Source organism: Dermacentor silvarum, chromosome 3 (assembly GCF_013339745.2).
Source record: "Dermacentor silvarum isolate Dsil-2018 chromosome 3, BIME_Dsil_1.4, whole genome shotgun sequence".
Lineage (NCBI taxonomy): Eukaryota > Metazoa > Arthropoda > Arachnida > Ixodida > Ixodidae > Dermacentor > Dermacentor silvarum.
The window spans coordinates 89,597,366-89,741,544 of record NC_051156.1 but is presented as its reverse complement, the minus strand read 5'-3'; the positions used below and the strand labels follow the sequence as shown (position 1 = coordinate 89,741,544).

At 45.5% G+C, this 144,179-nt stretch overlaps 2 protein-coding genes across 2 annotated transcripts; both read left to right on the top strand.

Annotated features, from left to right (window-relative positions):
- The first annotated feature begins 30,294 nt into the window (after positions 1-30,294).
- On the top strand, positions 30,295-99,886 carry LOC119444545 (transmembrane protease serine 9). Its single transcript, XM_049664636.1, has 12 exons — positions 30,295-30,520; positions 42,083-42,266; positions 55,754-55,877; positions 64,426-64,570; positions 66,925-67,058; positions 71,698-71,903; positions 73,838-73,901; positions 86,763-87,007; positions 87,715-87,835; positions 94,390-94,528; positions 95,364-95,506; positions 99,601-99,886. The coding sequence occupies exons 1-12, from the start codon at positions 30,460-30,462 to the stop codon at positions 99,802-99,804; spliced, it is 1,770 nt and encodes a 589-aa protein (XP_049520593.1). The 5' UTR covers positions 30,295-30,459; the 3' UTR covers positions 99,805-99,886.
- Positions 99,887-104,702: 4,816 nt separating this feature from the next.
- On the top strand, positions 104,703-127,162 carry LOC119445571 (chymotrypsinogen A). Its single transcript, XM_037709841.2, has 6 exons — positions 104,703-104,848; positions 117,005-117,206; positions 118,673-118,799; positions 119,829-119,964; positions 124,833-124,972; positions 126,920-127,162. The coding sequence occupies exons 1-6, from the start codon at positions 104,788-104,790 to the stop codon at positions 127,121-127,123; spliced, it is 870 nt and encodes a 289-aa protein (XP_037565769.1). The 5' UTR covers positions 104,703-104,787; the 3' UTR covers positions 127,124-127,162.
- Positions 127,163-144,179: the final 17,017 nt, after the last annotated feature.

Here is a 144,179-nt window from a genome sequence, read left to right as displayed (position 1 = left end):
CGTCAGCGTATGTTCGCATTTCTTGTCAAGCGGGGAGTGAGATTTCCGATCACGAAATAAGGGACACCTGCAGCGTGACGCTTTCTGCAGATTGCCCTTATGAGCTTCGTTTTTCTTTTTTGTCATGTCTTGTGCAGTTTTTCTGGTGCAAAGCGCGTTCATGCCTCTGCTCAATAAAATAAAGTTCAGTTGTCAGTTCAGCGCCCTGTGTGTCAGAATCAAATTACCATCAGAATTATGTTTTACCGCGATAGCGTTAAGGGCCCCATGTCGCAGAAAATCCGGCGTCGGTGTCGGTGGGCGGTGTCCGCGGCCAAGATATGCATCCCGACCCCCCCACCCCCGACCATTCAGGCCCTTCGCGTGGCACAGAGGCGCTGGTGAGATAATTGCAGTTCTCTAAGACAAATGCTTCAGAAAAATCGTAAAGTACGACTTGACCAAAACCCACAGGAATCATAGCGTCGGATTATACTTTGAATATACGAGAAAACATAATTATGTGAGGCGGAAACTCAAACACAAACCCCTTTTCCAGCATTTCTGCCATTCCTACAGGGGTGCGCCCCGGTCGGATTACTTTGCAAAAACGCCATCCAGATGGCGCTCAGCTCTTCAGCAGCGGCGCGCCGAGGCGAAGTTGCAGAAAAAAGAAAGCTGCGGTTGCCGGGAAGCCTGACAAACAGTCCGGGATATTTGAATGATATCGCGTTCCACTCCTAAAGGCGAAGCTTAAGTGTCCTCCCAATTTTTATTGCGCTAATAAAGTGTATTGCATAATTGAAGATGTAGAACGAAGTCCCGGAGCACAAGGCCGTAGGGACCGCCTGTCAGGGAGTAGAAGAAAGAAATAACGTTATTACACAACCGATAGGAACAAACAGAAAATACCGCATATCCACGGGGTGAATGATGTTGAGTGGGCGAAGCTCCGGAGGGAATCATCGGTAAACCGTGAATCTTCCGTGTAATTCGCCCAGTCTCGCCGCACTAAATCGAACGATTGACTTCCACCAATGACACGCGCCATATGTGACGTCATTCCTATTTTACACCAGCGCCCTTCATTATAATTGCACCATCTCCCGCTTAAGGGGACGCTAGCACAAACGCGTTACAAACGTGCAGTACTCTCTAGTAAGGGGGAGAGGCCACCGCGTCTTACGCAGCCGTTTACACATGCCGGAACGTGCACCGCGTTTGCCGACGCCATCACATGACTGCTGAGAGAGTATAACCCCCGTATTCATAAACGCTCCTCGACTTGAACTTGACTTGCCACCGCCTTCAACGCGCTTCGAACGCGCTGCCCAAGGCGGTGGCAAGTCAAGTTCAAGTCGAGGAGCGTTTATGAATACGGGGGTAAGGTGGAGAGGCCACAGCGTCTTACACCAGCTTCTTACACGGGCCGTAACGCGCTAGCACAAACGCGTTAGAAACGCGCAGTCTTTCGTTAATGTTGGGTATTTATTGTTATCGTGGTGCGTGTGTCCATGTGCACTTCGTGCCATGGCGTACAGAGGTTGCACAACACGGATTATTGTCAATAAAACAGTGGGAGAGCGCATCAAAGTGCACCGTTCTGTACGCCAGGGACATCCCCTCTCCTCACTACTGTTTTGCTTGTACATTGAGCCATTTTGTCTAAGCGTTATCAATAGCACCAACATTCTAGGTTTCCGTCTGCATGCAACTGAAGTACGGCTTCTTGCATACGCTGACGATATAGCTGTATTCTGTTTGAACCAAGTAAGCGTGCTTAGAGTTGTGAACATTGTAAAACATTTTTGTAGAGTCAGCGGCAGCGCTATAAACTGGGGAAAGAGCTTGGGGTTCTGGCATGGCTATTGGCTATCAACCCCAAGTATTTTCGCAAACATGTCTTGGGTGACTACGCCAGTTAAATACTTAGGTGTACCTTTGCAGCATTATAGAGACAGTGAACACTATTGGCGTGGAGAAGTTGCCGCAATACGGGAAAGCTCCGAGCGTTTTAAAGGCTTCAACCTATCTATATTTGCACGCGCCACAATTTGCAACTTGTTCCTTATTAGCAAGCTGTGGTACGTGCTGCAAGTATTACATTGCTCACGCGTTAACATTCAGAAATTGCATCGTGTTTTTGCTGTTTTTGTCTGGGGTTCCACGTGGGAAAGAACTAAACGAACAAGTATTTTTAGACGTGTCCGCCTAGGAGGACTTGGCCTGTCACATCTGTATCTTAGACAGCTGGTGAATCGTTTTATGTTTTTTTTTTCGCAATGCTACTGACCCCTTTTTACGAACTGTGTGCCAAGTGAGGTTAGGTAGACATCTGCCAAACTTAATTGTGTGGTCAGAAAATATGCCAGGTAGCATTTCTGGGTATATGAGAGAAGTGTGCCTTTCGTGTGGTATCTTACAAAATCATTTCTCCCTCGAATACCTCTGTGGCGTATCGCGGAAAAAACTATACAAAGACTTATGTGATGTATTTCTTCCCACTCCCCTGTATAGAACCCAATACAATGATGGTCCAGGTCTAGACATCTTAAAAAGGGTAAAAAACATGCCTCTTAGGGGAGGTGTCAAAACCTTCTTCTTTAAACTGCATACTAATACGCTAGAAGTAAAGACATATATGGAAGAAAAAGGAATGTTCGTACCTTGGGGCACTCACTTTTTTATATATAGGAAACCAGAGACAATTGAACACGTTTTTCTAGATTGTTTCGGAGGTTACTTCTTTTGGGACATACTTCAAAGAGCTTTAAAAAAAGACTTAGCTATAGATAGCTACGGCATTAGATTTTTACCAGTCAATAACGATGAAGGCATCATATTCGAGACGAGAATGCTCCTGGGCCTACATAGTCTTTGGTTGTCAAGAATGGCCTATCGCCATGCAGATATTGACGCGCGGCCAATAAGGAGTTACTTTCGCGAATCCGTTAGCAGAATGGTTCAAGTGTATAAACTTTATAAACCTGAACCAGGCTGGCTTCCTAGGTTAGAAGGACCGATGTACATGCCCGAGTTTTGATTGTTCCCCTTTTCAGCCCTTGATGTGCTGATATGATTGTACACCGTATTTCTGTGTGAATTTAATAAAGGCAATAAAGAAAGAAAAAAAAAAAGCTTCGTGGCGTAGTGGTTAGCGCCGCGTGTTCGGAAGCGAGGGGTCCCTTCCCTGGTTTGATTCCGCGCTACGGACACAACTTGCGGATTTTTTTTTCATAAAAGTAGACGTGGCTACCTACTACTACTACATACTACAGAGGAGGGACAGACCCAGACCCTAAGGAGCTTCGCCCCTAAAACAAGAAACACCAATACCTGCAACAGTGAACAGCACAAAATACGATCGTCAACATCGAACTGTTACAAAATAATAAGAACAAACCAAACATAGGTAATAATAAAGAATAAACTAGTCTATTGGAAAAGAAATAAAGAGCGAATAAGCAATAATACAGTATGTGGGTATTTTCCAGCAAAATATGTTCTAGGATACCCATCATGCCTGTATACATATTTTGCGAGAGGATATAGCAGTTGCTCTGCTTATGTGGGAAAAAATACTAATGTCTAAAAAAACAATACTTCCGTTTTAACAATACGTAGCGAAGATGATTGTTTAATATAACCCCAGTGATGATTTCAGAATTCCATGCTTCAGAAGTAGATTGTCTACAGGAATTAGTTCGTATTAAAGATTATTGTAATTTATAATTGAAGGAAATATAGTCGCGTTATTGTTAACAAGCGAAACTCCGCGTAATATATTACATCATATAAGGTTATTAAGCGACATAAAAAAGATGATGGCAAGTTTCAACTTTCCTATTTATAATACTGGTTAATCACGAAGTCGCTATAATGCACTACTGTGAAATAGACTTAACGTGAAAATTGTAATCCACTTGTTTTACACGTGCTGGTAAGAGGTTATATGTGCAGGACGAGTACTGCACCATATGATAATGCCCTAAGTAAGATGACTGGAAATAAATGCGAAATATAGCATCATTAATGTAGAGGCATTAAAATAATGTCGTGTTTTCAATAGTATTCTTGTTCAATGCCATGTCTTTTGCATAAAGTTAGAGACACGAAGGGTGAATTGTGGGTGGAGATCGAGTGTGACTTCGAGAAATAACACCGGTCAGCTGCATGAATGGACGTTTAAGATAAGCTATCGCTATGCATCCAGTACGTTTATGTGTAGAATTAAATACATAAATGTGCTTTTCGATGAGGTAATTTCAAGAGTTACACGGACACCATGCTAATTTTCTATATATGTCAATGTATACCCTGTTTGTAACGGAATGAAGTAAGTGACCAGTAAGCAGTAATTAGGTATAGCACCATCAGCATAAAGGAATTTTTCAGAATAAATTATACAATTAGGAAGATTTATATTCTAAATGAGAAATAATAGCGGGCCGAGAATATAACCCTACGGCACGCCTGTATGAATGGGTAAGTAATGTGATAGAAATGCATTATTACGAACAGATTGGTTTCTTCATTGTTAAGGAGTGCAAACAAACGGACACAGAACACCTATAGACTGTGTCCGTATGTTTGCGCTACTTAGCAATGAATCAGTACTAATTAACTAGCTCAACTTTCTACTATGTTGAAGCTTGCTGCCTATTATTTAGGTATTTTTAATCAGTATTAATACGGGACCAAACACACCTACGGAATTGAGCCTACGGAATTGAGAATCCTACGGAATTGAGAATCAAATAGAAGTCTATGAGCTATGGTGCCAAACGCTTTGGTTAAGTCTGTAAATGCAGCACCAGAACAATTGCCTCTATCGAATGCATGTTTAATTTGGTCGGTAAAAGATAGCAATAAAGAGGCAGTGGAACAGACGGCTCTGAAGCCAAACTAATTAGGCGAAAACATACTAAATTTGGATAAACACTTAGGTAAGCGCTTTTCAAACTATTTTTTTACATTCCCTTACTGAAAAAAAATCAGGCAAGGTTGCACTCGGTCGCGCAAAGCTTAGGCACAGCGCAGCTTACAGGCTGCTACTGCTAGGTATAAACTTGGTTGCTGCTGGGGCTTAACTTGGTTTAACTTAACTACGCATTTAGGAAGGTATTCTCGAGCGATCATTTTCGGAGGTGCCTTCCCTTTCGCGACATTTCACGTGACTAGCGCTGGACGCGTGGGTGCCTACGAGCGACAGCGCTCCTGGCATGCGACAGACGCAGGCAGGCTAACCATGTTTGGTACAGTGCCAAGAACGCTGACGCTTGCCGACGCCGAACACGTTGGCGACATTTCGCGTGACTAGCACTGGACGCGTCGGCGCCTACGAGCGGCTGCGTTCCTGGCATGCCACAAACGCAGTTAGGCTAACCAAGGCTGGCACAGTACCAAGAACGCTGCTGCTTGCCGACGCCGAATGCGTTGGAGGCTAGCCGCTCAATATCAATAGGCCAGCTTCACTGTGTCTTGAGCTTTGCGCGGCCTAGTGCAAGCTTTTGCCTTTTTAGGGGCGAAGCTCCTTAGGGTGTGGGCCTGTCCCTTCTCTGTAGTATGTTGTAGTAGTAGTAGTAGTAGTCGTCGTCGTAGTAGGTAGCCACGCCTACTTTTATGAAAAAAAAATCACAGCATATCCACGGGGTGAATGATGATGAGTGGGCGAAGCTCCGGAGGGAATCATCGGATCTCCCGCTTAAGGGGACGCTAGCACAAACGCGTTAGAGACGTGCAGTACTCTCTAGTAAGGGGGAGCGGCCACAGCGTCTTACGCAGCCATTTACACATGCCGGAACGTGCACCGCGTTTGCCGACGCCATCACATGACTGCTGAGAGAGTATACCCCCCGTATTCATAAACGCTCCTCGACTTGAACTTGACTTGCCACCGCCTTGGGCAGCGCGTTCGAAACGCGTTGAAGGTAAGGCGGAGAGGCCACAGCGTCTTACACCAGCTTCTTACACGGGCCGTAACGCGCTAACACAAACGCGTTAGAAACGCGCTAGAAACGCGGCCTTTCGTTAATGTTGGGTATTTATTGCCATCGTGGTGCTTGTGTCTATGTGTGCTTCGTGGCGTAGTGGGCTAACGCCGCGCGCTCGGAAGCGAGGGGTCCCTGGTTCGATTCCGCGCTACGGACACAACTTTGGAATTTTTTTTCTCATTTTTCTCAGACTGGTTACACACTACTACTACGACGAGGGACGAACGGGTGCCGCTTTAAGGAGCTTCGCCCCTTAAAAATCCGGAAGTTGTGTCCGTAGCGCGGAATCGAACCAGGGACCCCTCACTTCCGAGCGCGCGGCGCTAACCACTACGCCACGAAGCGCACATGGACACTTTTTAAAGACGATAGTCTTTCTTGGGGAACTTAAACGCTGAAAATTTGGTCTGTCTGTCTGTATGTTTGTCTGTCTGTCACCCGATTCAGCCACCCGGCCAAAGTTGGACCACTTGCTTACCGCCCACACTACTTAAACTGGTACGGCTGTTCATACTTGTGAACGTTATCGATCACAAAGTAAATATGACGCATATCTGAGGCGCAACATCACTAGGTAAGTATTAGGAGGTGTGTTCCTTTAATAGAAAATACATAGATACGTAACTCTAAAGACCCTAGTTTCTTAATCTGCGCTGAAAATGCCATGCTATGCGCGCCGACGAACGACGTTCCCCGACTGCGCGCCGACGAGCGCCCTCTGCCATGGAGGAAGGAAACCCTCTGCACAAGCTCATGTTTCCCGATGTATTGCCAGATGGCGTCCATGTCTCACGCAGCGCCTCCTCAATTTTATCAATGCCAGCCAGATGCGGCCGATTCAACATGAAGGAAGCGCTGTCTGAGGCAGGGCAAAACATAAATGGCCGCTTGATGAAATAATGCGGTAAAATGAAATCTGTTCAAACAAACCTCCATTGCATTTATCATGCCAGGACGGAAATGGTACGAGAACAGCATCACGGGTGGCCGCGGATCATACCAGCACTCATGTAGTACGGCCGGCAGAAGACTATCGTCTTTCGACGACATTTGCAGCGAAGCACGCAGATACGCGGCACTTTTTTTTCTTTATTGAAGCGCACATGGACACATGCACCACGATGACAATAAATACCCAACATTAACGAAAGACTGCGCGTTTCTAACGCGTTTGTGCAAGCGCGTTACGGCCCGTGTAAGAAGCTGGTTTAAGACGCTGTGGCCTCTCCGCCTTACCCCCGTATTCATAAACGCTCCTCGACTTGAACTTGACTTCCCACCGCCTTGGGCAGCGCGTTCGAAACGCGTTGAAGGCGGTGGCAAGTCAAGTTCAAGTCGAGGAGCGTTTATGAATACGGGGGTTATGCTCTCTCAGCAGTCATGTGATGGCGTCGGCAAACGCGGTGCACGTTCCGGCATGTGTAAACGGCTGCGTAAGACGCTGTGGCCTCTCCCCCTTACTAGAGAGTACTGCACGTTTCTAACGCGTTTGTGCTAGCGTCCCCTTAAGCGGGAGATGGTGCAATTATAATGAAGGGCGCTGTTATAAAATAGGAATGACGTCACATATGGCGTGTGCCATTGGTGGAAGTCAATCGTTCGATTTAGTGCGGTGAGACTGGGCGAATTACACGGAAGATTCACGGTTTACCGATGATTCCCTCCGGAGCTTCGCCCACTCATCATCATTCACCCCGTGGATATGCGGTGTTTTTTTTTTCTCCTGGCTCAGCGCGCCGCGGAGAGAAGAGAGGCGAGGATCAGGAAGGCAGGGAGCCGGCGAGGTGGAGAACGGGTGCGCATGCACGCGGTCTTCTCCTCTTTTGGGTTTCTATGGCTACCACGGCTACTGACCACAAATTACGGCTAGCTTAAACACCTTCGCTTTTAAAAAAAGATAACGCGATTCGAGAAACTAGGGGGTTCGGTTCCCGCGGGCTACAACAGATATTTTCGTCCACTTTCATTTCCCTTTTCGTCATTATTTTATACATGTCATTTTCAATCATATATAATTACGCACATACTTTCCCTGTCTTATTTGCCTGTTGGCTTCATATGGTGGTGAATAACAAAAATGCAGCAGCTTTCTTTCCCTTCTCTTTATTCATTGCGAGGGTCTCGAATCTCGCAGCCTTGCTGTCACTAGGTAGGTGGTGGTTTGCACAGCGCATGAGTGGGTTTACGAAAAATACAGATGAGTTCTCAGTAGTTTCCCTAAACCCATTCATACTCTGCGCAAACTACCGCCATGTACTATTACCAACTCACCCAAGCTTCCACCCCTCTACACGTTATTTGGTAGTATACGAGGCTTGATTAGCCACGTGCCTCCTCTTTTAAGTTCACGTGTGCCGTGACGCCATCGGCTGAAAAAGATTATTCCATAACCTGCATGCATGGATGAGGCGGCTCGAGGCTTTACAAATCACCGAGGGGCCCCGGACTCTGCAATACAGGACTCTACACCCCTATACCCTTGCTTTGCAACAATTCTGAAATGCTATCGAGAAAATCGCAAAATCTATCCACCTTGCACGGCAAGCTCAGCGCTGTAGAAGCAACCGTGTTGCGAAGGTTACAGTTGAACACCTACATATATCTACACACTGTCCACCTGATCTACCCCACGGCATACAGAGACATATGCCCGTGGTGTGGAGGAACGCCAGCACTCCTTCACATCACGTGGTAGTGTGCACAACACGGAGAAAAACACGAAACAAACGGCACATAATATGAATGGGAGACCCTGCTGTCTAGCCCAGCTCCGGAAGATCAGCTACGACTGAATTAACGAGGTGAGCGGATGCCGTGTGCCAGTGGGGCCTAGGAATAGGGGCACCACCCTGCCGGACAAACTCCGGTTTTCACCCCTACCCCCTCTAGGGGACTTGAGTAGGAGCCCGTCCGGTTTCTCTATATAATAAAGTTTTACTACTACTACTACTACTACTACTACTACTACTACTACTACTACTACTACTACTACTACTACTACTACTCCTACTACACTACTACTACCACTACTACTACTACTACTATTACTACTACTACATCCGCCCACCATGGCTCTGAGTGGCGCTGGCTAACGCTCCCACGGCTCGATCTAGTGCTCATAAACACGCAATTTAGTGGACGGATTGATATCCGTCGCTGTAGTACTATTGGCAATGCATCAGATGCGTAATGCGAAGGTTGTGGGGTCAGTTGCCACAGGCGACAAATTACCTTCCCGACCACTTTCATTTCAATTTTCTTCATTATTTTCTACATATCAATTTGAACCACAGATAAAACCTGTATTCGTTCCTTGCCTTCATTTCCTGTTCGCTTTATATGGTCTTGATCGATGTACAAATATCGAGCCCCTTTGGTTCTCTTCTTCTCTTACTGAAAAATGGCAGTGTAAACAGTTGTCAATAGGTAGAACTACAGATTCGGTCCCCCGTATTTATGTTTTTCGATTACATTTGCCTGCTTTAGCTGTTGGGGTAATGTTCCTGTCTTGAATATGAATTATTTATGGGTGGAAAAAATACACACACTAGGGGCCCTATAACGTAAAAATTATTCCAATCTGTTTTTATTATAATCTCTTGACGTTATTAAATTTACGCAACTACCGACGCATGCATTGGGTAGCTCGTAACCCGCAGCTTTGTTTGAACAATCCAGACAAACGTACTCCTCGTTTATAAGAGGCTCCTTTTGTTTGCTTTCAAAGCAAATAGCATTTCCCACCGTGACTGGCTTTTCTAATCTAATTGGCGGACAAAAGGAGAAGAAAACGCAGAAGGAGAGAGAGCTTTGGTGGGGCCAAGCTAACGCAGCGAAAGCATATAACTGTAAGAAGAGCTTGGCGCTGGCGTCTGCGATTGGTCTGCTTTCCCTCGCTTTGCTCGCGGTGGCTGGTCGAAAATCACGGCGGCGTGCAACGAAAGGGTAAAATTACAACTAAAACGAATTCTCAGCGAAGATAAGCTGGCAGAGCGATGTCGTATACGTGGCTGAAAGGCTGGACAACATTATACTGGCGCGCAAATATTTTTTGTGTACACAAAGAAATCTATGCTCCCCGGCAGCTCCGTGTATCCCACGCCAGAGCGATCAGCGGGCAGGCATCTTCTATTCCTTTCGTAACGGGGTAGTCTCCGGCTATCCCGAAAAAAAGTCAGTTTCGTTCGGCATATTAAAGAATTTTTAATGCGTAAACGTCACGTTGAAGTGGTGAGATTTCGTGGTTTGGTGACGTCGCGTGACAGACAGGCGAAGTGGGGATGGCCCGAAAAACGCTTGACCAATCGTGGAGGGCCGATTGCAGTAATGGAATAGAAAAGCATTAATTATGCATTGCCAAGTGTACGTACTTTTCACTTTCATTTACGTATACTGCCAAGTGTAGGTAATGTGGTGGTGCGTACTGTCTGCATTGTTTTTAGTTCCCATTGTTCAATTTTCTTTCTGCACAATTTAAAACTCTCTTGCGTTGAATAATTCTTGTACTGTAACGTTTATATGTAATCATGTTTCTATATACTGTTGATTGCGCGACTCATTGCCACCATGTAACATGGGGGATAAGGGCACCTCAAGCTGCCTCACTGCAGCTTGAGGTGCCCTGCAGGTTAGCCTCCGCCATTGTTTGATTTAGCAATGGAAAGAAATAAAGACAGGAAGGAAAGCTTGGAATAGCTTTATGTTATAGCGTCCCTAGCCGCGTTCAAATGAATGCGGCAGGGGCGCATGGCATCACATTCATGTAAACAGCGGTAATGCGCTAGGAAGGCGCATCGCTATAATGCGCCAGACGACGGTATATTTACGGGCACGAGTCGACACACGCATGGCGGCGCTACGCTCTGGCGAGAGTTGATGCGTTACGTGTAAACGACGTCGTACCGCCTTTCCCATATGCGCTTAGAAATACTATTCGCTACTGTCGCATTCATATAAACGCGGCTACTGATGTGCAATTAGTTTTACGATAGAGAAATGATTTTTATAAAGGCCTACACTGATTAACTTAAACGGTACATAATGTAACAAACTTCTTTTTGGCGTATAGGAAAACGATAAAGTGACTGTGAGCAAAGCTGAAAAGTTCTGTCAAGTGTAGCTCATTGACTAATGATATTATTACAGAACTTGGTGAACTCCCCGTAAAAAAAAAATTCTATCTAAATTTTTGACAACGTCATTAGACTATTGCTACCTGGCAACAGTTAATAAAAATCCTTCCAACGGTCCTAACAACTCCCTGGTAACACCCTAGAAAATATTGGCCACCGACATTATTTAGAGACATGTTCATAGGCTGTCTGTAAAGTTCCTACCAACTGTCTTGAAACGTCTTTCTTGAGACCTCCTATTAACGTTCATTAAATTGAAACTTGTTCGAAGGCTGTCTGTCAGCTTTCTACTGTCTAGAAACACGTTTCCTTAGATCTCATATTAACGTTCAATAAGTTGAAGCACGTTCATAGGGTGTCTGTAAACGTCCTATCAACAATTTACTAGCGCATTCTATAGACACCATAGTAGCATTGTTCTAGCAATTGTCCTCCTAAATTGAATAGAATCATGTTTGTAGACTTTGTCAATATCCTACCAGCTTTCTACAGACAGTTTTTTAGGCCTCATCATGACTTTGTCAATTATAAAAACCTCCTTCAAACGTTTTCCCTTTAGACATTCCAGAAACATTGTCCAGAATTGGTCACAGTATTTGAATAAAAAACATGTTCAACGTGGCTTATAAATGTATCCTAACCTGAAAATTTATAACATTAGATCACTCAGTGCACCAGCATACCACCCTATAATTCTCAGAGCCGCAATTATTCATTTCATTTATTGGGCGCCATTAATGTCTGGTAGCCTTATGTATCTGGTTATGGCTTCTTACTAGAGTATTGATAAATTATCTAAGCTCTTGACGCCCTGACCAGCTGAAGCCACAGGGTACGAAAGGAGCTACGGAAAATAAAAGTGTCCCAAATTGGAAGCGTTGCCAACATTGCCATCAGACATTTATTACATTATTCAATAAGTCAACTTCGGTCAGCAGAAATGATACTACAGTTATGCGAAGCTCCTCCAGTACTCTGGATGTTAGTTGCAGTTGCGCCTTAGCTATAATAATATCTTTCTTTTGTGAGCTTGTTGCTGTGAGATTATGGGCGTGGCATCCTGAAATAAAAAGTAAGTGAGTAGCAGTTAGCTGTGCATTACCGTCCGATACTCAGATGTGTGCTTTAAACAAGTAAGACACACAAAAATCCATACTGATTTAAGCTCGCATGCGTTAAACTATGAGCTAAATATTTCACGACCTCTCATCCTGTAGAGCCTGAGCAGGAAAGAGCAAAGAATTAGTTCATGATCCTACATTATTTACCATAAATTAAGTCATCGCGACATCTGTCAATACCTGGTGTTTGTACGCTTCGTGTTTACAACCAGTTCAAGCAAACCGCATGACGCGGCATCGTTCAAGTACGCGAAACCGTTTTTACATCACTTCACGTCATTACATTTCGCGTTCGTAACAACCTGCCAAAATGCGGTATAGGAAACTGAACTCAAGCGAAATATGTTTATGAATAATGTTGGAAAAGCACATACCTTTTATTATAACTTGGAGACAGACAGAACTTCGACGCAGTGCTGTCTTGAACTCTTGAACTGGTTCGCTACTGGTGCAGTGTGCAGAATACAACACGGACAGTTCCAAAACTACATTACTATCACTTCACACGACACTGCATCGCAGCTGGCAGAGAAGTTGCAGAAACGTTCATACCATGGAACGAAGAAAACGCCGTGGCCTTCGCAAGCCCGGTGTTAGTTGGGTATTTCAGTAACAAATTACTCATGCACGTGTGCCTGGAAGGTATTCTTGTATTGATGAATCAGTCGCAACACAGCATAAGCATAAACTGCAGCAAGAATAGCTAAATTGCTGCTACGAAACACAACCAAACACCCTTACATCGCACCGACCGTACCACGCCGGCATCGCAAAGGAAGTGATGTCGATAACGATGGTCTCCTCTTTGGCTGGACGCGGACCACATGCAAGTTTGTGCGTATGCACGAAAGAGGCTTGTGACATTATTTCCATCCACCAGCTCGCCTTGACCACTGCCTAACCCTGCGCACCCCCCTACATTGCGAGGTTTGAGTGACACCAGGAATTCCCTCTCGGTGATTAGGTGTGGAGGGCCTTTGTGCGCGCATCCCCTTCTTGGGGGACTGCACTTAGAGGCAGGAGTGCATTCTAAGGTCGAGGTGGAAAAGAAAAAGAACCTTATAAGACAGCCGGCTTATTTTGTTAGGCAGTTGGGGGATTTATAATTCTATTTTTCGAGAAAACTATTGTTCTGAAGACTTTTTCTCCAAATGCAATAAACATTAAAAAAAAATACAGCGGCAACATTGCACGGTGTTGCGGTTGCAAAGCTAAAAGCACAGCGGAGCTTCTTTTTCTGTTATTCGATGGTTTTGCTAAGGTTTGACAGTAGTTTTGCTAGGTTATGCTATATCAAGTTTTTTCTAAGTTCGGCAAGTCATTTCAAGCTTTAACGTTCATAGTACAATGGTTATGCTACATAAAGCTAGACAATGCTTATCCCTCTTTCACCCTCCTTATACAAGCTTCATAACACCATATTAACATGTTTTATCAAGGTAGCATCATCATCATCAGCCTATATTTATGTCCACTGATACTTTCATGTTTTGTCATTTTTTAATAGGTCCTTTGTTAGTTGGGAGAGCTTACCTACAGGCTGCTTTGGTGCCTTACCTCCCACTTCAATTGCTGCTTCTGAGATCAGCCTGATTACGGTTTCATTCATTACCTCTATGTTGTCTTCAGCTTCCTGTTCTAAAGCTGCATATTTGCTTGTGAGCACCAGCCTGAATTGGTCGGCTTTTACCCTTACTGCGTCTAGGTTCGCCTGTTTCTTCTTGACTAATTTTATTCTTTCTCTCTTGAAATGGAGAGAAATCTTAGACCTCACTAACCTACGGTCAATGCACTTTACCCTACCTAAAGCTCCTACAACCTGCACTCTGCTGTGATCGGCACAGAGTATGAAATCTGTTTCATTCCTTGTTTCTCCATTAGGGCTTTTCCAGGTCCACTTCCTGTTGCTGCGCTTCCTGAACAAGGTATTCGTTATTCGGAGCCTATTCCTTTCCGCGAATTCTACCAGCGTCTCTCCTCTAGCGTTCCTAAAATCGATGCCGTAGTTGCCAATTGCTTGCTCACCAGCCTGCTTTTCCCCCACTTTTGCGTTGAAGGCACCCATGACTACAGTACACTGAGTTAGCGCCTTTCTCATTGCTAATTCAACATCTTCATAAAACTGTTCTATTTCTTCAAAATCGTGACTGGACGTTTGCGCGTAGGCTTGTACTACCTTCATTGTATACCTCGGATTCAGCTTCATTACGACGACTGCTACCCTCTCATTAATGGGGTAGAATTCATCAATGTTGCCCGCTATGTCATTATGGACAAGAAATCCTACCCGAATTCTCTCTTATCTGGAAGACCTCTGTAACAGATGACGTGTCCGTCAGTCAGCACTCTATAAGCCTCACCAGTTCTTCTAACCTCACTAGGGCCAATAATATCCCAGGAAATACCTGATAATTCCTCAAATAACCCTGCTAAGCTAGCCTCACTCGAGAGGGTGCGCGTGTTAAACGTTGCCAAGTGCAGATTCCAGTGGCGGCCTGTCCGGATCCGGATATTCTTATTACTCTTTGCCGCGTCGCAGGTCTAACCGCCACCTTGATCACGTGCTCCGCAGCCGCTGGGGACTGAGGGCCATGAGTTAATTGTATAAGTCATAACTGCGTATAGCTCTCTACTAATTTGCTATTGCAATTGATGCTTCATCTTTCGGGCGAAAGAAGTCGCAGTTTCGCCCGAAAGGTGAAGCATCAATTACGACACCAAATTTACTACTAGAGAGCTATACGGAGTAAGGATAGTTGTTTTATCGGCTGCATAAACGTGAACACATTCGCTTACTAACTGAATTAACAAGCATGGTGCCAGCGCGCACAAGCAAGCAAGAAGAAGAAGAAATAGTTTAATGATTTGAAAATGTAGAGAGGTCGGCCAGACGATGGAACATCTGGCCTGCTACTCTACGTAAGGGAAGGGGAAGAGGGGAAGAAAGAGGGTCCCGATGGGGGATGACAATGGGAGGAACGAGGTGAAAGGACACATTGCATAAATGTTATCACAATCGTGAGTCCAGGCCCGTGTCGCCTAAGAAACGTGAAATAGCACGCATTGTCTCTATCGTCTGCCAACTCTGTGGCCATGCGCCCAGCAAGAGGTCCTCCGACAGTAGTCCACTGTATATATGCATCAAGGTAGCTGCCAGTGTCAGTCTTGCGCGCGCATACTCAGGGCACAACACGAGCACATGGTTTATAGTCTCTATAACACCACACACTTAATGGTCCGGGGAGTCTGTCCGTCCAATGATGTGTAAGTATTTGCGCGTGAAAGCGACGCCTAATCGCAGTCTGTGTATCAGGCATGTATGAGGGCGTGGAATTCCATGCAGAACAGGAAATTTCATATCGGGATCCAGCCTTTTAAGACGGACGTGACGAGCGTCTGGCTGGGCCCAGCATGTTTTCGTCGCACTCCTTATCCGACAGGAGGCATGTGATGTCCGGTCTAGAGAACGCCACTACAGTTCGCAGGTCATTGCTAAGGGCGCGCTCTGCTTCAGCATCGGCCATCTCATTACCATTGATTGAGCCCACAGTGTTCCGGGATCCATTGGAACACTATGCGGTGGTGTTTTTCTTGAGCGCATGAAAGTAGCTCGGTGATCTGCAGTGCCAGAACTTGATATGCGGTGTGGCGCAGGTAGCATCCAAAAATTTGCAGCGCGCGTTTTGAGTCCTTGAAAATGCACTATTCTTGAGGTCCTTCCCCGCACATGTGGCGAATCGCTTCCCGAATAGCCACAAGCTCTGCAGCGGTTGATGTTGAATTGTGATTTAGAATGAAACCTCGAGTCATTTGCTGGGCTGGTATCACCACAGCTGCTGTCAATGCATTTGGCGACGCGGACCCGCCTGTGTAAACATGAACATAGGTCTGGTATTCTGACCAGATGTATGCCAGAGCAAGTTGTTGAAGTCCGCTAACGGGAACTAATGATTACTTTAGTATGCCGGGGACGCGCACGCATACCGAAGGTTAAACCACCACCCACGGTGGTTTGACGGAGTGATATGGAAGGACATAGCCTGATGTTATGTGGGGTAGATGGCCGCGGAGTGCACTTGTGAAATTGCTGTCGGGCCGCTCATGTAGAACCGACGTCAATGGATGGCAATGGTGTCATAGATCGCACTCGATGATCGCAGACAATCACTGTCACAACGCTGGCGTCAGCAAGCGCGGCGGCAGGTTCGTGCGGTCTATCGCTTCAAAGGAAACTGAGCGCCGAAAGCACAGTGCATACTAAGGTAAGAGCCGTGTGGAGATGGCTTTCAAGATACGTTGCGCGCGACAGCTCTCAGCCGCGCAAAGTACAAGTGCGCCGTTGCTGGCAGAGTAGAAGCCGCCCCCCTCCCTCCCGCGCTGCCTTCCCGCTTTCCTCCTTTCCCTTCGGAGATTGAGTCGCTAGATCCCCTTGCGCCCGGTCGCAAGATATGCATTTGGTGCCGCAGCTAAACGTCGCCTCTCCTCCCAACATTAATAGACTAGCTTCAGTAGTCAAACACGGTGGCGTTGCGTGGAACCGCCACCCGCCCGAGCCTTTCTGGCGCTGCAGTCGCACCCAGCTTCACTTCCCCACTAGCCAGCTACGCGGACTGGCCGGACGAAACACGCGCTGCAGCGTTTGTGTATTCTGTGGTTGGTTGTTGACGGTCGATTTCAGGAAGCATGTCATCCGCAAAATTGTAGCCTTCGCCGCGTTTGTTAAGGATATTAGTAGACGATGCCAACGCGGTGCGTTCCTGGCAGCACAAGCGGCTATCCAACGATGTCAACAGTGCGGCGCGCCATTTCAGTGCTCCCAGCAATGCGGCACTTCGCTCGGCGTTGAACAGAGCGATTCCTCGTGCCGAAATCCAGGGTGTGTGATTTGCACTTTCATTTGTCTTGAAGTGTTATGTGCATCAGGCCCTTCCCCAGAAATTTTTTCCGGGGACGGGGCACTTGCTGAAGGCCTTGACTATTTGAGAAAAGCGCCTATCTTTTATTAATTATTTTCAGTAAAATGTAAATTGTGCGACTTTTTAAATATAGGAAGAAATGGGGAGGGGGAGGTGGTAAGGTCTCAGTGATGGCAAAGTCGGGAGCGCAGCCGCCCCTGTCTCTTTATCGGGCGCCGACTCTCGGGTGAGGCGCCATCTGCTCTTTTGTGATGCTCCGGGCAGCTTACGCGGCGGCCCGTTCGGCCGATGTATTCAGCGCCGTAGGACATGGGCACGGAGAGATCTGCTTCATCTTGCACATGGAGATCAGCGGCTTACAAGTTTCTTTGAGCAGCTGGTGAACACCCCCCCCCCCCTCAAATCAAAATTTCGCCACCTGGCTACGCGCGTGATGTACATATTATCAACGAACGGACGGTTGGGGTTCCACGAGGCAAGTGGAGACTTGCCGAGGGTGCGGTACCGAAAGTGTTCCCGAACGTTCCCTCGTACCTGTCGAACCAGCCGGAACAAATATAAAAAAGAAAATGCGAACGAAGGGACATGTTTGGTGACCTGTTCTGGGCTATCTTAGAAGAGCTGTCAGAGAGTACGCTAAGTCGTGTTGGGTGCCCCTTGCAGTTTCAGGAACTGAGTGCACGTATCATTAAATTATGTTTAGTCACGCACATGTATGCACGCATGTCTTGCAGGTACCAAGCATAAAAATGCGTTTTTTGCAAAGTTCCTGGAGCAGCGGCGGGGATCCAGTCTTGAAGTAAAGGTAGCGAGGAAACGTGCCAAGCTGCTGTAGGTGTATTTGGTTTCCATGTGGGCGCAAATGATTTTCCTAGATTATTTTCCTTCTGACAACAGTTTAGGTCTTAGCTATATATCTGGGGCATGCAGTTGTTTTTTACTTGGTTTTATTCAATAAAGCATTCTTTTGTTTACCAGAAAGTTGCGCTGTTATTTTGGGGGATAATAAATTTGGTCTCGTTAGCTCGCGTATAACTGCCCCAGACCAAAGTGTTAAATAAGCAAGTAAAAGCAGCGAGAAAACGTGCCAAGCTGCTCTAGGGGCAAAGTAAACCGCGTGAAAGGTTTAGACGGCAGGAAGAAACACACGTCACTCAGAAACGCAGCTTCTGCGCTTCGTCGTATGCGTTTTTTCCTATCGTGCAGTTTACCCTTTAAGCATGAAGCAACTAGCCCAATATTTCTTATTGCTGTAGGTGGATACCGCTTTCGCATGGTATCACTAATTCGTACTAGGCAGAACGCCAGCGAGCGCGAAACACGCGCAATTTGCCCGTCTGCAGGAGCTCAAGGCTGCGGCGAGGCGTCTGCAGTGGAGCTCGATGGAACTGCGCCGCCACCTGGCGGCTGCCAAAGGAGTGGCGACAGCGGCGGTAAGCGCACGGGCGGAGAGTTTGACAACTCAAGCTGGTCTAGTAACGTTGTCCCCTCCCTCCGTCCCATCCACCCACGGCCTTTCGCGCCGCGGAAGACGTCGTGTTTGCTCTGCACCGTGCGTTCGCTCTCCGTGAAAGCGCGCGTCCCTCGCGCGCTTTCACTAACACATACAGCATACGGCCCGCGGCGACGACTTTATCCCCGTTGGACTTTATACGGAACTTCTCGCGACGGCGACGGTAGAAATTTAGATGAAAGTTAGAAGAAGGCATGTTAACGATGTATTTAAAATATTCTTTATACAAAATGAAGAAGTAAGTCTTTGAACGGTGTATTTAAAACGTTCCTTATACAAAAGTAAGAAAAGTATTTTAACACCCTATGAATACATGTTACTAGAATGTAAACGTAAATAGAATGTCAGTAAAGTAAATAGAAATAGGGTAGGAGTTCTAACTTATGTTCAAGAGACACCAAAATAGAAACCGAAAGTTGAGCTTTAATGGTAGATTATCCTTTCACGATCACAGTCATACCATTCTTACTGCGAACAGAGCTTTAATAAGCGAGAAAACAGCGAAAAACTGAAGGATAGGTGATGACGCCCCTTCGAATTTCCCGAACTCCACGTTCGTGACGTCGGAGCTCACAAACACAGCCCGGTCGCGATTGGTCGACAGCGATTTCTCGCTGTTATTAAAACCAAAATGAAATACGCTATAAACGTATATAAACCGCATTTGCCAACTTTTTCAACCGTTTCAAGTCAGGAAGTACAAGTCTAGCGCTAAATTAAATAATTAATAAGAAAAAACGGCATGGCGCTACATGCGGTCGTGATAGTTTCGTTTTTATTCCATGCATCATCGGGCGCGCCTGTTGCTCTCTACAGTGTTGCAGTGTTTGGTTGCGTGTGCCGTGGCTAGAAAAACCTTGACTTCGCGGGAAACAGCCAGAAAATGCCTGGTTAGTGTAGTGTTGATGGTGGTGGCAAAAATCATTTATTCAGTGTAAAGAGAGGTGTGGGAGGGCTGTATAAACGGCGCGAGACGCTTGCTCAGGGGCAGCGGCAGTGTTGACCCCACTGTGTCCTTTCATGTGGTACCACGCGATGAACCCCGGCGTTCGCAATTGCTCAGTGCTCTGCCGATGATAAAACGGCAAAAGAGCCAGAGAAACCGATGGTGTGCTCTCTGCCTTTCTTGTCCTCGGATTATGCATGTAATTCGGTCCTGCGAAAGTATCCTGGCATGCCCCAGAGGCCAGTCCTTTCTCGAGCAGCTTTCCCCTCAATGTCGCTTTCATCAAACCTCCTACTGGCACCACTGCAAGTAGCAAAATGGCAGCTCGGTGAGGGCTGAATGTCATCAAAAAAAAAGCCACGAGAAAACCATAATGAGTACGCGCGCATCTTTCTACACTTGTTCTGTCAGGAACCTCGTCGCCTGGCGTACCGGACGCCTCACCTTCCGTCGACGAAAACGAGGCTTCGCTTTCCGTCGATGTGTCCGGCGGCTCACCGCCATCGTACGCGGAAACACCTACCGAGCGAGTACGGAGGATCATTTCGCGCTCCGTTTGTCTGTAGGCGCTGAAATACAGTCCTGCTTCCCTTACGAGCCCTTCGTTGCAAGATTCAGCGTCCACAGCGGTATCCATCGCGGCAACAGAACACCTAAGCAAAAGTCGCAGCGAACGCAAACGCAGCGGCCATGCAGCCTATGATGTTGCTCAGCCGTTTACGAAAGCGGTGACGTATCGTGGCGCCCTCTGATTCGCTGAGAGCAATAAAATCCGGCACGACACTGCTTCAGAGCCGAACCTGGAGCGAGAGAAATTGAGGATATATATTTGTTCTTTGTTTACGAATTTCTCCGCTAATAACTCCTACTTTTGCGCCAAACAAAAACTACATGCATTCTTGAAGGTGCCTCTTTTATTACAGCTGAACTTCCTGTTTCTCTTTAGTGACCCTTTAATAGGCATTTTTGTAAGGGGCGCTCGTGATATGTCATGGAATAAAGAGCCTCAATAATTTAGTTCACTAATTTACGTGTTATTAGTGTTTCTGTTTAGAACGGAATGGGTTATTTTCCAATGCCGTTTAAAATCATTATCAGTATAACTGATTTGAAATTCGCAATGTGTCATTTCAGCTTCTTTTGCCACTTTGTTAACGATGATACAGTCCATGTTGTAACGTGTTAAATTCAGCTTCAACGTGTCTTCTATTTGCTATGGAGGACCACCAACTGAGCAAGTCAATTAACGCCTCTTTCTTAAGTGCAGTTTTTTTAGAGTGAGCACCCTTCGGCAAAACATATTGAAAACGGCAGACAATTGAATAATGAGCTGTAATGTTTAGTACCAGAAAACCGCAGTCGGCAGGTGATATGAGACTGGAAGATACATGCCCAATCAGATGGCTCGGATATGCCAGTCAATGTGTATCGAGTAGGAAATGTTATCAATGACTCAAACTTGAATACTAGAACACAATTAGAGTAAACATTGCAGTGTGGGTCAGTGTCATCAACGATAATACTGTATACATCACCCAGAATTACCACATTTTTATTTGCAAGGGACACAGTTTTCAAAATTGCGTTAAATATTCTGATAAGGATGACAGCGAACCATACACGCCACAAACATTAACATTCTTATGCGCTTGAGCGGATGAATTTAGCAGTTCTACCCATATGGATTCGCAGTTATGCACAGGAATAGTAAGATCGGTCTTGAGCATGTTTTAGGGGCGAAGCTCCTTATAGGTCGAACCTTGTCCCTCGTCGCGCCGTCGTAGCCATGCTAGTACTCGCCGTTCCCGCTAGAGGCGCAGCTGTGCTCTATTTCTCTCTCGTTCAAGACGCGCGCTCTCTTTTCCGTAGCTAGGGGCACTGCGGTGCACAAGGGCTATATAAGCGCTGTATATACTGTACGCACGTACAGTGTATGTATATATATAGACATATATATATATGTATATGTACATATATATGTATATATATATATATATATGTACTGTAAAGGCGTGATTGAGTCCTCGCGACGACTTCAGCGTAGCTGAGTGGTGCGGCCGTCGGGACCTGTTGGGGCGTCGCAACGACATCGCGTAGCTTAGTGGAGCGGCCGCAGGAAGATGTTGATGCTGGTCTGAAAAGAGCTCGGCGATTTCCTGCTCGTTCACGCGACGGAGCGTGGGCATAACATTCGTTGCGCGCTGTTGGACATGGAGTTGTTGAGCGAAGGTTAGCAAGGAGAGTTGGCGTGCAACTTCCTCCCGAACGAACGCTTTCGTCTCTGTAAGCAGTGCGGACAAGTCGGAGATGGTGGTCAAAGCAGCAATGTGTTCGTTACGCGATGAAGGGCGACGTGTCAACGAGCGCTGCCTTCGTAGCTCCTCGTAGCTTTGGCAGAGAGTAACGATGTCTGGCACGGACTGAGGATTTTTCGCAAGTAGCATCTGGAAGGCATCGTTTTCGATCCCTTTCATAACATTTCGTATTTTGTCGGACTCCGACATCGTCACGTTGACTCTTTTGCACAAGTCCAGAACATCTTCGATGTAGCTGGTAAATGATTCACCTGGCTGCTGTGCACGTTCGCTCAAGGGCGATTCTGCTCGCAGCTTGCGCACCGCAGGGCGACCAAACACCGCCACCAAAGAAGTCTTGAACAAGGACCACGTCGGAAAATCGGACTCTTGGTTGCTGTACCAGAGACTGGCCACACCCGCGAGATAGTAGATCACACTGCTGAGCTTTGCGGTGTCGTCCCATTTGTTGTGAGCGCTTACTCTCTCATGCGTTGTCAACCAGTCCATAGCCTCCTCTATACTTTTCGTGCCCGCGCGTTGGCGCGGAATACACAGGCGCCGTCCGTCCCTCATAGTTCCGGTGCTTGCCGCTAGAAGCCGCCCCGATCCCACAATAGCAGCAGACGACGTGGCCTATGTGCACGCTTGCATTGGTGATCGTCTAGAAACGTCTTCATGGCATTAGACTATGCGTATACGCTAAATAGGGTGCACACATAAAATTTTTAACACAAACACTGTATGCGGAATGCAATGCGAACTTTTATATTTGATTTCGCGCTCATAGCTTGAGCACTTTTCGAGACAACGGTTTGGCGTGGAAATCTTTCGCAAAGTCGCGTTTGTCAGTCACGCTCGTCGCGAAGTTCACAAAAAGTGGACGGAGAAACTTCATAAACACAACGTCCAAGAGTTTTTCATGATGGCCTGGGGCTGACCACTTGAGTTGTTCACGTTTCTGAAGTACTTTCGCGGCGTTGTCAACGGCAGCCTTTAGTGGCTGCTTCATCTTTCTCGCTTTTGCGAGGAAAACTTCCAGGTACTTCTTTAGCGAATGCAGAACCATTACAAGCTCAGCAGACGGATAGAGGAGTCCACCTCTGTCCTGGTGCCTAATTAAGGCATCCGATGGCGTAGAAGTGTTTGGTTTCGTTACTAGAGTGAAGCATTCATCACAGGAAATGGTTTCGTGGATTTTTCGTGCGATATATCCACCAACCATTGCAAGTGCAGCAACATCTGGTGTTGGGAGCAACGTCTTCCCCCTGTCGAGGTGCTCCTCGAGGGTCATGGCATCGCTTCTTTCGGTTTGCTTTCGAGGCTGCAAATATGATGGATACTCTTGGAAGACGCTGGGCACAACGCCTTTCTTCAGTCTTCGCGTCGTGCACCCTTCTTTAAAGTCGGACGGGACGAATTAAGTGTCGGCTACAAACAGTGGAATAACAAGATGTGCTATTTGGGGTCCAGTTGTCTCTCGAGATTACCTTAAACCACTTTTCGCGAAGTTCTTGGTCACTGGGAATTTCGTGGAATGATACTCCGGTTTCTTTCCGGCCGCTCCATGATTTGCAGTGCGGTACGCAGCAGTACGGCATTGTGCAGCATTCGGGGCGCAACCAAACTTCTGAGCTGGGACAGCCGCCTTTTCTCTTTATCGGTAGTGCTGCACACAACAAAAATACCACTTTTAGGCATGTTGCCTTGAAACAAGCGAATTTTCTTTATGATGTAACACATTTAACAGAGAACTTACCCGAGTAGACCAAAAGTTGGAAGAAAGCGCACACAGGCACGGCTGTCTCAGTGAGTGCTGCAGTTAGCAAAGCACTTCGGGGACACACACCACACTAGAAAGAACATCAACTGGCAAGCAGAGTTTTAGAACAAGCACGGTAAACTAATTTTGCACGCGGCGGGAAAACCGCAGCGTAGCGGTGTGCACCTGCTGTTGCAGCGAACGCCGAGTGAGCTATTATGGGACGCGAGCGCCCCTAGGGGAACGCCGAGGCGTTCAGGGGACGGCGGTGAGGGACCAACCGCGCAGACACAAAAGTTATAGAGGGGGCTATGGCCAGGCATTAATAAGAAATGTATTTTGTGTTATAGAGGAGGCTATGACCAGTCCTCCACATTGGTTGCGTCCGTGCCGCTGAAGATGGCAGGGTCCCCGTGGCGAGGCACACCAGAACACACGACAGACTGAGGAAACGTTTTCTGGGATGGGGTAGGTGGCACTTGCTGGGATGCGTCTTCGGGCATGGTAGAGCGTAGGGTATGGGATCGAAGCTGCAGGATTTACGCTGTAGGCAGAAGCACTCTCCACCCCTTGTAAAGGCGTTGATGAGACAACAACCGTTTGGGCCGTCCGTTGTCTGAAGGTCCGAGCTCTCAGCACGAGCGACGTTTCTCGAGGAAAGCGCAGGAGGGATCGACCCACTAGAAAGGGATGGAGAGCGTTCGTATTCTTCGCTACAGTATATATATATATATATATATATATATATATATATATATATATATGTGTGTGTGTGTGTGTGTGTGTGTGTGTGTGTGTAGTATATGTAATCCACGCTCCGTCTACCGGAAGCCAGCTTCTTCCGGCTTCCTGAGAACGCTTCCGGCGTTTTACCCGAATGATCCCCCGGCCGGTGCTTCACCGACTCATGATCATTCACTTCGTGGATATGCGGTGTTTTTTTTTTTTTTTTTTTTTTTTGTTGCCTGGCGAAATATAAATGGCTACGCCTCCACGATTCTGAGCTGACATACGACAGCGTTCCGAAACGTGCGATGGGAAACATAAAAAAAATGCCGCCCAAGCACTTTGTACAGATGGTTAACCTGCGAAGCTCAAACTTGCGGCCCCGGTGCTAAGCAGTGGGCTAATCACGACGCTGTATTGAAGTGTTTATCAATTATTGGAGACATGTTTGTGTTTCTTGTGGAACGCAAGCGCCCATAGCGGGCGGATGCTGCTAACCACGACGCCGAGCTAACTCGAGATATGAAACGCAAGCGACAACGGCGAGCCAAGGAGGTAGCGTTGCAGAGCAGCGTCAACGTGGCAATGGCGGAAACGCGTTCGCCGGGGCCAACGTCCGCTTTCGGCGGGAGTTTCTCGAGCGGCACTTTGGCTTCGGCCAGGTTGAAATAGCGAAGTGGAACGCAACCGCCAATGGCGGGTGGTTGCTGCTAACCGTGACGGCGAGCTAACTCGAGATATCTTGCGCATGCGACAACGGCGAGCCGAGGAGGCGGCGTTGCAGGCAGAGCAGGTACGACGTAGAGAACGACGTAACTGACGGCGCAGCCAAAGGAGACGTTTATAGAAAAATGTGGCGAACGGCTTTTCGTTTCGCCTAGCCATGTACAGCTTTCGCTGCAAAAGTTTCATCAGCGGCTGATGGGCGTCTTTCGGACATGCAAAAAAATCATAATACAGGGAAAAAAAAAAGAAACTCTCTCTCCTCATAGTGTTTTCTAAGACTACGAGCATTGAAATGGATTCCTGCCAAACAGGGATCTTGAAAGAAAGATTTAGGATTATCAATATTCAATTAAGAAGATGTGGTAGCCGTGTCTTGTCGAGGGACGTTGGAAGGAGCAATTTCTCCTATCGCAGCACTGTGAGAGCGGCTTCCGTTCAGATACAAAAGATCCGTCTCTCACTATAGTTTGCCTCGCCTTTATGTTACATTTGCTGTTGTTGCCTTCGCACAATTGTCTGTCCGCCAGATGCTGCCACTTCATTTATTTCTTCAACGGCAGTGCATTGGCGTAAAGGCTCTTGTTTTCCGAGGTCAGCGGATCGTCTGCAAAGAGAGCATAAGTACGTGGGCCAATCATTCCGATGCCCTTCACGTCCAGCCGCGCTTCATGCGTTTTGCTTATAAACTCTTTTAAGAGCGGAGCTTTAAAGCCGGCCGTAATGTGTGCGGCCTGCCACTGCGTTGCTTAGCAATTACCTCGCGGAGCGTCGCATGCTATTCTCGGGAGAGAGAAAGAGAAAATGAGAGAGAGAGAGAGAGAGAGAAATAAATTGTAGCAGCACCAATTAGGCAACGCGCAGAGGTGCTGCCGACGCCATCCGCGCTTCTCCGTTTCCCGCATTAGCGCCGAACGCTCGCGGTGTCCGTGACTACAGCAGGCGCCTCTGGCGGCGGCTCGGCCGGGCTTCCACCAGCTGCGCGCTACTGCAACATGCGCCGTGACGTCATCCGTGCGCCGTGACGTCATTGTCGCAGACATGCGCCGTGACGTCATTGTCTGCTGCGCACCGCCTGTACACTGTGTATAGCTTTCACTCCACTTCCACTACGTGTGCTCGGACTGCAAGTGCTTCGCGAGGCGTTCCCCGATGCCATGGACCACGAGGAAATGCTTGTGCACTTCGTATAACTTAGCATCACTTCGTATAACCGGGACCAGCTAGGAACCGATCGGTTCCGCTGCGTCTTTAGCCTTGCGCCACTAGTGCAAGCTACCCAAAATTTTTTTTTCTTTTCGCGCACGAAGGAAACCGAGCAATAATACTCTTGTGCTCGCGAGGCTTCATTGGTACCCGATTAACAATGTCTGCGTCAGTGACAGCACCGCTTGCTTTTGCAGCACTCGATTTCACAATGGTGTTACAATGGGGTAATATTATTGCGCAAGGAGACAAGAACAGAAGCGAGATGTGAACGCCACGGCGTACAAACTTGAACGGGAAAATCTGAACATTTATAGACTATGCACAGCAGCTCCAGCCCTTGTAAAGACGTCATACCTCTCCTTGCAAAAAAGGCCATCTCTTTATCTATAACAGGTCGACAGCTGCAGTGCTGAGACGCTTTCACAATTACGCCTGATAGCTTGTGCCGCTGTAATTTCACGCACATCGCTATCTCTGGACCTGGCAAGAATCACGCAATCATTGAACAAAGGAGTGCAGCCGCACTTCTGACGTGGATTAGACAGATCACCATCGCGGCCGTTCTTTACATTTCAATTGGGCTGTATTAGGCAATCATTAGGGCTTCGCGTCCCGTCTATTCTATGTATTTCCTGCCACAGCACAATTGCAGCTCATACACCACTGCCTATTCAGAATCAAGCGAACGGTTTCGACGTTTCTTGGAACAATCACACGCAGTTTTCCGGCATGAGTTAGTCAACTCACACACTTTGCTACGTTTATCTGGCACCGAAAACACCACGCTTGCAGTCACCCGACCAGCAATCATTTTATCACAGTGTGCCGTGCTATTTATGTAAGGTACCACCACCGCCTTTCGTTTTTTGACGCGTGTTCATTTATGTATTCTGGGTGCCCCTTTCCGCACGACATCTCCTCAGGAAACACTCCACTACAGATACCTGAAAGGTCTTCGGGTACCCTGATAAAGACGAACGTTCAGGCTCCTTTTTTTAGACTGTGAGACTTCTTTACGGCATTGTCGAGAGGCAAGCTGTGCTATGTTATTGTTATCCAAGTTAGTATACTAAACTTCCCAACACGCCGGAGTGCTGCAATATTTGACCTGTGTGCGCGGGAACTCCTTCAGCTCAACATTGCTCATACGCAAGTATTGTCCTCCATCTGATGCACGCTTTGTTAGAACATCGCTTTGCTATCGTGAGCCCATCTTCGCATTGACAAGAGTGGCATTTTTACTCCTGAGCTCTTCTACAAGAGTGTTAAGCCTATTGAGGCCTGAAACTAAGCTATCGCACTCAGTCATCATTTAGCTTCGTTTGGCACCTTTCGACAAGTGTGACTGCAAGTTCAGCAAAACCTTACATAATAAACAGCACGGCACACTGTGCTAAAATGATTGCTGGTCGGGTGACTGCAAGCGTCGTGTTTTCGGATCCAGATAAACGTAGCAAAGTGGGTCAGTTGACTAACTCATGCCGGAAAACTGCGTGTGTTGATCTAGGGCTATCGTTCAAGCTCCGCAAGTCGATTAGCAAGTTCCGCCACTGTAGGCATCATTACGGGAATACAAAACAATGGACAGTTCGTCACTAACATCAGCAGTGTGGCAAAGCCAACTACAAAGGAGGTCATCATCATCATCAGCCTACATTTATGTCCACTGCAGGACGAAGGGCACTCCCTGCAATCTCCAATTAACCCTGTCTTGCGCTCACTGATCCCAACTTGCGCCTGCAAGTTTCCTAACTTCATCACCCCACCTAGTTTTCTGCCATCCTCGACTGCGCTTCCCTTCTCTTGGTATTCATTGCGTAAGTCTAATGGTCCACCGGTTACCCATTCGGTGGTGGATAACAGCGGAGGTAATCAGTCACAAGCTTGTAAAGCCAAGAAGGATGATTAGGCACCGGCACACATTGCCGTAATCCCTGCTACTGAGTGAAGCTGAACCGCAGCTGCTTTCGCCTTTTAACGTCTACACGACAAACTGGCAGGAAATCCATGTATATCATCGGTGCAGGTAATCAGGTGATTGCGTCAGCACGTAACATTTGATATGGTGGTGGTGAGATTCTCCGAACTGAAGATCATGCAGCAAGTGCCTGGGGCTTAGCGTTTCCTGATTTCAGTAGCCCACTGCTCCGATCTGTAAAGCTAAGACTGAAGGTTAGGCACCTGTACCTATTGTCATCGGCGCTTCTCTTAAGTCTTACCGCTGCTCTCTTCATTCTGTTGTTCGTGTCCTATACGCTGGCCAAAATATCGATTACATAAAAATTAGCATGCGGACTTTTTGCATCTCGGGAGCTAGGTCACGAGCTCCTCAAAGGGCGCGCTTCAAGTTTTCCACTGGAATCATTCGAATAGCTCTTTTGATTTTAATGTTACTTATTATAATTTACATAGTTACTTGTCGAATTACTACACCGAGTGTTTTGAAATATATGACTCTGCGGTAAAACAAGTAAGCCGAAATCATTTCATTATCTCGCCGTCGCTAGTTTAGAGGAATTTTGTACGCATTTGGTGAAACACCTGGTAGGTCCTCCTTTCCATGTGGTTGTCTGTTCGTTACTATCACAATGACATCCGTGTATAGGTAACGTGTGCATGATCTTATGAGACCATGACCTGACCTGATACCCTGGACTGGGCACTGCGCTGTGAGAGTGAGGATATCGCGTTACCCGCCGCGGTGGCTCAGTCAGCTAAGGCGTTGCGCTGCTGAGCACGAGATAGCGGGATGAAATTCCGGCCGAGGCGGCCGCACTTCGATGGAAGCGAAATGCAAAAATGCCCGTTTTCTTGCGTTGTAGTGTACGTTAAGGAACCCCAGGAGGTCAAAATTAATCCGGAGCCCTCCACTATAAGGCGTGCCTCATAATCAGAACTGGTTTTGGCACGTAAAACCACACAAAGAAGGAGAAGAACGTTCTGCCTTTTCGTATTCGGTCAACCTCGTATATTCGTAGCATATTTTGCAGACACTTATCATAAGATTGCAGCTCATAAGAAAGAAGTTGGTGAGCAAAAAGGAAAGTTTTCTTGCAATTAGCGGCACCCATAGCATGCTACAGGAGACGTAAACGATCAATTAGTGAAATGACACAAACACATACACATAAAATACACAGAGCACGCCACAACACGCCAAATATAAAGCTAAAGTACTATCTCGCTGAGCACTACTCTTTCGTAGAACGGTTAAAAAGCACCTGCTTATAGCGGGTTGCATGGACAGCACTTGTGAATGGTCCACATATGTTGCACACCCATGCAGCTATACAAATAAGTATAACGTTTCGGGTTGTCTATGTATGTCATGTTCTTTGAGGCTGATGTCTCTGCTCCTCTTATTGCATGGTCTTGAAATATACTTTTGGCATTCCACTTGACTTTGTATCGAGAAATGAGGTCCTTGGCCAGTGCTGAAATGCCCTTCATGCGTTGGGTGAAGCTTAAGCACGCTTTTTGTCTACCAAATTGGTTCGTAACGATCTCTTGTAATGTATGTACGAGAGTGGACTTGCTAAGTTTGGCTGCATGTGTGTGCTCTTGTTATATCTGTGGCTTCGTGTTTCTCCCCACGTTTCATGTTTTTCCTCAAATTGTATGAGAGCCCTATACTGTTGGGCAAGCATCTCCAGTTCCAAAAATATACGTCTCTCTTCCCCGTTTATGGAGCTAAGGAGGTTACCGGTGCGTCGCTTTCGTCATTAACGTATCCTGTTATGCTTGCAACAGGTTTCATTGAAGTGCCTATTTTTTTTTTCAGAAGAGCTTGACTGCGTTATACATGCAGTACCAGTAAGCATTGATATCGCCATTAGCAGATAAGGGAAAAGGCCTGAAGGAAGAGTGGTGGGTGCTCTTCAGAGAACAATACTAGCTCGCCGAGATAATGGTGAAATGGCGATAACAGTCCATTCAGTCACACGGTCGCCGTGCGCGCATTGTCTGGGGCCTTAGTCTATAATTATTGATGACACGTTGGAGAGGCTGCAGTTAGACGCCCGCAGTACAAAGGAAATTGGCTGTGCCTTGTGAAAGGCACACACTTCTCATTCGCTGGAGGACGGCGTAACTAAGTTAGCTGTCCACTTCGTTGAAACACCGAAACAACCGCGTTTCTTGCCGACATGAAAAGTCAACTAGTGCTCCTCTTCACTTTATGTTGCGTGGCTTTCGCGCAACGAAATGGTAAGCCTTTCGCTTTTGGAAGTCTTCGTTTCTTTTGCAGTGATAGAAAGCACGCGTGATTGTGACATGTCCTGGACATTATTTACCCATGTTTGAGCTTATGTAAAGTTTTGTCACTGTCATAGTTAGCGCACCTCGTTCGTCATTTCTTAAAGGGACACTAAAGGGAAAAATGATTTCCTCTGTATCAGTAGGCGACCCTTCCAGAAAATCGAAAACACCACTCTTACCGCGAGAAGCCAGAATGAAACGAAAAACACAAAGGCGAGTGGCGTCGCCACCTTGAACTTCAAGCACCAGCTCACTGTGACGTCATTGATTTTGACACTGTCTTCTGCGTCCCAGTTATTTTTTAGTGGTAAAGATTCACTACATTATGTTCTAAAGGAGCCCAAGACTGAATATGGCACGTTTGGCGAAGTTTTACTGAGCCAACGTGGCCCAAATACGAGAAATTACTTTAGAAATATTGACGTCATAATCAACTGCTGACGTCGGGGTTACCGTGCGAAATTAAAAATATTCACTTTGAGCTTCAATTTCTCGTCTAATAATTGACCCATTACAGTGTAATTAACGACAGCAGAGTATTCGAAGAATACTTTATCAGTCTAAGTGAAGAATAGTTTATCAGTCTCAGTCTTGTGTTAGTGTCCCTTTAAATAGGCACAAGCTGTTATCGTACAGAAAAGCACACATCTTTATCAAAGAAATCACCCGCACGTGTAGTCTTAGCTCGGCGAGGTTACAAAGTGAAAGAGACGTCGGGGAGACTAATGCGAGAACATTGCAACAATGCGCGTGCCTGTAACCACTTTTTATCGAAGTGGAGAAAGGCATTTGAATTTAAAATATCCCCCTAGGCTAATTCGGAAATACTTTGCTGCAAAAATACTTCAATGCGTTCAGTAGAAGCGCAGTTATTGGCAATCAAACACGGCTTTCGAGGCGCTTCCGCCACCTTTTCAATGCCTTGCGCGGCTAAGGCTACGGCCGAGCGGGGCATACCAACAACTAGGTGGTGTTGGGCATGCCCACCAGGCTCCGCCTTGTAAATTTCACCGTGGCGCGCTGTTCAAATTTGATTTTGGATGTTAACGTAGAGGTCACCATTTCCGATTTTGTCGCTCAGCGTCACACGCGAGCCGCGGCGCGCTTAGCCAGTGGACTCGTGGCGGCACCCCGCGGCGGCCGGCGTTATCTACGCTCCGTAGTAAACCACAGCTACCTGCAACTGTAGTGCGTATGCGCAGCGTTTGCTTTGTGCACGACAGGGGTTGAGTGCGTGGTCGCGCTCAAATGCTCCCGTCTGACCATGCTAAGTGGTGGGGACAGGCTTTGTCCTTCGCCAGCTTAACCGGCGGAGAGTAGCCACATCCAACTTGCGCGTTTTTGAAACGCTATCGAATAGTCTGCCAAGGCGTCTAACCAGGAGCGGCCAGGAGGGAGCGCGCGCCAGCGAGCGTGCATGTGGTCTGACCAGGCTATCTTCTTGATTGACGTCAGCTTTTGGCCAATAGCAGCCGCTTAAAGGGATCCGCTATATGACGAAATACAGCGTCTAGAAGAGATTAAGGAACAGACATCTGTTCAAAAGAGATCATTTGAGAGAAAGGTGACTTCGTGCGCCGATTGCAAGTTCCACGCGTCGCGCACAACTGCAAACATAGCAGCGTACGCTATCCGTGGGCAATGCATTTTCACAAATCGCGACGGGTGGTTCAGGAACTGTTTAAACATTCCCGGCGTGAACCGCTAGGCACTTAGGAGCTTGACGCAACTTCAGATATTTTATAAATTTGCAAGAATTGCAAAGAAGTACAGAGTACGGGCTTGTTGAACTGAATTGGGAGGCTAATGTGTGACGTCTTAGGATGAAAGAATAAAGCATATTATCTAGGAAAGTAAGCATTCACCGACCAGTTAATAATTTCAATAAATGCGTCAATTTATTTGTGTGTAAGGCGCTGAGGAGGCGAACGCAACCCCATTTATTCATGGTCACACATGCGATCACCATTCAGACAGAGAGAATAACTACGGCAGGGTCAGGTACGCTGGTTGACTGGTTTACTTTGGATGGCTACATGGATCAATGAGTCAATCAGTCAACTAAGTCAGTTTAAAACGTTTCCTGACACCGTGTGACCGGATGGCGCCCTTTGCTCATGTTGCTAAAGGAGCGGCGATGACAAGGACGACGTTGGCGTAGTGGACACAATGAGAGTGTGATAGGACAGAGCGGGTGTTCGGTCAACGCCCTTGCGAAAATGGGACTTAGGGAAGAATACGGCGAATGCCAGTTCGAAAACGGTAGCTCGACTGTACTTTAATTCTATTCATGGAGGGAGTTGGGGACTGTATTTCTGCACACGTTTGCGAATTATTTCCTAACAGTACCCAGAAAGCTTTAAATCGAAGCTTTGTGTGTCTCACTGATTCGTCCGCGAGGGCTGAAAACACAGTGCAGAAAAGCCAACTTACACAATGGAACTATCTGCGCACACAATAGAACAACGGCGCATGACCTACGTATCGTAGAACATTACAGTTTACATTCGCAGTTGTACCGATAAGAACAATGGGAACTGCAACGCCTGGCTACCCAGACAAACTGTATATATCTGCATTACGTGACGCGCGTAATGCAATGCATTCCCGACCGTCACCTGGTGCAGCGCATGGCAGAAGAGGCTGCCGTACGCGAACGTAAGCGCGAGCGCGATCGTGCCCGTAAGGCCGATCCCGTGTACAGGCAACGGCAGAGCCTCTGACCGTCTACCACAGCGATCACAAGGCAATACTGTGCAATTGTAGAGTCGTCCGTAAAAGTCTGAGTGTCTGCGTGTAATCGACGTCTACATGATCTAAACGAAATGTGTCTTCTTTCAACTTCAACGTTCAAAAAATACGATCCTAAATGAGCAATCAAATCACACATGCATCGCATTGGGTCGCTGAGTATTTCTTGGGTTCGTTGCGTGGTCATTGGCTTTGGATTTCGAATTTGATTGTTTGCATGGGAGAATGGAGGAAAGAAACAAAAGAAGAGCGGCGCTGACGTCACGTTTTTGAAGACGGAAGTGCAGCCATGTTGGTGTGCCATCTCCCTTTGCGCCTCCAATCAGGGTTTCTGCAGCTCGCCGGAGCAGATGGGCGCGAACTTTGAACTTGCATTGGTACGAGCCCCCGGAAGTGTGTGCTGTTGGCGCGCGTCAAAACAATGCCTACGAAACTTCTGTAGCAGTTTTAGTGAAGCAGACGCGCTCCCGTGTTTTTCCGTGGCACGTTGAAGACGACGACGAAGACACTCGCCGTGATCGCTTGAGTGTATCTGTTGGTGGCGGACACTCACACTCACAGACCTCAAACACAACTTTCAAGCTTAAACACCACACTCCTAAGTCAGCTGTTCTCGCGAACCAAAGGTACTGCGAAAATGACACCAGTGGAAAAATCTTATCTCACTTTTCAGAGACCGAGAGCAGCAGCGAAAGCTTCAGGAACGCGGTTGCTATGGCAACGTTCACATTTGGGGTACCCGTCCCAGTGCTCCTTTGCGAATAACAGCACGTGACTTCCGCCACACCTTCTCCAATACGTCCGTGGTGGCTCTCCTGGGTTTCCTTCCTCCATGCATGGGACAAAGCTTCGCGTTCAACCATTTTTCTTTAGAAAGGGGCTTTGATTTTTTCTTCGAGGTGCGCTGCAAAAAGTTCAGTCTGTGTAAAAGTTAGAATAACATATTGGGAAGGCTATCGTGGGCCCGAGAATTCTCAAAAGTGTCTTCACCCCGTGCAGATGCCACATGGACGCTATAAGTTTTTCATCGCTTTCATTTAACCAACCCCATCACTGTACTTCAGTGTGCGTGCCTGGAGAGGTACACCAAAGCTAGAGGGTGTGCGAGCGGACTGTAGTGCAATGTTATTGACATTTTCTGGAACGTCTTTTAAGTGCGAAGCACGTTAGGGGCCCGGGCTGTCGGCGGCGTCCGTCGCGTGTGATCTGTTGTGATCACGCTCATCAACAAGTGTTCAAAACAGGGTCAAACAGGTGCAGAATTGATGACATGACATGATTCAGAATAATTTAAAAGACAAGAATAATCCAGTATTATGCGCAATAATTAGCAGACACACGTTAAAAATTGGTTCCACAACGCCAGATTGGTACCAGCGCAGCGCGAGAGAGGGCGACACCATCCTACACCAGCTAAAGCCCCTCCAGAGGCTTTAACACCAGCGCATCACTGCTTCGCACTTCCCCAGGTTTCACGTTAGTGGAGCTGAATTAGCGCTGGATTTCAACTACACAAGCGCAGGATTTGCGCAGAATTAGAGCTACATTAAGCGCTGGGTTTGAGCAGGATTTCAGTTGGATTGGAATTGTATTTGGTTTGGGGAGCAGAATGGTCTTGAAGTCGTTCCGAGGTAGCTACGGCATCTGGCGACGCGGCAGGTGCGTCTCTCGGGGGAGCTCTTCGCGTTCGCTGCGGACGCGTCGAGCGTCGCTGCTGTTGGCGCGGGAGTACGCGGGAGGAGGCGAGTTTGCAGTATGTTCGGCTATGGCGTTTAAGACCGTCAAAGGGAAACAAGCTGCCAAAATTTTTAACAGTGGAGCTATTTAAGCTTTTCGTTTCCCCACGTAGCGTTCGCAAAAACTCGCCTAGCGATGACGTCACTGCGCACAGCTGCGCCTGGCTTCTCCTAGCTCCTCCGCCGCCGCGCTAGCGATGATGTCACAGCGCACAGCTGCGCCTCGCTTCATCTTGTGATAGCCAATCAACAGCCAATCAATACCTAATTGATTAGCGATCAATAATCAATAAATTCCGGAAAATTCTGAGGGATGACTTGGTATTGCCTAGCCCAAATACGTGGGCAATACCTTGCGATAGCCAATCGATAGCCAATCAATTATCAACATCATCAGCCTACATTTTTGTCTACTGCAGGACGAAGGCCACTCCCCTCTCTTGCGTTCGCTGATTCCAACTTGCGCCTGCCAATTTCCTTAACTTCATCACCCCACCTAATTTTCTGCCGTCCTCGAATGCGCTTCCCTTCTCTTGGCACCAATTCTGTAACTGTAATGGTCCTCCAGTTATCTACCCTACGCATTTCACGGCATGCCCAACTCCAGTTCTTTCTTCTAATGTCAACTAGAATATCCGCTATGCCCGTTTGCTCTATGATCCACAACGCTCTCTTCCGATCTTTTAGAGTTTCGCCTAACATTTTCGTTCCATCGCTCTTTGTGCGGTCCTTAATTAACTTGTTCTCGAGCTTCTTTGTTAACCTCCAAGTCTCTGTCCCATATGTTATCTCCGGTAGAATGCAATGATCGTACACCTTTCTTTTCAACAACAGTGGTAAGCTCCCACAGTCAGGATTTGGTAATGCCTCCCCTATGCACTCCAACCCCATTTTATTCTTCTGTAAATTTCCTTCTCATTATCAGGGTCCCCTGTGAGTAATTGACCTAGATAAACCTACTTCTTTACAGACTCTAGAGGCTGACTGCGGATCCTGAATTGTTGTTCTTTTGCCAGGCTATTGAACATTATCTTTGTCTTCTGCATATTAATCTTCAACCCCACTCTTACACTTTCTCGGTTAAGGTCCTCAACCATTTCTTGTAATTCGTCTCCATTGTTGCTGAATAGGACAACGTCATCTGCAAAGGGAAGGTTGCTGCGATATTCGCCGTTGATCCTCACGCCTAAGCCTTCCCAGTCTAAGAGCTTGAAAACTTTTTCTAAGCATGCAGTAAATAGCACTGGAGAGATCGTGTCTCCTTGCCTGACCCCTTTCTTGATAGGTGACTTTCTACTTTTCCTGTGGAGGACCAAGGTTGTTGAGGGATCCTTGTAGATATTTGCCAAGATATTCAGGTATGCATCAAGTACTCCTTGCTTACACAATGCCTCTATCACTGCTGGTATCTCTACTGAATCAAATGACTTTTTCATCTATGAAAGCCATACAGCGAGGTTGATTGTACTCTGCAGATATCTCCATTACCTGATTGATGACATGGATATGATCCATCGTAGAATATCGCTTCTTGAAGTTAGCCTGTTCTCTCGGTTAGCTGAAATCAAGTGTTGCCCCGATTCTATTGGAAACTTTCTTGGTGAATATTTTATACAATACTAAAAGCAAGCTAACGTGTATATAATTTTTGAACTCTTTAACGTCTCCCTTCTTATGGATTAGTATAATGTTGTCATTCTTCCAGCTCTGTGGTACACTTGAAGTCGTGAGGCATTGCGTATAAAAGCCAATCAATAGCGAATCGATAATCGATGAATAGTCAATAAATTCTGGAAAACTCTGGGGAAGATATGGTAGTGCTAAGCCTAGCCCAAATACGTGGCCAATACCGTGCGATAGACAATCATTAGCTAATCAATTATCAATCAATAATCAATAAATTCCGGTAAAATGCTGGGGATGATTTGGTAGTGCTTAGCCTAGCTCAAATACATGGCCAATACCTTGCGATAGCCAATCAATAGCTAATCGTTTATCGATCAATAATCAATAAATTCCGGCAAGCAAACCCGTAAAGCCAGAACCAGCTAGGTGCCGATCAGCTCCGTTGTTTCTTTAGCCTGGCGCCAATAGTGCAACCTACGCTAATTTTTTTTTCAACCTTAGCACCCTTCCAACTCTCTGTGAAGAGGGAAGACCAGCGAATCTGTTAGGTCTATATTTTACGGTGCTTCACGTGACGAAGGCCTCGTATACGATTGGTATTTGAGACTATGACGTTATTTTGTATTATAGAAGGCTACGTCAATCGTGGCACGCGCACTAGCGCCGACGCACTCTCGTGGCCGCCAGGGAAGGCTCCGTCTTGGTATACAAAAGATCCCGGCGAAACCCCTGAGATTTCATTGAGCGCCAAATGGTGGCGCTACACTCCAGAGTATTTACGTGGTGTCAGTTCAACAGCAAGTCATGCCCATAGTCAAGCAATGTAAGTACCTCAGCATACAAATAAACGAAGGAAATAATTACTCAAGCAACCACCCGGATAATCTGAAAATAAAGGGGAAGCGTAATGCAGCAATAATAAAACACACTATGCGGCCACAATAAGTATGAAGCGGTGCGTGGAATCTGGAAAGAGGTAATGATGCCAGCTCTAACATTCGCCAAATATCATTCTATGCTTAAAATCAGAAATTTTGTTGGGGTTGGACATTAATAAAAGATGAGTAGACCGGTTGGCTTTGCGAGGTCACTGTAAAACAACAAATGATCGAGGCAGTCCAGGCTGGCATTGGTTGGGCCTCTTTTGAAGTCGGAAAAACGCAGAGCAAGATTAGTTTTGAAGAAAGGCTCAGGAACATGGATGAATATAAATGGGCGGATAAAGTGCACAAGTATCTGTACCAGAAAAGCGTGGACGCCGAATGGAGGAAGTGGTCAAGGAAGTTGGCAACTTAGTAACTGTAATAGACAACCATTAGTCATCAAAAAGAAAGTGAGAGAAATAGAGGCAGTGAATTGGATGAAAAGAATGGAATCGAAAAGGACCATAGAGATTTACAAGAATCAGAAAAAAGAAATCAGAAGGGAAAATCTGTACAATAACACCAAGGGCAGTGCCTTGCTATTTGAGAGTAAGGACCAACACATACCGGAGCAACTATTCGGAATTAGATGAGGCATGTGTATGCTGCATTAAAGATCCGAAGACCACTCAGCACGTCCTAATGGAATGCGACGGGATTCACCCAGCGAGAGCCGTAGGTAACAAACAACTTCCAGAAGCGCGTGGGCTTAAAGTGGAAAGAAACCTCAACCGATCAGCCGTAGAGATAAGCAAGAGACGATTAGAGTACTGGTGGAAAACAAAAAGAAGGGAAAAGATTGATGCGACCTGTTCTCTTAAAATCATAGGTAGCGGTACACGGTAATATTGTGGAAAAAAGAAGAAAAAAGATTATTGAGAGGTATGCAAAAATGTTAAATAAAGAACATGTATAGTATAACTCAGTAAATCAATCAGGCTAAGTGACCATTTCTCACAGCCCCGTTTCAAAGGGGATGGCACTAAATCATCATCATCATCATTACAACGACGCTAAACGCGAACTTCACCTAGAAAGGCAGACGCCCGATTGTAAAAAAACAGACTAAGTTTTATTTGCGAGACCGGCTGCCCAATCGCGGCGTGCGTACTAGCACGCACGTGCAGCCGCCGGGGGAGCAGTTACGTCACATTATACGAAAACACCGGAGATTTCAATAGGCGCCACAAGACGGCGCTACGCTTTTAACTGATGCAACTTTCAGCCGGCGCCGCAAGGGGGTGCGACGCTCCGGAGAGGTCTGCACTAACGCGCAAAAAACCTGCACACGATACAGGAGAGACTATGGCGTTCCATCAATCAGGTAATCCAGAAATCTGCGGAGTGCAATATACCTCTCTATATGGCATTCATAGATTATGAAAAAGGCATTTGACTAAGTAGAGGTACCAGTAGTCACAGAGGCGTCGCGTAATCAAGTAGTACAGGAGGCATACGTGAATATCTTGGCAAATATCTACAAGGATTTCACTGCTACCTTGGTTCTCCACAAGAAAAGTAGAAAGTTACCTTGGAGACACACAATCTCTCCAATGCCATTCACTGCATGTTTAGAAGTATTGAAGCTCTTAGACTGGGAGGGGCTTAGAAGTGAGGATCAACGCCGTATATCTCACCAACCTTCGGTTCGCCGATGACAATGCCCTATTCAGCAACAATGGAGACGAATTAGAAGAAATGATTGAGAACCTTAACCTAGAAAGTGTAACAGTGGGGTTGAATATTAATATGCAGAAGACAAATATAAAGTTCAATAGCGTGGCAAGGGAACAAGAATTCAGGATCGCCAGTCAGCCTCTAGAGTCTGTAAAGGAGTACGTTTATCAAGGTCAATTACTCACATGGGACCCTGATCATGAAAAGGAAAATTACAGAAGTTTAAAATTGGGTTGCTGTGCATACTACAGGTATTACCAAATCCTGTGTGGGAGCTTACCACTTTCGTTAAAAAGAAAATGTATAATCATTGCGTTCTTCTGGTGCTAACATGTGGGGCAGAAACTTGGAGGTTAACAAAGAAGCTCTAGAACAAGCTTAAGGACCGCACAAAGAGCGATGGAACAAAAAATGTTAGGCCTAGTGTTAAGAGACAGGAAGAGCGCAGTGTGGACCAGAGAGCAAACGGGGATAGCTGATAGTCTAGTGGACAGTAAGATGAAAAAAAATGACTGCGTATCCATGAAGTGAATGATGATGAGTGGGCGAAGCACCGGGGGATCATTCGGGCAAAACGCCGGAAGCGTTCTCTGGAAGCCGGCTTCCGGTGCCGGTTTCGCGTACATATACCATGCACATATATGAATATATATATATATATATATATATATATATATATATATATATATATATATATATCACTGAAGTAAAGAGTAACAGGAGCAGGCACAGAAGTACAAAAAATAGAAGCACGTAGGTGAAACATAACAAGACTTTACTGACGTTTGCGCCCGGGTCCGGCCTTCATCCAGAGTGATATATATTGTCACGCGCTAAGGCAAGATCAATCAACAGTACTAGCAGCCAGACACGAAGAATGCCAGACACGAAAAGAAGGTTCTCCAGCTGGCGCGGGATCTTCGACTTCGTCGTCTTCTTCGCCATTCTTGCTGGGCACGCAATGCTAATCGTTTGCTGGCTCAAAACACCAGGTGGCAATATATATATTGCACATACTGTTGTATATACAGCGCTTATATAGGCCTTGTGCACCGCCGCGCCCCTAGCGGTCTCCATGCAAACTAATGCTACGGACAACGGATGACGACGAGGAACAAGGCTCGGCCCTAAGGTGCTTTGCCCCTAAAATAGAGCTGGGCAGGCCATGTAATGCGTAGGATGGATAACCGACCGACCATTAGAGTTACAGAGTGGATACCAAGAGAAGGTGCGCACAGTCAAGGACGACAGACAACTAGGTGGGGTGATGAAGTTTGGAAATTTCCAGGCACAAGTTGGAACCTCAGGAGAAAAGTGTATGATTATTGCGTTTTACAAATACTCGCGGGGACGGTAGACACTTGAAACTTCACAAAAAGCTTGAGAAAAGGCCAAGAACCGCACAATGAGCAGTGAAACTAAATCGGGTGGGCCTAACTTCAGGAGACTGGAAAACAGTGGTGTGGATTAGACTGGAAAGAGGGAGCCGATATACTGCTGATAGGAAGGCGGAAAAATAGAGTTGGGTAGGCTGTCCCGTAGATAACCGTGACGACCTGTACTGCGGTAACAAGATGGTTGCCATTGGAAGGGAAGCGCAGGCGACTGTCACGAAATAAGCTTATTGTAGCGATGGTTCAATATAAGCAAGCAAATGATAATCCAAAATTTTGTTGTCTTGTGCCCAGAAAATGGAGATGCCTAGTCTGTGTTGTCCACTGACAAATGTAAAAGTCAAAGCATGGATTGAGATATCAAATTAAAAGACAGCTATACGATGTATGGATAGTAGTTTTATCGGCCGTATAAACATGTAAACATTCCCTTACTAAAAAATTTAACAAGCGTGGGGTCACGCGCAGTCAGGCCGACATAAACACATCTCACTCGATGACCACGGACACGCTGTCAGAACGCCGGCTGAGGAAGCGCGGTGACAGCAGTGACGGAATCGACCTTCATGCTGCCTCGCTCTTCAACGCGAACTGGCGACAACATAGCGCACACGAAGCTATCAGCCCTCAGAGCCCCTAGACTCTGCCCCTATCGCAGATCGCTTTCAAGATAAGGTCTGCGTACCACGCTCAGCCGCGCCATACGCAGCCGCCGCCGGAGTACACCTCCTCTCCATTCCTCAGTACCCGGTGTCTTGGGCGCGATGGCAGACGGCGCGCTTCCTCTCCGCCTTCCTTTCTTGCCCGCGCGAGGTCGAGTCACCGTCCTGGGCTCATTCTCGCATGTTTTCATTCGCACACACTGCATACGGCACGCAGCCACGAAATTACCACACCTTGACTTTATACGGAACCTCACAGGAACGCCGGCGACGACGATGACAGCGCAAGTGCACCTGGAGTGCCCATATAACTGCTATCAGAATAATAAAAAATAAGAAAAGCCAGTGCCGTTTCCTCTGAGTCGAAGGAATAAGAAACAAGGGCACCTATAAGCAGTCTCCGGGCGCGCTGCTAGTGATTCACTCGCATGATGTAACTGTTTGCACAAAACTACGTGTGAACTAATTGAAAGAGCGTAGAGAAGGCATTCGGAAGGAGCAAGTAATCAATTCTCTTGTTTTATTTATTGTTCTTGTTTCTCTTTTCCGAATCGCACAAGGTGGTTTTTTCAGGCTCTTAGTTTTTTTTATGTTGTATATATTTTAGTGCTTTTCAGCGTTTCACTAAATGACTAATCTTAGGCTGATCCCTGGCGGTCTGCTATTTCGTGCCCTGTTTTCCCAGCAGTGGAGATGCAGCGTTACAAGTCAAATAACTTGATAGCATCCCTTTGTTTCTCAGCTCAATGTGGAGTACCTTCGATACCACCGATGCTTGACCCCGATGATCGCATTTACGGCGGCTACGTAGCAGTGCCCGGCAGCTGGCCCTGGCAGGCGGGCATTTACACGCACCGATACCAGCATTTCTGCGGGGGCGCCCTTATCAACGACAGGTACATCCTGACTGCGGCGCACTGCGTCTGGTAAGTTGTGTGGCCCCTTTGGCATTTATCTGTCACTTTCTACTTTCCACTACAAGCTTAGGCGTATGCGTTAATTTACATCGATCGTGAATGTTCATTCATTTATTTATTTCAGGTACCCTCAATAGCTGAAGCATTATAGAAGGGCATGGGAATACAGAGCAATATATGTACAAAAAAATTACAAACGCGGCAAGGTACAATAGTAGCAAACCCTGACATGACATAAGTACTCATTGGGAAGAAAAAGGAAGTGCACAATCGTGCAAATTATTTTCCACAGTGTCCACACGCACGCACGCAAGCACGTAGAACCTCTGAACACAGAACAGAAGGCGTTAAGAGCACCGTGATTGTAAAACCGGTTGTACCAAAGAAATAGTAGGTGACTTTCGTCAGTGCTGCGGTCTCTCTTCAATCACGATCTGTTGTTATGAGCAAACGACACTATAGTCGCAGTAATACAGCCAACATAATTAGGCATCCGTATACCACTGGGCAGTAGACCAGAGTTAGTTGAGCTTGCCCGTTTGTTCGTGTAGGCCTCGGTGTCGTTGTCCCCAATTCCCTGCCTGCGAGAACATATTATGGATATTTCCACAGGAACAGATATAGCTCAACACAGTCAACAGTTAGGAATTGTCGATAGGAAAGTGATGGAGCTGCATTGTGGGCAAAGGTACAATTATATAATATCAGCGCAAAGAATGGGAGGATCGCATTATTAATACAGGAGCACAAATTGCACTCAAGAAAGAGAAATAGTGAGCTATTTTCGTGATTTTTAATGGAAGCCATGAAATAGAGAGTTTCAACATTTCCTTCAAGCTGGACGCTGTTTTTCATGCGATCCCACTGTACAGTGACTTCTGCTCTGAAATTTCAAAACAATATGCATGCCAGAAAACCCATCTGACTGTATGCTTCAGGAAACCACCATGCTGGCTCTGCGCTTGTGAGTATTTTTGAAAGGAGGCTGCTTGACAGCAATAATCGCTCTTGCACCATCTCAGACATTGCCATCGCCCGCGTTACCATTGTTTTCGTATATTTTCTTTGATGTTTTCTTTTTTTTTTGCTTTCTTCAAGGTGGCCAGTACAAGTCGATTTTGAGGGGTCGAACACCGGGTTTGTGATTACGCTTTTAAGCGCTGACTGCAGTATAGGTTGACACTGCATGACGCCAAAGGACTTTTCCGTCGGTTGTTATCTGTATCTTGCGGCTGAGAAGTGGCAGCTGGTGCAAATAGTAGAGCTTACGTTAGCGTCTTTTCTTTATAATTGTTTTTTTACCTGATAGTGGGGCCATTCTTTTTGCACGTGGGCACGTCAGAACAGCAAAATTTCAATCTTTGTTTCCATGAGTTGTTCTTTAGGAGTTGCTGCAACCTTCTTATAATAAAAAAAGAGTGATACGCAGCCTGTCATACCAATCAGTCCGTATTTTCTTGTTGTTAACATTAAATTCGGTAGCATGATCCTATCAAAAAATCGCATACGACACGTATGCTGCACATCCAATAATCTTGTGTGATCACATGCGAACACTTATGAAACATGTGTTTCATAAGTGTTTGTCATCAATATTGAAAGTGTCATCAATATTTGAAACTTTCGAATAACGAATCGAATAGTGTGCTATTCGATTCGGTCTTCGAACCGAACACTCACTATTCGTAAATGCGTATATTTTTCGAGTACTTTTCGAATATTTCAATACGTTAACTGTGCCCAAATAAATGTAATGTCGAATTAAAAGTACGTTACGTTATCACCACCGCGGGCATACTCTAGACAGAAAGCATGAGAACTTGCGTTGTGGAGCAGGCTACGCCACTTAGGTAGCCAGACTTTACAGACTGTAGAGTGATCATTTGCCCTGTCTGAAGAATCTGTGCATGCGAGAAACAACTTGTTTGCTTCTAATGTTCCATTTGTGCTTTTAACAAACAGCGTCCATGGCGTACTATGTAATGAGATAAACTTTGCAAAATTTAAGAATACTAGGATGTCAACGTTTTTTTATATTAATTGTGATAACGACTGTTCATTATTCGAAAACTGTTCAATATTCGATTCCAATCTGGCATTATTTGATTCGTATTCGATTCGGTCTCAAAAATGACTATTCGCGCACCTCTAAAAGGGGCAACAAATAAATGTATACAGCGCTGTGTGCTACAGATACTGTTGCAATAAACTAGCCTTATTTCTTTTCCGTAATCCAACCGGTACAGTTCTCAAGAACACTGGCATTTAGTATGGGCTCCCTGAGAATCTTGCCCATAATATCCAGAGTACTAGAACGCAGCCAGTGTGAGTACAGAAGGTGATCAATATCCGCCTAGATGCGTAAAGGCGGGCACCAATTCATCGTTTAAGGTATGAGGCCAAGTTGAAAACTCATAATATTTTTTCCAAAAAGTATTTTTTGTGTAGTTATATGTCTGGTATATCTAGCAGCCTCTAGCAGAAAAAATGTTATTCCCTACTTTGTTTCTTTCAAAAGATATAGCAGAAAATGCAACCCAACCTGGCGTCTCTGAAAGCGAAACAGAAAGTGCCTGTTTCGTGCGAAACGTAAACGGGCACAAATTCTGCACTTTCTTTTTTTTTCATCTTACGTGTAAACAAGTAATAAAGCTCTGATGGAATTTTCAGCATGTTTTTTTAATGTTTAACCACCCTCACTATCACAAGGGAGACGCGCTACATTTGAAACGCGTTGCTTACGTTCTGGAATTTCTGTGCGCGCTTCGAAGGAGCAGCGGAGTGTATTGTTTAGCGGTGTTCACACGCTGCCGTCTTCTGTTTTATAGTGGTAGGCAGAGTATGGGTAGGTTCAGAACGAGGAGGCGAGGAAAACAAAATTTGCCGGCAATCGACACACGAAAGCGGCAGACTCGAAAGTAAAGTCCAGGGACGGTATTCACTAAGGAAACTTGCGAACAATTTTAGGCGTAAGAAAAATCTTACGAAAAAAGCGTATTCACAAAGCTAAAACGGTTCGTAAGATCAGCAAGCTTGCGATTCCCGCCACTGCAAAGACGAGTGCTGTAGTCGAAAAAGTGCATCTATGTAAGGGTAGCACAGGCGCAAATTTCAGTACTTCCGCCAATAGCAAGCGTAAGTCAATTGAAATGGCAAAAAAGAATACAAAGCCCACTGCTTCAAGACCAACTAAGGGCTATCCAGAGGTCCCATGATGTCGCTGAAGTGCTTGGCCTGACAGTGCTAACGTGGGAGTGGCGCGCCTCGGCTTAAGTCGAGCCTCCGGAACTCTTCAAATAAAGTTTTTACGCACACACAAAACCTAAATAGCCGTCGCAGATGACCACTTCCGAAGAAATTTCTACGATAGGGGTGCAGCAGTCTTACGAATATCATTATGTCTATCTGCGCTGCTTGAGCTGACGCAGGTAAGCGTTGGAATGCGCTGTTGCGGCTGATTGGCTCGAGGCTACAACTGATAGCCGAGGATGGCACGTGCTTATATCTTTGTGGCGCACTCTGAAAGTGCATTGAGCTGTTTCAGTGCATAATTGTATTCAGTGTGCGCTGCTGTGGAAGGCAGTAAAATTAATGCTGTGCGGCTAACTTGTGCCTAACGTTTGATAGGCTGTGTTTGCGTATGCGCGCAGTAGCCTGAATCTTCATACTCGTCATGAAATTCTATTGAGTGTTAGCAAATATAAGTGGAGTGTCCGTCCCTGACAACCGTCAAGTTTGTCATTGATGCGTTTGAAGCCCAATTCTATCGTGTTTTTTTTTCCCTAGTTTGAGCTTTCCCTGGCTCATAGGGCTGCAGATGGTTATTTTTTCCAACGCTTTAAGGCTATAATTCTCCATGGAGATGAAACAATGAAAAAACGCCTAAGCGTTTCTAGTTATCAAAACTTGTTGCTACTGCACAATGCGCTATCTTCTTCTGTGCTGTGCCTATTATAAAGCTCATAGTTTTAATTCAGCACAAAGTTGAAGCGACGTAGTGTCTGTGCCCACGGTGTTTCTCATTATGTGGCCTACGGTGTGAACCAACGTATACGCATGATGTATGTCAGTTCTGTCTATGATATGACGCGGGACGTCAGTGCGATGCTATAAAAAAAAAGAAATGACCTATAAAATGACGTACCGCCATTGTGATAATGTGAAATAAAATTCTTCTCACGAACGAAGCGAATAACTGTCGCATGCGTCCAAACACACACACACACACACACACACACACACACACACACACACACACACACACACACACACACACACACACACACACACACGTGCACGCACGCACGCACACGTACACACACGCACACACACACACACACACAGTTATTTTTATAACCACAAAGAGGCGTACAGCTGGAGACACTTCGTTTTTGGTAAGAAAGAGCGCGGCATAAAGCTCATAAACACACCACTACGTTTTTGTTTTGCATACACAAAGCCGGTACAGGCAACAGCCAACGGCAGAAGCAGACGGCAAAAAAAAATGCCACTGCAGACGACAGCCATCATCTTCCTATGATTGGCCCGAGATGTTTATTATAAACCCCAGCCTAACATCAGTCCTGGGCGAAATGACGTCACTCACGTCTTTCACTCGCTTTGTGCGATCTTCTTTCTATAGTTTCCTCCTCTCACTTACTCTTACCTAAGAAACCCTTCATAGGCGTTTGTGAATCCAGCGCACGACTTTTCGTCCAGCCGGCAACAGTCTTACGATGCTCCACGCGTGCTGCGCAGTAGTCAGGTCAACATGACGGCGTGATAAAGCCGGTCACAGTGGTCCGGTATTATAATTAAATTATGGGGTTTTACGTTCCAAAACCACTATCTGATTATGAGGCACGACGTAGTGGGGGACTCTAGAAATTTGGACCACCTGGGGTTCTTTAACGTGCACCTAAATTTAAGTACACGGGTGTTTTCGCATTTCGCCTCCACCGAAATGCGGTCGCCGTGGCTGGAAGTCGATCCCGCGACCTTGTGCTCGGCAGCCCAACACCATAGCCACTGAGAAACCACGGTGGGTTGGCCCAGTATCGTGAAGTGAACAATGTGGAGCGTGCGCAACGCTAAGCGCGGTCACTAAAATGCGTCGTATCAGCAAGATCAGCATTGCCGTCGCTCGAATTATGCTGCCTAGTGCGCTCTCCCGGCGGCGCACAGTTCGATCACTTAATTCAGTGCGTTTGGACAAAGCTACGACATTTCTATGTAATTAGCGGTGTAAGTGCATATCGCAGCCATCGTACTGAAGGCGCGAACGAACTTCACATAAAGGCCGAGGCGCTTGCGGCATATGGCTGTCAACTCAATAATTATTTCATTTATGTGTAACTTCCATATTTGCCTTCACACAGCACACGTATCCGCAACTTCTCAGGCTTCGATTCTGCCACAGTGTTAGTTGTGGCTTCGCGTGTTTTGATTAGCCGCAAAAAGGTGGAAAAATACTTATCGAGAAAATTGTCAGGCAAGGAGACACAATCTCTCCAGTTACAGTAATTTAATGCTTAGAAGTATTCAAGCTATTAGACTGGGGAGGATCGAGGGCGATGATCAACGGCGAATATGTCAATAACCTACTGCTTGCCGATGACAGTGTGACAGCAACGCTGGGGACACATTGCAACGATTGAGGATCATGACCGAGAAAATGTGAGGGTAGGTTACCAAAGGTAATGTTGATTAACCTGCCAAGCGAACAAGAATCCATGATCGGCAGTCAGGCTAGAGAGTATGTAAAGGAGTAAGATTATATTGGTCAATTACTCATAGTAATGCCTCATCATGAGACGGAAATTTACATTAGAATGAAAATCGGTCGAAGTGCATATGGCTGGCATTACCAAATCGTGACCAGGAGCTCACCGCTGTCGTTGAACACAAAAGCGTATAGAATCATTCTATTCTTCCAGTACTATCATATGGGGCAGAAACTTTGATGTTAACAATTAAGTGTGAGAATAAGTTCAGGACCTCTCAAACAAGCGATGAAATGAAAAATGTTATTCCTATATAACACTAAGAAAAATGGAGAGAGCACTGTGGGTCAGAGAGCAAACGGGGGTAGTGTTAGTTGAAATCAAGAAGAAAAATCGGAGCTGGGCAAGCCACTTAATTTATAGGGCAGATAATCGGTGGTCTATTAGAAGTACAGAGTGGGTGCTAGGGGAAAGGAAGTGCGGTCGGGGACGGCGGAAACTTAGGTGGGGTAATAAAGTCAGGAAATTTGCAGGCATAACTTGAATTAAGCTAGCGCAGGTCAGGGGTAATTAGAGATCGCTGCGAGAGGCCTTCGCCCGGCGGTGGGCATAAAAGTACGCTGATGACGTTTTAGAACATACAAAATTTGTGCAGAATTTTAACGAACTGTTGCTCTTGAGCCTCATTTCGCTTCGTACTGCGAGGCCGCGTTCGCATGTTTACAGAAGGGTGTCGAGCGCCGCTTGGATACCACCTAAGCGGCAAATACCATACCGGTAACCATGGCATCATACTATATGTGCAGTGAATGCTCTGAACAAAGTGCATCAGTGTCGCAAGGTCGCCGAGTTGAACCTATTTGATCTGAAACCACCTATAATGTGGAACCACTATGTACTTCGAGTAGGTGCTGTGCAGTATACTGACGTGCACGTGGAAACTTATGGCAACGTTGGCACTGAGCATCGTGGTGATGTGGAATTGATTATCCTTGACTTCTATGAGGGACTACTTGGGCTATGACAGACATTGTACTTAAGGGCCCCAGGCCCTTACATCACGAACCTGTGATTTATTACCGGTCTCCAAAATTGATTTGTACGCCCGTTTGTGCATTTCGCATCTGTCGGAATGCGGTCGCCTGAACCGGTAAGAACAAATTCTTGACCTGGAGCGAGACATCATCGTGTTTTGTCAGCTGAGGAGAAGCTAAGAAGAAGCGATGAACGCTGATGCGATGTCAAAGTGTTGATAGGTAGGGAAGCTCACAGGTGTGGATGTTACGCAGTCAAGTTTTCTGTCATAATTTGGGAGTTTTGATAGTCACGGATTCTTTCTGCATTTCTATTTTAGGCTACTTTAATAGCTATCCGTGCCCTCGACAGGGATCCTATGCGAAGGGAGCGTGCTTGACAACGTTGTCGACCAGTCCCTTAGACGGTATACGAGCTGGCGAGGTAGCTGATAATGAGCGTTTGTGCGGCATTATAACCGCACCTGCATACCGATGAACGTACGGGTGATGAGCCCTTTGCCTTGGAGTCATACGAACCATATCATAGGGCACTTTTGTTTTATTGCGATAGCAATTATATGGACACTTCTACCTGAGTACTGCCGTCGCCGTCGCCGTGAGGTTCCGCATAGATTTCAAGGGCGATGAAATCGTCGCAGCGCGCCGTATGCGCGAGCGAAAGCGCGCGGGGGACGCGCGCTATCGCGGAGGGCGACCCCCCCTGCCCCGCGAGCTATCACGGAGAGCGAACGCTCGGCGGAAAGCAAACGTGAACGTCGCGCGAATGACCGTGGGGGTATGGGAGGGAGGGAGGGGGGGAGGCGCGCCGGCGCTGTGCTCCGGCACCAAAGGCGTATCTTGCCACTTAATCTCCCAAGCGAAAGCACCAAAGCGGGAAGAGGGGGGGAGGGGGGGGGCAGCTTCTCCTCTGCCAACAACTTCTCCTTTGCGGTTTGCCCGGGGATGCCGGTCGTCCGCACCGTCTCCTATCTCCACACGGCTCTGACCTTTGTATGCGCTGTGGATTCGCCGCTCAGTTTCCTTTGAAGCGATAGACCGCGCGAACCTGCGCTTGCTGCCAGCGTTTTGACAGTCGCTGGCTGCGGTCATTCAGTGTGATCTATTCTTGTTTCCTTGTGCGCGCTGACACCAGGATTGTTAATTCAGTTAGTAAGCCAATGTGTCCAAGTTTATGCAGCCGATAAAACTACAATCCCTCCTCCGAATAGCTCTCTACTAATTTGCTATCGCAATCGATGCTTCGCCTTTCGGGCGAAACTGCGACGTTTTTTAAATCTTTAATTAATTTCGAAATAAAGACATTTAGTAGCTTTGTAATAGGGTGGTAGTGGTGGTGGTGATGTATACACGCGGAGTGAGCCTGGCAGACGTGGCCGCCAATTGCTCCGACTGAATGTCTCTTTCCGCGCCAAATATGTCGCCATGTGTCCAGCAGTCCTGTCTCCCGCAGAAATGAGAGCAGAATGCGTAACACTTTCACCGCAATTCCTTTGAAGGCGGTGTGGTGAACGGGCGAGCGCCGTTGAGCTTGTCGGAGCTGTAGCAGACGCCCGGAAAAGGAAGCTGTCGAATAGGGGTGTGCAGTGATTCGTCTCTAGAGCATAGCCTCAACTACAGACGCGTGATGTGCAATCGCGATATCGGGCAACCGCGCTTCTTTCATTCCTTGTCGTTTAATCTGAGCTATGCTTCATCCTCGCTCTGATACGATGTCGTAAGTAAACTGCGCTGCCACTTCTGCGGCACGCTTATCTTAGCATAAGAACTTTTTCGCTAAGAAAGTGCGTAAGAACGGCGCAGCTTAGTGAATTCCGCCCCAGGTTCTCCCGCTCTATCGAGGGTACGAGTGTTCCTTCCCCACTTGGGCGTCCGAGACGCACCGCCAGAGACCGTCTACGCAAGTGGAGAATACTGCCGCTACGGATAGCGGCAATAGGTTCGCTGGATGCTTCAGATGGATTGAAGCAGACACATATGACGATTTAAAAACACTTTAAATAAAACCAAGGTACCAAGGGGGGAGGGTTACAAAGGCATAGCAATCGTACTCCCGCCCAAAGCTACACAATGGGCACAATAAAATGCTAATAAATAGGCAGCACCTACAAGCCAAGGCAGTTGACCTATGCTATGACCCCTTCCCCGCTCGCACCTCTCTACACCTTTTGGAAAAACCAATAGCGTAGTAGCTGCGGGCCATAGGCTAATGAAAGCTGTCAACGTGATACTTTAGGCTCGTGTACCCCGGTGGAGTAAATGCTTGCTCATAGAAGGTTTTCACGACGGTCACTTGGCAACGGTCTCCAAAAAGGGTTTCAAGAACGGTTACAATGAGAAAGGTGCGCGCGATGAATAATGGGTACGGCATTAACGCGTTCTGTGCAGACGACACGCCGGGCTCGTGCACATCATGAGCCAGCGGTAGTCACGGACCTCTCAGATTTTGCTGTCAGGACGACTACACGAAATGTACGTCACGAAGCACCGATATTCACCCTTCTTGAGGAAAGCTTTGTGCACTAATGGCCCAAATCACTATGTTGAGCACAAACGGCCAGCGGCGTCCGGTGTCCAATGATTGCACCAATGAACGCGCGCCATCAAGATAGGTGTGCGCCAATTGCACGGCAGCTGAGCGTGGGGTGCAGCTTGGGACTTTGTTGCGTGTGACGTGGCCTTCGTGCCCAGAAGACAGAAGAGCTCTAAATTATCGTACGGTCACTTGACCAACTTCAAGTGAGCCCTCACTATACAGGTAATACGGATTGGCTATTTTCAAACTCTTAAGTTGGCTTGCCACGTCACAGTTCTCCCAAAACCGTAAGCTTGATTTTGTTTTTAAGTTCCAATAATTACCTACCCATATACATGCCCGCACGGTTCTTTTTATTGCGATAGCAATTACAATTACAGTACAGGCGCATTTCTGCCATCGCCGTCATCGCAGCCGTCGTCGTCGGTGTGAGGTTCCGTATAATGTCCACGGGCGAGCACCGTACGCTGTATGTGCGAGCGGGTGAAAGCATGCGATGGTGCGCTGGCAATCGCAGATCGCGCACGCAAGGGCGGGAAGCGGGAAGGCAGCGCGCAGTCTTCCAGTCGCGCACAACGGTACGATGGGAGGTGGAGGGCCCGCGCTTACTGCGACCGCACGATCCGGTCGGACTGGAAGTCTTCGGGGGAGGGTGGACAGGTGGAGTTGCTGCGCTTTACTGCGGCCGCGCGCTACCGCCGGAATGGACGGCTCCGGGGGGAGGGGGCGATGATATGCGCCGCGAGTGCCCACCCGCGCGGCTGTATCTTAAAAGCCATCTGCGGCGGGGGCATAGTCCGCCCTCCCTGTGTTTTCGCGGCTAAGATCGCGTTGTAGCTAGCGCCGACACAAAGCTCAATCCGCTCGCTGCTGCCGCCGCGCTGACTCACTCCAGCGTTTTGACAGCGAGTTTCCGTGGTCATCGCGTGAGATGCGTTCATGTTTGCTTGTGCACGCGTGACACTGTGCATGTTAATTTAGTTAGTGTGCCAAAGTTTACAAGTTTATAGGGCCGATAAAACTACTACCCTTACTTTGTTTAGCTGTCCACTAATTTGCTATTGCAATCGATGATTCGCCTTTCGGACGAAACTGCGACTTTCTCGCACCCTAGACATTATTAGGTCTAGTTTAAGATTGTAGAGTTATTTTACTGCTACTTGTAATAGAAGAAACGACTTTTTAAGGTGAACCGAAATAAAATAAGCAGGCAAGTAGTTACACTGAACTAAAAGGCAACACAGTGATTCTCTGGCGATGTTGTGTGAATTCACATTACGAATGTTATTTTGGAGAACGAGCAGTTACGAGCTAAAACATCTGCAAACCCCTCCGCAGCACGCGACGGTAACAAATTCAAGCAGCGTCGCGCCCACTCGCAAATGCCGCAGAGGAGGAAAGGATCGGGGCGAGCCCATTTCCCTCGAGGATGATAAAAAGTTTGCAATGCTTCACAATAAAAGCACCAGACAAGAAATGTAGGAACGGCACAAACGACCCAACGTATATGAATGAAAAATTGTTAACTTCTGAAGCGGCCGTTTACTTTTGTAATACGTAACTGCTGTGCCGCAACATCACGAGCCATTGTCTAGGCATATTCATCGAGATCTGGCCTAGAGTGGCATACCACTATTCGAAGGAACTATGGATCTAGCGTCGACGGCAGTTGCAAATCAAAACACCTGTGTACTTAGATTTAGTTGCACGTCGTTAAAGAACCCCAGCTGGTCCAAATGAATCCGGAGTCCCACACTACGGCGTGCCTCATAATCAGATGGTGATTTTCGCACGTAAAACTTCATAATTTTTAGCTGCAAGCAGGGTGCTTGAGCCCGCAGGGGAATGATGGATGATGAGGGCAATGATGAGGGGTACATGGATTTGCCTGAACTTCGTCTTTCTGGCTCTAAATGGCTTCGTGACTTCATTAAGTGATCAATTTGAAGAAAGTTCTGCGTTATAAATAATGAAGCAAAGATTAAATAAAATTGTCTGACGGCAGGATTCGAACACGAACACAGGACATCTAGCACATAATCCCGATATAGAAACCACTACGTTAGACGCTTCTTTTTTCTTTCGTGGTATTTATTACGACGATAAAACTTACATTCGTAAGGTCCTAGTGGCCAAAACATTCATAACCACGTCTACAAGCACAGCACAAACACGTTAATTACAGTGAACAGTTGTCTAACAAGGAGCCAAAAGAACACACTTCATCAACAATAAATACCAGCCTCGTTGGAAAGCTCTTTGATCCTAAAGTCTTTTAGTTGTGAAATCATGTATAGGGAATGTGGCTGCGAATGTACAAATGGTTCTGCATTCCGATCCACCATGCTAGTTTTCCAGAAACTGCGCAACGCCAAAAGAAGCAGCATATCTAAAGGCACATCTTCCCATTTAGGTGGCATAAGATATCGCATCGTATGATGATTTAAATCAAGATCATTTTAAAACTCCGTAGGAGAACGTGCCAAAATAAGATGGATTCCTTGCAGTCAATAAAGCAGTGTTCTATAGTTTTAGGTACATTACAGAGGCGACAGTTAATTGAAGATACAACAATGCCATTCCTACTTGACCAGGCTTCAACAGGTAGCGTTTCAGTACGAACTTTGCAGAAGAATATTTTGGAGTGTGGAGAAATAGGCATTTTACTCACTCGTGCAAGCATGCCATGTCCAGGTAAGCCGATGTACAGTGCTCGGTATGACGGAGGCGGAAAAAAGCATATCAATTAGATCTTTATAGAGTTTCTTGCGTGAGATAGAGAATAATTATTCATTTGAGAACCTCACCGCCAGAAAGCGCACTGAGAGGTACACTTCACGCATGAACCCCTGCACATAAGACTTGAAACAAAATTTGCTGAAATGACTAAATTTAGTAAATCGTTGACGGGATGAACTGGCAAGAACGCCTGAAGTAATGGGTGAGAACAGTCTCGAAAAAGAAGAAATGAGACACTAATTGTCTAACACAAAGGTGAACCAGGAAAATTTCACCTACACTAACTGGTCTGAAAATATTGTCACACCTTATCTAGCTGATGCATACATTAGCTGATGACCAAATAAAGGTTGCAAAGATACGGTAAGCCGCTGAATATAAACCCTGGAACAATGAGTTATTCGCACTCAAGTTTTTCGAGGTGGTTTTAATCTCGATACTCTTCCTCAATCATACACAAGGAGCGGCACGGTGTTCATTCCAATATACACCGACACAGAGAAAATGCGATCTGTTGAAGCCCACACACCTATTACACAGTCTAATGTAGACTATAAAATGTTTGCAAAGGTATTATCAAACAAACTACATTTTCAATGCGGATTCTTATTTGTGGTAACCAGACATGCGGTGTAAAGCTCCGCTCAATGCAAACAAACATACACATCGCCCATACAGTATTAGAACTTTGTTCCAGTTCTTATGACCAACTAGCAATGCTTCAAGTAGACTTAACCAAGGCGTTTGATAGAGTCCGCCATTCTTTTCTGTTTTCTCTTCTCGAACATCCTAACGTCGGCTCCGTTATATTTAAAGGTGTGAAACTGCTTTATTGAGGGTTCATCTCATTTGGTTGTTAAAGGTCACCTGTCCAAGCCTGTGTCCATTTGTTCTTTTGTGAAGCAAGGTTGTCCCTTGTCATTACTTCTTGCCCTTTATTTAGCACCACTGTGGTGTTTAAACATGTTCACTCCAGTAATATTCATAGTTTGAGTGTATTTGGAACAAATGTAAAAGCGCCGGCATAAGCAGACGTCCTCGCTTTCTACTGTACGGACGTGTCCAGTGCAGAGCTGTGGTGTCCAAGATAGAGGAATTCGACACCATCTCTGATGTACGAATAAACTATGATAAAAGTTTGGGGCTGTGGTTTGGCTCATGGATCTGTAACCCGACACACTTAGCTGGTATGGAATTGTGTTTTGAGCCACCAAAATACCTGGGCCCCCCTCATGAAAGTTGAAGTGTGGTAGCTGCTTACGTTGCAGTGCATGAAAAAGGCTGCGCCTGGAGACCTATAAGCCTTTCAAAGAAGCACTGTTCTTGCTTCCTGTGTGAATAACAGCTGTTATTTCCTTATCTCCCTTTCATCAATAAAATACCGTGCCATGCAGTTCAATTCTCACTGTTCTTGGGCGTATAATGTCTTGAGAGTAGCTTACGCCCATTGCACTCCTCTTCCAGGGCCAAGATGTCCACAACTGTGAGGGTACACTTGGGTGCATACGCTCGTAGAACCAGAGACAATACAGAGGTTGTGTACAAGGTCGATGAAGTGTGCTCTCATCCACTCTACAAGCCAAACAAGGCAAGTTTCTGTTATTTGATCTTGCCGAGGTCTATTCTTTGCCTGAAAAAATGATAATCATTGCTCGAAATGGATTGTACTCTCCTTCTGTATCATCTTTCTTTTTATTGAGAGAAGCTATGTAGACCACAGGTCGCTTGTTTTAAGCCGCTGAGCATGGTAGAAAATGACAACATTGTTCTTGACAAGTATTCCTGAAACATCTGTTAATCTGCGGCTCATATTTCCACTATATTTTTCGGAAACTTGAGTAATTCTACACATTATTTTTCGACTGCTGCTAATAGCCGCGGCATGCCAGCAGGTGCCGTTTCTAAGTGAGGTTAACTCGCGTAAAACAGCGAAGTCGAGCCTAGCCAGTAGAGATAGCTTCTACACGCTGAGCCCCACGTGTGTTAGAGTTGCTGTCTGTGGCAGAGAGAGAAAAGATGCAAAGAAAGGCAGGGAGGTTAACCAGATGTAGTTCCGGTTGGCGGCCTGCCCGGACGAAGGCGTAGGGGGATAAAAAGCTAAAGAAAGTGGAAGGGGCAGAGCGAGTAAGAGATAAAGAGACAGGCACACAAACCAACCGCGTACACTAGGGAATGGCCGGGGGCAGCGCTCTTAGTCTCTCGTGAAGTCCCGATGACCGCAGAAATCTTGTAGAGCGAAGAAGACCTTCTACGCGGGTGCTGCTTGGGAGCACAGGCCTAGAGCTTTCTGTCCCGATAGTGGACGATTGTCCAATTGGTCCATAACTCTGTGCATCACTTACCTCTCGCAAGTGTTAGATAAATAGTTAGTTTCGCATTTCACAGTTTGACATTGTGTTTTGACCGTCGCTATCACGTGACAGTAGTTTACTTTTATTTGGCGCAAGTGAGATGGTACGTTGAGCTTAATATATTCCGCTGATTTAGGAACTAAAATGACTACAGTGTGTTTCCGCTCCTTCGGGAACTGTCCATGTTTTCACGCTTCACTCAAAACTCCCAGAAGGTTGTCTGCAGCCAGTTCTTTGACCTTCTCAGATACCTCATACGTTACACTATCATGTGTGTAGCGTAAGTTTCTTCTTTAGTTGCCCATGTAGCAGTGATGGATTCTGGATTCGTGATGAGAGAAGTTATACCAACGCCCCTACAGCACATAAAGTTATCCGCATTGCCGTGAGACGAAAAGAATGCCATGCGAATGTTTGCCAAAATGTTCGTTGTCAGATTCGTGTTCAACTAAATGTTGCATGACTGTGGGATTCCCACTATCAGTCTGCCTGGCGTGATACGCACACTGCAATTTTTCGAGGAAGGAGAGAACTGACTTTTCATAGAGGAACTAGAGGTGCTCAAAATCATGCACATAATCGCACATGTAATGCGCACTGTGTGCATCGTCAAGATTGGATATAGCGCATAGCGACATCGCATACTCTACGCCCGCTGCGCGTATCTCGTTAGTCGCCAGGGTGCCTCTTCCCAAGTAAGTTGGGCTGGAGACAGCCACTACTGAAAGAAATTGCCGCAAACAGGTGGACATATACAGGGTGTTTCAGCGAACACTTTCAAAAATTCTTAAAGGTTGCCTGTGGCAGATAGCACACTTCTAGTTCATGAGCTGGTCTACTCGAAGAGGCGGACATTACTTGCACAAGAAATTGAAATGCATAATCGAATAATTAACAGAAATTCATTAATTAAGTTTTTACTAATTGCCTGATGGCCCATATTGGAATTTACAAATTGTAGCCGTGGAGTTTGCAAGGCGGATCCACTTGGAACGAATTCTCGGGATGACATCAGTTTTGATATATTTATTCCCGAACTTTGCATTGGCGTTCCAGTTAATTTTGTGCTTCAATGCATAAAGCGACGTTTTGTTAAGAAGCTAACTGGAACGTCAATGCATTTCTTCGCAAAGTTCGGGAATGAATCATAATGGTGGTGGCTCATTTGGGAAATTTGAAATCAATTAAAATATATAAAAGGCAACATGAAATTAATATTATTCTCTATGTTGGCATATATCAAAATCACAATAACAGACAGAAAATCAAGCTATCAATCACAAGTGGCATCATACTCACCAGCATAAAGAAGAAAGACGAAAATGCAAAAAAAAATAGAAGACAAAGAAAGAGAAAAAGTAGAAAGCACAGCACGACACTTCGCATCACCCACACAGTGCGATCATTACAGGCGAGATTCTAGTCACGTGGGCTACAGAGTTTAAACTCAGCTTAATGAGCCTAATATCGAGTTGATGCACGACCTTTCGGAAACAATAAATCACTAGGTGCTGCTCGAGCAAGCTAGAGAGCGGGTACTCGCTCAGCAGCATACCGCGACAGCTCTGGAAAGTTGGGTATTTTAACAGCAAGTGGGCAAGCGTTTCGCTCGTTTCCACAAGCCAAGCAAGAAGGGCTCGGCGCACGCCCTTGCCGGTGAAAACGATGTACGGAGTTAACACACCCTATGCATAACTTCAGCAATAGAGACCTACTCGTACGTGTTACGCCGGCGGCACTGATCGTCGCGGCATTTGCTTTTGCTTCTATGCTCAGTCGTTCGTTGTCTTCATGCGGAATGTTATTTTTAATTTAGTACAATAAATATTATTGCGAGCGATTTTTACAAGCCTCCATCGAATCTGTCCTGTGTGCAGCGTCAAATTTCATAAAGTAGACACAAGACGCCTAGTGAAATGATAGTATGTTTGTTTTGCTTATGAAAACGCTCGTTTTGGGTTATTTGTGCGTTAATTCAATGTTGTCGCACCAAGAGGGCAGCCGCAGTTCCCGTAAGAAGCTCCGCTGGATGTCATCAGCTGAAAAAGACAAATTACAAGCATGCGTCATTTGGACATTTAAACCTTATAGGAAAACTTGGTGTAAAGGTGAAGCGTGCGAAAGTGGTGAATGGGCGACAGCACGAAAAAAGGTAATTCGCATTTACAACGCTGCCGTATAAAACATTCGACTCAACCGAAACAATACCATAAATAACATACGACGATGGTACGTTACGTGCACAGAGGTGGCCAGAAAATCGGCTGCCAGCCCCACCATGCTAGACGCTCGCAGAATGCCTTGTACTCGCACTCATGACAAATGCATGGGTACAAAGCCCGTTTTAAGTCATTCAGAAGAAGGAATTCTCGTGGTACAAGTTCCTGGTTTTTGCGCTCCTCGGCGTTATATTTAGCGCGTTCCGCCGGCACAAACACACTCGCGTGTTATCACTTGTCGCTATCCCTCGCCACGTTTTCGAGAAACGTTAGTGCCGGAAACTACCAAAAGAAGGTATATGTCGTTGGGGGTGGGGGGCATAATGCGCCACAAGCTTGGCTCCGTAAGATTTAGTCAACGTAAAACTAACCAATGGTAAACTAACTGCGTTAAAGTGGCCGACCTGTCTTTCGCTAACTGCGTCACAACGCCTTGTGCTACCAGCGCGCCCGAAAAGTACCTCAATGAGTACCGAAGTACGTTACAATATTGTTGGGACCCATAGAAAGCGTCACAAACATGTCTCAATAAGATTCAGTACACGCCAAACTAACTGCGTGACAACGGCTGACCTTTCTTTTGCTAATTGCTTCATAATGCGCTAACTGCACAACAGCAGCCCAGTTGTCTTTTTCTAACTGCGTCACAACGCCCGGTGCGGCTAGCGTGCCCAAAAAGTACCAAAAAAGTTACAATAATGTTGGGGCCCATAGAAAGCATCACAAACATATCCCAATATTATTCAGTAAAGGCCAAACTAACTGACCACAATGGCCGAAGTGTTGTTCGCTAGCAGCATCATGACGCCCGGTGCCGTGCACTCAGCCTAAATAGTTTGCACACTGTCCAACAGGATTTCTCGCGTTACCGTGGTCCAATAGCGCATATGTGTCGTGTCGAAGTGCAGAAGAAACACAAGGTCAGAGCTACTTAAAAAAGCAGTGCTACAGCAAGAAAAAAAATTTAAGAAATACAGACGAGTTGCTGAACAGGCGAACGCCCACAAGTGGAGGAGTTCTCGCTCATTTCGGTGGCGTCTGATGTATTGCGCATGCAGGCTCGTCGCTAGGTAAAGCAAGAAAAATAAGTTCCAAAGTATACGTTCATGTATACTTAAAGGTATTTAATTTTAGTGGGAAATAATACAAAAATAAGACATCGTCTGTTAACTTCATTTCACATTATTTTTTTCCTGTGCTCGTGTCAGCTAACGGCTGATGAGAATACTAGCGTGAAGTATTTATGGCCAGTTTTTCAATTTATTTCTCTATGATCAACTCCCGGAGAATTGGCGGTAAAAGCGAGATTCTCATCATAAAATAGGTATTTCCCTCCATTTATGGACGATAAGCCAGAAAGTTAGCGCAACTAATTCAAATAACAAATTATATAAACTGGGCAAGTACAAACAATAATTGGAATAAAGTTCTTAGTCTATGACTTGTACTGCCACTTAAAATCCCCAATGTCCATTAATACTTATTCTTCCTTTATTATCGGGCCCTGAAAACGTTCATTGGTCACCAATCCAGCGTTCGGGCCAAAAACTATGTTGCTTCTTGTTCTAGGGGAACACACAATCCTGTGTACCGAAGTAAGACACAGAGGGAGGTGGTTGGAAACTCAAATATTGTACTCTCACAGCCACACGAATTGTATGTTTTGTGGCACCAACGCAAGGCCGATCGGGGGAGGGGGGTTCTTCGTCTGCCAACAATATTCGGCGAGCAACTGTTCAGCATCGCAAAGTTATGTTTGATGATTCATATATCTTCTCAGCTCGGCGATCCTGGGGATGCTCACACGAAGATGAATGATACGCATTAGACTCCACACCTACAAAATAAAAGAGTCACAAGCACAAGAGAATAACTGGTCCAAATACTAACATCTTACGAACGCGTGGGGCGAAAATATACCCTTCCAATAGGTGTCACTGTTTCGCCGAGACACACTGTTAAGGCTGAACACTGCAAAGCTGAATCACATATTTTCGCAGTATCTATCACGTAAAATTCAGAGGCGCGTGGTCATATACGGAAGCTTTTGAGAGTTCTATCTGATAATCTCTACCTGCACATACAGGTGAGCTACATTATGCAGGTGCACAGGAAGTCGCACTGTACGTTCTGCTATATCCAAGCAGTCGTAGCTAACCTTAATGAACGTCAGCCTGTTCAAGTGCTATTATGTCTGGAGGAACTCTTATGTTTGAGAGTCTGATGACTAAGTCAAGAAGACAAGCTCTGAGTGACCTCACATCCCACGGCAGGACGAACGGCCGAGTGTGTGCTTTCGTACCGTGCAACGTCATCAATATACGTCTGCATGTTATATGACCAGAAACTTTGCTACTTGCAGCCTCCTAAGACAATACCAAGTGCTGTCAAAAGCTGTTCTTGAGCTAGAACAGGGGGAATATAGCGTCGTATGTTTAGCATGCAATTGTTATTGAGATGGATTTTCAGCCGGCTAATAATTGCGCCATCATCTTCTCACAGGCTGACCTTTCAGGAAACTCAATCTGTTGATGCTACGAGGCAGGGATGACTACGACTAAGCGTAAAGAAATACATAGCACCATGGTCGTACGTACATGGTTCCATGTTCTCTCACACAACCATTTTAACATTTACTGCTAGGTGAAAGCGTCGCCCAGTACTGCCCCTGTCCTGCGACAACAAAGGCAGTCCTATGCTCGGACTTTGGTTAACTTAATCACCCCATCTAGTTTTTCCACGGCTCCTGAAGCTCTTCAGGGCGAAGACACTCGCTTGGTCACTTAGAACCTATATATATATATATATATATATATATATATATATATATATATATACATATATATATATATATATATATATATATATATATGACATCTGTGAAATATCGCATATTATATATGTCAACATAAGTTGTACCAGAGTCCTTCAATACTTTTCTCCTGGTCATGAAACTCCCGCGTACCGCTATGGGAGAGCTTCATATAGCGCCCGCAGTTGCGGCGCCGCGGCGCTGGCGTCGCTAGAAGGGCGACGGGGAAGGCGGCCGCTGCCACCGGAAAGCGGAGTTTCGGTGCGCCGTACTGTTGTGAGTGGTTGTTTTTTGTTTCGTCTGAACGTGTCTGTCCATGTAGTGACATCGACACTTCTTAATTCACATTAGCAGTGATGCCTAACACTTGCTGTGCGCCAGGCTGCCGCTGCGGATACGAGGGCGTCGACGAAAAAGTATCCTTATTCTGTTTACCAGCGAACCCGGAACTACGCGACAAGAGACTGCCGGATTCTCGTTCGAATCGGAGTATTTTCGCGTGTGCGAGAAACATGTTGATGCGGGAGACATTATTCGTGCGGACGTGTGTACAGTGAATGGAAACGTTGTGTCACTGGCACGCGATCGACCCAAACTGGTAGAAGACGCTATTCCGAAGATTTTCTAAGGCGTACCAGTGTATATTGTCTAAGCCCAAAGAACGTTCGCATGCAACGACACGGCGCCCACCTGCAAAAAGGCGGCGAACGCTATCATCAAACTGCGCTGAAGCCGAATTCGTGGCGGCCGTCGCATCTGCAGACGTCACCGATGCAGCCGAAGAAGAAATTCGCGGTTAGTCTGGCACACACCTTTCGAGTATGCTTCTTGCTCACTACGCAGGCAAACTGGCATCACTCTCATTACGAAATTCCTTCTTTTGGACGATATACTACTGGAGCCGGCTGAGTGCATGCAAGATATCTATCGTCCGGAGTCAACGAAGGACTGCATTTTGGACTACCTTGGTGGCTAGATTGCATGAAAGTTTGCTAAAATAAGCTGCAAGGACTGCCTCGAAACACTGAGGAGAACCTCCCGAGAGCTAAGTGCACTGACCGAAATAAAGACAAGGGGATTTTTCAAGTGCCATCAGACCAGCTTTTTGCCTTCTGGAAATTGTGGACGAGCACCTAGAAGTGTGCACCGTGGACAATATAGCCTGTGCCAATGTCTGCATGAACATTGTTGAAGACATCCTGCTGAACGACCGCACTTCCTCGGCCAGTGTTGGCTGCGCAACACGTTTTGTCAGCGCTACGGCTGAAGGTGTGCACTTTTTTTTTATTAAGTGCCGTTTGCATTTTTTACATGCGAAAGGAACAGGCCATTTCGTGCTGGTGCTCGTTCATCCTGTCCAGTCACAGGAGAGGGAAAAGCAGTGCCAAATAATTTTTCGAGGTGTTTTGTCTCAAAAGTTGGTGGATAGAGATCCAGCAACTTTTCTTTCAGTCTATCAAACGCAGTTTTAATTGCAATCATATGTGCACTAGCGCTTGCGGCACTTTTGCATTCTTGGCCCTTGCTAGTAATTACTCCCTAATAATCGTATACTATGCCCTCCATTCCGCCCTTTTACAAAGTAGACACTGTCGTGCAAGGGGTAGCGACGTGGTTAGCATAAGTGAAAATGCTATCCACAAGGCCTACGCAAACTTGTTTTCTGTTAGGCAGAAAAAATAATTAAAAAATTGGCTCTAGTTGGGTGAAGAAAACTGAGTATAAAGACAAACAAGAGAAACATGCACAAAATAATAAATTTATTCAGTTTGATCGGTAAATGTAGTCTTGAATGACCCACTGACGATGGAAGCCCCGAGCTGGTTTCAATCTGCGCTGGTATTTTTATAAAAAGACTCGGGTGGTGTTTTCGGGCGACTAAGTGAAACGCCAATCTTGAACTGATGGTCACTGCGACATTAAATGTGAATGGATTAAAAAAAACACACTCACGCAGGTTTCAACAGATCATGTTTAAATTTGTATGCGTAAATGCAAGAACTTTCGCTTAGAAACCACACATATCCTCTATATCTAGCATGCGCAGTTCACAGCTGCTGCTGCAATTAGTGCCAAGATGACTTTATTCAAGTGTGCCTGTTCTGCGCGCGAAATTACCATTGGCAGCTTCGCGATGCCCCAGAATAAACAGCCAATTAGCAGGAGAATAAGCGCTGCGGTCCGCCAGTGCGCAGTAGGGCGCACCATAACTTCTTGCGCAAGCAACGTTAATTTGTGGGTCAGCTAGGCTTAGTCATGGCGCACTGTATAACTTAAGCACGATTTTAATCACCTACACAGGAATCAAGAAACGTAGGTATAGGTACGAGCACAAGCGAAATTGCAACACTTGACGGGCAGCCTTGGGTGAACCATTGCTAACAATCAATGACTTGAAGTAATAAACAACTCGCATGCTATCTTATTTGGTCAGTAGTAAGCACTGCTACGTTCAGTTAGCAGACACAGTGCAATAAAAATGTGGGCGAGGTGTTTTTCATGGCAAACATCCACGCGAACGCGCGACTGGCCTTCCAAGCGCGGCAGATCGGTGCCCTTCTACTCACGGTGGCGCCTCTGGTGGCAGCTTTTGTCCCTATATGAAACTTCGGCGGGAGTTTCATGACCAGAAGAAAGCATTGAAGGACCCTGGTTGTACTCACCTCGTATATTATTTAGACTAGTGGATTTGCTGCAATTATATTTGCTCATATTTACAACGCCTTGAGAATTGGTTTGTTTCTAATGCATTAGGCTAACACCCATGACATCGCCATCCTCAAACTACGGGACAGTGTAACCTTCACACGGACAATATCCCCGGTGTGCCTTCCCAGCCACAAAGAGGAACTGCCTGAGGGAGCCAAGTTCTACGTCACAGGATGGGGTTCCACAACAAGTAAGGCGGAATGCTACCTTTGTGTTTTGGGCACTCTAAACATGTTCACATGCATACGCGTGGCTTCGTCTTAGTATAGTACATAACAGGGGAATTCAGTCGCATCTACCCATCGGCTAGATATGTTCATATGAACCATTGAAACACATTGTCGTGGTCTCGTTCTTCTTCCTTACCTTCTGCATTCAACACTATGTTTTCATGAACCAGATAAAACCGGGCCAAAAACAAGTCGTAGCGTTCACGTAAATGCTAGCGCGTGGGGCAGAGCGAAGCGCTCAAGGGAGTTAGCTCAACTCGCTCGTAAGAAGTGCGCTGGCTTGCCCAACCCACTAGTCAAGGTGCATGTGAATACGGTCGGGCCAGCTCGAATTGTGATTCAAGCTTATCGCTTCGAGTTCCTGTAAAGGAAGCTCAATACTCCGTTTTCGCTTTATACAGACGTCTGATTCCCACGAAGAACGTCTCCCTGATGGATAAGAAGCATTTTGCTCATCAGGTCTAAGCGATACCCATGTGACATCCGTGAAGTATCAATTGGGCCATTCAACCTTTTCTCATATATATTACAGGATTTGTCGAGGACGTACTTTGTAGATGGTAAGCGAGATCGGTTTTCCTAGCCTCCTTTGTAATATTCTTTTAGAGTGGCAGCTGTCTCATATTTCTTCACACTTCGCAATTTTGGCTGTTCCATGTGGTGTGTGACTACTGAGTGCTCAGTACTGCTAAACAGCTCCTCTTACGTTCCAGTAGCATGAGAAATCGCACAATTTTATTAGTATGTGGCGAATAGCAGGTGCATTGCATTTTCCACAAATTTTATTTCGGGGGAAAGGAACCTCTTCTAGCTTTCCCGACTCCTCAAAGACTATAGAAGTGCTCGTGATCGACCCTACGTTTAAACCACAATATCAAAGTCAATCTCAGAGAGACTCTTTGAATTAGAGATGTGATGCGGATTTGTCGTATACCATCAGTATACCATTACTACTACAGAAATACCATCATTTTCGTATACTGTAGAAGCACAAGGAAAACGCAAAAGAAAGTCGAACATAAACACTCCATGTGAGTGATTGTTAAAGATATACCAAAAGAATAATATTTAAAATAGATAATATGCCCCACCAACCAGCACAATTTTTACCCTACTGAGATACTAAGAAACCAACGGAAACTGCCCTTGACAGTGGGAGAGAATTATTTCGTGGCCCTATTTTTGTTCATTCGGAGCGATGAAGGTCTATTTGTAGTTAATAAAGTGGCGGCTAGGCTAAACAAATTAAATCTAGCGTCGAAACCAGAGCACCGTCACGTTAATATTACCATAACGTTTCCAATTAAATTTCCTAGTGCGAACTCTGGCAATTTGTATGATCTTGGTACTTGTGTCTGCAAACGTTATTGCGGCTTTAAGTTCTGTGCATTGGCATTATCGGCCTAAATTTCGAAGCAATCATTTTGCGCATATGTTGAACTGATGTATACTGTAGCATTTCTACGGCCATGTTTTGTTGAACATTATAAGTATGTAGACTCACAAAGCCGTTCGAAGCGAGAGCGACGTAATGTCGCCTAATTCATGTGCAACAATATTGCTCCTTTGCTGGCTGAACTTGCTTGCAGCTCCAATGAAAACGCGCCGCAGTTCTCTGTAGCATTCGTTTTTTTTTTCAAGGAAACTATGACTATTAGGTCCTGCAATTTAAGGTATTTTCATTATCTTTTGACATTTCGGAGCAAAACGATTTGTGTGACTTGTAAGGCTGAGTCATAGTTTTTCAATTCGGCCTTCTTTTAATAATAAAGAGTTCGCTGGAACCCCGCGGACACTGGCACATTTCATAACGTCACAGCGAGGTAGTGGGGAAGCAGAGCTTCGTCATCACTGGTATTTTGTTTTTGCATCTTTTTTTAGCTTAACGGGCCTCCTCTCGCGGTAAGAATTGGTATTCTTGCTACTTGCACAAGAACATTTGAATATTGCAGCTGAATATAATATTCCTGTTTTATGAGGTATAATGTATCTCCCAGTTTCGGAGCTTTCTTTACGCGATGATATTAACTGACTGTTTCTGACATCTTCATTTGTTGTGCTTTACACATACCAAAACGAGAAAAAATTGTTAGATCCGTTTATTAGTTGCCTGTGGTATCTTGTGGTATCGTAGTGAATAAGTTCATTTACCTTTCACACTGATTACCCTTGAACTAATCCAAGACAGAGGAACATTATGGTTTTCGTAAAGTGAAATCACAAAGTGAAGATGTACCTATTGAATAATAACTGCTTTGGATTATCAAGCAGCCGTGTCATTTTATTTTCACCGGACATGACTTTTTTAACGCAGGATCTAAAGTCATTGAAAAGTCTAGGGAGCTCAAGCAAGCTTTGAGCGAGGAGCTTCCCCGAAATGACTCGGCGTGCTCCTTCCTGAACCCCGAAATCATGTGCGGAAGTCACGTCTATGGATCGTCATGCTTCGTAAGTTTCCTTAACCTATTGAGAAAAATGCACGTCTTTGTCAAAAATACAAAAGAAGGTATTATTGAGATCTTGGAAATAGTATATTTAAAACAGGAGGCTCAGGAAGAACAAAACGCGCAACGCAGACAAGCACGAGAGGGGAAGGGGCACGGACTAGCGCAACCTCTCCCCTTTGTCTGCATTGCGAATTTTATTCTTCCTAAGTATTAGCTGCCAATTCGTCCAGCAAAAAGTGTATTTAAAACAGGAGGTTGAAAAATAATAGACAATCTAATACATGAAATATTCGCTGACACCTTATCACCAGCAGTGATTATTCAACGGAAGAATTGAAAGGGCTTGCAAGTGCCGGAACAGAACAGTGGGCAATAGGAACACCATAGTGGGTGTCATCGCTTGACCATCGACTAGCCAGGGTAGATAACGACAAAGTACGCCAGGAGGATTAGCGATCTGCACTGCGCGAAGACGTTTCTTGCATATAGGCTTTGGGAAGATTTCGCTAAGCAATGAGGGCCTCATGCCAGGCAGGCGCTAAGCACCATTATGCGTACTAGTGCCTTCGCAATACGAGCTAGACTTTCTTAGCTTCCTTTAGGCCATGAGCTTTTCTTCGCCTTTTTTATTCTCTTCTAAACGTTTGGCACGGAGCGCGTGAATCGTTTTCATTTGAAGATAGTTTTTATGCTTTTGTTGACTTCACAAAGGCTTTTGAGAAAATTAGTCACGGCATACTATTAAAAAAACTTGAAACTTATAGAATAACAGGTCATGCTTTGCAACTAATATAGTCATACCTTTCTTTCCGAAGATAGTTTGTTTCAATGGGCAGATTTAAATCAACTATGCAAGCTGGAAATTGTGGCGCACCACAAGGTAGTATGCTCGGACTGTTGCTTTTCAACATCTATATTAACGATGTGGTCACTACTCATAGTATAATGCTCGTTTCATAATATACGCGGACGATACTACTACTGCATTCTTTGGAGGTTAAAGGTTTAACAACTTGGCAGCATAAGCGAGTAATTTTCTCAAAAATCTGGAAGCATGGTGTGACAAAAATGTGTTGAATATTAACGTTAACAAATCTAAGGCAGTCTGTTTATTAGTTGCCTGTGATATCATGTGGTATGGTAGTGAATAAGTTTCTTTACCTTTCACACCGATTACCCTTGAACTAATCCAAGAGAGAGGAACATTATAGTTTCCGTAAAGTGAAATCACAAGGTATAATTCCATATTCTGTTCTTATCTAAATTACTGTCCACTAGTGTGGTCGACCACCACCTCCACAAACTTAAAACAGATATCTGTCCTACAAAAAAGAATTATTCGTATTGTGTGTAATATACCTTACGGATATACAGCAGACACTTGTTTACCGAGCAGAAAGTCACAGATCCATTGAATTTGCATGCCTACAAGTTATTGTACAATTATAAGAAAGAAGAAAGCAAGTCGCTAGAGTTCATATCATAGCATCTTTAGGCCCGTTAAAATCTCCATATCCACTCCGTCAGACGACAGCCTTGGTGTTGCCTACTGTATACGGACAAATTTCGGCTACGAGATGATTGGATACAAGTTAACGTGTTTTTGAATGAACTGAACAACTCTAACATTTCCCTCAAGAATGTTTCAAATACACATCTGCGCAGGTATATTACTGGTCGCCGAGAGAATGAGGAAGCGGTGGCCTAGCGGTAGAGCATCCGCCTCGTAGGCGGGAAGTACCGAGTTCAAATCCCGTTGCCTCCGGGAACCCACCGGTTTTTTCTAATGGGTAGAGATGTTCCCCGTCCTGGTGCACCGCTCTCGTAGGGGTTCACATCTCAAAAGAGGGCCCAATAGAGATTTCAGGCGTGGTCTCTTGGGCGCCTCTTGCTCAACCACAGACGGCCTTGTTGAAGAGCATCCGCCGTGGCTGTGGGAGGCGAGTGCTGCCGCTGGGTACCTACCGGTAAAACAGGTACAAGCGCGCTCCCGGCCATGTGCTCGGTCATTTTGGGGCCTCAACGCTTGGAAAGAGGTGTTTGTCCTCAACCCGAAGGTGTCCCCACCTCAATAGGTGCTTGGGGCGCCACATTGTAAATGGCCGCCATGGGAGCGGCCCAAACATCACTTTTTTGTGCTCACGAGGGTTTCGACGGGAATGCAGGCAGCAGGCTCCTTTCCCAAGCGTATCACCCCTGAAGGAAGCCGAACGCCAGGCCGGGGTACGCTTGAGCCCATTTGAGCCAGTGGGTGCCCGGCGGCGGTGAGAATCGAACCCATAACCTCCCGCAGCCAGTAATGTCTCTTTAGATAAACAAACATGGTACCATTCCCAATCTACTTGCAGAATTATAGTTGCATTTTCAAGTATGATTACCTTTGTTCTTATATGTATTTTATCTGTTGCTGAAGGGCTGCGATCTTAATTTATACGGCTTTTTTTAGGCTTGTATAACATCTATGAGGCAGAACGAAACGCCTCCATATGTACTTTAGTAATTGTTTCTGTTCAGAATAAGTTATTTGCTAATATGAATAGAAATGCATCATGTTTACTGCTGTAAAAGGCGTGAGACCTTCGCCAAGCGTTCCTCGTTTTTAGTCTCACGCCTTCCATCAACCCCTGTATTGATGGAAAATAATAATAATAATAATAATAATAATAATAATAATAATAATAATAATAATAATAATTATTATTATTATTATTATTATTATTATTATTATTATTATTATTATGCCTAAATGAGTGTCATGTACGAAGCAGCCACAGTGTAAAAGGAAAGAGTCAGGTAAAACTGGATAAGCTCTAGTGAACAGTTTCACGCAGTTTGCATTACTAAGGCTACAGATTTATTGAAAAGTCATTTAATTTTGAGACCGTTCCAACAGGAGAAAGATGTAGATTTTCAAAACAGGTCCCTTGACACAGGCTATAAACCGCATAAATCATTTCGCAGCCATGCAAAAATTTATGCCGTAAGCCTAGTGTTGAGATTATTTCGTGCCCCGTATTAAAACGCTCACAAATTGTGCTGTGGCATGCTGATAAACGAGCTATTTTACAGTTTTTAACTTGGAGATAATACAACTCAGGCGTTCTTCTTCCGGTTGAATAACATTGAAGGTGGCCTAACGTGTTGCCAGTGTAACCAAAATAAGGAAATCAGGCTACACACGTCGTCTGTATATGCACAGAGAACATGTGTGCCACAAAAGTTTCGTTTTGATGTCGCAAAAGCATAAGGCAATAATTCTCTTCCGGTGGCCCTCTCCAAACACGTTCGCGGGCCCAGACAAGTAAGCGTAGCCCAATTGGTACCCAGATTGACTCCGACTTGACGGCTTGCAACCGAAGTAGTTTACAAGTCATGCTTTTATCTCCAAGATGTACGCATCTCCTGAGCTACATTGATGGAACGGATGAAATTCCGACCATTCTGTCGGGGTTTATATATCGTCGTCAAAAGGGTCCCGGCATAATAATGTTTAAATGCACTTGCACTATCGGTCAGTATCATTTCACAACTGGGAGGCAGGATATAGACTTCAAAATTATTTAGTAGTGTAGTCTTTCAAAGGTGCTTTGAAGCCATTGTAACAATGCTGCAGGATCACAGAAGCGTTTGGAAAGATTACCGCGTAACTGACACTTCATACAAAAACGTTTTGTGCTTAAGGCAGTACGTAGTGCAATGCCGTATGCGAGTGATCGATCACGAAAGTACGAGTGCGGGGCTCCAACGCGTGACCACTGGTAATTAGGGGTGGTTAGCAACGGCTTAAAAGCAGCGTCTTCGGACTCCGGCCCATTCAGATCCCACTTTTCATTTGACAATGTGGTAGCTTTACAGCATAATGGCCGAACAAATGTCAAAGACGAGACCAACTTCTTGTGGCCTCGCCAAGTCATAGCCACATTATGGTGCAAATAATAGATGCCGATGAGCCATGCATGCAGTATGAGTAGTATGCATGTAATTAAAAGGTCGAAGTGGAAGAAAAGGTGCAGGAGTTTTTGTTATTGGGCAGTCGCTACATCGGCAATAGACGGGAAAATAGTGTGCCTTCTTAGTGTTAATCGATTTTTCAAGCAGGGGTCACCGAGACAGAGCCATTGGACTTGTTCGAATTAAGATTTTTTATTAAGTGTCCTGTTGGCGTGTTGTTAGACAAATCTGCTGCTGTGTTGTATGTAGTCCCTCCAGCTTGGGCCAGATCTATGGCTCGCAGTATTTGTTAATAAAAAATAAAAATAAATTAAGCATTTCAGTTTCAGTTTGTGATTCTCACAACACTCAGTGAGTGGATTAGAGCGCAATATAGACAAGCGTTCGAAAGTCGGGGACTGCCATGGGGGCCTTGGTTCACAATAAAAAAACACAGAAAAGCAGCAGACTACGAAGAACCGTATCAGAAAAAAAGAAACAAGAGAACAAACACCACCACGTGATATAAATTGTTAGGAAAGTCAAGCGATTGTGCAACAAATTAGAGATGAGATGGTCTAGTTGTCGCGAGAACGGGAAGCCGCTGGGCTGAAGGCCAAGTTGTGGTTAACGTCACAGTTCCTCTGCGCGGTGTGCTGAGAGAAAAAAAATAATTAATTACAGTTCCTAATGTTTTCATTCCTGCATAGGGTGACAGTGGCGGTCCAGTAGTGCACCGAAGGAACGACACTTGGACACTGTTCGGCCTCGTGAGCGGCGGGCCTTGGACGTGTGGCGATGCATCGCACTATCCACTGATATTTTCCAAGGTGTCTCACTACATAGACAACTTCATCCGGCCGTACATGGATCCGAAGACTCCGAGGAAAGAGATTCGTCAAATCTGCACTCTAACGTGATGCTCTTCATAGAGTGGCAGCAATTCTTTCTTGGCTTAAATAAATAAATGTGAAAGATTATTAATATAAACTTGCAGGGGGTTACCGTGAAATGGGTCACATTTATTTTAAGAAAGCAAATAAACCGCACAATTTTTTATAACCAACTTCTTTCAGAATATCATGCGGCGATTTCACATCCAATGCAAATGCTTAATTATACGGCAATCGGTTCCCTAAAAGGAGTAATGTTTGAGCGGTAAGAAATACTCATGCAGTCTGGGCACAAGCGCGAGCAATCAGAGAAGAGGTAATGCTTGCCGCGAATTGCGTAACTGTCTTGCTTATGGAGGAAAGACAAATTAGCCCGCGGCAAAAACAAAAAGTCACCCTCTCGTGGTGTTCCTAAGTGGTCTTGCTCCCATAAAGAGAAAGTGCCCAATTCGGTGTTACGTGTGTATCCTCGTGTGACCTCTTGTACATTGCCTTCAATCCATCTCAAAATTAGGAAGTTAAACGTAACATAGTTACTCCGCATATAATGTTAGATACACGCTACACACGGAACTGTACGAACTTGGTTGAAAAATGTTCTGGCCCGTAGCTTTCAAGAAAATTTTTGCTAATTTGATAGTGACAGTTGCGTCTTCGCAGAGAACGAAAATCAATTATATTGTCCGTTTCGACCAACCGCATAAACACGCCAACAGCTACACGATGTTCAAGCTTCTACTCCGTGTTCACGCAAAGAAAAGCAGTTTTTATAATTTAAAGCATGAGGAGATGGTTATTTTGCTCATGTAGATGTAGAGACTGCGTCTTACGTTTAACATTTGCTATTAAAATTAGAAGAATGTGTTTTTGCCTTTCGTAACAAATCAATAAGTAACAATGACCGGATTTGAATGCGATTATGTCCCTCAGCTGTCTTCCTGTTTCAGCATATATTAGTATACACAGGGGTGTCTCATCAATAAACCAACTCTTGGTAAAGGAAAAATGTCTGAATTACAATTCCCGATAAAGGACTGCATACCTGGTCGTCTAGAGTTAAGATGGTAATATTTTGGTAAAGAGTGGCGCCATGTACGCCATTATGTGTGATCATCAATAAGAGCCTCTTTTGCCAGGTTATGTTGATTTCTGTAGAATAATGTTAACTACCTTTCCAATGAAATACCGCCCCCATTCCCTTGAAGATATGTGAAATATTAAGTCACCAAAGAAAATAAAAATAGGTCATGTACGAAGCCTCCGGTCCCTCCTCTGTTTATTTGTCTATACTTGTGGCCCTTTAAAGAATTCCGCTTGTTCCATGTTTAACATATGCTGAATGGCCTTTTCAATACCTAATTACATTGTTCCATTGTTTACGCTTGTCAAAATTGCGCATAAAACTGAATTTGTGCAGGCACGGTTGTACACCTTCTAAAGAACAACAACCCAATAACACAGAACCGACACCGACCGACCGATCGACTGAAAGACCGATCGGCCGACCGACAGACAGACAGGCACACAGACAGACAGACAGACAGACACACACACGCACGCACGCACGCACGCACGCACACACACACACACACACACACACACACACACACACACACACACACACACACACACACACACACACACACACACACACACACACACACACACGCACACGCACACACACACACACATGCACACAAACACATACGCGCACAAACAAAGCTCTGTATCCAAAGGAATAACAAGTAAGGAGATATATTCAGATGGACTCAAGTCTACTGTGCTCAGGCAGGCTGTCATAAATGTCCCGGATACGGAGGCGTGTAAGAAAAGCCCAACCATTCGGACTTCCCCCTAGGTGTTCTGTGGTATGCTTACCACGCCTCTTCCTGCGACGTGAGTGTACTGTGAAAGGAGGCTGGCTTTCTTCTTCTTTTTTTTTCTTTTGTTTTTGCAGCACGTTTAATACGACTGCTACTCCTTGCGTTGAATTTGTAGGCTTAGTCAACCGGCTCTTGCAAGTGACCTTTTCTTTATTGCATAACCAATGATAAGACCAATACAAGTAAATTCACGATAAAGCGAAGCAAGACGTATCAAAGACAGTTTTAAACTGATTCGATACCATATAATACAGCAGAATCTCCAGTGCTTTATCTGTAACTTATCTGCACCAGTAACCGGTGTATTGGCAATATAGAAACCTAACCTTCCTTCCGCTTTGTTGGTGCACTAATTTATCGCTGAGACTTTGAACACGGAGCGGGTCCGGTTCAAATCCACGTATATGAAGACCAGGAAACGATGAAACACATTGCATAAATTACTTGTACTTTGTTAAGTGTCATAATTTCAACCCTTGCTCCCTCATAGAAAGTAACATGTGTACATGACTTTAGAATTGCGCAGATTATATTTAGTTTTTCAAAGCGCACTATTGTTCGAGCCATTTATCGCTTCAACGAATTGATTACATTCCTGGTACGGCATGATGTTCGATGAATTCATAGTGCATGTACGCCAGTGGGAACTCGTTCGCAAAGAATTATCTCGACTTTAAGCGTTTAATTCCGCCATACATTACTTCGGGCCGAACGAGAAAGTAGGCATTAATCTAAGAATACGTGGCCACTTGGAGACTTTAGCCTCGAGCTTTGCTTGCATGTTGCACGCGGTAGCTCTAGAAATCCCTGAGAGTGCAAAACCAATATCATCTGTCACAGAAGGAGCATATAGCACGTTTACGCTGTAGTGAATCATCGAAGCACGCCTTGTTGGTTTCTTTCACTTTCCACTAGGGCACGGTGCTCATGGCTTCCAAAAGACCTGCTACGTGTGGAATTATCATCGCCATTTATTTATGCAAGAATTTGACGTTTTGGAGAAGCATGCCCGACACAGTGCTTGTCGCCCATGTTTCCAACTTGTCATCAATCAATACCTTAAGTATTAAAGTGCGCTTACCTCACATTTCTGCCGTTAGCCGGTATATGTTCGCCGGCTAACGTACCAACTGCCGATATTGCATAAAAACAAGTCGGCGGCAACAGTGTACAGTGGTTTTACCATCTGCCGCATAATATTGCAGCAAAATAAAAAAATACGGAAAAAGAGACGCGAATGTGGCACTGTCAGTGTCCAATAAGGGCAATGTAGAGTTCTTTTTGACGGCAATAAATACTTATCTAACAAAACTCGAATAAAGCGTGATGTGTAGCATTCTTCGTAATCGCATTACGCCATTCCGCTCATCTACAGGCCAAGGAGACCCAAGTTTGCCAGTCGGCGAGAGGAATAGAGAAATCATGCGCCTTGATTTTTCGTTAGTCCCAACTATTCGAAGTAAGTGACAATGAAGAAAGAAGTACATGAGTAACGAAATTTTATGTACGATGGAAATGTATAATCACCGAAGTAAACGAAAACGAAAGAAAAAGAAATATACCATCCCACACGTGGGAGCCGAACTCACACCTCCATTGCGCATGCACGGCTTCACCAATTAAGCGAGAGCTTCAGTCATCCTCCCACCCACCTATATGCATTTTTGCGCGCGTGCAACTTTAGTCCTGGGAATCTTCGGCAACGCCACTAACAGCTATGGTGTCGGCCGTGGAACGACCCTCTGACATCGCAAGCGTCATGTATTACGTGAGCTTGGCAGCCGATAACGGGCCAATAAAGCCCCGTACGCTACTTAATAACATTAAGACTGGCAAATTCGATTTTCTAGCGATGCAATGAAGGAAGATAAGACGAATCGAGGGGCTCTATTTTTGTTAGTCACAACCATTCGAAGTCGGAGAAAGTTGAGGGGAAGATAACTGTTATGTTTATTGAAAACGTAGCAACAATAAGTGAAGGGAAACGAACGTAGACGAACCGATAACATTCTACAGGTCGGAGCTCTATTTCTACATCTCAATTCAGCGTAACAACAGACTTACCCTGTTTTTACTGTGGCTTCATTATCTATTTCTTCGGATGGTTGCAACTTTCTCAGAGACGACCAGACCTTCTTCAACTATATTCAGGAAGTTTCCAAACCACCAAAAAGAGCGAAGTAACGGCCAAAAAGCAAGCAAACAAAGGGCAATGCCTTTCTGGAAGGAATTGTAAAGAGCCAAGAATAGGGAACAGCTGCTATTTTCTCTAAGACGTTTATACGGTATAGAGTAATTTTTAAGGAAAGGCTGCAATCAATCGTGAAAGCGAACGGGAGAGCGAGTGAGGCAATCTAATGGCAAGCAATTCATAACAGCGAAACTTTCCTGACTTTCAAGTTCAGGTTCTTCTTGAGTACTTACTGTTCAGCGGCGCTTTTGAAACAAACGTGGCCGAGAAACCTCTGAACAACCGCACGCATATGCGTCGTGTATTCACTCTCCAGAAACGTTTCGAGTTTCAAAGTACTGGTCGCAGCTTGCTGTGCATCGCAAGGGGCCCAACACACAAAACATTCCGTTCGTAAACGCTGCTACCTTCGCAATGTTTATCGGACAGCACGATAGACTGGCAGTTGCTCCTGAGGATAGATTTAGTTTGGGTAATCTTTTTTTGTGAATAAGCACACTGGTTATTATTAATTACCGTAGCGTACTGGGCCGTAAGCATGCTAACGGTAAGCAGTTCACGGGAGTCTTATAGTGTTAGTAACTTGAAGGTGAAGAAAGTGTATTGGCGCAGTACGATGAGACGTTGACGAAAAATACACACACACAACACAACTAGTGCTGACTGCCAACAAAATTTTATTATAAGAAAGCACCAGCCAATACAATCTGACAAAAAATCAATGAACAGCAATTGAAATTCATAGGTATGCACATATGGGTCACTGCAAATACAAATATGTGTCCATAAAATCATTTATTGAAAGCAAAGCTTTGCGTAAGAGAACTAAACCATAAAGAATAAGTGAGAGGGCGCGGTGCTGCCTGGCCTTCCAAGCTAAGACAATCCATTTGTAAATAACGCGTCGTTCTTATATGGCGACGCGTTTCGTCTGGTGTACGGACGCCAGAATCGGCGAACAATATGAGAAATTGAATAGACTTGCCGCACATGACTGGTAATTCCGGTACACCGACAAAAAAATTGAAGCTATTATTCGTGGCCAGCGAAGCATAGCCATGACGACTATTCATGCTCGAGCCGTAGCCGTTGGCCGAGCCATATTTTACACTGCAAAGGCTACGTATGTCAAACTTGCGGAAGGACATACCATAGACCAGCGTGTTATGTCCGGGAAAGCATGAAGCAAGCCGGGGAAGCACAATCAATTTGTAGCACGCGGACTGTAGCAGGCGCTATATTTTTCTTTTTGTTTTACTACGTACAGCGCCTATTTTTGCTTGAATAAGCTACATATATGTAAAAGTACATATGTACACACACATATGTACTTTTACATATGTACATATGTACATATGTACATATGTGTACGTATGTACACATATGTGTACATATGTACACATATGTACACATTTCACAGTACATATGTGTACTGTGAAATGGAGTTAGTCTGCGACCATTTGAAAATGACGATACGAATTGCCATATGCCTGCATTTCATTAGTCTAATAATTTCACTGCATTGCTCAGTAACGAGTGGTTCGATCGAGTGAAGCATTGCACTCTAATGACCAGTCCCAGAACGCAACTATTATTTCAATGCTAACATCAACACGCTGTATGCAAATGGCTCAATTCTTCAATTTGTAGTGGTTCGCATATCCACAGTGACTTAAACAGACGAATACCGGCTATTAATTCTGACGCAATCGCATAGTTTCCTGCTCCATCATTAAAAAGTTCCGGCTTGGAGTGAAAAAACACAAAACGGTCCACCCCTGACACTCGGTCGACCATTGCTACTGTTAACGTCTTTCTTACGCAAAGCTCTAGCAACTAGCAGGGAATTTGAAGTGGACCGGAGACCATGCAGTGGGCGCAAGCGCATACTTGCACCTGTGACGTCTTTGCAAGGCTGCACGTGCACAAATGTTTAACGGAAGGAGCTGGGTTCTTCATGCAGTTGCCGCGAACCCGGCAAGACGCTGTATTCAAAAGGAAAGTAAGCGCGCGCACACTACCGTATTATACAGGCAGTTTAACGGAGTTTCGTGGTACGCCGGGCGCCCAGCCGTCACCAGCGGGTGATTCATGGCTGGGGAACGCCGACAGGCGCGGGCATAAACATTCCTCGCATGACCCAAACTAAACAAACAAAGAAGCTCGAAGGCGATGTCGCTCAACTGCGGCAATTTCTCTTGGACTAAGGTAAACACGAGTACCCGATTGCGCTCCGACCAGCTGAGAAACAAACGAGGAAATACGAACATTGCGTCCGATATCGCTCCTTTTACATTGCCGCTGAATCCAGGTGGTAACGGTAATGGTGCAGCTGTGCCACAGGAATCGGTTATTTTGTACTCCGAACATTTCGCCACGGCAGCTATAATACATAACCTTACGAAAAAAAATGAAGTGAAGACGATCGGATAGAGCTCACTAACGAGCCACTCAGCGGCCAGCTCTGATTGGTGGGCGGGGCCAAGCAGTTAATATAAAAAAGAGAGAGGCACGTTATTCGCAACCACATGCTGCAATACTTGAGCTATCGCAGAGGCCCGTTTCTCAAGGTCGTCGCTGGCGTGGCGCACGGGTGGCGAAAGGAGGTTCGCTGGCAGGCATAAGAACAAAACATAAGTGGTCCATTCTGCCGCGGAACATGCACCCCTTTCTAGTCGGGCGTGATGGAAGCCGGCTTGAACTTTATCATGGCCGTCGTCACCACAGTGGCCTACACCAGTAACGGTAAGCAAACAGCGGTTCTGTGGTGCTCTTGTCAGACCAAACTGACGAGGTCTTAACGGTAAACGTCGGCTCTTATGAGTGGGCAGCTATTCTAAAGTTATGGGTGGTTGGAAGAATGGTCCGAAGCTTTTCTCTCTCGCGCGCGCGATAGTGATGCGCCCGTTGTGTGGTTTTCGCTTCTGCGAGGTAGTGCGCGTAGATTCGCTCAAGTGGTCGGTAATTTAGGTTCGCTTTCGGCGCTCTCACTATACTTCGTCTCTGCGTGTCTGCCGCTATATATAGTTCCGCGCGGCGTCTTGCGTTGGAGATCGCTATGCGTCATACTTCCAGTTCCCTACCTCGTTGAGTGTAACGGTTTGTGGTTGCTAAGAACGGTGGATTCGGCGTGTATTCGCTGGCCTGCGTAATTAAATGCTTCATATTTTTTTAAAGTGAACGAACAATATGACATTCTAGGTGTTCAGTCTCTTCCAGGCTTACACCGAGCTTAGCGACCGACGCCATGAGACCAGGGCTTATTTATTTATTTATTTATTTATTTATTTATTTATTTATTTATTTATTTATTTATTTATTTATTTATTTATTTATTTATTTATTTACATATACGACTGTGGTACAATATTAGCTTCTTCTAGCTTATAGAAGTTATCTAAGAACAATCTTGCTTTTGGTGTGAACTGGGCTGCCAAGCTAAAGACATCCACTGAGGCATGCGCGTAATGAAATGCGAGTTGTGGTGTTAAGAAATCAAGTTAGCGGTAGGCTCCTTCAATGAGCATACAAGAAAGCATCTCTGGAATCATGGGCTTTATGCTAGAGCACTGCACAGGACTCGGGCTTACCCGAAAGCCCGGGCCCGGCCCGGCCCACGGGCCGGGCCGAGGCCGGGTAGAGCAGTTTTTTCACGGGCTTGGGCCGGGCTCGGGCACGGCGTGCGCTTTTTTACCCGGGTCCGGGCCGGGCTCAGGTTCTTTGACGCGGGCCCGGGCCGGGCTCGGGCTTTCTGCGAGTTATTCTCGGGCTTCTCAACTCTGAAAACATGTATTTTTCGGTCTCGGGCCGGGTTCGGGCCGGTATCGAGCCGGGCTCGGGCCGGGCTCGGGCTTAAGGTAAAGGGGTGGCGGGCCGGGCCGGGTGGGTAACGTAGATTATTTCCGGGCCCGGGCCGGGCCCGGGTCTCGCCATAAAAGTATTGATCGGGCTCGGGCGGGCAGCCCAATGTAAAAACGGGCCTGGGCCGGGCCCGGGCCACAAAAATCGGCGCGTGCAGTGCTCTACTTTATACTGCCGCAAGTATCACAAACGCCAATGCGCATGAATGAATAAGTGTAAATGGTCATAGTCAAGATTATGTGCGTAATGCACCATAATATTAATCAACTATGCACCAGCGACTCGTGCTCATATTGATTTTGATGCGTCTAATTATTTGTAAACACCGATTCTGCCTTCATTTGTTCTTGCCCTTCTCCTTTTAATGCAGTTTATGTAGGTAATTGCTGCCCGACATTACGTAGGTCTCGCTCAGTTTTCGACAGCAACACAAGCATTTCTCGAAAGCTAATAGAATTAGTACAAGATCTGCGCCTTCCTGCAGCTGTAAATACCATTTTTCAGTTTTCAGCCACCTGTTCTTCACTGCCATTTTTTATTGTTTACCGGCGGAAATATACAAGAAAGGGAAATATCGTCATCCACCCAAATTTTGCGCGAAGCTGCAAAGCAATTCCATACAGGTTTACCAGAAAGAACGCTTCGCAGTTGAGGAAAAATTCGTCCTGTTCCGGTAACTGCGAAGCGTTCCTTCTGAGAAACCCGTAGGGGTTTCTTCTTCAGCGACGCACTACATTCGTCTGGATGACATTTTTTTTTGCTTTCATGATACTTGCTCCCCTTGTGGGAATCCGCTGAACTGGATTGACGCTAATATACATACTCATGGAAACTAAAGCACAAGAACGTGGCACAGAATGGCAATAGGAAGATACCGGATTAAAGGTAAAATGCTTAAGCATATCATTTGCACAAAGTAAGAGCAACCTATAACTGTGTTTCCGCAAGCAAGAGAGCATATCATAAATTCTATTGGAGGACTTTGGAGTAGGGTTCCTTCAGCGGACACCGGAACCCACGTGCAGGTTCATTAGTACTTTCGACCTCCAATCTAACAGACGTTGCTGTCGCAAACCAAACCGGTTACCATGACTTCAAGAGCAAGGCATCACCAAAGCCCACATGGTGGGTATTCTCCGCGTTCATGACCTATATGACATGTCGCACCAAGTCCTCCCCAATTGTAAGCTTTCACATAATTTACGCAATTACGCGCGGCTATTGCTTGGCACATGCAGTGTGGTCCGCTCTCTTTATGTGTATATTAAGCCTTCGCTTCACTTCACAGTCTTCACTTGCCCCTAAAGCGCCTTTAAATCGTTAAAGGAAAAATCCAACGGACACTCGATCGGCATGAGTGAACGATCTGCCCGATAATGCGAGTACGCATTGCTTACAACGTGTCCGTTTGCTTATTGCGGAGGCACGTGGCAGACACCGAGCAGCTGCTGACCTAATAGCTGTTCTAGAAATACCGCTTGACACGGAGAAGTTAATAGGCCACTTAAGGCTCGGTAGTGCTGCCGGCTCATATTGGAATGCAGCCATACATCGTGCCTACAACGCGCCACTCGATCGAACGGGCTTCCCCGACACTGATAAAGCGATAACAACCAGGAGCCCGTCGCGCTATTAGCGAATCCGCTTTTATACTCCTCGTCCCCTTTGTTCTCTTTCTCTCTTTCATTCCACCATTCTTTCTTTCTTTTTCCGTTATTCCCCAGCAGATTAAATACGCGTGACATTGCGCAAAGGGAGGAGGGGGGGGGGGCGTAATTTACTTTTGCGTTCTGTGCAGTACAGGGAGCTAGCGCAAGGTAAAACGTTTTGAGGACAAGCTTGCCCAATTTAATTAAAATGTTCTGCTTTGCGTGCGAAAACCACAATCCGATTATGAGGCACACCGTCATGGTGGGACTTCAGATTGATTCTGTACACCTGGAATTGTTTCAAATGCGCACATCAATCTACGTGCACGAGCGCTCTTGCATTTCGCCCCGTCAAAATGCTGTCGCCGCGGCCGGTATTTAGCCCGCGACCTCGAGCTAAGCAGCGCAGGGTCATAACCACTCATCAACCACAAGGTGTGAGCGCGCTTCCTTCTGCATTGTCAAGAGATTCTTTTGAGTGTTTCAAAATAAGTAAAGCGAAGAAAAAAATACCGAGCAAACATATACGCAGTGCCTCAGATAGCTTCGGAAGTTGATTTAAACTTTTACCACCGCATTACAGGCAGCTGAAAGAAAAAGTATTCTACGTGGTTGGTCACTTTATGGAGTCCGTAACAATATTTATTTCTATCCGAACTGCAATAATGTTGAAGACTAATATTCAAGTACACAAATCCTAAATGTAACATCCAACTTTAGATGAGATAGGTGTAAGGGGTCGAAAGAACGATCAGATACAGACACTTATTTACTTCTAGCCTATAAAGCAATAGTGTTTCTCAATTGCCTGCGGGAAAAAAACCACCTGTTACAGTAAATACAGGCGAGAGAACAGCAGTTGATCGACATCGAAGAAAGACAGGCTCTTCCATGGCGCATTAATGTACTGTGTGGTTTGTTGTTCTACATTTCTCCATGTTTGTTATGAGGAAGGAAAGAAACGCCGCCCCAGAAGACATTTTTTTTTGTTGACGTCAACGTAAGAAGCGTCGCCTTAACTTCACTTACGCCAACTAAGCCTGTTTTGTACCATCTTTCTCTTACATAGAACACTATTTAACTTTTAATTATCTTTGCGTTACTTCATTTCTTCTTAGATTGCACTATATCTGGAATCGGCCTATATTTGTCGTTGAGTAATTCCACCTTGTACTTCCAATTTTAGGTGAGCCAGTTTAAACGACCGCATCAGCGTTTTTTTTTTCTTCGTCTTTTCGCGCTAATTATGTCTTATTACTTCTCCGTACATAGCACTACGCTAATTTTGTGCCTCCAACCTTCATTTGCAGACTTTCTGTGTTTTTGTACGTGCATTACAAGGCCTCAAATCATCCTAACGTTATAATCACCCTAACACCATAACGTAAACGTTATTGACCGTCTCAAGTCGCTTCAAGTCACCAACATATAGAAGGAATGAAGAGTGTTAAATTGCACATGAATGTAATACCCTTATCAAAGGGCCTTTACGGTAATAAAGTAAACTGAAGGGAAATGCAATGTCACTTTATGAACAGTAAGAAAACAAGAGGGTCAAGAACGGGTCCATGAGAAACTCCGCTAATGACATTATAGCTAATGCAGCTCTGCCCATTATTGTCAAGCAAGCATTATCTATTGCTTAGCTAGTTAGATACCAGGGCAGTCATGGAAGAAGATATGTCCAATTGTTGCAGCTTTGTATTAAGTAGCTCATGGCAAACTACATCAAATACTTTGCTTACGTCTACGTAAAGAGAGTCTAATAGGCCCATACTATATACCACAATGAATGCATGGGCATAAAAGTAACCAAGATCGTGCAGTGGAGCACCCTGATAGAAAGCCATGCTGTTCATATATTGAAATGTTCTTAGCCCTAACAGAGCGCAATACCGCAATACAAATTCGCAAACTTTTGACACAGCGCAGAATATAGATAAGGGCCGGTAGATAGTAGCTGCACTTCTAGCAGCCGTAAGCAAAGTATTTAATGTACTTTGCCATGAGCTACTTATTACAAAGGTGAAACAATTGGACATATCTTCTTCCATGACTGATTGATGCACAGACACTATCCGTGGCAAGGAAACGTGTTAAACTTTATGGAAGTATTGAAGATGCTTGTGAAAACAGGGAGAGTATGCTTCCATCCGTCTTAAGCAGTGCGGGAGGGATACCATCAGCACCACAAGAAAAGGCATGTTTGAGGCGCTTCAGACATTTAAAAACAAAGTCTACATTGGCTGATTGTGCATACACCGTACAAGTCTGAGAAGGAATGTTGCTTCAGGTGGAAGCATTTTTTACACCAAATACAAGACAAAAATATTCTGCAGAATCATCACCAGTGCTCGAGACAACATCGCCATTTTCATCAACAACACATACATCCCCGGCGCACTCTTTAGAAGCGTAAAAAAAAAGAGCGCGCGTAGCTCCCAAAATATGTTTAATTACGTCTCATGCTGGCTTCAACGCGTCCAATCTGTTTGTAGTGATCATTGTTGTAATATTATTTGCAAGAACAACGAATGTGCCTCGGTAGACCCCTCTGTGCGCTCTCTTCCTTTCTCATTCTCCCACTCTCCGACCACCTGTGGCTGGCGCGCGCTTCGCAAACCTGATCAACGCTCGGCACGGTTCAACCTCGGCCTTAAAGGCTCCGCTGTTAAAGATGTATATACAGAAAGAGGAATGAGGTGAATTAGGAATGAATTGATGGTGAATTAAAGTTTAGTTGGGTGATAGAAGTGAAACGAAAGGTAAATGAGATAGAGTAAGCTATGATACTGAAGAGTAAATGAGTGAAATAAGAGTGAATGAAGGTGAAGCAAGTGGTGATAGAGTGAATCAAGAGTGATGAAAATTTGAAATTTGGAGTAATACAGCAAACCAAGTATGACGGTAGTAAAACTGAGATGATATTGTTGTTTTCACTATAAGCGCCGGCGGACCAAGAAGACAAGAAGAAGCGTCGGCGAGCACGAGAGGAGAAAACGGGGACTCTCGCCGGTTAGCAGGGTCTTCAGGGCCCGTATCAGTGCTATTAAAAGCCCTTCTCAATTATATCGATGGCACCGAGTTATTGTGCGGCTGTTCTACGCCACCATTCCACAACATAGTGAATGAAGGTGAACCAAGCAAAGATAGGGCTAATCACGAGTGAATAAAATGTGAATTAATAGTGAATCAAAGGTTTATGGAGTGGAGGAGTGACGCAAAAATATATGCGAGATTTGAGGGTCCAAATGAGAGTGACAGCAATCAAAAAGGGCTGAGTCACGGTTCGAGTTTCATGAATCATAGGAAGTGTTACTGGCAAAAATACATGATCACTTGCAAAAAACTGTAAATTGTGGTTTTAAAGGGATGATGACTCAGCAAACATTGTTGCGTCACGATCCGAGTTTGGTGAATACAGGTTGACTTGCAAAAATGACTGCGCAATATGAGTTCACAGTGAAGATGACTCAGCAAAAGGGTTGCTGTCGTGTCATTGACTTAGCGGTACTCGGGCTTTCGCCTTCAAGTCGTCTTAATTGTAGCACAAGGGAGTCTCTCAAGCTGGTAGAGACACAATAAGCTATTCTTAAAGGCTTTCAGAACTGTGGTATCAGGTTTTACGAAAGAATAACACTACATGTGCAGTTTTCATAATCTCCGGGATGCTTTGTTGCCCAGGTTCGATGAAATAAAATTTCTTAGTTTGTACTTCGACAAAACGCTAAGCTGCTTTTCACACATAAAATATGCAAATCAACGTGTTTTTCGTGCTTCTGGTACTGTTTGTCGCATATCTCATGACTTACACTTACCTCTGGCCTTTCTGAAATTGTATTCTTCTGTGCGCTTTCCACTGCTAGGCTATGCCTGTTTAGTTTGCGGCGGAGCATGGAAATCTAATTCTGACCTCATGGAACGTGTCCAGAATAAATTTATATTTATTTTCAAGCACTGCTTTTGCTCTTCTAGTGACCATAGCCAAACGCTCTCAAATATATCTCAACTCATATCTCTAAAATCAAGGCGCATCAAATCATACGTAGTGTTTCTCTATAAGGTGGCTCATGACCGTATACAATCTGCAAAGCTTCTTGATAAGGTGCAGCTTCCCGTGCCGCAAAAGTATACCGGGCAGCATTCCGCGTTTTCTGCTCGTCTTTTTTCTGTTCGTTCTTCTATGACACGACTCCGAAAAAGCACGTAGTAATTATTCTGCATGCATTGATATATTACAGAGTTCATTTGCTGTGTTTTGGATAAATGGCGATAATCACGTTGTATGATTTACACCCAACGCCTGGTTTTCTGCATTACTGTTTGTTTCGCTATCTCACATTCTCTTATCTACCATATTTGTCACTGTACATTTTGCCTTGCGTAATACTCTTTAAGTGCAACAACCCGAAGGCTCCGTAGCTGTTCATGGGCACTATAATAAACATTTGATTGATTTTTTAGCTCAATGATTGATTATTTGATTGATAATCTCATAACCATTATTATAATAATCATCCCACCAACACCACCATCACCAGAATACATTTCTTGGCTTACAGGAACAGAGGAATGCGCGAAGTCATTCGAAGCAAGTGCCCCCTGTTTTTTTCTTTTTTGCCAGTGAATATAACTGTTGCATAGCCCGCTGGTAGCCCTCCTTTTCCCACTGCAGAAACATTCGGGTTTGCGCCTACATATTTTTATTCTTAGCGCGGCCGTTGTACTAGAAGGCTGCTCGTTTCTTTACATTGTAATGCAGCATGTGCCTGTAGAGAGGCCACCAGGCGACCTTAAGCGGAAGCAACATGGCGCTCACTTCCGACGTACGTGTTCCGCAGCATCGTTTGGCATTGGCTGTTCAATTTTATGCAGCAGGGTGACGCAGGTCTAATGCCGACCTAAATTATTCCCATCTTTTCACCGACCGGAATTTAGAACCCGATGTCGCTGTTGGAAGCAGTGGAGACAGTAAATAAGGGGAGGGGGAGGGGGCGCTTCCTTTCGCTACATGCTGAACTTCTTTTGATCCACGACCTCGTTTTGGCATAAACGTTCTGCAGAAAATTTGAGCGTAGACGAAATTGAGCGTGCAGTGAGTTGTGTGCCCCTAGAGTATACTGTAGTCACAACCACCGTCGACCACAACGGCCCCGTCCACCGGCAGACGTGGAAGAGGCTGCCACGGCGTTTGAAAAATTAACGATCGGGAAGGCGCTAAAGCGCCGCGATGTAAATGGGAGAGGAAGAGGGATGTCTAAGATGCGCTGCTTAGAAAAAAACTGGCATTGAGCGGAGGTCAGAATACTGCCAGTAATACGTGATTGGTTTTTCGATGCTTTATATCCGACAGATCCAATGTGTGGAACTGCGTCAGTGACAACGAGGCACTACGCCGGCGTCACCACCTCCAAGGAGGTGACTCCCGCACGCTGGCCTTGGAATGTGGCCATCCACACGAGTTCCAGGTTTCGGCCCGAACAGTTCTGCGGAGGCACGCTCATCACTGACCAACACATTCTCACAGCGGCACACTGCGTGGAGTCAGTGACCTTTTCTGTACTTCACAGTGCTACCAAGTCTCACTTGTGCCTTATATCCGCACTTTGACGTGCTATTTAGGAAAAGTTTATTCTCCTGGGTATCTTTTCTGAAATATAGGTCCGAAGCCACAGCAGTTATTTTTTTTTCTTGTCACCACTATTGTTAGCATTTCCGCGGAGTGATTTCTGCATCGGCGAGAAGTCATTTGTCAAATAAACTATCGTATATATGAATGCAACAGAAACCCTCTTTCAAAATCTGAATAACAAGAGGTAATATTATCGCAAAATGGCTCACGCGATCGAATTCAGACAACCCTACGCGTTTATTGTCGATTGCTCGACAAAGTGCTTACAGCAGTGTAATATCAGCGTAACGTGACGTGCGTACCAAAACACGCTCAGACGAGCTCGTCACATTTTTTTAACAAGATATTATCGTTAGTAAAAGATCAAATGCAAGTTCTAGTACAATCAGTACTAGAACACTGTACTAGCAGTACTATCAGTGTACCTGGTTTGTTCGTGCTCGTCTCTCTTTCTCTTTCTTTCTCCCCTTTCCGCACTCATTCTCTTTTATCACCCCACCTCATCCCTTCGTGCAGGGTAGCCAACCGTAACTACCACTCTCGCTCTCTCTCTCTCATGCACATTGAAATAATGTTCCAGGAGTGTGCCTTATCTCACGTTTTTTCCTTTTTTTGCAGTGAAGCAACTATCGATGCTGTACGCGTTCATCTAGGATCGTGGCGGAGAAGCCTGCTGGACAAGGGAGAAATCGCTGTGGCCATAAAAGAGTTGTGCATTCATCAAAACTACACCGGATATGTAAGTCTGCCGCAGACATGCGCGAGTACCCAGTTGTTAAAACATTTGTGTTTTAAGTATCACAAACACGATGACAATTTCATTTTATATCATTTCCTTCGTTTAGTAATCGTTAGCAGCTAAAGGGAAAATTAAATATCTAGTGTGATTTCGAGAAACCTAAGTTTGAGAAGCATGTGGCGGCGATGGGGAGGTGAATGTTGAGGATATTGCAGGTATATGTTGAGGCCATCTAATATAGAAAGCTTCCGACATCGCTGCAGCTGCAAGGGACGTGCAGAAAGAGTCAACAATACTCTACTTTGGTTCCTCTTAAAATTATTACATTTAACAGTAGTAGTTTCACTTAAAAGCTTGGTAGGATGCTGCTTTCGATAGGATGTTGAACATTACCCCAAAACCATTCTTGCACAGCAAAGCCAACACCTTCCTTGCACAGCCAAGCCAAGCAATGACGCACTGTGTATTCAAACTTGCCATTTATTACCTTGATTGTATCTGCTAATGATCATGCTTGGTTTAGTCATAACTCTTCCCGTCACCGAAGAAGCATAAATTTCCCTCTCTGTGGTTTATTCCACCAGAGTGACAACCATGGAGTGCTTCGTTGTCCTTTTCGTATTTCGTACTTCGCTTCTGCGTTCTTTTTAGGCTTTTGGTCGTCGCAGAAGGTATACAATTGTTGAGATACCTTGCGCAGACACATTTTTTTGCGGTATGGGAGAGACAAAAACTCATAATTTACAGTGCAATGCTCGGTACAGTAACGAGATGCCGGTGAAATACCCTGCTTTCCAAGAAAAAAGTACCAGAAGATGGTGATTTATTTAAGTGGTATATTGCTCGCTGAAAGATATCTTGGCGCTGCCCCAGTAGCAGTCGCTGGGAACTCTCCATAATGTGCTACTTTAACGGCAAACGGGAGACGACGATTATCAAATAAAGCAGGAGCCAAGGTATCAATATCGGGCCACATCCTTGCTTCCAGCAGCCAAACCGGACATACGCGGCTATCTCCCACGGTCACTAGGAGAGTGCGCCAACTCTACTATCAGATACGCACACGCGTTCTTTTATTCGCCCCCCCCCCCCTTTTTTTTTGAGGCCGATGGCTCTTCGAAATTGTAACATATAGCCGTTGCTAAAAGCTGTGTTGAGTTTCTCAATCTTTATGCTACATTTCTTAGTCTATTGCTGAGTGTATTACAGGTGTACATAAGTGCTTTCTTGTAAGAAAGTGTGAGGTAAAAACCGAATTGAGAGACATTTTCGCAAAGAAAAAATACTTATGTAAAATAGTTCTAAATTTTCACTACCTTCAGAACTGACAACAATATTACGCCAATGCAACGCACACAGTTGGCGAAGGTTTGTCAGAATTTATAAATAAATTTGAAACAATGCACCTGCGTCTCTTTTTATTGCGATAGCAATTATATGGACACTCAAAAGCAGATTTCTGCCGTCGGCGTCGCCGTCGCCGTCGCCGTCGCCGTGAGGTTCCGTATGACGTCATTTGGAGATGAAATCGTCGCCGCGCGCCGAACGCTGTATGTGCGAGTGAAAGGGCGCGAGGGGCGCGTCTTTCACGGGGAGTGAACGCACGGCGGAGAACAAACGCGCGTTCTGCGCCGTGCTCGCTTAAGGGCTGCAGAAGTAGGCGTCTCTTTTCTCCTTTACAATCACCATATATGTAGCAACGCACCTTCTTCGGACCGCGAGGCCGTGGGGGAGGGGAGGGAAGGGAGGCGACGTTTAGCTGCGGCACCAAGTGCCTATTTATATCAGAGGCTCCAGCAACAGTCACCAACGCCGCACGCATTTTGAGCTAACGCGGGCAAAACGCCGATGGCGTCGACAACAGTTCTGCGTGTTGTTGCTACCAAAGCCGCTCACCTTACTTCGTATGACATTGCTGTGTTGCTATCGCATTCATTGCTTCGCCCTTAGGGCGAAACTGTGACATTTTTTGTAACAGAACAAGTGAGCAGCCAACAAGGCGGCGATCATTTTATTGCGATAGCAATTATATGGACACTCAAAAGCAGATTTCTGCCGTCGCCGTCGCCGTGAGGTTCCGTATGACGTCATTTGGAGATGAAATCGTCGCCGCGCGCCGAACGCTGTATGTGCGAGTGAAAGGGCGCGAGGGGCGCGTCTTTCACGGGGAGTGAACGCACGGCGGAGAACAAACGCGCGTTCTGCGCCGTGCTCGCTTAAGGGCTGCAGAAGTAGGCGTCTCTTTTCTCCTTTACAATCACCATATATGTAGAGCAAACGCGCCTTCTTCGGACGCGCGAGAGGCCGTGGGGGAGGGGGAGGGAAGGGAGGCGACGTTTAGCTGCGGCACCAAGTGCCTATTTATATCAGATTGTGTTGCTTTTGGCCTCCGCACATGGCTCGTCCCCACATGGGAGATTGACCATATTGGGTTGTGTGTAAAGCGAATCTAACAAAATACAAAAGTGGGGTGAAGGCAAACATTCAACACGAAGCCATAGGCAACTCAACACCAACAGAAATTTTGAGAGGGCCTCTACATAAATTTCAAAAACTGGCTCTCCCGTAATCGAGAGTAGATGTAAGCATGAAATGGCTGCCATATGGTGTCTCTTGCTGCCTGTGGTGCCACCGCCTTCAAGCGCGTTTCTTCTAGCAACAGTCCAACGCGCTCAGTGTCTGCCGCCACTTTTTCTTGTCGCATCGAAGTGGTCGGCTGCAAATGTGCGGCCTCAGGTCCCCTGTATCTGCATGTTTGAACGTCGCTATTGCAAATGACAAAAAAACTTCAAGGTACTAGAAGTTACAGCTTGAATGATATTGTGAAGAAACATGAGAAGAACTCCGAAGCAATATTTTTTGTTACTTGTGTGGAGAGTAATTAGTCGTATGTAATGGGGCCCTGTACGAAGTGTTGGGGGCTGAGACCGCCTTTTGTCAAGTTTTGACTGGTTGCCCGGATGATGTCGTTTTGTTCTCGCAACTTGCCGGCATGTTCTCGTTTTGAGTGCTCGGATAACGGCTCCAGCTTTTGGTTCAAGGTCACTTGAAGGTCACCGAAAAACGAGAGCTAAAATCATTTCAAATCACCAGTGAAGCCTTCCTGATGCTTCAATAAACTTGTGTATTCTTTATTGCTGTTCTTAAAAAACCCTCCGCTTCTCCGTCTTCAGAAGCACCTTCCTCGCTACTTCTTCCTCGGCTAGGTTACACTTCCCCCTTTTCTGGGTCCCTCCTCCTTGGGTGATAACGAAGAACGTTGCTTATAGCTGCAAATTCCAGCTGTCCATTATTCATGTACCCCATAGTCTTGAGTACACCTTGTTGCACTGACAACTTCACTACTTCAGAAGGTCCAAGAATCTTTGCTTCACTGGCTGGTCCTCCTTTTCCAACAAGCACAAGGTATTGTAGTCCCAAGTCTGGTATATGGCCTTGGCGCCGCTTGTCAAAGTGAAACTTCATGGCTTTTCTATATCTGTGTCGCTCATCAGATGTTTCGCAATTCTCAGTCAGCATTAGCCTGTCTTCAATTCCAAGCGCTTTGTCTGCAATTAGCTTTCGAACCTCACCATAGGCAGCAAAATATGGACTGCACCCAAGGCTACTTGAATGCGTCTTGTTTTGATGAGCCACAGCCGCTTCTAGGGGACATTTTCAGCCGCCTTTAAAACTTGGATAAAGCGGCACAAATTGCTTCAAATCGCCTATTGCCCTCTCCGCCATTCGGTTGGCCTTAGGGTTATAGGGCGCACAACATCGCAGTGCGACGCCACGGCTCTTTATCCACTCTTGAGTCTTTCTACTAAGGAATGCAGGCCCATTGTCCCATATTACAAACTTCAAGTCGGAAAATATGTCTATGTCAAGGAGTGCTGTGACACTGTCTGCATCTTCCTTGCCGGCCCTTGCCACCACCATTCTGGTACATTGCTCTATTGCGACCAGAAATTAGTAAGTTTTGCGCACGCCTGGACTTCTTTTTCTCAGCTCGGCGAAGCCAGCATTTTTTTAAGCTGACGCCGTCAAGCAAACGTCTCTATAAAAGTGAGTGACGGTTACGATGCATTGCCTTGTTAAAAGAAATGCCCTAACCTTGAAGCGGAAGTGCAACGCGCTAATGTTAGTGTGAAGGGTTGTTTTGAAACGATGAGCCATTAAGTGCTGCAACTGCGTCTCGCGTTCTCGTCAACTGAGCTGTTCAAGAATTTTTTTACTGAACTACAGCGTTGCACGATGGCGTACTTCACGTTTTGCTTCGAGCACTTTTTGAAGATTCTCCTTTTCTTACACCTGGACTCGCCTGGAGAACCTTTTCGCGTTCCTTGTCTTGTAAAGTCGCTTGTTTGTTATTCTCGCAGCACACATATGTAATGGCATTTTTTGTGTTCCTTCTCATTTAGTATTGCTTGTTTCTTCGCCTAAGCTCCTCAGCTGGCACCTAGCTAGTTCTACAGGGAGAAGGACGTTGCGCAGCCACAAACGTACAATCACTCCTACACAACAACATAGTCAAACTTGACGCCCCACAAAGACAATGATTTCTTTGTAACAACAGGAATAACGTACCATTAGTTTACCAGTAGTGGGATAGCATTTTTGTTCCTTAGAAAATATAACAGTACAAGCAAACAACGAATAAGCGCATTCATCGATGGGGCGTCGCCCTTCAGAAATTGTTTTTCGGCAGGCGCACTGCAGTTTCAAGTACACTGCGTGCTCCTGTATTATCTCCAATTGGCGGGACTTCTCGGCGCGCTGTGATCTTCTGCGACTCTAGCATGTGATTGCGCCAATTATACGGGTTGCACTGTCCTCGACTGCACCATCTGAATAAAACACTGACGAGCTGCGGGGAAGCATCTTTGCACGCCAACGAGGTGTCCTTTGCTTGCAGGCATCGCTAAATGTTCTGGCTCTTGCAAAATAGCTTCACCCATGCGAATAATAGCGACCGAGCAATTACCGATACTCTGTTTACGCCACGTTTATGCGTTAATTGCTCTTCGCAATCCACGGCAGGAAAACGCGACAGAAACGGTGAGATGTCTGGTCGCGTCTTTTTCTTCTATTTTTGGGAACATCTTTTCTATATACCGCATTCGTGTCCTTGGGCTGCCAATTTAGCTTATTATGTCGTGTGAGATTAATACAACAGCTGAAATTGTTGGTGTCTCGACATTTTTTGTCTTCGGCCTTCGGTGTTATTATTTTCGAACGCGGTTAATCAGATGACCGCCGCTAGGGCACCTACACGGACAGGTGTTAAGGGCGGCAGGCGCCGTTTAAGCTTTATGATAAGCGTTTGCTTGTTAAATGCGAGAAAGGCCGCAAAGAGCACGTGCTCGGTCCAACAGAACATTTTGAAATTGCCTTAGGCAGCTGGCTTGGCTAGTTCGATCCCCATCCTATTTTTTTTTCAGCCCGCCTGCGACACATTTGTTGTCAACAGTGCAAATATTGTTATCTGACGATCGGTGAAATTACAAATGAATTATTAATTATTTAAGGAAGGTAAACGTAGCTCGCGAACGAAGATCCTCGCATGCTTCCGACGACCGATTCACTAACAAGCGAGTTTTTACGATAATTTTTATCTTTGTAATTGCTCTAACGACATCTCTGATGCGAATACTTCCTTTGGAGGGAGTTCTATAGATCACTAAAAGATCTTGTCGGTGGTTGTACGCATGCTTCTAAGGTGACTATGCTACTTGGTTTGGTGCCATCTTTCCTCGTTCATTTGACTATCGCCAGTTTAGTGAGTTTACGGAGACCCACGCGTTTAATTCTGTCAGTTGACTTCTTTCCAAGGTATGATCAATGTGTCGTAAACAATAACTTGGTACCATGGTAACATGACTAAATTGCCGGATTGTTATCCAACTTTGTTCGCTGCACTATAGACACCTTGAGTGAAAACGGCAGTTTGAGATAAGAGAAGACAGGCATAGTATAACACGATTCTGATAACATGAGTAGGCATGGAAAATTGCCGAGAAAATGTGCAGGCCCATAAGGTGCCGTACATTGGCAGATCACTGTTGCCTGCCGCTCATATTTCTTGCTCGTTCTTCGGATGTAGCTCCTCTCCGTGAGGGCGATATATGAGCGTTCCTGGTGCGTCCATTGCATACGGTGATAGGGCCTGTACCTGGAACTTGCACAATTATTAGTGGCAATTAGGTCATTGCTGTTTGCACACATGCGGCTAAGAACTGACTGCAGTGTGGGGACGTAATTTATCGCTCATATCTGTCGCGCAGGATATGAGCGAGACTTTCCAATGTATGGCACTCTCGGCTCAGCGCTTCATTTTCAGTTCTGGAAAGAAAGGAAACCGTTTCTTTAAAAGAACAAAAAAGCGATTGAGCAAGCACTGCTCTTTTCACATATTTATTCACTTTTCGTTCTTTTACGAGCTTAAGCGTAGTTCTGTTAGTAAATTACCTTGGCACTCACACGATAGTCTTTTCCATCTCTGCCACAGTTTACTGTGTTCATTACTTTCTGGGCACTCTGTTATTAGTTTTTCTATGTCGCTCCAATTACAGGACAATGACATCGCCATCATAAAGCTGGCTCACCCCATCAACTTCACAAGAACTATCAGACCTGCATGCCTCCCTGAAAGGAAGGAACACTTGCCAACTGAGACGGAAGCGTATGCCACTGGCTGGACGGTCAGGAAGGGTGAGTGGGTGATTTACGCTTGACCTAATTATTTTCAGCAATATTATTGAGTTCCGAATTGGCGCGATAGTAAGCGGGTATATTAAATAGCCTGAAACGTATTTTTTTCTCAAGAGGACACAGACGGTGGGGACGCCATGAGGACACTGTTGAAAAAGCTTGTGAGCACCTCGAGATCGGTGGGATATGTTGCAATATGTATATGCAGCAACAAATGCACTAACTTTTTCACCAAGTATTAAAAATTGATAAATCGCTGCAACATTTATCGCAAGCGGGGAGGAATAACTCTGCAACTACTCCAGGAGAAATGTAAAAGATAGCTGTCCAAAAATTGAAAGAGAGGAAGGACTTAAATAACCAGCTTGCGACACTCAAAATAGTGCTGAATAAAACAAAGAAAATCTACCTGTGTCCAATTTATTGCAAAAAAAAAGAATGACACGTGTTACAAGTCAAGAAATGCGCTGTATATTGAAAGACGTTGCTTGAAACATAAACGTCTCTTTGGCATGAACCGCTGTAGCTAAGCGGCTCTGGCGTTGTGCAGCTGAGGAAGATATCACGAAGTCCACCCTCGCCACGGCGGCCGCATTCCTATGGTGGCGGAATGTTAGAACGCTTGTGTGCCGTGCATTGCCTGCACGTTAGGGAGCCCGAGGTGGTAAAAATTACTTTGGAAATACCAGTCCACGTGCGTGCCTCATAATACGATCGTAAGTTTGGCACGTAGTACCCCGGAATCTAATGTAACCTAAAGATATAATGGTATGGCACCTGTTTTTGTTTTAATCAAATTTTTTTCAATGAATGTCTTTTTAAATCACTGTTCCAGTGAAGGAGAGACATCGAACGAGAAGAATGCTGCAGGAACTGAAGATGATTCTCATGAACGAGCACCATTGTTCCAAATACTTTGACATCAGCCTCCCCGAAAATGTACTCTGCGCATCGCACATCTATGGCTCACTTTGTGAGGTATGCCCAGTTCACCGTTACAATACTAGTGCTGCTCTCACCGTTTATTATTTCAGGTAGGCGTGGGCATCTATTTAATATTTAATACCAAATAATTACCATTCGCTGTTGGATACATCCCTTAATATATCAGGTGGTTTACTTCCACATTGCATATAAGAGAGAGAAAGAAGTCGCAAGTGAAACGACTGAATATAAGAATCTGAATCAGTTTATTCAATACTAAAAACGGGGATAATTACATAATAAGTATATACAGAAGGAGGTCCCGTATTTATAAACTGAAATGGGAACTCCCATCAAAAACAAAACGACATTTATCCTTAGAGAGTAAAAGGAAAAGTAGGGAGATCGACAAGACGATAGTATGGTTTGCCAGTCCACACCGTGAGTAGTGTATACGTCGATAGAAAGAAAGAATGAATAAATAATTAAACAAAGCAGTAAAATGTGCACAGTCGATGCCAGAAATAGCAGCAATGTCCTCGATGCTTTATGAACCTGCTACGCATGATGACACAGTTTAAGAATATTTGTATCTCAATATAGCCTTGCAGTCACCCAGTTTATCGCGTCTGAAGAAAGTCGTGCGTCATATTATCATAAGACGAAAGAAGAAAAAAAGAATAACCGTGCGGTAGGTACATATGTGTGAGGTGACAATGGATGCTTTCGCAATAAATTACGACTGCGTAACTGAAATCGTCGCTGAGGAGCAAGTGACTTTAGGAACTTATTGTCTATTCTTATTGTCTATTGTTATTGTTGAACTTATTGTTAATATTACAGACACTATATGATTGCTATCTTCCGAGTATAATGTCACAGCAACGAGGTAGGTGAACTCAATGCCCTGTTGCGAGAGCTCTCAGCTGATCTTGTTGCTTGGTAGCGGAAAGGTTGCATTATGGCCTGTTGTTCTTTCTAACTTTATTGGAAATGTGTAAGCACAGCATCGAGTATACGATACGTCGAAAAGATTTAAAACAAAGAGACAGGAGTGCACATTTGGTAATATTCGAAGAAATAGCGAAGAAAGAAATTCCGGCGGAGCTCTACCGGTAGAGCTCTACTCATAATGAATGTGGACGTTAATGCGATTAGCATTGAAGTACAATAGTGGCACACTTTATTACCAAAATTCCTCATTTCAGTATAGCCGACTTCTCTAATGTTCTCGTACTGACATCTTCACTTTTCGGAAAATCAAGTCTCCTCGCTTAGTGCACGTTCTTGCCATACTCTGTTCCTTTCACTTATTTCTCCACACTTGGTTGCTTTTGATGCCGACTTTTTTTCTTCTTGCCCCTTGTTGTGCTTTTCTTTTATTTCTACCCAGTGGCAGATACCCATTCTGTACGGTTGGCGAAGAATGTTCACATACCTTGCGTCACATATCCAGTTGCACATACGCTGTGTCCCAGGTTGTCTGTATGGGTAGATACATCGTTACATATTAATGGCCCAAGTTGGCGTGTTAAATGTTCGATACGGATGGACATACCGAAATATGCGTGAAGTTCGCAAAGGATGCTAATCACAATAAAACAACAGAACCGAAGTGTTGCGAAGAAGTCGCCCCACGGTCGCCGTGATAAGTGAGGAAACGCCCGTTCTCTTAGTGGTCGTGACGAGGAGGACATTGAGGCTAGCATTAGTTCTACTGTTTTCTCTGCGATGTTGGCGACCAGATAACAGCGACCACCTGTGACATTCTGTGTTCTTCTGCATGGCGAGTCCGATGTTTTCTCTCTACAGTGGCACCTTTGACTTTACACCGCGCTTCTGTAGCGGTCCGAGCATTACGAGGAAGGATCATCGGCTATTAAGGTTTATAGCTTGGCGGACACGAAATGCCTGTGCGATATTGTCAAAATATGAAGAACATAAGTTTACGCGTATTGGTAGCTGAATGATTGAAACTCGCAGACAGCTGCTTGGTAGTTTTCTAGTTGTGAGTTCTGTGTCTGTCCATACCATTTGCAAGACTGTCGTTGTTAACGCTGTTATTCTGCACCTTATTGGGATGACGTCACGAGCACAAGAATGCGCAGATGCCTGTACGACATCCATTGCCCACAAACCCGTGTCCTGTGCGGTTTACGTAGGACATTAACGAAAGACTTTGAAAGGAAAAATGCTTGAGCGTTCTACAGTAGACTTGAGTATTGGACATACCTATCAATAGCGACTAACCAGTGCATATGTTACGTTACTTAGTACAGTGGGGCCGTAGCGTTATGTTAGTTAACTGAGCTGATTGAAATTGTCCCACGTTAAAATTCCGGATACTGCAATCAATGTCACGGTGTTCTTTTTGTACAACTGAAAAAGGTACCACAAATGGCGCCAAAATTTTCATGGAGGAGAAGAGTTCCTAATGGCATCCCCGGGAAGAATGCCTGCAGCTACTTAAGGCCCGGAAACTGTCCGTCATCCCATGCATGAAACTGCACCTCCTTGAGAATCCGAAATCTTAGCGAATCGCATTACAAAGTACGGAAAAAAATATGAAGGAAAACATACGAAAAAACAAAGCTGCAGTGTTTTGTAACTGGAGCTTCTCTGCGGGGATTTCGAGTATGAAATATTAGACATACTTCTCATTCATTTCGCCGAATAGCGCGACAGCAGGAAGCAAGTTAGTAAATAATATTAATTGCGATTCTCTTGGCATGATGCCTGCTGCACTTGTTTTCAATGGTCAGTTTGCAAAAATTTAGAAGAAAGTGGGCAGTGGAGCTAGCTGCCCTATAGCGTAGCTTATGACCCGGCCAGCGTCCCATCACCATTAAAAAAGCAAAGTGTACTTCACTGATCTATTGAAGTTTAAAACAAAAAGCCCCACAAGAAGGTTGTCGTAATTGAACGAGCAAAGTGATACTTGTTTTACCATAGAACTACATCTGTTAGCACAAATGCGGTTGTCAACTAAGTGGACGCTTGCCATGTAGGGTGGACCCTTGCGTAGACGAATTTATGCAGGTCTGCTCTGTTTAAACATGAAAACGGGTTTAAACACGGAGTTGTAGGACAAAGAAAACATTTCATATAAAGACGGCTCGTATACACAGCGAGTGGGAACTGCGCAGAACCAACTTAGCAGGTTTTCTTAGGATACGGCAATATCCATCCAGCAAAACGAAATGTGGATATAGATAGCACTGCAGGAAGTCTTCAACTTTATGGACTTACATTGATCCTCGGTTAAGATTACAGTAAGATGGCTAGAGAAGTGGTGGAACAAACAAACGAATAACATATGCTCTGAAGGGAACTGACTTTTGTGAATATTTCAGCTTAGCCCATGAACATATTTAATGATACACAAAGAAGGTAAAATAAAGTGAATATGCTTTGGGGCACGTGTCACCATCCCATTATAAAGAAGAGGTAATATAAAGTAACCACCAACAAACAAGGCAGCCGTGCGCATCGTTCTCACTTTAGTCGCAGTTGCGCCCTGCCGCTTTTGGAACCCTTGTCGGTGAGATGCGGACGGGAATTCTCTCCCTCTGCGAAGCTTTTCAAGCATTGCGGATATAACTACAGGTCGAACGCATTTCTCTGCGTGAGAGCTGCGTTTACCTGAATGCGACAGCAGCATAACGCGTTTCTTGGCCCATCAAGGTAACGCTACCATGTGACTCCTCCCACTTCCTTTGAAACAACCTAGAGCCTGTTTCCGGCGAGCACGTTTTGCCAGTGAGTGGTGGAGAACAGACGCCGTCATCCGTCTCAATTTCCCTCCTTTCTCTTGGCAGGATACACCGGCGTTTTCATGCACCGCGTCAGGCGACTTACTCGTTCTCCAACTACCCTCTCTTGATGTATTAATGCGATTCGCCTTCCAAGCACATCACGACCGTTTACTCGGACGCCATAGGCCACTTGTCGCACTCGTGCAAACGCCGCTACAGGTATGCCGGTGCACGTGCAACGGCTTGTGCCCGGTCCGCTTCGTTTCTTTTGGCAGTGACGGTAGAATACTGAGCTCTCGCGATAAGATGTTTAGCAGGAATAGAAATTGGTGAAATAGACGTGAGCGTCACTCGCAACTGAATGCCAAAAACGTCGTGTTGTTCACTGTGCAGGGAGACAGCGGTGCACCCGCGATGCAGAACATCGACGGTCACTGGTTCATTCAGGGAGTGCTTTCCGGCGGTCCGCTGAAATGCGGCGACATAACGTTGCCCATGGTCTTCACGCGGGTCTCCAGCTACGTGGACAGCTTCATATACCCGTATCTGCGTGCCAGAACCTTCAATCGAAAAGTGCAAGTGTGCACGCTTACGTGACACAGCACGCTGTTAGTGTGTCTACACTTCGTGTCCCTGATTTTGCGGACAAGCGCAAGACTGGTCATCTCCCACTCTTCCATGTGCCAAACTTCATTTGCTCATCTACATAAATTATAGTTTTCGTTACATGATGGTAGTGCGTGTGTTTTTGTTTTCTCCCGATAAAGCTTCAGCAAAAAAAAAAAAAAAACTTTACGAGCGTGGCTTTCCCCACTCCATGCAATGTGGCATACCAATGCGCGAGAGTGTTCTTTTCCGTGTCCTGTTTTCATTTCTTGAGGATTTACCGCGAGATATACAGGGGATCAAAGAAAATTAAATGAACGCTTGTCACTCTGCTTCGTGCAGGAACCACAGCAATTTCACTGCAAACTGATTGTCAATCACGCAACGTGTGCAGTTTTCAGGTGAAACCCATGTTCGAGAGTATAACCAAATCAGCGAGCATCTGACGCTGCCACATGAGGCACGTGCTCACGGCACATCAGCCACATGAGGCACGTGACATGAGGCACGGCCACATGAGGCACGTGCACGTGCTCATGGCACGTGCCTTGAACGTCTTTTGTCGACCCCCAAGTCCAAGTAACGGATTCTGTAATCGCCACTCCAGCCCCAAGCCTCTGGAGAGATACTCGGAAGCAGACATACGGGGAAATTATGCGGCGTGTGTCATGTCGAAGGTTAGATTTTTACTTTGCAAAGAGCACGGCGATCCCACAGATGGGATAAAATACACGTTTCTTGGATGAGGCACACAATACGTGCCGTTGTTAGAGCGCTCAAAATTAATTAGGCGAACGAAAAAATAAATTACGATTTACCACTTCCTATGTGCTGCATGAAAACTGTTTTTTAGGTCTTTGTGCGTGCGTGCTCCACAGTTGCGATGGTGAAGCAGTAACGTAGGAATTAGAAATTATTGCGATACAATATTCCAACTCCAGCCTGTCGCGCTCACTGCAATTTCGCAGTGGTTTCCCGTACTATACACACAGCCAATTCAATCGTTCACTCACACTGTCACTAATTCACTCAACTATCCACGAAAGCTGGCACGCGCACACACTCTGGCGATAATCCAAACCTGACTCTGATTACAGTCTCCTGGTTACTAAGACTACGCCTCTGCTAGAAAGTGTGAGCGATGTGTGCGCCAAGAAAGTTTGTCGTCAGTGTAGTACATCGAGCTTAACTCGCGTTCGTAAGGTTCCTGGTCCCAGCCGACGTCGGCACGAACTGCTTTAAACACGCTAGTATGCTTTTTAAAAGAAACAGGACTTACTGAAAAGGTATAGTATGTGCGAACTGATGCGTTCTTCTTTTATTATTTTTTTACCTTCTCTTGTATGTAAGCTATGCACAATGGGACATTCTCTCCACCTTCAACGAGATCACTAGCCACTATCAAATGAGTCGCAGGGCTTTCCCCTTGCCACATCAAAATCTCACGAGGCCTCGAGCCGTGACAGTCAGGCTAATACAAACTAACTCGTATCCCACACTCTCCGTCATCAGTAGGTACATGGAAGTCTCCCGTCTGTGTGCCGACTGCGGCGGAGTTAGCAATTTTATACACATGTTCTGGGAGTGCCCCTCTTTACAGCACCACATGGACCGCATATTGATGGCGGAAGCATTTTATTCATTGGTCAAGAGTCACGAATGAATTGATCAACTCTGAGCTGTCCAGATGGCCCGCGATCTGGCGGTGAGGCTTGGCCTTCCCGTCCCAACGTGGGAGCGGCCCGCAGTCTTGTCCCTATAAAAACGGGGTGAAGGTTCTTCTGGACCTCAATAAATTTTACTACCTACCTAATATTCTCTTGTTTTCCTATCTTTTCTACCCTTTCGCCATCCCCCTGTGCAGAGTAGCCAACCGGACACTTAGCCTGGTTAAACTCTCTGCCTTTCACCTCTTATTTGCCTACGTCCTAGGTAAGGCGGCAGCATTACGGCGATACTCACATGGACATGACGGCGTGAGCGGCAAGATGCTCCTATGTGACAAAAATTACCTTGCAAATATATGAAGTCTTAGAGCTATTCTGCGCTATTAAAAAAAATTATGGGGCCTGACGTCCCAGTGCAACTCAGATGCCACGAGAGACGCCGTACAGTGGATGGCTCTAGACGGATTTCAGCTATAGTTGGAGTTCCTTAATGGGCACCGAAAGCGTGGTACACGAGAGCTGTCGTATTACGTCCCGTCATCATGTGGGCTGGAATAAAATCCACGCCCTGGTGCTCAGCGGCAGGGCGACATTGCCATTGATCCACCACGGCGGATATAATGCAATTTCGTATTGCATCATTTCGCTGTCTCCATAAATATGAGTACCAGGCGTACATGCATGCCACTTACAGCTACCACTGGCTGGTTTACTTGTTTGTTTTTATTTGATGACGTCCCTCCTCTCACGCAATGCTCCCTCTCCACCATGAGAGCTGCACGAATAAATAAATAAACAAAGAAAGAAATTTCGTACAGCTGTAGCATTTTGCAGTGAGTTCACTTTATTACAATGTTTTCAGACACTACTCATCATTCCCCCACCCCCCAGTTGTTGCCGCCATAAGTACGAAGTGGGAGTCGCCTGTGGAGCCTCTACTCGAAAAATGCTTTGCAACGAAACGGCTGCGCCATATGTAAGTTATAGGGTTAAAACACGCTGTTCGGCGTAGGCGTGACAAATTGCGCCACGGTTATGTTGGCGTGGAATTCATATGTTCTCAGTAGCTTCATCAGAGACCATTCCTACACGAGTGTACATTAGCTATTTTCTGTGCACAAGAATGGAAAATGTACTTACCGTAACGTAGTATTGACGCGAGCGCACTGCTAACTGTTATGTTTGAGTAAAATGTGAGCGAAACTAAATTTGAAGTTTAGCTCTAGAAGTAATATGTACATGGCGCAACTATTTCTGCAACAGATTGTAGTTAGCGGTACTTTGTTGAACAATTGGAAATACAACAGAGATGATTACATCATGAGGTGTTACGCACCAACACCATCGTCCGATTGTAAGAAACGTCGTAGTGGGGGACTAGAGATGAATTTTGGCCAACCGAAGTTCTTTAAAATGCACCTAAATCAAGTACACAAGCGTTTGTGAATCTCGCCCACCTCGGAATGCAGCCGCAGCGGCGGTGATCGGACAGGCGATGTTGTGCTAGGTCACACGGTAAGTGGCTTTGATAACGCAAAATCACTGCCACCCGCTGCGGTGGGTACTTCTACAAATACAATGGTCGGCTAAGATAGCACGATTTCTTTTCAAGAGTGATAGTTTTTTACATGATTTGTCCACAGTAGATGTGATATCATTCAAACAAATTCTAAAGCTTTGTCACTCCCGGGTGTGCTATGACAGATGACACAGTAGAGTGCTTAGCTCGCGCTAGATGTCAGCTCGCAACTCTAAAGAGGCACACAAAGCTTGCGATTTCTTAGCGGAGCTGTGTTCGCCATTGTTGGGTGCGTAATAGCAGCGGCAGTGTTTTAGAATACCATTATCTATATATCACTATATTTTAAAGCTAGCAGCACCGCTTTGACCACGCAAAAGAAATCCACAGAAATAAAAGTGGTACAATTGCACGCCACATAGATACAACGTACCATGAAAAATGAAGAAACTGACTAATCTAATAAATCATATTTTAATTGAGTTCACATGGGAAGCTTAGAAGAATGCTTCAAAGCAACTACACTAGCCAGGTAGTGCAGCTGCGAAAAATTATATACGAAGTATAACCATTTTAACCCAACATGAAGCTAAACCATTAAAATTTAGCAGAGATTGTGCACCTACTGCAGTGTCCTTAGTTAAAAGGGGCCCTGAAGGAAAATATAAAGCCAAGTTTGATTCAAACATTACGCTTCTGTAATAACGAATTCGTCATTCGCAGCAAGAACAGATACTCTGTATGCGAGAAAACGACGAAACTCGGAAATAGTAGTGATGCCTACGTATTGTGGACGGATGGTGCCCTATCGTGTGACTTCAGAACTGGCTTATTCAGAGGGGCAAGAGGGAGGTCACGTGGTGATTACGTCAACTTGTCCGTTTTAGCGCCGTTGGCTCGAATTCTCCTTCTTTCCGGGATTTTACGTGCCAAAACCACTTCTGATTATAAGGCACGCCGTAGTGGAGGGCTCCGGATGAATTTCGACCACCTGGGGTTCTTTAACCTGCACTACAACGCAAGCACACGGGCGTTTTTGCATTTCGCCTCCATCGAAATGCGGGCGCCGCGGCCGGTATTCGATCCCGCGATCTGGAGCTCAACAGCGCAACGCCTTAGCTAACTCAGCCACCACGGCGGGTCACTCCTTCAAATTGAGGAGCAGCTGCGGGATCTTAGGCGGCAATTTTCGACTCAACGAAGTCATCCATGACACACAGAAAACAATGATAGCCTTCTATACGAATAATCTATTGACCTTACTTGGCCTAATATTTTCGATCAGTGTCCTCTTAAAAGCATGTACGGCCAACGAGGCGCATACCCCGCTAAAATTACCTTCGCGTCGGTAGAGGCGCTGATTACTTATACCATAATATATACTTCCGTGTCTTCAAAACAGGTCCCCAAACTTAGCGCCCTTCGTAGATAAATAAAAGACGTCAACCGTTCCAAATCAGGTCATAAATTATGCAAAGCGTGTTGCAAATTACGTCGTTGTACTGCCTTTCAACTGTGATGTATGCCCGATAACATCACGATGCGAACTCAGCGGCTGATGACGTCGCAGGGTCTCAGTGGCACATTGTGGGAAGAAAACCACCCGGTTGACTAGAGCTTGCGCTCACACCTGGCTAGGTATCTCAAAACTCGGACGTCCCGGCGCGCCTATGCTGCTTCTTATCGTGAGATAGCAAGGCCGCGACGCTGGCCATAAAACCATCTGTAACGAGTGGCAGCCACCGGTTCAGAAGCAGTGTGCCGAGCAGTGTTGACGGGACGGGCGCCATGATACTATTCTGGCTATTGTTGACTTTGATTGTACGGTGTGGCTTAGCGTACGAAGTCGGTGAGTTACTGTTCTGTCTTTCTCTCCTTTAAATGTTCACTTCGCAAACGAAGGTGCCAGCACGGTGCTCACAAAATGTTTGCGAAAATTGGGTTTTATGTTAGCATCGCCAAGACGCTGCGTTTTGGTAACGGCAAGATTTGAAGCACGCAACACAATCGCTGAAAGGTACAAAATCGAACTTTCTGTAAAAAAAGTCGATTTTGTTGATTTTTGAGTTCGGTGAAATCTAATCGGTTTTGGGCATGTAGAAAGATTTATTTTTTCCCCAGGATGACGCACACGCAAGTCACTAGTAAGATTTCTAATAAGAATAACTTATTTATCCGTCAAATTGATTGGAAGCTAATGTTACATCCCTCAGCGGCACATTAGGCTTATACAGAAGTCGTTCTAGAAGAGTGCGGTGAAAATTCAACCACCCAGTGTTCGCGTTGGACACCAATAATTTAGGTGCATGATCGCGTTTACGTTTTATGCCACCATGGGAGGGTCCAACGCGTTATTCAGTGCCACAAGAATTCAGTCAGCGCCGCGAGTGTCAGTACGAATAAATAGTGACATTACAAATATGAAAACTGTTTTTGTACCTTCATATCTGTAAGAGTGTACATCGTTGTTTATTGTAGTTCATTTTTTGTTGCGGTAAATACCATGATCATGAGAGTGGCTTGTTGGGCTAGTTGGTACATGGTTATACTTGGAATGCCAGCAAACTTGGAAGTAGAAAAAAACGAGAAGAAGACATAGACAAAGTGACAGGAAGGTGGCTGGACAAGGTAAATACTAGTCGTTAAGGCATATTTCTTGATGTGTATATGTGTATTATATGTGTGCTCTGAGGCCTGTGTTGTGTATGAATTGAAGCAGTGTTTTGTGGAATCTGTTATCCTGTATCCAGCGGTCATACCTGGTTGTCACACTGTAGAGGAGGCCGGCTTGCAGTAGGCCATTTACTCGCCAACACTTTTCTGCGCTTTTGCTTGTTCACAAAACAGAAAATTAACATTACGTCAGCGGTTCATTTCCCATTTACTGAACATGACATGAACAATAAGAATTAGCTGTACTCATTCTATGCTAACGTACAAGTACAACGTGCATCATAGCAGTTGTGGGGTGCCGGTGGTTAGCACGCATGAAAAGGCAATGGGATGGCGCTAAGCAAAGAAAATTGTTAAGTGAATATTTGTCATCGAAGTATGTATAGACACCTTACCAAAAGGTCAAACGGCACGCTGTTATAGCCAACATAAGTTGCTCCTGCACTGTCTCTTATGTGAGATTCGTCATTCGATCCGTGAATTTATTTGGATTAGAGCTTAATTCTTTAGTGAACCTATTGGCAATACAGCAAATAATGATGACGCAATAAACACCGGGTATTGTGCCAGTGATTCTCTGTCACTCTTAAAATGCGTACATGTTAGGAATAATTTTTGTGCTGAGGGAAGCGCATCTCTCAATATTTTAAGTGCGAAGCATTTCTTGGGCTTGCTGGATAGTCACGCGGATGGACACACCAATTCTGTCTGCGAAAAATGTAGGACAATTTTTGAGATAATGAATCTGGAAAATCCGCCAGAAATTAGATCAAATACCGGATGCAGTGCGAACTGAGGCAGCTCGATTGGCCAGTTTCGCACATAGTGCAACAAACACCGGATACTGTACTCAGTGTCGAACATATTGCTCACAATCACCTCATATAGTGCCCATTATTGTGGCTCGATTGGCCAATTTCGGGCCAATCGGGCCAGTTTCGGGCCAGTTTCGGGCCAGTTTCGTGCCAATAGTGCGAAATAAGGAGGCTCGATTTATTACTTTCGGGCATAGTGGAAACAAACACCGGATACTGTGCTAATTAAGGTGGCTAGACTGTCAGTATCGGACATAGTGCAAACAATCAACGGATATAGTGCGCATTAATGCGTCTCGATTGGCCAGTTTCTGGCATAGTGTCAACAAGCACCTGATATTGGGCGAATTAAGAAGGTTCGGTTGGTCAGTTTCGGACATAGGGCAAATAAATACCAGATACTGTGATAATTGACGTGGATAGATTAGCCAGTATCGGATATAGTGCATACAATCACGGGATATTGTGCGAATTAAGGCGGTTCGACTGAGCAGTATCGGACATAGTGAAAAAAGAGAAACTCAGGATTTAGTGTAAATAAGTGAAGTCGTTCTCGTGCTATCGACGTCATTCCGTCCTTGTGATTTCACTGCCTTCATGGATATTGTGATCATTCGTATGTTGTCATGTCACCGTTATCTTGTCGCCATTTTTACTCAATTGCTATCAATGCGTGGTCATATGGTCGTCATCACGCCGAGTTCGAGCCATTGCATCGTCCACCCATTGGTTCCATACCTTTGCCCTCACGCCGTCGTCGTGGTTCCATCTTCGTCATCCCTTTGTCTTCATGCCATGACAGACACACCATCGTCGTCATACAACTGTACATAATCACTTTTACTATCGTCATCTAATCGGCATCACTCCTAATCCCATTGTGATTAGGCCGTCGTCTAAACACTGTCATCGTAATAGCATCGTCGTCACTTTAGCGTCGTCATCTCATGGTCGTAGTGCAGTCGTCGTCGCACACATCAGCGCCGTTTTTGGCACACAGTTGCGCTGCCTATACCATTCAGAAATGCATCACTCGACCCAGCGAAACATCAAGGGTAGTTTCTGCCTTAGTTTTTTTTTTAGTTCCAGGCTTTTTATTTGACGAAGAGTGCAGAGAGAGCACAATTAGACTGCACAGTAAGCTGCATCGTGTGTCGTAAATAAATTCACCATTAAAAATTTGAGGTGACATTTTACATGAAATAATTGTTCAGGCTAATAACCGCATACCGTTCACAGATGCAAAATGTACGCCCCCATATCCATAATATATGTATATATACAGCGCAATTTTGAGAATTCCTTAAGCGTTCAATGAAACACCTCGCACAGATAGAGATCACGAACGTAAAGTGTGCTGGCTCTATAAACAGTCAGTGCTTCATCAAGATTGTTGCACTACAAAATGCACGAGCTGACACTTGTTATAGTCACTGCGGTGGCTGTCTCTATTCCTGTCTTCTATTTTTTGAAAATGCTTTTTTAAATGCAGACACCACCTTCGTCGCTGCTGGTGTTGTACCCTGGTTTCACATACACGTACCTAAACTTCATTTGTGCGGCTGTTTGAGCATCGTCTTCACTTTTGTAACTGCCGCTTCCCAGTGGTGGAGAATAGAGCTACTGTACATGCTCCCTAGCCCGGAACTTATTGTGTGTTGCGGTAAAGCACGACCACTTTATTCAGCTTCTTTCCTACTTGGCCTCTCATTTCTTGCCACTGGAATTGTTTACACATTCACACCTGCGCTGGTTTATGGATAATCTGCAGAGCGTGAAGCCAGTAAATTGCAATAACGAGGGCTCGTGATATTTGGCCTGAAAGATATTTCAGGCGAAATATTGTTTTTCCTGTGGCATCGGCCCAGTGACTGACAGGTCCAATCTTTCTCTCACAATGAGAGGGTCCGTAGTTCGAATCCAGTCGCTGCATTAATTCAGACTTCTTTTCTTTAGAGAAGTGTAGCAATGCCATTTGGGGGTTCCCGCGACGGGAAACGCCGGCGAACGAAACGACGACGAAAATGAGTGTATAACGAGTTAGCCAATAATTCGTGGGCTGTAACGTCCTGACACCTTAAAGTGCACGATGAGTGACGCCATAATGAATGACTTGGAATTAAGTTTGGCCACCTGGGGTTACTTAAATATACACTAAAAATATAAATAATGTGTGCTGCGTTAGAAAATTACTAGCGGTGCGCGACTATTAAAAATTTTAGATTAATATATGAAATGTTGCCTTATTCGATTCATTATTCCAGAGACGCACATACCTACTTGCACATACCCACTGACGTATGTTGGCATCAATGAGGCTCCTGGTGGGTCCATTTAACCAAAAGGAATATTTTTTGTTTGCTGCAACGTAACATACCGGGCACACAAATTTTGTAAAAACGCAAGAAAAAGTACACAAGAAACTCATACTTCACAATAATAGATAATAACATTCTAATAACTTCTCAAGTGCTGTTAAAAAGTATTAGTTTTAACATTATTTGGAATAGAATACCAAACTGGATCCCCGTTGTGCTTAACACTGCTCACGGTGCGCTGTTTATCAGCGCCGCCGTAATGTCAGCGCTGGGCGTGGGCTCCATTCCGCCTAGCATCGGAGAAATTGAAAGGATCCTTTTTGTCATTATATAGGGGGGGGGGGGCATCCCTACTGTCTATTAACCTGGCACAGACCTACTGGCACATACCCAATGCCGAAAGTTGGCATCCAAGAGGTTTATTGACGAGCAGCAGCGATCAAGAGACACAGTGCTCTAAGTCAACCTGCAAGAGGCCAATGAAGAGCGGTATATACCCATGGCACATACACAGTCTAGCTTCCCAAGGAACCCATGTCATCGTCAGAGACATTCGCTGAAGCATGACACATAGGTACACACTGCTACATACCCAATGACCCAATTTGAGATGACGGTAGGTATCGGATCGTGTTCGCGCAGCATAGCAGTCCGATGCCCTTTATTCGAAGTAACATTTCAGAAAACTACACTTTTAGTTCAAGTTTTACTCCGACAAGTTCCACTCATCTCGAACTTTACTGCACGTTTAAAGATTGGCGATCATTGAACAGCTTTGCTCATTAAGAGTGCTGACAATGTTATACAGAATCGTACTTCAGTGAAAAAAAATTATCAGTTTTCGCGTAACTAAATAACGTTCAAAACTAGTTAAACAAAATTAGGTTGAGGTTTTGAAAGCAACGTTCAGGTATGAAAGCAATAAGCGATATGAATAACATTTACCAAGCTTATAGGCTGGTCCTGTAGCTTAGGTCATGGTATCACTTTGCCTGAACTGCTGCTCGATTTTATTTTTCACCTTTTTTGTGTCTTCATTGCGGTGATGTACCACCGTACCCTTTGTCGTTGCTAGTTTCCAAAAAATTCCGTGGAAACCTTCGTTTTGTCTTAAGTTTTGCCATGAGTAAAGAATTGCTGCAAGTTTGTCTTGCAAGTGCTAAATTAACAAGTCCGATCTCCAATATGCAACAAAAAAGCACACCACTGGTTAAGTGAAGCGTGTGCAGTGGCTAGAGCACCAGATGTCATGAAGCCCTCTAATAACAATTTGAACTGAAACAACAGGATTAATGACCATAAAGCATTACTATATGTCTCCTACTTATTATGAACACAAGGTTAAGTAAATATTTACCTGTGCGCAGCGATATTTTAGGTGAAGCAGTGAGAATTCTAAAATATGATGCTTCTGGTTTCGACTTAAATGCATACGCAAGGGTTGGAAAAACGGCTCTCCGGAAAAACTTTCGAACGAATTAACAAGGAAAAATAATTGTTCTTGCGAAATATTAATGATTAGACAGGAATCTTTCAATGGCAAAAAAACGGATCAATAAAAATTCTTTTTCAAAGGTAGTGACATACTTCATGTGCAGGCAAAGCGCAACACAAAAGCGTTTTTAACATTCCATCCCCGTCGGAATGCGACTGCTGCGGCCGCTAATTATATCTGTGAACTTATTGTGCTCAGCAACAGAACACCACAGCTACAATGCTCCATCTCACAAGCTGTTCTCAGCACTGTGGAGGCTACACGAATGCTTAGCCAATAGGAAGGTCGAATGCCCCTCGAGATGTGCTGCTCATTCGCGCCGCGTCGTCTGCTCAGCGTCTGCTTGCCTTCCTGTTACATGTTCCATGGTTGGTGGATTGCCGCAAAAATGGTTTGACGCCGTAAGCATAAGCTGCGTTTATATGCATGTGATAGCAGGGCTTCGCTTTACCTGTACGCTTTCCCTGCAGTTACCTTGCACTGTTTTTAAAAAGTAGTAGGGGCGAATTCCCTCACAAATGTTCACCTGTGCCACAGCGTCTGCTCGGCGTCTACCTGGCGTGTGCTCGCTATCGTCATCCCGCGCAATGCCAGAGCGGGGTAGTAAATTAATGATGCAGTGCACCATAGGCGTTTATAGCGTTCTGCATCGCCGACGCATCACCAGTGTTAAGGCTGTGGCGCCATCTGCTAACTAAAAATCAAACCACATTTACGGCTTGGTGCCGTGTCTGTAGTCCTAACAGGGCGAAAACAAACAGCCGATCTCAATAATTACGACAAAGCATACTTGCTAATTTGACCTCAACTTCAAATGAGACTTAGCGATGATGGATTTTGCTGCTTGTTTCTTGCTGACATGTAGGAGAGCCAGTAAAAAGCGCGAATTCGGATCGAAGCGGGTGGTCGGCGCTGTATGGGTGCTGCCATTTTTCTATAAGTGATCAAGGTTAGGGTGGCTATTACGGTTACCGGCGGTAACTGCTACAGTAAATCTCAGTAAACGACGTGCATGCGCAAAGGTCCTTACATATCACGCATCGCTGTACTCTATCATGTAGCGAACAAAAACAAAACTCTCTAGTGTAGCCAATAATCAGCCAGTTACGCCCGGAGCTATATATATATACCGCTGCCCAAGGATATTGCCTGTGCACGCCTCGTACCTTCGGCAGTGAGATGAAGTATAGGGCATTGCGTCGGCTTTTGCAGAAAGTGGGGTTAACCACATTTGACGACATTCTCATACCAAGCACACACCCGGTTGTGCGCTGGACGGGAAAGTAAATAATTTGTGTGCTCGAACTCAGTTAAAGTATAGAAGATGGCACTCGGGGGAGGATGAAATAAATGGGAGAAGGCAGGGTTGTTAACCAGGAAAGCAACTGGTTGGCTACCCTGCACTGGGCTACGGAAAAACGGTGATTGTATAAGTTGAGATAGAGAGGAAACACGTGGTAATTCAGAGCACGCGTGCGTCACAGCCGTTCACGCAGGCCAGTAGCCCTCAAGAAACACAAGAGTGCCCTCACTGACTCCTCCGATGAGGAGAGGTGGGTTGGGCGTTCGAGTAGCGCATGCATGGACAACGGCCGAACGTTCAGCCGTCAAAATGCGTTGAAGAGTGCTTGTCTTTGGGACTGAAATCGAGAACACATGGCACAACAAATCCCCGATGCTCTTTCCGCTTCGGCGCGTATTGCAGGCTGCACTGTTCGTCATTCCAATAAATGTAGCGTAAGCGATCATGAAGGCCACTCCTAAACACAGCCGGCTCGAAAATGATACCTCACGTCGATGAAGCCCGGGTGGATATCGCAGCTGCAGCCAAGTGTTTAGCTCGTGTTGCTTGGTGAGCCATTAATTTAGGTTCTTTCGCCCAGCTAACGGAAGCGTGCGCGCCAAGTGGCGAAGCAGCCGTGTAACGTATGTCCTGCAAAGAGGAATGGAAACGGAGGGGTGCTCTTGATGTGATGCTCGAGCCGCTTTGTCTGTGTGATCATTTCCACTCATCCCTCAATGACAACGTAACCACGGGAAAGTAATTTCGTGGCCTTTTGGTATGGCTGTGGCGGAGGAGTTTGACGATTTCGTACGCTAGTTACTCTTGAGATCCACACTGGAGAACTTACTGCATACAGTGTAAAGGCGGTTTTGAGTTGGAAAACAAGGACCAATTAACAAAACTCTCTGTGTGAATAAATTAAAGTGGAGTGCGAACATCGGTAAGTTCTACCACCGTAGGCGACGGAAATTCAATAAATTCACGGAGCAGTAAACACCACAAGCAGGGTCCATGAACTTTAAGTGCCAATCAGAAATGAACTGTACGTGATACGTTAGAAAAATATTTTAGTTTAAATAGTCGTCGTGCAATGACAAGTGCGAAAGTGCTCGTCAACATTAGTTGGCTAAGAAAAAGAGCTACGCGTAAAACTCGCTGCCCCTTACGTAACACCCCTGTCACACATCACGTGAACGATGCGCCAACGCCAGGCCAAATTTCTAAGCCGACTTATCAGCTTCCGAAAATGTCCCCACGAAAGCACGGGCAATTACTATAAGGGGCCCTCTGGAGCGCCAGCGAACGCCAGTTGTGGTCCAAAGACCGAGTCAGAGCTAAGAGTTGTCGAAACACAAAAAATATAGTCTTCAAGCAAGGCAGTTACACGCGTGCACACTTCGGCTAGACACATCACAATACAATTCAAATGGGTATTAACAAAGCACTGCAAAATAATTAACAACAAGCACTAAGAGTCCTATACGTAAAGTACAAAATGAAAAGGAACACAAATGAAAAGAGTCCAATCGTATTTACCCGTGCTGGCCTTGAGCCGGACGATCTCGGCGTAGCTCGAGGCAAATCTCGAAGAATAACTTCTTCCTGAAATGCAGACATCTATGAACTCGTCGGTTAGCTTGCGGGAGAATCCGCATCTTCCGCATACGCTTGGTCTTCACGTCACATCTCTTCACCAGCGCGGTCGGATCCCCGATCTGATTCCCGCACGGCGCTTTTATTGTCTTCGCCAGAGCTTATATAACCTGCCGAGGAAGTCGTGATCCCGTAGAATGAACAAAGCCTGGGAAACTTCTACACTTTTCTCGCGTTTTCGGCCGCGGCCGTCGGAGCGTCGTCGAGGAAGGTGGTGACCCATCCGAAGGCGCACGCTCACTCTGTGGTACTCCCTCTCTCGACTCGCCGGGTGAGAGGGTGCTTCGGCGTCTCTCTCTCCCTGGTTACCATCACCGTCGCGTATCTTGTCGAAGCTTCGAGACTCCGTTAATCGCGTCGGCTGTCTGTGGCGTATGCACTCTCTCTCTCTCTGTCGAATCTGCATGCCGCGGGGCCGTCTTGTTTCCTTGCTGTCTTGAGTGATGTGCGGCGCGCGCTTCGATTATGCGCTCTTTTGTGACAACCCCAAATAGATACGGACACAAAATCTGAAAATTTTACGAAAATGCTGAAAATGAATCCTCAGTGAGTGATTACACCGAAAAGAAGTAGTCACTTAGCGCCTTTTGAGCCGATGGCTTTATTTTTGGCGTTTTTGTGAGCGCGCACCACGCCGCCCGACCCGCGGGAGTTGGAATGCGTGACGTCACGACAACCTCGTCGGATAGCCAGCCGACCGGCCGTGGTCATTCGAATCGCGCCAACGCAGCCATCGGGAGCATGGATTCGAGTTCTGGCGCCTCTACCAGCGATGAGTACACGTCTGAAGACGAGGGCCATTCCAACTTGGCAAGAAATTTTACCGCTTACGGGTACGAGCCTTCCGCGTCAAGCGACGAAGAACAGCAGGTGGCCGTGGAAGTGCTGGTCAGGTTTTCGCGAACCGTGGCGCGAAGATTTCGCTCTGCACCAAACACTTCCGCAAGAATTATTTGTCATTTCCTCTGTAAACTTGCTCTTTCAAGAGCACACGCAGGCGAGGCAGCTGCGGGGTACTTCAGCACTGCGTGGATGACTGAATAGTAGTTTATGCCATCGGCGTGAGCAACTGCTGTGAGGTATCGGTACCTCCGTAACTCTCACGTACACTTCGCCAGCCGCCCACTTACACTTACGTACACTTGCCAGCCGCCAGCACCTGTCTGGCGTTCTCCCCAGTTTTCCCCGCTTTTAGCCTGTGTAGAAGCAGAGCTGTGTGTGTGTCTGCCTCACTGCCACGTAGGACTGATCTCATGAGTCGCGCTCACGCGCCCTAGCCTTGTATTGTTTTACTATGCTTTGCCAACATTTTTGAAGACATTACTGCCTTCGTGTCCCGCCTCGGGCATCTCGTCCCAGCCTCGCCCTCACACTGCACAAGCAGGCTGCAAGTTAACGAAAACAGTACCGACATCTTTTCGCCTCCTCTTTTCGAACGCGGCGCTGATCATTTCTGCCTTGCGTTTTCGTGAAAGACCGATGGCACAGCGTCAGGCTTTAGGCGCTGCCTTTTGAGCGGCATACCGAGGCTTTTCAGCACACCCGGGCTGGTCACACAATCATCGTCGACGAAGTGGTCCGCGCAAATTAAATCATTTTTTAGAGGTCTCCAGGCTGGGCGTGATGGCTGACAGGCCCAAAGTTTACGCACCTACTCGTCTCTGGGAAAGATGTGCGACGGCGTGTCACGACCGATGATGCTGTTATAGCAGGAATGTCGGGGCATTTCCTTCCGCCGCGGCGAACGCATCAATACCGAGCGACTACCGCGCGAAGGCGCATGTAAGACGCACCACCTGCGTGGAGCGCCGACCGGGATAATGTTTCAGACGGACCACGTGCGAAGATCGCCGAAAGGTGTTAAACAAACGCTGCAAGGGACCGACACCCCCGGAAACACTGCGACGGCTGTGGCCGACCTTGGCCGCACGCGTGCGCGCGGGTGGGTGCTATGACGTCAAATTTCAGCTTCGGCCGGCGGCCGCTTGGAGCTAAGGTGCAACAGAAAATTAAAAAAAATACGTTTCTCGTTCTTTTTTTTCTTCAAAGCAGCTTGTTGTATTCGTCATTTTCAACAGTTCAACTTCTGTTCCGACGCAAAAAACCACCCGCCAACTTTTGTGTATGTATCCTTTAAGGAAAATAAAGGAATGTGATGGACAATGGAGAGGGCGGGAGCTAATCTGAAGCCCATAAATTCATGCATTTCGTCTTGGTAATACAAAGAGCGTTGGCAAGCACACAATCTCATTTACATTTGAAGGACTTGAAAGGCCCGAATGTACTGCAGGCTAAACGCTTGCGGCATGTCGCCGGAGGCGCGACGTGCCGCTGTTTGCAAAGACACCACCGACGAGCGTTTCTGGCGCTCCAATCACGTGACAGATTTGGTACTCGCCTGTTCTTTGAAGCGTACGCGCTTGATCAAAGACAGGCTGGCCATCCCATGTGTTGCAGCTGTTAGACTGACATCCAACACACAACTCCGCGTAGACCGAGCGGCTTTTCCTATCATGCGCTAGCTTCATCAATCAGATGCAGCTTTCCGGTTCTGTTGGATTCACTTTGTCAGAATTCTGACATAGGAAATTTCATCAACGCGAAGCCTACTGCCACAGACCTCATGACTCATGCGGTATTTCAAACTGCACAGCGGTTTTCTTTTGCATATTATTATTCATGTAAAAATATATAAACATCCCACAGAGAGAAAGGCCAGCGGCTAGCAAATATCTACTAACGGGGACACCACGCCGACCTGCTGTAAGAAGAGAATAAACGGAGACAGAGAGGAGGAAGGCACTTCACAACACATTACAGCACACGCAGAGTCAAGAAACATTACATACGAGAATTGAGTTCCGTAGTTGAGAAAAGTTTAGCACAGCTTTGTGAGCCTTGTGTCGAGTGGAAGCAGGAAATCTCGGAAAGACGCCATTATTTGGCACTGCTAGAACAAAATTTAGGGTCTGGAACTTGTTCAATAGCCGAAAGCGACAACTGTTTATTGTTCAGTATTCGAACAACAAGTGCTCGAGCGTTAAGCTGTATAGTTGCGACGAGGGTAATGCAATTCCCAAGTGAGACTTCCTCAAATATAAGTGATAGCAGTTAAGTGCGTACAAACAAACTTTACATTTTGTTTCTATTTTGTTTGTTTTATTCTCAATAAGTGTCGCAAGTTTTCCATCATGATTTATTATTGCGGAAGCCTCGCTATTTGGAGAATATTCTCGGGAACCAAAGTGCCCCATATTAACAAGGCACGTCTGAATATCTACGTAAATACACCGTTGTGGTGCAGTAGCTTTCGCGTTGCTCTGCTGAGCGCGAATGTGTGGAATTGAGTACCGGCCGCAACTGCCGCATTTGCATAAGGTAGAAATCGGAAACACCACGTACCGAGCATTGGGTACACGTTACAGAACCCCAGATGGTGAAAATAAATCATCTTAAACTAGGTTGTGCCTCATACTCATGTCGTGTTTTGGGCACGTAAAACTCCAGAATTTAATTCAATTGTTTTTATATATATGCACGTCGACACTAGCAGCTTTATAGAGTTTGCATTACGGCAGCCGCAAGGGTGAATCTGGTGGGTAAAATGAATAAATAAATGCTCATGAATGCAAATTTAAACAAATGTCAGAACTACCTGTCAATATATAGTGCCGCTGCATTGAGGTTACCTTCAGCTGATTATAATGAGAAGCACCATACGTGAGGCCACATAATTATTCCTTAATATCGCCTATGTCAAACTCAGGAACCGACGGAAAGAACTGTGGCCAGACGCCCATACCTCCTTTACTAGACGAAGATGACCGCATCTTTGGTGGGAGTGAGGCCGTGCCAGGAAGCTGGCCATGGCACGCGGGCATTTTTACCAACGAAGTCTTCTCCAAGCACATATGTTCTGGCGCGCTCATCTCGGACAGACACGTTGTCACTGCCGCTCACTGTCTCATGTAAGTATTCAGTCATCAGGTGTCCCAATAAAAAATTCCTCATGCCTGAAAATGCCTAGTTTCAACACGTAAAGACAGAAAGGCACGGCGAACCTCCATTTTGGAAGTAGGGGTCAAGTATGAAACGCTTCGTATATTTTTGAATAATTATTCAGGGCCGCGTTCCTCACGGAGCAAATATACATTTATGTACTATCATTGTGTTCTGCTTTTGTACGTGGGATTGCTCAGCAGATCGGGACGTCACAGACGCGACAAATTGCTCACTAGATCTCGATAATACATTTTGCACATCAAGCGATGCGAAGGCACAATGAATATGACACATAAGAAACAAAGTAATAATTGTGTCTCAGTAACTATAACCTTGCACGTCGAAACGTTTCTTAGAGTCTGAAAAATATGTTTGCATCGCCATGAACAGGTGCCCGCGTAGAGCCGCTGAATGCAGCAAGTGCCACTTCTTGTATTGTGCCGGTTACAAAAAAATTATGCGTACTCCAAATGAATGTGGTCAACGAATGTGCTGGTATATCCGGCATTAGCTTCAATAACTCGTTAGTGTTAACGAGAAATGGGTATTGACAGCCAGCCCCTATATTCTCTCTAGGGGTAAGTTTACCTATAAGTCATTTAGTTACCAAGTGCGTAGACAATTTGAGCAAATTTACAGAATAACAGAAGCGGGTTTGCGCGCACACAGCAGGCATTGGCTAAGAACCGGTAGTTACCGCTATCATTGCAAAGTGTGAAATCATCGAAATCTACCGGCACTTACGTACGAAGCAGAAACTTACAGATTTACAAAGAAGTTTGAGAAGAAGTTAAGGTCCGCGAAACTAAAGGTAGCGAAGGCACCAAGAATGTTAGGCGCAACGCTGAGGGACGTAAACGCAGTGGCGTGAAATAGAGAACAAGCAGGCGTACCCGATATTTCTATTGTGATGAGGAGGAAGCAATTGAGTTTTTGCAGATCATGTGATGAGTTATGGCAGATAAGCGATAGTCTATTAGTGTTACAGAATGGATGCCAAGAAAAGGCAATTGCATATGGCGGCGAACTATAGGCGGTGTGATGAAATTAAGAAATTAGTAGGCATAGGATGGGGTCAGCTGGCGCAAGACAGGGTTAATTGGAGACTTTGAGGAGAAGCCTTTGTCCGGGAGTGTACATATATAAAATAGGCTGATGTCGTTGTTGAACAGTGAACGAAGTAGCATTACATTATGGGAGAATATCGCCCAATGATAAACTTGACACCAGAGTTTATACTATCAGAAACGTGTAGAAAATTTCAAATGACGCGCATGATGACCTGGCACTTCTGATACGTTTGCGCCTACCATTTAGCCGCGGCGCGGGCGGATTATGTAAAGAAGCGGCCATTAAATGGGGTTTGCGTGCTTTAAAATTTGAAGAAAATATCTGAATCATAGATTACCGTCCATGCGAACGTATTTTGCAGGAAAAAAACATCCAAGATGCTACTAGTTCATCTCGGCATCCACGACCGCATTAACGTAGAAGCTGGCACAAAGTCTCTGGCAGTGGCCGAAGTCTGCTTTCACAAAGGATATAAGGCACCTCACACAGTAAGTGAAGGATATTTGTGGGAAAAGGGAGCGCCATGGCGTCTTCCTTACGGGCGCGATGTTTAACGTGTATTTTTTGCACAACTAAAGAAGAGAATTAGAATACAAGAGCGAATAGCTAACTGAATTCCTATGGACACCTAACAGAGGTGGTAGAGAAGGCCAGTATACAAATTACAAAAAGTTAAGAAGATAAAAAATTTGCTGATAAAACTGCGTCACTAAGTGTCTAGAAGAAATCAAGCCACAGCCTCAAAAGATTCAACTCAAGAAAGGCTTCTTTGCACCAAAGCTATATAAGAGGATATGAGCCTTATGGACGCAATATTAACCCTCCCCATTTCAAATGGCAGGTATCGCTGGCTGGGAGGCCGGTCCTTGGTGTAACATATTTTCTGCTATAAGGGTCTGATAAACACAATAGCAAAAAACGTTGATTCCTACTTGCTTCACTAATACTTTTCGCTGTGATTGCAGCCACTAGTACACTTTAGCTATGCGAATGGTGTGAGTTTTTTGATACGCAATCGGACCCTATGCCCGAATCTTCTTCTAGGTGCACACCTAATAAATGAGCTGTCGCGGTTCAGTGCAGCTAGGAAAGTGTGCTGTCGTATCAGTAATGCACAACTACATGTCGACATTCAGTGTTGTGATCGTATGAAGCGTGAACACTTGGTGCGATATGAAATCGACAAGAACATTTGCATAAAAGCGGCCGTCAGAGTTTTACGCCGATACGGAATGCTAGTTCAATAACTCTTAGACGGGACGCTCCTCGGTACTTGCGAGAGAGATCAAGCGGTCTGCGTTTATATGTGCATAGAGCCAACGTTTGTACATATGTTTGTGTGTGTGTTTATTTATTTATAATGGCCTCGAAAGCACAGCTCTAATTATTTCTACTCGAGACAATTCCAACGTCACATGTTTTCCGTCTGCCCTACCTGCAACCTGGACGGTGTGCATGTTTGCTGGCTTAGGCTCTCATTGTACCGCTTTCTTATTTTCGTCTTTTGTGATCTTCAGAACGACATTGCCATCCTAACACTGAAAGAAGCTGTCAACTTCACTCAAACAATCGGCCCAGTCTGCCTACCAAAGTCAAAGCACGAGCTTCCTGAAAATACAGACGCCTACGTGACTGGCTGGGGACGGTACAAAGGTTTGTCACCTAGTTTCTTATTTTTATATTTTCCTTCTTATCACTAATTTATAAAGCACCTTGGCACAAGAATTGCCGGGTAATATATATATATATATATATATATATATATATATATTACCACCAAAGCACTCCGTCCAGATGGTTAAACAGCGAAGCTGAAACGTCCGGTGCCGGTGATTATCACTGGGCTAATTCCGATGGTTCCTTAAAGTATTTTTCAATTATTGGTTACGTCATTGTGTTCAATAATGAGGTTGCACACACGTTCGGCTGCGACGGAGAAAACGATGCCACTGACGGTATGCCCGCAGGCCACAGTTGTTGCTTGCGTTCGATGCCTCGAGTTCGCTCGGCGGCATGGTGATGATGATAATGATGATGCCTCAATCAATGGCACAACCCACTGTGGGGGATAGGCCACGAACAGGGTGGTATTGTGGTCGAAATTTAAAATAAATTAGTTTAGAAATAAATTAGTAATAAAAATTAAAGGAAAATAATTGAGTAATTGAACATGGGAAACGAACCGGATAATAAAATAATTAAGTAGTCTATGCTAAGTTAGTCAGCCTTGCCCAGATAGGATTAGTATTATGAATTAAATACAGTAAAGGATAGACGTAAATTTTGAATAATAATATGAATACTAATGTAATTCTTATTTTGTGACATTACTTTTTGTATTTGCTAAATGTCTGTGGCTCGGCAGCATTCGCCTGCCATTGCTACTTGCGATTTTTGAAAATTAAGTTGCCTCAAAAATAAATGTGTTCGTCACGTAAGACAATGAATGGCTTATACCTCATTAAGCAATGGCTCATACCCCCGTAAAAGCGGGGTCCCAATTACGACAACAAAAGAGAAGTGGAATTATACGCTGGCATGGTGAGGAGCAACGGAGCCAGCTGTGGAAGCAGACGACGAACGCGGGAGCAGTGGCACGAGCGCGTTGCGGCGGCTGCGCCGAGGGGCGCCAACGAGCCAGCTGCGGAAGAAGAGGACGACGCTCGAGCCATAGCTGCTGATGATAGTTTTTGGCGCACAGCCGACAGCGGGACGAATCGGCTAGCCACGGAAAGCTTCGCTGTAAAAGGTAGCTTAGTGTGGCTCGCTTTGGAAGTTTCACACTCGAAGCTGCTTTGTGAGTTTAATGCCTCTCTGATGTTGCCCCGTGGTGAGCACTATTTCTCAAACTACCTCCCTTCCTACGGCCGGCTCTTTTCCCGGAATGCTGTGAGGGCTTCGCATTCCTACACGGGGTTATGTGAAGACTTAGAGTTACCTCGCTTACGCACGCTTGCAATTTAATTTGCGGTGTTGATTGTGGGTGGTTGGGGAGATGCTTGCCCTCGCAACTGCTACAAGGCAATTATACTGTATTTCACAGCTTGCTCTGTTCTTCCCTTGGTTAGAAGTACTCCTGCCCTTCGGGTAGCGTTCTGTGAAAAGCGTTTCGGCATCGGGGATCCCAGTCGTGAGGTTTTCTCTGAGACGATCTTCGAGACAGCGCCATTCCTCTATAGGGCCTTTGCTATAGAACATCCTCAGACAATCCCACGAGTTACTGAGTCCTATCTCGCCCACCAGATTGTGGGCCCGCTCGCTGCAGTGGTTTTCTGCAAGCGTTTCGACCCACTAGTCTTATGACCTCACTCTCTAAAAACGCGCCCGCATGTCGGGACCCATCGCGGTCCACTGTACTATGTAGCCACCTTACGGTCATTCTTGCCACATAATAACAGAATATATATATATATATATATATATATATATTGCTTTATACTGTGACATTATGTTTTAACAGGAAATGCTCTGAGGAAACAACCCGATATCCGCGGGAAACAATCTGCTATCACTTTACCGGCGAGTAGCACAGGAGGCAAAGATGCGGTTCACATAGGGTGCACTGGTGTGTGGTCTCCTGCTGCAATGCCGTAAATGACTCATTGGAAGCTTTTTTTTTTCGCAGTCATTTGATAAATTAGACCATTCCGAGAGTGAATTAGCCAGGGACCTCGGTGCATTGACGTATTGCTATCTTGCTTTTTGGAATCATGTTGCCTCTACTTGGAGCACTGTTTTAAAGCACTAAACTACTTGGCCTTGCGTGATATGTCAGGGGTTACTTTCGGACACCTCGAGCAGTTGTTTGGCTGTTTGGTTCCTTCAAAACGCTGTTGTTTGAATTATCTTCAATTATTGGTAACCAGGTAGCAGGTGGCAGCAATAAACGTTCTGAAGCCGCGGAAATAAGAATGCGAATATCGCAAGCTTGCATTTTATCCCCATGCCATGTGTCATAAATACGAATGGAATTACATCAAAACGACAAAATCAGATGATTACATAATTAATACAATGCTGCTCACACATAAAAAATATAATCCTTTTCCCCATGCTGCTTATATGCTAAATTTCGCCCTGTTTCTCACGCAATGATAAAAACGGGTTCTCTAGAGGTTCTGCAGTGGTTTCCGGTAGAAAAAGTAAAATCGGCCCGTAATATACGTGTAAGGAACGACAGACCTCCCCGGTTTCACCATTTACTATCGGCCATTCAGGTGTAACGCAGCGCTCCTTAAGGTATCACCATGTCCTGTTGATTCCAATTGGAATCATGCAGTAATATCGCGGCCATAAAGTGTGGAGTGTCTGGTTCGTATTTCTCAGCTATTTAACCAAGCATAACCTCATAACATAACAAGTAATTTTTTCCCGGTGTTCACTTTAATTCGGGACTAAAATGGTTAAAGTTGCAGAACTAGAGCCACGGAAAGGCAAGCGTAATCGGAGATGGCAGATAACTCGGTGGTGTGACGATAAACAATTTGCAGGCATAAGATGGCGTGGGCAGCCGCACGACAGGAATAGCTGGACATGGCTGGTAAATGTATTTCTCATGCTGTGGTAATTAAATAGGGCGCCGCTCAAGCTGGTTACAAATGAATCAGAAGAAATGAATGGAGTAAAGTGGCGACACAGTAGAACTCCCAAAAGGATTCAGTAACACTGTGCAGGTCGAAGGTGCTCTTCCCTCCCTATCCGCACAACCCTCAAACACTTTCGAAACCCAGTGCTGCTCAGCTTCCTTACTGCTTCTCCTAGTGTAGAGTTACCAAACGAATTTTTCCACTTAACCTCACTGCGCTTAATATTCTAGTTTTCTCTCTCGTGTGGGGATCTACTGAGAACAGGTGGATTCAGCATAACATGTCTGGTGCAGGCTAAATGATTGCCCGTAGGTGCAGCCATCGAACTTTGCTCGTACTTTTAGAGACGGTAGCTAAGTGTGTGAACATGTTTTTGCTTTCTTTCATAATGTGCTGGAAGACGGAGCAAGTCGACGATATTTACCGAACAGGCGGGCTACCTTGATACGAAGTGACGAACACTAACAGACTCAGGTACAGGTGTACATGCTGGAGCTGATGTTCCACCAGCATAAATTAAAGCGCGTGTTACGAAAGCCTGTTACACGTAATCGTGTGCATGGAAGTGCGACGTGCAATCGTTCCGTACCCAGTTTTTAAGCCTGGAATAGTGATGAGTGCAAGTTTCTGGAGTCTAATCCTATTCTTATACAGGGTGTTCTTAATTTTGAACACCTGGTGTAACAATGGGATTCATTCCAACTGGATACGCCTGACAAGCTCACCGGCTACAATTCGTAAATTGCAATATGTGTCGTGAAGTAATGAACTAAAAGTTAATTAGTAGATTTTACTAATTAGTTGAATATGTGTTTCAACTTCTCATGCTACTGATGTGCGCCTCATCGAATAGCCCAGCTCAATGATAAGTATGCTACCTGCCACAAGCTATTTCTAAAAATTTCGTAAAGCTTATTTTTCAACAACCGGTATATGAAGGTGAACCTGGGAACACAACAGCGCATTGCAGTAGTTTCAGAATTGTTCGCTTTTGAATTAATGCTGATAATTCACGTCTCTGTTGAATAACACACACTCGTTCATAATTCATTGTTTATTGCTTTCACCAATCAGCCTCATACAGGAGTGAGCGGGAAGTTGTAAAGGTAGAACTTCGTTAGATGAGATACTTTCTCCTCAACATCGATAGATGTTAACTTTATAGCGCATTTTATTGGTAACTGTGGCAGGACACTTAATGATATAACATGTATATGGGGTGTCCCAGCTAACGTAGCCAAGCTATTCAATAAAAAATAATAAAAAAGACGATGCAAGATACGATTATATGACCCAGGGAGTCTGGTCTTCCGAGGTGCGAAGACCGAAGACCGTGTAGGTCTTACAATCGTATATGGTACCCCGTTTTTATTCTACATCGGTTTTGCCGGTCTTCTTTTTTTGTTGTTGAAAAGTTCAGCTAACTTTAGCTGGGACACCCGCTATACCACTACCTGAGACGCCAATTTTACTCACAAGTTTCCCCTGTAAATTTTGCTGCAATTCTTATTGCATCGTGGCTTGAATACCGAAAGCTTGAAAAGCAGCGCGCTTCTTAATAACCTTAAGCGAACCGTCACAAAAGACAGGACCACCGAGTTCTGCACGACAGCCGACTGCGGACGACGCGAGCTTCTTTGGCTCTGCATCATTGAGCCTCATGTTTCAATGTTTGTGTTTCTTAGATATCGCTATCAATCCAAGCTTATAGGCCAAGTCAACTGCACGAGATCAAAGAAACGACGTAGCTTGAGCATGTCTTAAGTTTTGTAGCACAGCGGTCAAGTGCAATGACGTGGTCATTTCACAAAAATGCTAGGCCAGTAAAAATTCCATCACCCTGCAAAACGTTCCCGTCATGAATAAGGTTCTTATATGCCCTTAAGACTGGTAACATTTAATAATGTGCTTTTTATTATTCTTTTTGTATTTCAGCTGACAGCGATGAATTAGCACCTAAGCTAAAGCAGCTTCGCACAAAAACAATGTCGCACAAGACATGTGTCGAGGACTACGATTCAGGCCTGCCCGACAGCGTCCTCTGTACTGGTCACGATTTTGGGTCCTCCTGCAAGGTGAGCATGGTGAAAAAACACAGAAATAAGCGCATCTTTATAAATTATTTCAGAAAAACGATACACCAAAACGACTACAGTAAGCGGGCAGTGCCCTCGAAGTATTAGCAGATAATCGCAGAACTTGCGAGAGCTGATGGATTCTCTAAAGAATTCGAAGTCTTCAACTAAACTCTCTGCAGTGTTAACGAACACTTTACAAAGCGCCTGGACGCGGTTGGAGAATGTTTAGCATGCATCAGATCGTGAAGCCTTATTTGACAGCCATGCGCCCAAATATTCGGCGAACACGACTTTCTCGAGCGGTGCCGTAAAAAAAGAAGGAAAAAAAAGAATTGACTTTCATTACTTCCTGATACCACCTCGCTGTATGGAGTCGTATCGCAAAGCTAGAGCGTGACTGATAGCCTTATCACACTCGCCCAGCCTTACAGCTTCCCGCCGGAGCACACTTCGCCCGCTCTCCTGAGCTTTTTAAGTTTTACGTCACAGCGGCGACAGGCGTTTTGACCTGTTTGTGTTGGCAGCGCGGAACATGCGGTACGCACTACGCTCGGAAATCCGAAAACAACGTAGAGTAACCCTACATTGACCTAGACCTCAATTTCATAGACATACCCCCCCACCCCGTGTTGTTTTCACGCAATAATCATACCTTAAACAGGTTCATAGAATAAATCGCGAAGCAGTGATAATAGCGACCACATTTCCTAAGGAAACTAACCAATGCTCAGAAACATTTAATGACTTAGATAAACGTTTCGTTCGCAATAGGTATTTGCTATTGGTGGACTGCTTTCGCAAATAACATATACAACCTTGTGATTACCCGGCAGTACGCACCGTTCTAGATTGGGAACTTCGTAGCGAATACGGACCACAACGTGGAATTCACAAAACGTTTCGATCGTAAGTGCTGCTTTTTATTGACAGGGCGCAGTTGCTAACCAAATGTCGATCATCACAATCGGCTCGTGCTTGTTCTTACGGACAAAATTAAACCATACACTTTTTGTGAGTACAGCCCCCGTTGTCGAATATATTACAACATTTGACGGATTAGAAATTTCAGATATGATTGCCGCCTTGGTACCTGAGGAAATCTGCAGTTACGAGAGCGTATCAAAGCGTAATACTCTAATTGCAAAAAAGAAGCACACCACTAAACGAATTTTTTTCGTCGCATGAATGTTGAATCATGTTAACTTGCGCTCACTGGTCTAGACACTTATATATTATTTGACTACTCGACCGATTGACGAGTTTGGACAAGCAATAAGCCAAAGCGTGCCATTCGCGCGAGTACTGAAGGTAAACGCAAAGTTCGTGGTGCGCTGTCCGAAACAAGACTGCTATCGCCGTTGGGATAGACGGCCCTATTAAAGTAAATGCGCATGCCGTTTGGTTACGGCTACGCAATCGAAATCTATGAATAGTGCACGCCATAATTCGCTTGAGGCCTTGTGTCATTCAAAAACAGAAGCCTTCAAAAATAACCTCTGGGGTTTCACGTGTCCAAACGACGATATGAATATGAACCGCGTCGTAGTGGATGATTCAGGATAATTTTGACCCGTTGGGGTTCTTCAATGTGCACCCAGTGCATGATACACGAGCGTCTTTGAATTCCGAATGGGGCCACAGTGCCTGTATCTAAAACATGACCTCGAGCTCAGCAGCGCAACGTGATAGTCACTCGCCTACCCTGAAAGGTAGGGTGCAGCCTGTGAGTACAGCTATGGACATTGAAAGACTATTGTCCCTTTGTCTCAACTAAAATTGTGGCTCTTACGAGAGATCCTTCACCTGGTCTGAATGATGGAGTGAGAACGATTGCATAATCATATTGGCTTTCTTAAAAGTTTATCTGCAAAGTCCTTCTCTGCATACACCGCAGGTAACGAATGTTTTATTAAGCCAGCACGTTGGTTCGATGGTTCTGTTCAGGGGGACAGCGGTGGCCCCCTGGTGTGGAATTCAGGAAGTGCCTGGTTTTTGGAAGGAGTGGTTTCCGGTGGACCGGTGAAGTGCGCCAACCCGGATGACCCTCTGCTGTTCACGAAACTGTCACACCAGGTCGACGGATTCGTCCTGCCCTACATTGAAGCCAAGAACGACGCTCAGAAATACAGAGTGTGCAAGATTGTCTAAAACTTCGTGTTTCATTTAAAATAAATACGCCGAGATCATTGTTTCCACCGGTATTGCGCGTTTACTGTAGATTGAAACCGCAAGTCACTGTTCCTATAGCTGCCGCAACACCTGCTAGCTACGCGGAATAAAAGGTAGGTGGGATATGGTGCAGTTTTTTAGCATCAATATCATAATCCCGCTTTTCTGTACAAAAGTTTGTGTTGAAATATAAATACATAGGATATAAAGGACATAAATACAAATACAATATAAATACAAGTTTGTGTTGAAATAGAAATACAAAGGGTAGGGGGGGGGGTAGAAACGTATGAGTTCAATATATGAAGAAAAGATGGAACAAGAACATCACAGAGCGCAATGAGAAAAATAAACAATGACAGACGAGTGTGAAAGTTGCAATGATAGTATCTGGTTACAAAACACTAAGCTAGGAATCGCTGTACATATCATGAAGGTATTAGCGTGAGTGCTAACACGGCTGTATCAGTGAATGAGAAATAGGTCAGAGCTCCAACTTGGAAATCAAATAGCGGGAAACGGACGAAGAACAAAGAGTTAGAGAACGTGGGCGCTGACTCACAACTAAATGTTTCATTACACTGACAGGATTGTACACCCAAATAAGGAGGCAACTGGTGGCTAGATATGCAAGCCGATCAGGAGATCAAGCCACTCATGATCTGTACTAGAAGAGCTATGAATTGGGCTAGTTGGTGTGCATTCATTTTTTCTTGCGCTAAGTATAGTAGGACGCCACAGGGATGGAACAGACACTGAAATGATCTGTACTGTTCTGTTGCGCTGGGGGATAGGCGTTATGGCATACACACGTGGCAGAATCGTTGTGCGTACTGCCGGCGTAACTCTGATATATCGCGGTTTATATAGTTCCTCTTTTGAAACAGAACTTTGGCTTCCTGGATCACGCCATCGCAGTGGTAGCGTTTACAATGCGCGGCCACATTTTGCCATGTGCATTTTTTGCAGCAGCGTAGCGTTGTCTAAGGTGAACATTAAAATAGCGTTCCGTTTATTCATAGTACACTTTTCCGCACATAGCGATATGGCGTATACCAGACACACCGAACAGGAAACAAACTGCCGTGTATCCTTAATGCGATACGTGATTTGGAATAGCGGCTTTGGTCGGTCAACAGAAGAACACGTCCTGCCTGATTCATTATTCACGGAAAAGCAACTTTATTTATTCAATGTCTCATACAACTATACATAATAAATCATCGCATAGACTTTTCACTTCTTTCTGTTGAATTCTCCGACACTTTTTTTTTATTTTCTTTACTATTCCTTCAAAATAAAAGACAACAGGGGATTTTAAAAAAGCAGCCTCCCGGATACGACATAGCTGTTTCGAAAAAGCTTAAGTTAGCCAGGTGTTGGCAGGAATTTTTTAACGCCGAACGTTAACACGAAACAGCGATGCCTGTTTTTACGAATTTTGATTGCGCCGACGAGCAGTTCAAGATCCATTTGGACGTTGTAGGGCTTATAGTGCCAACATATCTGGAGCGCAGTTACCATTCACTTTAAGTCTAGGAATTGGATGTCGTAATTCGTACACACCTCACAGGTAGAGCTCACAACAATTCGCCTAGCTTTTCGTTTTGATCCAGAGCTTTATGAAATGCCCAGTCGACATCTGGCGAAGATGGGTGTACTCGCGCGATGGATGTACTCGCCCAAGCTACACGCGCGATAGCGCATGCGTCTCAAAAAACTAAAGCGTTTGGCACATGGCCAGTTGCGCGAGAGCACGCACCCTTGTACCGGCAGCCTGTGCATTGGTGGAGAACGTCCGACCATCACCAATCACCATGAAACCAGGCCAATAGAAGAAAGATATTCATTCGCTCAGCGAATAGCTTCGATGCGAAAAATGGCATCGCCAGCGCACTTGACCCACCACAAATGATAGGCCCATTCGTTCACTCTGCACTTTGTAAACTAGTTCCCTCCAGTTCAGTGCCAGCTCATGCTCGTGCGGAACCGACACGGCTCCTCCTGCGCAAACACTGCACTACTTTTGTGACGAGTGTAGGGAATCCTGTGAAGTGTTCCCAAGCAACCAGCTTAAGTGCACGAACCAATGAATCCGTGCCTGCCGTGCACATAGAATATTCTGCACACAACCTGCACTGAGTGAAACGAATGGCGACGTGCGGATGCCGCCTTGTTGAATTTGTGAAACGAATAACGAAGTGCAGTACCTCATGAACTAGTTCAGAAAATGCAGGCGAATCGAATGGATGAGACATCCCGTAAACACAGGTGCCCCCTTTCCAACACGTCGAAAAGCGGACAGACGAAGCACGGTGCCCGCTGTGTACAGGCTTTCGGCTGCTAGAAATTTTATAAGCGAGAAAATGTACATATGGGCAACGGCGGCTTCAGTGTTGGCTCCACGCATGCGGCTGTAAAATTGTTATGACCGGTATTGCACTAAGAACACTCCCGTGCTTTGATCTAACCGTAACTAACTTGCAGTGAGCCTTGTTGACCATGTGAGAAACACAAGCAGTGTTTGGGTAAAGGCTAGTTGGTAGTCCATTGCAAACATGACATACAGCGAATACATAGATAAAGGGACCGCAAGAATAAGGAAAGAGAAGCGCTTGTCATTCATCAATCTTGCTGTCTCATTGTCTATGTATGCGCTGTAAGTCATGCGAGAAACAGGAGAGCGACGAAACGAACAGAATGATGTAAATATTGAAATCCGCGCTCGCCTCCCCCCCCCCCCCCTTTACTCGTATTATAGTCGAGTACAACTTAAGAAGACAGGAGAGGCCCCGCCCAGATGATCGAAGCGCAGCAGCTGATTGCCTCCGCGACTAAAGAAATAGTCCCGTTGACGCGACTCGCCCCAGCTTGAAGCGCGGGCTGCCATGTATCTCCGTCGGCGGGGACACCAGCCGTCCGGCTCATGACGCAAGTCTATAGTGCGCACCTATTGGTGGAGGCTCGTATGCATCCGCCTTTGAGAGTACAATGGCGCTGCCTTCTAAAGTTGTACCCGACTATAATAAACTCTTCAAGGCTTATAGCATGTCTTCGAACATTATATTGGAAAATGACAGAGACTGACAAAAGCATATCGCATTTCAATGGTAATATCGCATTTCAATGGCATTTCAATTTGGTCTTGGGAAGGTTCGCGCAGTCCTCAGTTGCGCCGCTGAGCGTAACACGCGAGTCCTCCCGCATGAACAATAGCACAAGCAGTTAACAGTGATTATGCATTGCTGAATGGCAGGTGTAGTAGCGCTAATGGTGCTTACTTACAGCTTAGTAAAACTAATAATCACTGTAAGACAAACCGGAAAAGGACTATGTCGCCCTCGTCTGGTGTGTCCTATCGTGGTTATTAGTTTCACTGATCCGCACTCAGTGCATTACACAGGATGAACGAGCCCCACCTATAGCGGTACAAACTACGGTGATTTTCACGTGTAGCTTTGACGCACACCATTAAGTGTGCATAAGGCTCAAATCTGCAACGTGTCTGGAGAGTTTCCCAAGTTTTATTCCTTGATTTTTCCCGTCTGTTCCCATCAACGTATGAAAACGCATCGCGCTTTCTGTATTGGTAGTGCCTCTTAAGCACACGCGTACGAAAGACACGCATGGAGTGAAGTCTTCCGTGTTTGAGGCTTACCGTTGTGAACCACGACATTATTACCACCGTTCGCGTCCAGTCTTCGCGTTTTATAATGAGCACGCGACCACCTAGTCGGGTTGTTGCGCGTTTCGTGACGGCAAGCCACGCCACGCAGCTGCTCTCCGCGTATGTATGTATATGTATATATATTTTGCCGCAAGTGATTCTTGACAGGCAGAATTTACATCACATTGTTGTGCATGACTCAGTGCGCGCTGAATCTCCACTTGTGTGAGCTTCACTGAAGGACTCACATTGCGCGTTCGGGGATTCGTGCCTCGGTCTACCGGCGGCAGTGGTCCTTCAACAAATCGTACCCATCGTTGGATCTTTTAAAGGTAAACATCGTGCTTGAGATAAAGCGTTAGAAATTCCTTAAAAAGAGGGAGGATGAGTATAAATAAATAGTTTTCTCAAGAGCGCTTTTAGCACAGCGACGATAACATACACAAAATTGATGGAGGCGTTAGGCATATAAATATAAAATTAGGCGAATTGAATTTTCAGTCGAAATAGTCAGACAATGGATTCTAACGAAATGCCTGAAGCATGCTGTCTGAAGTGTTTTTAACAGCCTGTAAACTTGCAAAAAAAGTTAATTTCGCCACGAAAATTATTGCTGAATTCAAGGACGAGAAAGTCACGCTGCCATATGAGACATGACTCTACACGTCACAGTCTAGGGAGACCACCGTGACTTTAAATGAAAGCTTGTGCTGGTACCTAGCTCGTCCCTTTGTATACAGTTCTCACTGAACAATGCACCCGCTACAGTAACTTAGAGGCTATAACGTTGCTCTTGTGAGCTATAGGTCGAGGGTTCGATCCCGGCCGCGGTGGCCGCATTTGAAAGGAGGCAAAATGCGAAAGCGTTCGTGTATACATACTTGTACTTATAAAGCAGCACTACAAAGTACGCCAGGTCGAGAGAGTTCGTGGTCTTAAACAAAGAATAATATGACTTGGAGGTCATGTTTGCAATTAGCACGCACCTAAAGGAAATAGATGCACAGATGTCTGTCGATGAGGCAAAAAAAATATTTTCAAACTCTGAGAGACATCGGAATGGAAGAAAATGGCAAAAGCAGTAACAGAAGCACCAAAGGGAGCCTGCGTCCTTTCTTCGCAATGAAGACGCACAAGGAAGGACAGCCATTCAGTTTGGTGATTGAAGACAGAGCTTCGTGGCAGTGCCACGTTGCCAGTTTTATGAAGGAATATTTGTCGTTGATAACAGTAGAGGATCCATTCCTTATACGCACTTCGTATTCTGTAGTGGATTTCCTGAAAGAAGACAGATCGTCTGTTTCTCAGTGGACGTCAAGGATCTGGTCTACAAGGTGCTGCAGCAAGAGATAAAAGAGGAAGTTAAGGAGTGCATAAACAGATACGGGTGCACACTGTTCCCGATCAAGAGTGGGATGGGCCTGGGGGTATTCATGACAATGCTAAGTAAGTCCTTGAGTTTTCTGTCTGTTGAATTCAACGGTCAACTGTACGAGTACAACGAAAACGATAGTGTCAGCATCGGGTCTTCGATTGCGCCAGTTCTTTGAGACTTGTTTCTTGCAAAAGGGGACCGCAGCATTCAGCCCCAATTGGTGGCCCTTGGTGTGGGGAAATGCTTCCGTTATGTGGATGACTATCTGGCGTGCATTCCCGCCGACATTTCCTCAGACACTTGGAAAGACACCGTATGCTCTATTTTTGAGATGGCGCACATTGACCTTGAGGTCACGCATGAGTTCACAGTCGACAACCGGCTGCAGTTCTTAGATTTCGAACTCACTACTGGGTTAGAACATACGTGCTGGATGTACAACACACGAAGCGGCGCGTTGCGGAGCCTACGGAGCCTCGCGGCCCCGCGGGCGCGCACAGTCCCTGCGCCCCCCGCCCCCGGCCCCCTCACCCTACCCTTCCTCTGGAGCGTTGCCCGTGACTGGAAGATGGCACGCTTCCTTTCCGCTTCCCGTCCTGGCGTGCGCGAGATGGAGCCGCGATCTACGGCTCACCCTCACATGCTTTCACTCGCGCATACAGCGTATGGTGCGCGGCGACTATTTTTATCGCCCGTGGCCTTATACGGAACCTCAAGGCGAAGGCGACGACAGAAATGCGCCTGGAGATGCAAGTGAAGCGGTCAGGGAAGGAGTGGATTCCCTGTGACAGTTATAGAGGCAGGGGCGGATAGTTGCTTAAAGGCGACCAATTGCCCTAGGATAGAGAAGGAAAAGACCAAGCAACCAATAGTTGTTTTGCCTTACGTACACACAGTAGCGCATAGATTGAAAAAAGTGACTTCCCAGTATGACGTGCAGGTAGTACTTTTGGCGCCCAGGAAGTTGATAGCTATGTGCAAAAATGTGAACGTAGAGAACAGTGCAAGAGATCTTCGAGTGGCAGAATGTTGTGTCAAACGTGCAAGGAAATTTGCTGAGTGCAAGATAGATGTGTTATATAAGGTCCCTCTGCCATGTGGAGCATTCTAGATTGGACATACGGGCATGTGCAACAAGAAGCTCCTGGCGCACAAGAACTTGTGCAGTAAAGTGGCAATAGATAGAGGGGCATCTTGCTCTCCACTGCTCTAGGTGCAACTGTACCACGAATTCCGAGGACACAACAGTTATAGCTAGCAGCAAAGATAGCCTTAGAAGAATAGTTTTGCAAGCGTACAGTATACTTTCAGGGAGACACGGTACATGTAAAAGTTCACCGTCGATCGTGCTCGCCGACAGGCAATTGTCTATCCCTGGCAAACAGAAAAAAAAGTACGGAGCCTGCACAGAACTGAGAACACGGCTTAATAAGTTCCTTAGGTGAGGTACTAACAGATAAGCCGAACGTGTCAAGCTCAGTTTGCGCATTTCTCCTTGGGCATGGTGTTGTTGCCTGAAGTGTACACCCCCTGCGTGTTTTAATAAACGTTTGATAGATGCGCTTCGTCTGTGCTGTTCTCGTCCCTGTGTTTAAACGTTGCATTACTGCTTTAAAAGTACAATTATGTTATTCCAACTAGCCCCAAAGCAAGCCTTAATCGTGTACATAGGTTTAAGTGCATGTTAAACAACTTCAGGCATGGCATGGTAAAACTTTATTATTATATCTTCAGGTGGCAAAAAATTAGGCAAAGACCGCCGCTACGGCATGCCTCATGATGAAATCGTGGTTTTGGGACCTTAAACATCAGCATTAAATTAAATAAAGAACAATGCATATAGGTTAGTAGTCTAGCTTCATGTATACGCTATACTCACCAGTAAAAATTAACCACCCGAGGTTAATTCGTGGGCATGCCTACCCTATTGCGAAACCCAGTATCCAGTGCCATGCCTGATTATGGGCCCAGTGTCGCGCGCTGGATGCTGGGACGCTGGCAAGGCGCGGCATACTGGGAGGCGCTGGGCGCGGGGTACTGGTGCGAAATGCAGCTCTAGAGCGAGAAATACGTGGTACCTGGCTACCTCATATATTTTTTCAAATACAAATAGGAACAGAGAGCTCTGTAATTCAATAAAAAAGAAAAAAGTAAAAACAAAAAAAAAGTAAAAACAAAAAGAAAACCCCTAGGATTCCAACCTCCCACCCCGAGATCCCTATCCCAGCATCTTGCCGCTATGCCACGCCGATTTTTTTTTCTTTATTGCCTGGCTTTGAGACATAACATTTCACAAAAAGAACAGTACAATATACAATTACAATATTCAGTAGGGGAAGGCGTATTCAACCACTATCGTGCTGGCGGCGTCTAATTAGAATTCGCGCAAATCCACAAGTGGATTCCGCTAATGCTTTATTGATTTCAACAAATCAGTGCATGCTCTCATGAAAATAAATTCTCTTGAGAGCCACTCGGGGGCTTCCGCTAATGCTTTATTGATTTCAACAAATCAGTGCATGCTCTCACGAAAATAAATTCGTGCAAGCCGTGCATCCTTATCAACGTAATATCCTGCCATTCTCGACCGCCAGATACAGTGGAGGCCCATAAGCATAATTAAATCAAAAGGCACCCCATCCTCGTTATCTACGCTTAAGTACCGAATGCCATATGGGTCAAGTGGAAATTCTTTCCGTACTGTTCTCTGTAAGACATCCCAAAAATGAACGCCTTCCCAAAAGTGTCAAAAAACATGATCGATTGTCTCTGGCTGCTTGCAAATTAAACAGTGTAATCCCCACGGTAAAAACAATTCCTTTCCCTCCAAAAACTTTTTATCTGGTAATGTTCCGGTGTGTAATTTAAAAAAGAAAGTTTTCGTTCCTGGCGGCAAGTGCATGTTTTAAAATCTCTTTAAAACATCACTGTCTGGGCCTCCACTGTACACGGACCTGTATAAGGGCACTGGGAAAACAATGTCACACAAAGCACAATACAGTTTTTTTTTCCGTTTCACAATGAACAGGTAATCATTCGAAGACCGCGCTGTTAGAAATCTTACACTCGATACGATTTCTCTGTAGAAACCACGAATCCCTCCCGAAAGCTCTTCGGTTGAAACAACGTACTCGGGCAGCCGTCGGCTTAGCTTCATTTGGCATACGGTACGCAGAAACGGGTCTGTTGCGTTCCGAAAAAACAAGAAGCGGTTTACCAACTGCCGTAAAAAGAGGTGAATCAGTCCCAGCCCCCCGTCTTTTACCCGCCGGAACAAGTTGGTACGGCTGCAACTCCCCCATTCAGACGCCCAGATAAAGACTGCGAAGACCCTGTGTAGCTTCTGACCGTTTAACCGTGAACAATGCAATACCTGCATTACATACCACAGCTTGCTGATGAAGAAAAGGTTGCAAACGGTGGCTCTAGCTAAAGTTGATAGGTTGGCTCCTTTCCACTTCTACGCCTGCTCTTTCCAATACTGCTCACTATCGCGATAAGCATCGAGCGGTACCCCAAGTACTTGCCCGAGGTCGTCACCCAAGGAACGTTGGCGAAGAGGTCTGGCTTCTCCGGCCACGCTCCATGCAAGAGCCCAAGACACTTGGACCAGCTAAGTCCACTAGCGGTGACATGGCTGAATTTACGGACACATTTGACAGCCTCGATTAAATTGCCCTGATCATCCGTCAAAATTGCAACATCATCAGCATATGCCAGCAGTTTCACTTCGGCTCGTTGTAACTTAAATCCTCTAATGCTGTTGCTTTCCAAGATCTTGAAGCACACGGTTTCATGTATATACCAAATAAGAGCGGGCTGAGGGGGCAGCCCTGGCGCACAGAACGGTGCACGCTTATGGGGGCCCCCAGACTCTTATTTACGATCAATCTCGTCGTGCAGTTTTGGTACGCCAGGGCCACTCCCTCGCAGATAACAGAACCAACATTAGCGTGGTCTAAGACGGCAAACAGAATTTCATGAGCCACGCAATCGAAAACCTTTTCGAGGTCGATCTGTGGAATGGCTACCCGACCACTAGTATCATCACAGCATTCAAGTACACTGCGCGCTTTGTGAATATTTGTAACGATGTAGCGCTCCTTTATACCGCATGTCTGGTGAGGCCCGACTATGTCCTGTATCACCGTCTGCAATCTTCGTGCCAATATCTTCATAAACATTTTATACTCGACATTAGTGATTGCTATGGGACGGTATGCTGTAACTAGACTTAATTTCTCTACATCATCAGTTTTAGGAATAAGGGCCGTCTGGGAAAACCCATAGGACGGAGGCAAGGGGTTTAATTTGTAGGCCTCGTTAAAGGTTACAGTCAAGACAGGGCTAATTTCGTGCTTGAACTAAAGTACGCCACGCCGATTCATTATTACCGATCCACAATTTGCGAAGTCAACACGCACACGCAGTTGCAGTTTTGCACAGACTTCTTGCACAGACATGGTAGATGCGCTATCGTCCCGCACTTTCTAATTATAATGTCTATATTTTTGAAAGTGCGGGACGATAGCGCATCTACCATGTCTGTGCAAAACTACAACTGCGTCTGCGTGTTGACTTCGCAAATTGCGCTAATTGTGCTAGACTTGCGCAAATTGTGCTAGACTTGCCCTGGGAGTTCCTAAGTTTGCACCTAACCATAAAATTGAAGCAACCGGCCTCTTTAACTCAGTAGAAGACAGAATAGACATGCACAATCAAGCACAAATACTGAGACCTAAATCATTTAATAAGGGTCGACGAATACTGAATAGATTGGGATACGAAACCGCTAACTTACCCCCAATTCCCCCGAAACTACCACCATGGGATGATCTGCCAAGGATAACCGTAGTTCCCATTCCAAAAAATATGCACCCGGAAAAGAATCGAAATAGGCGCTCAAAAAGAACAAGTGTAATGCAGAGGACAGAGGATAAAAGCACGGACTACACATATGCCAGTCATAATGCCGAAATCAGCAAAGCAGCGGTCGTGGGCCATGACTCGACGCTTGTGAAAAATTACTTAGGAGTCCCAACGCCTCATGACGCGGAATTGCTGGCAGTAATGCTCGCCATAACGGAAATGACACACACATCTGACACGATCACAATCCGAACAGACAGTCAAAGCGCTTGCAGAGACATTCAAAATGATGACCTTCCTTACCACATACGCACAAAGCTCCACATGTACATGCATGCTCACCACCTTCCACGCATACGCATACAATGGGTTCCAGGCCATCAAGGATTGCGAGGAAATGTAAGAGCACACCAGCTCACCCGCGCAGAAAATCCGGGACCTCCTATCCTTTGGCTTGTTGAAGATACTTACAACCCCAGAGAAGAGCAGAAGATGCAGCGGAAAGAAAGGATACATATTTTGAAGTCTCGCAGGGAAGCATCAACAATTCTCAACACACCATCCTACACGCATTCGAGAGAGGACGCCTCAATCATACGAAAAGCACAAACACACACATTACTCACACCACACTATACGCATTATATTAGCAGGGACCCAGGCTCCCCCACTTGTAAACAGTGCGGGGCATATCCATCAAATAAACACATCTTGTGGGAGTGCCCTGCAAACGCCATCTTCAAAAAGACCATACTTTCCAAATTGCCGCACAACCAGCGTCCTGGCAGCTGGGAGGAGTGGACCACTCCCCCATGAAGGTTTGAAAAACTATGGTGGCCGCTTCTGGTGCAGCACGTCAAGAAAGTTCTGGGCCAGGAGGCATGAGCCTACCAGGAGGCCCGGACTTGGGCTTTAGTTCCTTCGGGGCTAATAAATGTTATTTCTCTCTCTCTCTCTCTCTCTCTCTATCGTCCCGCAAGTAAAACTTACGCCTCTATCAGAACGAAAAAGTTGTTGCCCGTATTGTACAGTACGCCTGGAGTTGCTGCACCACTGATTTGCTTTTGCGATTGGTATATTAACTACGAAAAAAGCCTTAAATGAACCGCCGACCCGGGACGTTCTACGGGCTGTTACTGCCGATTTTGACAGCCGTTTCTTGTTCTTCGCGCAAGGGTAATGCAACATTTCCATAGCTGGACAATGCATTTCGATCGACACATATGTGTAGTCACATAATTATCTCCGTCAGAGATGCGGTCGGTTAATGCGGCTGGCAGCCTTCGGCGACAGCACATATAGGTATGTTTATAACGCGTCATATGTCGGCGCTCATCGCTTGTTGTGCTGACACTGGAGACGCAAAAGAATGGTCTCTTCAAAAAGACCGATGGGATAGCTGAACTACAGAGAGGAAAGCTGAACTACTGAGTGATACTCAGCCCAGACGGGCCCATAGAGTGTAGACGGACTCAGCGGGTACGGTAGGCCTAACCTTCGATGGAAGTGAACGATCTCGGCGCGGGTACCTGATGAATGCGAAAATGTTTGTATTTGAGCATCAGAACCTTTTAAGTATTATTTTTAGTGCATTATCAACGTGGAAGCGCACGAATCGCCTCAGCTTTGTTGTCGGTGCGATAATATCAATCAGTGGCAGGCTTCTGAGGTCCGCTCGAACGCGTCTGAACGGCTGCTGGGTTTCGCGTCGACTGCACAACACTGCGACAACTGGCATTCATCGCTTGCGTACAAACTACTGGAAAACGAGGCGTTATCTGCGTTTGCGTAATTTCGTTCAGGAATACATGCTATCCAGCACAGTCAAAAGAAAAATGCACAAAGCGAAAGTGATTTTCAGTGTCGCATATATATGCATGGGCATCCTTACGCACTTTTATTCCAAGATGCCACACCGCCAACACAAATCAGACATTTATGACCCCAAATTATAGCTATTTAGGACACGTGTATGTTTTATGGAGAGGACATGCCCATAAAATTTATTAAGCATTTAATATTCAACAGCGCCTATACTCCGGCAGTGCGGCACAAACGAAACCAGCGCAGTTTCCAGCACGAGCCAGTGAAATCCAGCGACAACTAGCGCGTGTACAGTGCACACCAGTGCGCCCCAGCGTCATAGCAGTGAAACCAGCGTCAAAGCAATGAAACCAGCGTCTCGTCCAGTGTTACCCAGCTCTTATCCATCAATCTCACCAGCGTCGCAGTGACTTCCAGTGACTCCCAGCGTGCGCCAGCGTCCCCTGTGCCATCCAGGGTCAAAAAACGCGCTGGTTTCACACTGGAAGGAACTGGAAGACGCTGGTTTTTGCAATAAGGTAATGCTTGTGGTATATGCACTGCCTTTATTCGAGAAACCGCGCATAGCCAGTCAAGCGCCAGCGCTCATTTTCTTTTCAGTCTCTCCCTTTACAGTCAGCCACAGCCGACATCGACATGACGTCACTCCACTAACCCTTTAAAACTAACCCGTCGAGGATGACGAGGCCGCCTTTGACGAAGATAGGTCCTCCAATGGAAACGTTGGCCAGCCTTTCTGAGGCACCTTATCCCTGTTTATAATCCTTATTCCTCGTGTGCTACTCCATTAGTCAGCCACCTTTTTTGATTTTGGATTTCCAGACCAGCTGACAATGACGGAACAGGGTAAGTGCCCCTTGTTATCCTTTGCACATGTAGCGATCCTTGCAGATAGCCAGTACAAGTACCTGAAGGAACACTTTCCACCAGGACCACACGCGCCGTACATAAGACACTTGAGCGGGGCGCAAACATCAGATATTCTTCCATTAGTTTGTGACACGCCAGTGGGCACCACACACGTCATCATCAATGTAGGCACTAACAACCTCAACACACACAACGCCGCGGAAACGATCGAGTCCATGAACGACGTAATACGCACCATACAAACAGCTCGCCTAAACGCACACCTAACCGTGACAACGGTTGCTCCCCACTTACAAAACAAACACCGACCACTAATCCACCAAACTAACAGGCTCATGAAACACAATGAGGAAATCAACAAACTGAACTCGCTAATCTTTAACTTGGAACACGTGCACAAGAACGTCGACACAATGCACCACGCAGAAATACACGAAGCACCGCATGAACACCTAGCTTGGGATGGCTTCCATCTAAACCGCAGAGGAATACATCTAGCTTCCGAACACATCAAATCCTTTATTAAGGACAAATACAGAAAAACACTCTGTAAATCTAACCCAGAAACCACATCCACCGACTCTACAGACAGTGCCACCCCTCACAACACAACTGCAACGGTCACCTCGGGCACACAGACAACTCATTGTGAAACGAGCCACCGCGCACACGTTATTCCAAAGACGAAATCAACGGCAGTGCAAACAGACACAACTGTTACAGACAACACAAAATCCATAACCGAAGCGTTCACACAGACACCCACACGCTCGCCTGCACACACAACGGTAGTACAAACAGACACAACTGTCACAGACAACACAAAATCCATAACCGAAACATTCACACAGACACCCTCACGCTCGCCTGCACACGCAAAGACTCAAACAGAAACAGAGGTGGAACTAAGTGAGGCATGCAGAAACAAACCTGCCAAACAGAAGTAAACGACACGCAGATCTACCCGCCAAAAGGCACATAAATGACAGTCATTGCAAATTAATAACCACTCTCAGCCACGTAGCACAGAATTTCTGCAGGCTGGAAAACTTACTAAGAAACGTGTGAGTTACACTTTCCATATGAAAACGTACACAGACTGCACACAGAACAATATAATCCTCAAAGGACTAACCCTGAAGGCTATACCAGCTCTAGGAACACTCCCACCCCATCATCGTGCAAACTGGCAGATAACATTAAACAATGCCTTCTTCTCACTTTTGAATATACTCACGGAACACTGCGAAGAACAACTGGAAAGTTTTAGCCATAGACTTCAGAACATAGCTCTGACCCCGAATGAGACGAAAGATTTAGAACAGTACCACGAAGCACAGTCTCGAAAACTGGTTCAAAAACAGATGAAGAAAGCGAACTTCAATCAAAAAACAACCTTCCAGGCGGAAGGTTGGTTGAATCTAAAAATACCAGACGTGGCTGAAGGCTCCCCAAAATTAATCAGTCTAATGTTGTAGACATTTCAAAAACATTAAGTAGGGAAGAAATAGGCGTACTTAGCAAGGGCCTAAACTTTTGTCCCACGAACAACACAATAAATGAATTTGAGCTTCACAAGGATCTTTCGGAATTTTCCCGACGAATGCAGATAATACATTTTTTCGCCGACAACAATGCACCAGACACCGGGACGACCCCACTTAGAGCCCAATCTACTTGGAATCCTGAATCAAAACAAGCGGTAGAACTCGACCTATACCTTAAAACTGTCACTAAAGAAATTATAAGCCAATCCAAGACAGCTAAGCGACCTAAAAACATAACTTTAACAGAGAGTCGTATCATTTCAAATCTTAGTTGCCGGAACGAAATTGTCATTAAGGAAGCAGATAAGGGTGGAAGTATAGTTATTTGGCCGATAGATAAGTACAAGCACGAGGCTTACAGACAGCTAAACAACCCTGAACATTACCGTGAGCTAGACAACGATCCGACGTTACCATACACACTGAAAATTACCAATAGGCTGAAATCACTTTTGGATGATGAATTGATAACACCGTCAGAATTGAAATTTCTTAAACCAAGCAATAAAGCTGCAGGACGCTTCTACCTCCTTCCAAAAATTCATAAAATTCCACCCACTGAACTCCACACCGCTAATATCCCAGGGCGTCCGATAGTATCGAATAACAACACCCCGACAGAAAGCCTCTCCACATTTCTTAACCAGTTCCTTGGTGACTTTCCGTAAACACTTGCGTCATTTGTACAAGATACCCCCATCTACTCAGAATTATAGAGGACATTAATACAAAAGGCGCACTACCGCAAAACATAATTCTCGCAACACTAGACGTCACGGCCTTGTACACCAACATTCCAATCCCTGATGGTTTAAACTCGATAAAAGAAAAGCTGTCCAAACACAATGCACAACACTCTATTGAAGTATACTTGTCTCTTCTTGAATTAGTTCTGACATATAATTACTTCGAATTTGAGGAAAATTACTATCTACAAATACATGGGACAAGTATGGGCACACCTTTTGCACCAGTCTACGCGAACATATTTATGGGTACTCTAGAAACGGATTTCCTATCTCGTTGCACCCACAAGCCACACACATACCTACGATACATAGACGACATATTCATAATATGGGAACATGGTCAGGACAGTTTAGATAAATTTGTAACTTTCCTAAATTCTTTTCATACAACAATAAAATTCACATCGGAATCTTCAAATAAGCGCATAAACTTTCTGGACATAACAATACATATTGATAATGGGACACTAAAGACAACGCTGTATAGAAAACCTTTTGATAAACAACAGTACATCGCCGGTGAACTACGTCGTCGAGCCTGAGACACCCCCCACCGACAGACGCTGCCGTGGTCGTGAAACAGTCCACCTGAGCCGCTTAAAGCCCTACTACGACCCTCTGGTGCTTGCATCACCTTGAGTCGCCAGGATGGCTCCTCTTCGCCGCCGGAGCCAATGTAGTGGGGAAGAGAGTCAGCAGCCATTGAAAGAGAATGACGAAGTCCAGCAGCCCGGAGAGCGCGAGACAGCGACCGACGCTCTTGAACCAAGGCTGTTGCGTAGCCCTAACTGTTTTACAATTAAACCCCCTCACACTAGAATATACAAGCCACCATCCCAGGCATTGCAAACAAGGTATCTTTAAAGGCCAAGCCACACGACTTCGTCGCATTTGCGTTGAAAACCATGACTACATAGACAGACTCGATCACCTTAAGGAAACCCTATCAAGCAGGAACTACCCGAACACTGCCCTTCAGAAAGCCTACACCACTGCAACCAAGCTTGATCGAGCCGAGGTCCTCAAACCCCGCGCTAAGATCACAAGGACAACAACGCCTCTTCTTACTACTAAATTCTCAAACGCACTCCCCAACGTGAACAATATCCTCAGTAAATGCCACCCAATTCTTACCAGCAACCAGAAACTTAATAAGATCTTTCCCGACCCGCCCAGAGTAGCCTACAGACGGAACAGTAATTTCAAGGACATTCTTGTACACGCCAAAATAAGGACAAAGACGAAGCCAACATCCGGTCCCTTGGGCCGCTCCAGGTGTTCCACATGCAAACATATTCAATCTACTACTACAGTAAAAAGTACAGCATCAGATTGCATTCACAAGGTAACTTCGAATTTCACCTGCACGTCAAGCAACGTAGTCTACTGTCTAGAATGTGCCGCGTGTAACAAGCAATACATAAGTGAGACTGGACAAGAAATGCACACGAGACTCAACGGCCATCACGCAGATACAAAACACAATTTACCTAAAGCAGTAGCCAGCCACTTCAATGAGCACGGCCGTATATTTCATGAAGCAAGACTCTATATACTACAAACAAATTTTCGTTCACCTCGCCAGAGAAAATATACAGAATCATACCTCATACACAAGTTTAAATGCCTGCACCCGGCGGGGATCAATTTATTAGGTGGCAACTTAGAATCGCTAAAAGCAGTAACATAAACCTTAAATTTGTATACCATAACAAAGGCGCAAAACAAGTTAAACCTCCAGCTAATCTCGATGCTCAACCTCACCTATTCTTCCATTTCCAGTTCTTCCCTGCATCTCCCCTATCAATCAATTTATTATCCTCCTCCATGCTTTTACTCATTGATCAACCATACGAGCGCTTTTCCAGGTACACCTGTCCCCTCAGTGTTTGTTTCAAATTATATTTCTTCCGCTGTCACTCTCCTGTGCCGTTTTTATTGCGATAGCAATTATATGGACACTTCAACCGGATTTCTGCCGTCGGCGTCACCGTTGCCGTCGCCGTCGTTCTCGCCGTCGCCGTGAGGTTCCCTATAGATAAAATCTTCGCCGCGCGCCGTATGCCCGAGCGGAAGCGTGCGGGGACGCGCGCTATCACGGAGACCGAACGCACTCAATCTCCCACGCGCAAGC

Coding starts and splice junctions, on each gene's coding strand:
- LOC119444545 (XM_049664636.1), top strand. CDS start 30,460: ATGAAAAGTCAACTAGTGCTCCTCTTCACTTTATGTTGCGTGGCTTTC. Junction 55,878..64,425: donor CACTCTACAAGCCAAACAAG/GCAAGTTTCTGT, acceptor CTAATGCATTAG/GCTAACACCCATGACATCGC. Junction 73,902..86,762: donor TAGTCAACCGGCTCTTGCAA/GTGACCTTTTCT, acceptor CATTGAGCGGAG/GTCAGAATACTGCCAGTAAT.
- LOC119445571 (XM_037709841.2), top strand. CDS start 104,788: ATGATACTATTCTGGCTATTGTTGACTTTGATTGTACGGTGTGGCTTA. Junction 119,965..124,832: donor TGGCTGGGGACGGTACAAAG/GTTTGTCACCTA, acceptor TTTGTATTTCAG/CTGACAGCGATGAATTAGCA. Junction 124,973..126,919: donor ATTTTGGGTCCTCCTGCAAG/GTGAGCATGGTG, acceptor GGTTCTGTTCAG/GGGGACAGCGGTGGCCCCCT.